This window comes from Camellia sinensis, chromosome 5, assembly GCF_055761805.1.
Source record: "Camellia sinensis isolate YWXY chromosome 5, ASM5576180v1, whole genome shotgun sequence".
Lineage (NCBI taxonomy): Eukaryota > Viridiplantae > Streptophyta > Magnoliopsida > Ericales > Theaceae > Camellia > Camellia sinensis.
In genome coordinates, this window is record NC_138965.1 from 207,142,804 (window position 1) to 207,286,982 (window position 144,179).

The window sequence follows — 144,179 nt, forward strand, 5'->3', positions numbered from 1 at the left end:
GCAACGGTGGTATGTCCCCAAGCTCAAGCAATGCATCTTGACAGGCATCAAGGGAATAATCATCACCACATGCACTTACAGCCTCAGTCTCATTTTCTCGTGCACGTGAATGTCCTGTTTTGGTTTGTACATAGGATGTGAAAGCTGAGCACACATCATCAAACCCACTTGACTGTGACTTTTTGGAACGGCCACCGTCAGTCTGGCTGGTTGCAGGGCCCCTCTTGTGACTTTTGCCCTTTGCTGGATCCATATACTCATACCCGAATAAGTCAACAGGAATGGCCTCCGCAGCATTACTCCCACCAGCGTTACTCCCACCAGCATCAGCGTTCCAAAATTTATTTAGCTTGTCATCTTCTTCTTCTGAGTCAGGGGCTCCTTGTGTGGATGCACAAGACAGGGCCCCTGTGGCATAACAATTTTCAATAATTTCTGCCATTTCTTGAAAATATTCAAACCCTTTTGTCCTATACTTCTTCACATTTCTGCTAGCCTACAACAATTACAAAACAAGAATTAAGCACTATTTATATCATGAAATGTTTAAAATAAAATTAGAAAATAGTACAGATTAATGGAAAACATTATCCCAAAATTCATCGGGTGCAACAACAGTGCCTATAATAGGATCCCATCTCAGACCAGTCTGTGCCTGTAGTCGGTTAAATATCTGGTAATCAGCTTTCAATCGCTGATATTTTTGGCGCACCTTGACACTTGTATACCGAAATCCATATATGTTGTGCAACTGATTTTGTGACGCCCCAATTTTTTTTTTTTTTTGAAATATCAAGGGAAATTAAATAAACAAAATGAATTAATAAACTAAAAAGTTGACATCTTAATAGGACATTCTAGCTCTCGTACATAACCATAGATTCAAATAATATTAAATAAAAACTTAAGATTATCCAAATACAATATCAAATGAAATTATAAGGTCCTTAATAGCTAATTTATAAGATAATAAGGTTATTCGACTTTAGTCATGATTTCAAGTCAGCCAAGGCTCTACGTTAGCGTCAACTCCATTTTAGGTTCAATTATTTCCTCGCCAAAACCTGGCATAAAATGCCAGGGCAACAAAAATATATGCTATGAGTTTTGCAACACAGTAAGAAAACATAACCAACCTACCATTCTTTTTAAGAGAAAAATAATGAGATTATAAACACGAGATAATAATATAATTGTAAACATGAATTACAACCATTAAAATAATTTCAATAATTTTAATAAATTATGTGACACTCGAAATCTCACCAAAGAGATTTAACTTACCAACACTAAGCATGGCAACGGTTAATTTGAAACCCTCCCTTGGTCAAATATTTTAGTGTTACCAACCGTAACTACCAGGGATGCCCACGTCCGGAGTTATATACCCAAATAGTAGCATCCGTGGTCTGCCCCAAGGAAACGGTCTGCCAGGGGTACGTAACCTCCCTGTGTGCCATCGGCACATCCACCCTTATTCCAAAACCAAATACCGAAAAGGGTTCAAATAAGTCCCGTGCCATCTTAGAGTTTCGTAACACAATTTACGTGAGAATTCTCAAAATCAGGGCTCATCTTGAACAACCGGTATTAACCGTCAACCCTTAATTTCGTACACTCTTTAAAACCAAGACTCACTCTGAGCAACTGGTATTGACCGTCAATTGTTAACTTCGTATATGTCGTTAATCATTTCAGTTAATTTTGATATTACTCACAAATAATTCCAATTTTTAATCATAATTGATGTTATACCAACTCATTAAAATTCCCAACATAAAATATTACACATGTCACACAATAATAAATAAATGTACAACATTTAAATAAACAATTTATTTAAACCATGGTATGAAATAATAATTTAGATACAGAGAAAATAAACCAAAGTAACACACGTGCATGGATTTTTAATTTACAAGATTAGACTGCCACAATATTAAATAAATCACAATACACCCATACATGGATTACTAATTTACTATATTTGATGAATTGGACCAACACAATAACTGATTTTTATCCAAATAAATAATTGAAGTCATGATCTTAAACCTGTCTAGAAATTTCAGGTTATACCTTAGGTAATAAAAATTATAAATAAATTATTTATACAGTTCTAAAATTCGTGAAAATGTACAGAATATTCAATAAATATGTTTGGGTCATTTTTCAGAAATAAATTCCCAAAAATAAGTTATAAATAATTCTGTAAAATTCCCAGAAATTTTATGACACAGATTTGTCACATTTCCTTAAATTAATTCCATACTTAAATTTTATAAATAAATTTCATGATCTAAAAATTTATTATGAAACTAGACTTCTCAAATTTCATTTTTTGCTTAGAAATTATCAGATTTGGTTTAATATAAAATTTTTAATAATTTTTCAAACACATAACAAAATTTGTCTATAGCTCCAGATTTGGTTAAAAATTTGTATAAACTCATACAAAACTCAATAATTGTTGAAAAATTTTGTGGATGAATTAGACATCATTATCAACAACTTTGTAGAAGAAATCATCTTCAAATTTTGAGTATAAAATTGTCTAAAAATTAGTACAACTTTCTGGCAGATTTAAAGGGCCAAATAACATCTTCAATAATCTTTTTAATGGCATAAACTACACATGCAAGTCCAAATTTGATGTACCATCATAAATTTTCATACAATTATAAATAAAATTTTTATCTACAAGTTTAGACATTTTATCATATGTATATAATTTGAAAATTTCAAATATATAAAAAATGAGAGGGTTGAGAGGGTTTTCTTACTATGTTAGGTTGCTAGCGATTTATCGTCCGAATTTGATTTATGATTCTAATTGTAAGATATGACCGTCTTGGCTCCATGATCGTCTTGCTGAAATTTCACATTAATCGGACACAATCTCACCGTTGATCTTTCATTGGATTCTCTTAGAACCTTTAGTTGTTGATCATTATCTTAGACTTAGAATTTGAAAGATCTAACCCCAAAAATGGATTCTACACGTCGAAAAACCTAAGGGTGGTCATCCCCAAAGTCATAGGACCACTCAATTAACCTAAAGGTACTAGGGTGCACCTTAGCACCATGGGCCGAGAAACGCTGGATAAAATTTAAGCTCATCTTCTCCCACAGCCGTAGCATGCTCCAACAGAAGACCCAGAATTTTAGTTTCAATGTCACCAGTTCAAATGCTTGTATCTTCTTCATCGTAACTCCGTTTTATCTTATTTTTCTGTCATTGGATTCAACTCACGACCTAGTTTTTGGTTCACTACTCACACGCCTCGTTCTGTCTATTTTTGCATGCCGTCGGATCTCCAAAATTTGACGAAAAATAAGATTATTTTCCTACCGTCTCGGACATTTTTTTCGAACCATCTTTCGGACCCCATAACTTTCTTAATTCTTAACGGTTTTACTTCATTCTTTCGCCATTCTTTTCAACTTACTCTGTACTTCATCTTAAATGACCTATTTTTCTCAATTCTTCCCGGAATGGATGGTTTTGGCATGTTGAAAGTAAGCCGAAAACCAACTTTTGAAATTCAAAATAAATTTCTCTAACTTTGTTTCTTTCTCCTCCATCTTCTTTCTTTTTCTATTTCTTCACCTACAACACATTTGTGAATGGTGGTTCAAGATGATAATTGAAATAAGTGATGGTGGTGGTGGCGGCCCGACGGTGCGCCAATGGTGGTGAAGTTCACGGGTTGGTGTTTCGGATGGTGATAGTATGGGTTGAGGCCATGGCTATGGAGGTCGGGGGAGGAGGAAAAACATAGATAAAGAAGGAGAAAGAGAGTTTTGAGAATGAGAGGTGGAGGGAGAGGGAACCGAGAGAGATGAAACTGGAAGTGAAGAGAAAGATGAGGAAATGTGAGGAAAAGCTAGGCTCAATTTATGATGAAGACAAATTAAAAAGAAGGGAGGTGTATAGCTTGCATGTCCACCACATTTTCTTTACAGAAAATGATTGCACGTGGAAAGTGGGAGGTGAGAAAACATGGGGAGCAAGCCTATGGTTTTTCTTCTTCTTTTTTTTTTTTTTTTTTGATTGGATTTTAGTACAGAAAATATTAAGTTCCAGTGTAATTTGATTACAAAAAAATATAGGGAAAAATATAATAAAAATATCATAAGGTTCAGAAAGTAATATTGAGTAATAATATAAAGTCAAAAAAAATATTTTATTTTATTTTATTTTGAATAAATGGTTAGTATAAAAATATACAGACTATTAAATTCAAAATATTGTGAATAATTATTTAAGAAAATTAAAAATATATATTATTTTTTTTTATATATAAAAATACGGGATTTCACAGATTTGCATAATGATTCCAACGCCTAATTGTCCACGAAGTAGTACGGCCCGTTGTTTGATTGTTTCTAGCCTCATCTTTCGACATATTTATTAATTTTATTTCAATTCTGGACGTCCACATTTTGGTGTTCTCATTGTCATCGAAATTATTTCCATCCATCTATAAACATATAAATTATATTTAAACTAGTTTGGAATGGATATACAAGCATAACAGAGTATTTTAAAGTAGTCTGTGATGGATATACAAGAATAACAGCGCAAAATGGTTTGAAGGAGAACACAGATAAAGGAAAAAGAACAGATGATTTTATTTCGAGAAAAAAAGTACGTAGCAGATTAATTGAATTTAAATAGCAGAAATATAACCACAAAAAAAAAACATTCAGATAGTAGAAATATAACCACAAATAATAATAAAAAAATCAGTTAACATTGTGTTTAAATAGTAGGAAACAAATCAGTAAAAGAAAAATTACGAAAAAAAATTAGTAAAAAAGCCCAGTAGGTTCAAACAGTTGAGGGGAGGACCGAAAGGTTCAAACCATTAAGGAAGAAAAGGAAAACTGGAAAACAAAACCGTAAGAGGTGGGAGGACCGGGTGGTTGACCGGCCGGATTACCCGGGGGACGACCGGCCGGGTGTTCCAGGCACTGCCGCTTCAGGTTCTGATCGATAAAAGGTTCAAACAGTTCATAATTTAAAATAACAACCAATCTGAAATGGAAAATACACCTCTACAAATTCTCATAAACCATTTAGGAACTGATTTCAACTTCTCCGAAATCATTTATACATAACAGATGAAGATTGATTTACTGACTATTCTTGAAGAACAAAAAAGTTGAAACAGTTCAGGATGAAGGATGAAGAATGAAATCATTTATCGACTCGTTTGAAATCATTTTTAGATAACAGATGAAGGATGAAGGATTTATTTACCAGATTAGTGGGAGTTGAATAGTTATCGCCAGTAGGGATGGCAATGGATAACCTACCCTGTGGGTATCCATGGAGACCCAACCCAAATACATGGGTTTTCCCCTCTTTTTCTTATCCATTGGGTAGGGTAGGTGATATTCTTTAAATATCCACAGGGGATGGGTACCCACTAATTTCCCCATATGTTTTTTTTTTTTTTTTTTTTTTTTTTTTTTTTGAGATTCATAACTAAAACTAAATATACATTCAATCTTTTTTCTTTTATTTATTTATTTATTTTTTCAGGTTCACAACCAGTTTTTTTTTTTTTTTTTTTTTTTTTTTTTTTTTTTTTTTTTTTTTTAAGATCCACAACCAAAGCTAAATATACCTCCAATCTTTTTTTATTTTATTTTTAAGGTTCACAACCATTTTTTTTTTAATTTTTAAGATTCACAACAAAAGCTAAATATACATTTAATTTTTTTCCTTTTTTTAATTTTTTTTAAGATTCACAACCATTTTTTTTTTTAAGATTCACAACCAAAGCTAAATATATATTTAATTTTTTTTTTCTTTTTTTTTTAATTTTTTTTTTAAGGTTCACAACCATTTTTTTTTTTTTTTTTTTTTTAAGATTCACAACCAAAGCTATACATTCAATCTTATTTTATTTTATTTTATTTGGCTCAACAATAAAATCAAATACACATTAATTAACATTGTCACATTATTCTTGTCAAATTTTATGCATATCTAGAATTTTTTAAATTTATTTAAAAAAAATTAAGGACATTGTCTACTGTAGGTTTCGGTTTGCTTTTCTATGTTATTTTATTTTGTTGTGTATTGTAATTTTCAGAATGGTTTGCTTGTTCTGAAATTTCAATTAACGAGTATGAATCTATTTGTTTTATGTTATCACACAATTTATACAACATATATATATATATATATATATATATATGAATGTATTTGAAAATAAGGAAATTGTAGAGAATCAAAACAAGCATGAGTTGTGATTGGTTAGAAATGATGGGTACATAGATTTATTTGCTAGAAAAACAAAAAGGGGATACAAAGTCATACTAAATAATTTTTTTTAAATTAAAAGAATTTTTCTTAGTTATGAACAGATTTAACTAAAATCAGCTTGTTTCCCAATGTTATGCTTCATTTATTTAGATAGAAAATATTTTTTAATGAAAAATATTTTTTATAAAAAAAATTCAAAATATATTTTTTTATATTTGGTGGTGGTGGTGATGGAACGAAGGTGAAAGTAGAAATTGTTACATAGTGGTGGGGTGATGGCGGCAGTGATGATGGTAGTGGCTATGGTGATGGTAGTGTGACAGTGAAAGTGAGAATAGTGGTGATGGTGTTGTGAAATTAGTAAAAATTTAATTGAAAAAATATTTTTTGTTTTTTACAAGTAACAAACAACAAAATTCGTGGGGGACTAAAGGAAGAAGATGGAGGATGGATTGGGTGTGGTAATGCATAGATATCTTAAAATGAGTGGTTCAGATTTGTTAAAGGTATAATTAGATTTTGGATAAATTAAAATGAATTGTTCAAATTTGCTAGGAGAAAGATGGTTTAATGTCTAAATTGTCTGTGGCTAACAATTCCTTGTTTATGCCCTGATGCAATTTAATATAAGTCTTATAACACTTTCTTCAAACAAACTTTTTGATTTTCTCAAAATTATATATTTGATTATTATAAAACAAACTTTTTAATTAATTAATTAATGTGTATTTGATTTTGTTGTTGAACCAAATAAAATAAAATAAGATTGAATATATATTTAGCTTTTGTTGTGAACCTTAAAAAAATAAAAAATAAAATAAAAAAATAAGTTGTTAACATTAAATATATTAAAAAAGAAAGAAAAAAGATTGAAGGTATATTTAGCTAAAACCTTTATAAAAAAAAGACAAAAGAAAAATAAGAAGGTTGTTAACATTAAATATATTAAAAAAGAAAGAAAAAAGATTGAAGGTATATTTAACTTTTGTTGTGAACCTTAAATAAAAAAAAAATAAAAAAAAAATGTTAACATTAAATATATTAAAAAAGAAAGAAAAAAGATTGAAGGTATATTTAACTTTTGTTGTGAACCTTAAAAAAAAAATAAATAGATAAATAATAAATAAATAAATAAATAAAAATTGTTAACATTAAATATATTAAAAAAGAAAGAAAAAAGATTGAAGGTATATTTAACTTTTGTTGTGAACCTTAAAAAAAAATAAAAAATAAAAAATAAAAAAAATAAAAAAAAAAATTGTTAACATTAAATATATTTAAAAAGAAAGAAAAAAGATTGAAGGTATATTTAGTTTTTGTTGTGAACCTTAAAAAAAAAAAAAAAAAAAAAAATGGTTGTTAACATTAAATATAAAAACTAAAAATGGAGATTAAAGTGGGTTGGGGAAAATCCATACCCATTAAAAAATGGGGAGGGTGGTACCCATGGGGAATGGGGAATGGGGAATGGGGAAAATTTATTATAGGAGAATGGGGATGGAGAATTAATATCCACCCCATTGCCCCCCATTGCCATTCCTAATCGCCAGTGATGGAATGTGTATACTGATTGAATAGTTATCGCCGTTTGATAAATTTGACCTAAAAAAAATTAAGATGAATTTTTCAAATAATTTCCCTATAACAAAATATGTAAATAAATTTGTGAGTAATTTCACCTCGCAGTCGTCATTGTTTGGTTGCCCGTAATAAGAATTGTCCGCAACGAACAAATCGTAACTCAGTCGATTTGTGAAATATGATACCAGTGCAGAGCGGGTTGAGTGGATTCATTATTTATCAAATAAGTCTGACTTCTGAAACCCACCCGTGATGAATCTGAAGTACAGATGTTTGATACAGAGAAGCCACCCGTGATGAATCTGAAGGACTGATGTAGATGAGGTTCACGCGAAAGTTGCAGAGACGATGAAGAAGGCAGAAACGTAAAAAGGGAGATATAAGCTGCCAAACAGATTTTCAAAATGTAATTTGAATTAACACGCGGAATCAACTTTTGAACGTCGTATCCAAACGTCATGCGCGAGCTCACGCGTTGAAAATTGATTTGAATTAACAACCAAACAGAACCTAAAAATACTTCTTTCTAAATAGAGAATTTTAAACTCAACTCTAATAATGTGTCAAAATCAAAGTCAAAAAATTATAAAATCAAAAAAATCAAAACATCGAATCATGTGATGGGCCTCCCTCTAGGTCTCTTCAAACATTTCTCCGATCTTAAAGCCCCATTTCGAATTTAAGAGTGTTGTCCTTAACAAGAATATATATATATATATATATATTTAAAAGGGAAATTTATTAGAATTTTTTTTTAAGTGTTTGTATTTTAATTAGTTTATAAGACATTTTTATATTTTAATAAGTCTTATTATTTGAATATTTGATCTATCAAATCTTAATTCTCATATTTAAAGTGTTTTATGGATATTTTTACCCTTACAAATATTTTTTGAACGGTTAACAATTTGGTGATGTAAACATTCATATTTTAAAATGTGAATATTCGTATTAACATGTGAATGTTCACATTAACAGTGAATATTCATATTGACAATGAGAATATTCACATTGATAATATGAACATTCGCATTGACAGCGTGAACATTCACACTGTAAATGTGAATATTATTAGGGGTATTTTGATAAGTATGTCACTGTTGACTTTTTGATTTTCGAAGGTTATTATCATAATTTTGAGCGTGCCAGTAAGGATCAATCAGTCATTACAGAATATTAATTGCTAACAAATTATCAAACGATTAGGTTTTAGTTCTTTCAGCTTCAATGAAGAGGAATTTTAACTCACTCTGACGTGAGTTGTCTTTGCCGGACTTTGGTGAGGACAAATTACACAGGCAGAGGCAAGGTTAAGGACAAATGTTGTTTGGCCTATGAAGGCCATCACGGGTCTCATTTTAATAATCTGAACCGTTCAATGTGTATAACTTGTCGAGTCTTATATGCCTATAAAAAATCACGATGGTCGGATATCGCTAACTATATGATCAAATCAGTTTTGTATAAAAAAAAATGATGGTGTTATAGTTAACGGTTGAAAAAAACTTAATCCGATTAGATAGCTATGGATATCCAATCAACGTGATTTTTAAAAAGTATATAGTACTCGACGAGTTCTACACATCCAACATTCCGATTAGCAAAACGGGACCCGTGGTGAACCTCCACGGGTCGAACAGTACCATCAAATTCAATGCCCGAAAAGGAGGGAATCATGTCCTATCCTACACTCTGCCAACGCTGCCCCTTACGCCTTCCGACCATACGGCCTATTCCATCACAATCTTTTCCTATACACAAATTTATATAATTTTTTAATACATATTTTTTTATTCCAAACAATTATATTTTTTCCCTTAACTTTCTAATTCAAAAAATAAAAAAGTGTACTTATTTAAGACATTTTAAATAATTCTTTATTGAAATATAAAAAAATAATATAAACTAAATGAAATATAAATAAGTGAAAGAAAAATGCTTCAGGCCTCGACAATTCGAGGCGCGAATCGGCTCGAATCGTCCTCTGTCTACTCTCATCCCTCTCTCTCTTTCTCTCTAGCTCACCAATGGCACCATGGCCCCCTTACTCTCTCTCTCTCTCTCTCCTTCTTCTCTCCTCCCACATCTCCTCTCTCTCTTTCTCCTCCCACCACCACCACCACCACCACCACCACCTCCCCAACCCAATCCCCCTTGACCCAAAACAACTTACAACCCTCCAATCCCTCAACATCCCCACCTCCACCGTCCCCTGCTCTCAACCACCCTCCCTCCACAGCGCCACCGTCTGCCACGCCGCCAAACTCTTCCCTCCCTCCAGCTGCTCCACCGACCTCTCTCTCTTCATCACCGCCCTATCTTCTCTCTCCTCCCTCACCTCCTTCCAATTCTTCAACTCCCCCCTCTTTCTCAAGCAAATCTAACTGGGTTTTTGCCAAAGGAAAAATTTCCATCTCTCTCTCTCTCTCTCTCTCTCTGATTTGCTAATTTGCTAATTTGATTTATCTTGATTTTATTTTATTTTTAATTTCAAATTTTGAACTTTGATTCAATTCATGGAAGAGCTTGCAATTCTTGGTGGTTCTCTCTCTCTCTCTCTTTCTCTCTGTATTCTTGAATGGATTGATAGGGTCGACACCAAAGCCATCACCGGTTCTGCTGCATTTCTTCTTTTTTTTTTTTTTTTTTGGGTTTGGAATTTTGCCTCAAAACGACATCGTTTTGGGGCTCGAGCCATTCGCGGCAGATCTCATTCGAGGTCTGTAGCAGAACTGTAAGTGAAAAGAAGTTTATGAAAAAATGTTCCGTTTTTAAATGAATGTATTTAGAAGGAAAAAAAAACTGAATTTATTGGTAAAGAACGCTTTTTGCAGCACCACATTTACCATGACAACGAGGCAAATATTTTTTTTGGTTTTTAATCTAGGATATCTCCCGCTCAATTTTGAGTAATCAGAACACGAGTTATTTCGTATTCTTGAAAACCTTCAATTTTGAGCAGACCTTCAATAATTTTTTATTCAAACTTGTGACGTTGAATTTCATTTCAGATCTTTGCTAATCGGTTAATTCTTTGAGATTATTTATTTGGGTGTTTGAGAAGTGAGTTTTTATATAAATTTTTTTAGTTGTAGGATATTATTGGAGAAATATTTTTTTGTATTTGGATAATGTTTGTGAGAGAAAAAGTGAAATGATTATAGGGTTCGATGTGATATTTTGTTTGGATTTTTTTTTTTTTTTGGTTTTGTAACCAATTATTCTTTTAGTAAAAAAAACAAAAAAACTCTTTCCCAAACAGCGCCGTTGTTTACTATGTGGGTGTTTGGAAAGTGGATTTTTTTGTAGGTTTTTTTAGTTGTAGAATATTATTAGATAATTTTTTTTTTATGTTTGGGAAGATAGTTGGGTTTTTTGTGGTTGGATGTGATATTTATGAAAGAAAAAATGAAATGATTATGGGATTTGATGTAATATTTTGTTTACATTTATTTTTTTTGGTTTTGTAAAACATTTGTCTTGTAGTGAAAAAAATAAAAAAAAATCTAAAATCTAAGTTCCCAAACACCCCATGACATTACTTATTATTTTTTTATTTTCAATTTGTGTCAAAATATTTCATATAATTTTTATTTATAGTTTATAAGTAAAAAAATTTAGATAATAAAAAAATAAAGTTGATTATTTAAAAATTAAGAAAGATGTATTTTTAACTTTTAATTTCTAGTAATAATTTTTAAAATTGTTATAAGTTGCAATAAACAGATTTTCTTCTATCCTCACCTCTCTTATCCTTTGCCTAAATCTTCAACTCTAGCCCCTCCTCTCCCTTCTTGCCACTCCTTTTTCCCAAATTTGCAATCACAAGCCACTTCCTTCTCAATCCCGCCACTTCTTTCCACCTCAAAACCACAACCCTCTATTTCTTTCCATCTCATAGCCTTCACTACCCTCCTTTCACCACTCTCCTTCCATCACCTTCGAAACTATAGGATTGTTTGGGATGAGTATACTTTTTTATTTTTTATAAAATATAGGTTGAATATGGATTGAGTTTGAAGTGATGTGGTAAAGAGATGATGTGACTTAAATAAGATGATGTGATTTAAATAGGATAATAACTTTTTGACTTTTTAAATTTTTTAATTTATGTCAAACAAGGCCTATATATTTGTGAGAAAGAAAGACAAAAAAAAAGAAAAGGAAAAGAAAATATAGAATAGAGGTAAAGAAATAAGAAGAGATGGAAGGGGCTGTAAAGAGAGTGTGAAGTTAAGAATAATAATGAGAATAGTGGTTTGAAATATCGAAATATGTAAAGAAATAAAAATAAAATTTTTAATTTTATAAATAAATGTAATGATTGTATAAGTATAATAAGATAAAATCATGGCGTAAATAGAACTAAAAAAAAGAACAAGATAAAATTTGAAATTTTCCCATTAGATATAAGTTGTTGCGCAACTTGATGTGAGCAAATTTATACTTTCAAAAACCAACTTGGGAGTAAAAATACATATATATTTATATAAATGTGACAACACTTTAGCCTCTGTTTGGGAAGATATTTTTTGGGTTTTTTTGGTTAAAATAGTCACAAAAACAAAATAGACTATTTTAACCACAACAAATAAAACATCACATTCAACCTATAATCATTATACTCTTCTCTCACAAAAAAAGTTCAAAAAATTAAAAAGTCCTTCCCCAACCAAACTTTTTAACGCAGGCTAAAATAGTTACAAAAACCAAAAAATTAAAAAATGAACCCACTTTCCAAACTAACCCTTAATGGCTAATCTATTTCTATATAAATTATTTATATAGATATTGATAAATGTGACAACCCCCTTAAGAATGAGAATAGATATTTATATCAATGCGACAATCCGTTAATGGCTAACAGTTTTATGAATGTTGTATATCTATTATTTGTTTTCGTTAATTCCTTAAATTGTTAATTTGTTTTAGAGGTCTTCTGTAATCTTAGAATTATTGGCCGGTTACGATATTAAGGCTTCCTTTGGAAAGCCAAAGATTGGGCTTTTTTTGGCTAAAATAGTCACAAAAAATAAAATAGATTTTTTAGCCACAAAAAATAAAATATTACATTCAACTCATAATTATTACATTATTTCTCTCACAAAAAAATCAAAAAAATCAAAAGTCTTTCCCAAATGAGATTTTTTAATCTCATGCTAAAATAGTTAAAAAAGTCAAAAAATTAAAAAACTAATCTACTTATCAAATGAGGCCTAAATCTATAAGAGTAGGTTTGGACAGTAACAATAAAGCATATCATAAATAAGGCAAATGTTAAGTATTTCTATAACACTTGTTAATATTGAGAATGTGAGAAAATTAGTACTTAAAAAGTGTAAAAAAATTATAAAATATTTTAAAATTCATAAAAATTTATATTAAATTTAATAATAAATGCATTAAAATTATCATATCTGTTATCTTTTTATTGTATCCTAAAATACATATTAGTAAGATAAGATCACATAAATAAATAATCATTAATTAGGGATAGCTAGATAGATCAATTCACGAGGATCTTTTTAATTGCTTCATTTAATGGGGTAAGATGCCAAGCCATGCCAAATCTTAAAAGGTCAAAAAAAAGATTCACATTGATTATCCTTTGTTTCTTTATTTCTCGCATGCCATCTGACCAAAAAAATAAAAAAATAAAAAAAACATCATTTCTGCATTCTGCAACAATTGATAAGGTACACTTTTGTTTTAAATGTGATTGCAAATGAAAACGCATTAAATGAGGCTATTATCATGAAGTTGAGAGGACGTCTCTGGTCACTCTCTGAGACTCGAATGAATCTCTTCCTACAAGTCTACGCAAACTTTTTTGCCCAATTGAATGTCAAATTAAATTGAGTATGACTAAATTGAGTGATGGTTTTATTAATTTAATTTTTTTAGTTGTACGTAATTCTTTTTTATCAACGTGTACAAGAGTATGCGTTATTTGGGATGTTTTAAGGGGGAATTGACCAGTAAATCCTATATTCCCATTTTATAGACCATATGATCCTAATTGTTTTATTTGTAACCGTTTAGTCCCATTGAGTATATGTGGACCATTTTGCCATTGACGCCTTAAATGTAGGGATGGGTTCGTGGGACGCGCGTGGGTTTGTGGAATGGGGGTGTGATTGTGTGTTTCGTAACAATTAGAAAATGTGATAATCCTTTTTTTTAGTTGGTGCCAGTGATGTGGGTCAGTTCTGAGCTCACGTGAGACTGTGTAACCCGACCCACAAAACCGTTCTAAATCCTTTGTTCTATGTAATTGGGGGTTTCTAAGATTTATTATTTGGGTTTCGACGTGAAACGCAGAATCTGAAACGATCATCCCCTTGTGTCATTTGAAATTCAAATTTCGTTGATTGCGGAACCAACGATCCTGATTTTGGAAATACTTGATCGTTTATGCGTAATAGAATCTTTAGGGTTCGAAATCCTTTATTCGTGTTGGCCAAGAACCCTAATACATTCCGTGGAACTGGTGGTCGCTCTGCGAACATTGCAGATTAGTCTGAGGTTTGTTTGGCTGGGGGTACGGAAAAGTATTTGAAATGCCTGACACTGGTAAGTTGGTAATGGATTGTGTTTTTATTTTACGTTTAGCATTATGTATGGATGTGGTTAGGGATTTTGGTTTGAGTCGATCATGGTATGTGTTACTCCGCACAGTCAAATATGATATGTAGGTATGATTGTCGTTATAATTTGTTCAGTAATGGCGTGTTTCTGAGGATTTGTTTGTTGTGTTGTTTGAATAAAGTTTTGGTTGGTTTTGAAACGTAAGCAAAACTGTGCTTGTAGTGCCAGTGTGGGGTATGTGTTTGAAGTTTTGTGTGAAAAGGATTAGTTATTGTGTGGGGTTTTTTACTGTCGAGGGAAAAGTGCTTTGTGTGAGGGGACCACATGCAGCAGGGTGTGGGGATCACATAATTTTTAATGTGTGTGTGGAAGTTGTGTGGACGTGGAATGTGTATGCTTGTGTCTGTCAAAGGGTTTGTTGATGTGTGTGGTGTACGCGGGCGTTATGTGAATGTGTTGTGAACATTTTTTTGTTGGAGTTGTAAGTAATTTTGTTAAGTGACATGTTTTTTTTTTCAGATTTTGTTTTTGTGAATGGGTTGGGTAATGTATGTTTATGTGAATTTCTGAAATTTGTCAGTTTGTGGTGAAGTTGTATTTGTTGCTTATGTGAGTTGTGGAACTGTAGGTGTTAATTCTGCTGGGTCTCGGTGGACGCGGTCATGTGAACGTAAAAGGCAAGAGGCATTGGGCTTGTCATCGAGAAGAAAAGTCGGGGTGAACATGCCTGGACGAGTCCTGTTTAAGCAGCCCAATATTGTCAGCCGGTCCGTTGGTGGTAGGAAGGGGGTCAAACCACGGCTCAATTTCCGGTCTAACGTTGCTGGGATCATTAAATTGGTGTACGCAGTCAATTTGCGGGAAGTGCACCTGGCATACTTGAGAAGGACACCGTTTTGGATTATGATTGATGCTATACTAATGAACCAGATTGATCACACAGAGTTCCGAAAAGGCGACGATCTGATCGTGCGTATCCTAAGGTCATACAGTGTACGGGAAGGCAAGTTTGTTTTGGGTGGTCGTGCAGTTGACTTAACGGATGAGGATATGAAGCTGTTGTTTGGTCTGCAAGGTGGTAATGCATTCCTTGATTTGACGCCACGACCAAGGCCTGCGTCTGATTTTGTCCAGCGTAGGTGTCCAGGGACAAGCAGGATAACGGCCAAACTTGTGAAGGATTTGCTGATGGAGGCTTCGGTGGGGGACACCCCGAACGATCATGAGGATACGGCCAAGTTTATTTGTCTGTATGTGTGTGGGAAGCTTTTGTTTGCCACGTCCGGAGAGACCATTAGTTGGACCCTGATACGGTACGTGGACAACTTTGACGCCATGAAATTATATGATTGGGGTGCAGCTGTACGTAATATGCTCATGTGTTCGGTAAGGGACTTCCATCGGACACCGGAGAAAGTTACCGGATGTGTAGTTGCTTTAACGGTACGTGTACAACCTGTATGTGGTAGTTAATTTCTTGGCTAAAATAAGTTTATGGTTTTTGTTAAGGTTTTGGAGTGGTTGTTATTATGGTTTGGTTGTTTCATGCTTGTTTGTGGTGCAGTTCTGGTTGTGTGAACATACAAACATTGTGAAGCCGAAATATGGTCACAGGTTCCCCAGATTCCTGAGATGGGACGTTGGTGAGCTGCTATCTACGTCACAAGGTTTGAAGCTGTCCGAGACAAATAAGTTTGAGGTAATTATTTATGAATCTTTGAGTTTTTTGTCAGGTTATATTGTGTTTCCATGCAGTTGTTGTTATGTGTGGTTGCACTGATGTTTGGTTGTAAAATATGCTGTTTTGGCTAGGTGATCACGGACGAGTTGAGCGTACAGGTGCACGAAGTGGCAATGTTGGAGGGGGAGCGTATGTTGGGGGAAGGTAATGGGGGTCTGGTTGAAGAAGAGGGTGGTAAAGTGACAGGGCTGGCTGTTAGTGGGACTGCAGAAGTGGCTGTTACATTGGAGGGCAGGAGCTATGGTAAGCAGTGTAGTGGGAGCATACGTAAGGAAGACGTTACTGTGCCTGTTGGCGAGCGTAGTGTGGAACGTGGGGGTGTATCCAGCGTGGTGGTGGAGGGTGGGGATGGTAAGAGCAATTGTGGACATGTTGGTTCAAGAAGTCCTGATTTTATAACTGTGGACGCAGGAGACAGCAAAGTTGTAATGGAATTGAAGAACGAAGTTGAAAGATTGAAAAAGGAAGAATGAGATGCAATCAGTTAATTTGGTGGCAGGATTCGAGAGCATTTTTAAGGTGAAAGATGAAGAATGCAAGAAACTTATAGCTGAGAATGCCGAGTTACGGCGGAGCCTTGCAGCCCTTGAGGAACAAGTTGCTGAGCAAGCAGTGCATAGTGTGACGCAACATTTCACCAGTGTGAATGTCACGGACCCTAATGTTGACGGATATGTTGTTCGTAATGGGTTTGGTGTTGGTAATGTACAGGACCACTGCCCCACTGTTGAAGGTGGTATCATGGTGGACGCCTCTCCCGTCGCATATGTTCCCATAGTTGACAACAACGAAATGCACGCTCCCATCCTAGCAGATGACAGTGACGTTGTTGTTGTGAGTCCGTTATTGACGGAAGGTGGCAGTGCTGTGGGTGGTATGAACTCCTTTGTACGTAACATCAAATGTAAAGTGAGGAAGAATCTGAAGTTATCGGGGTTTGAGTACCCAGAGTTGAGGCGTAAGGGACGGGTGATGAACAACGAAGTGAACGTTTCAAAGACCGGGGTGGTTGGATGTAGTGTCGATGTGGTGAAAAGCAAAAGTGTGATTGATGTGGACGGGGTTGGTGACGCATCGAAAATTTTCACAGGTTTTGGAATCACGAATCGTAACACAGTGTGGAAGATGATGACTGATACAGAAAAAGATGTGATAAGCAATGCGTATGATAGATACGGTGATAGGTCAGTACTGTGTGTGTTTTTGGGTTTAATTTTAAAGGAGTGCACTACTAATTGCAGTGGTATTTTTTTGTACTGTAGTACACAATGTTAGTGTTTTTTATGTGATTGTAATGTTATATGTTGACACGTGTGTAGGGCTGTAATGTGGGTTGGTCGAATTGATGGCAATGCAGTATATTTTTCGGACGTTAGATCACTGGTGAGGCAATTAGGTGTGCGGGGGAATGTAAGTGTTACCAATTCCGTTATGGGTCATACTAGTTTACCGAAATAACTCTTTTGTGAATGTGTGTGACTGTGTGAATATTGGTTTTATTTGGATTCTGGCACTATTTGTCGCAGGTTATTGACGCCTTCGCAGAGGTGCTGTCTGATGAGCAGGAAAGGTTGAATGTGGGAAAAGATTTTCCGGAGAACTCCTATTTCTTCAACAGCATATGCTGGGTGAGTGTTTTTCAGGTATCCATTGTGTGTGTCATTGTTTGTGGGTGGTGTTGACTTATCTTGTTTTTTTGGTTTGTCCTGTGTTTTTGATGTGTGCAGGACGTGATGAAAGGTGACAATGTGGAGGCAAAATTCAAGTATGTGACGAGCAATTTACGTGCTGGTAGGGATGCACGTTACATCCATTTTCCGGTGTGCCACCTTGGTCATTGGACATTAGTGGTTTATGATACTGAGGACGGAAGCTGGAAGCACTACAATTCGATGCGGAGCAGGACGGGTACAGGCGGTGTGCACTATGCGGAGGCTGTAAAATTGGTGTGTTGATTTGAATAATGATAGAGTGGACGAGTGTTGTACTAATTTACGTGTATTGTAGGTACATGTTATACATTCTCATTGGGTTTGTTTTTATGGCGCAGAAAAAAAATTGTAACGGACATTCAGCGGCAAGCGATGGCTGCAAATGGATTGGAGCAGCTGGTTGGTACGCAGGACTTTGATATGATGGTTGAATCAGTGTCGGAATGCCCTCAGCAGCGTGCGGAAACGTAAGTGCGATGTGTTTTTATTTATTTATTATTTGTAACAAAAGGTTGTTTGTGTAGAAGATTTCTGATGTGTTTTGTTGATTGACCGTTTGTAATGTGTGTTTTGTTGCAGCATGGACTGTGCAATTATTGTTTGCGCAGTAATGAGGCAGTATGTGAATCATGTTGATGTGGGGCGGTCGTTGGAAGGTGGCAACTGTAGCGTGTTACGTGCGGACATGGTGAAAAGATTCATTAGAGATCCTATACATGGGGTGATGAGCAACATGGGCCGAATGGTTGGGTGAATGAAGTTCAATTACCGTTACGTTACTACGTACTAGAACTACTTTATATTTTGATGCGTAGATTAGTATTTGGAAAAAGTTTTTTGGTTGGCAGTTGCAGTACATACTGTTTATATTTTGTGTGTTGGTTTTTTTGGTTTTTGCATTGGTTTGTGGTATATAATGTGGGTTTTGTCGTGGATATTTTTGGTTACGTTGAAATTAAATTATGCCTAGATTATAAACAAGTAAGAACTGTTACGTTAATCCGTTCCGCAACTGTGTTGAATTACATTGATCAATACGCTCGTTTTGAAATACTGATTTACTGTAGTTGCATCGATATGGAAATTTAACTTACTGGTTGTTGTTCTGTTCGTCTTGCTGGCGGTGTTTAAAGTGGATATTTTTGTGTGTTGGTTTTTTGGTTTTCGCATTGGTTTGTGGTATATAATGTGTGTATTGTCGTGGATACTTTTGGTTACGTTGAAATTAACTTATGCGTAGATTATAAACAAATAAAAACTATTACGTTACTCTGTTTCGCAACTGTGTTGAATTATATTGATCAATACGCCCGTTTGAAATATTGATTTACTGTAGTTGCATCGATATGGAAATCTAACTTACTGGTTGCTGTTATGTTCGTATTGCTGGCGGTGTTTAAAGTGCATCGTTTCGGGTAGGGTGCGACTGTTAGTTGGAGTTGGGAATTTAGGTGTGTGGTGATGGTGTGCGTTGCAAGTTTTGGTTCATGTTTGCATTGTAAATGTGTGTTTGTGGCGTGATGTTCGCACTGTTAAGATTGTATGAATTAATGACAGAGGAAGTAATATGTTGTTGATGTGCAAAGGCTGGTGTGATATTAACCACATGACGTCCACACGCTTGGGTTGGTTACCCTGGATGTTGTCATACCAAACACGAATGCAGATTATTTGCATGTTCTGTTGTAGTTGAAAAAATACTGCAGTTCAGGATGCACGTAAAGACACGTGAAAAAATGTTGTGGAAGGTATTAGCTGACATAAAAGTTTGTGACGGAACTACGTTATCTGCTGTGCAGATTACACGTATGAAATTAAATGAAGGAAACCTATTATTAATAACTGAGTGTGCCAATGATAGTAAATTGGGTATGACATTGTCGTGTGGCGTCGCACAAAATTATTGAAATCGAAAAACAATTGAAACAAAAAAATTGCATCGAGGGAAAAACTGGAACAGTAATAAGAAAGTATTGTATCGAATATGGCGAGGAAAAAACTTGAGTAGTAGTAATAGTTTAGTGCTGGTGTGGCCGGGTGAAAGGATGTGGTTAAATGGGTTCGTTGCATGTCTTCCTGTTATGATTCCCCATGCGCCCACATCTGCCGCATCTTATTTGCTGAACATGTTCCCCCTTTGACAATATCCTCTTCTTCTTTGGTCTACCGGGTGGACGTTTCACAGCAGGGGGCTTTATGATGTAATCATTTGGGTTGAAAGGCGGTTGCTCGACAGTGGGAATTGGGAAAATACTTGATGCGTAAGTGGCCCGAAACTCGGACACGTGGAAGTATGGTTCGACCAAAGTGTTCAAATCGCGCCCACTCTTACGGACGGCAACCATCGCATGTGCGCAAGGGAACCCATTGAGTTGCCACTTGAAACATGAGCAAGTTCGGCGTCCGATGTGAACAGTGACCGATGGGAAAGAGTGCACCTCGTACACATCAGCGTTTGATTGGCTCACTTTCCATGATCTACCTTCGTTGAATGCTTTTTCTAAACGATCCTCCATTTTGGGACATATGGTGCCAGTCCACAGTTGGGAAGCGTCTCTACGTTTCGCCATTTGTCGCATCAATTTGGTCCGTATGCTGTCAACCATTCTTGTGATTGGGAGGTTACGGGCCTCACGGACCCATAAGTTGAATGATTCTGCAGCATTTGAGCACATTTCGCCGTAACGTCGCCCCCTGCAGAATGAGTATAACATGTAGGTAAATAATTATGAACATTATGAGGAAATGTGTTGTGCATGTGGTTTTTATGAGTAACATGTGGGACGGACCTGAAAAATGCATTTGCCCAATGTTGTGGATGTGCATTTGCTAGGAATTCAGATGCAACAGACCTGCCCGATTTTTGGAATTGTTCTACTCTGTGGTTAAAAGCGGTAACAGTTGGTGCGTATGCGCAATGTCGTAATTTGCTAACCAAACCTGCCCGATGCATACTGTTTGTGTAACGCAACCTGTCCCTTAAGTTCCTCTGCAAATGTTGTAGACAGAATGCATGTTCTGCATTCGGAAATACGGTAGGCATTGCCTCAAGCAAACCAAGGTTCCGATCCGATACGAATGTTAGAGGTCTGTCACCATGAACCACCTGCGCGAGATGATGAAGAAACCAAGACCAGTTTGAGGTGTTTTCGGAATCCACCACCGCATATGATAGCGGGAACAAACCTGCAAATTTGGAATTTTTTTGTAGAACTAAGGCTGTGACAGAAACATAGCCCCTGGGGTTAATGACCACGTTAAAATGTAGTTTACAGGTGGTGTGGTTGGTTGTCATGTGAATGGGGTATTGTGATTGTGTAAATTGAACGAACTAACCTTGGTTGCCGTCTTTTGCAGTGGCCGCAAGTAGAAAACCTTTGAAGCGGCCTTTGAGGAACGTGGCGTCTAGGAAAAGCAAAGGGCGGCAATGGTGGAACCCGTCGATGCATGCTTTGAATGAAATGAAATAGCGTCTGAACTGTTGGGTGTGATCATCGTATTCGATGTTAATGTAGGTCCCGGGGTTGTGTTCCAATACTGCGTTGCTATACCAACGTAACTGGTCAAACGAAATGGAATGTGCACCGAACAATTCTCCCCTCGCTTTTTCAACACCGAGCCAGGCCACCCGGTAACTTATATCGAGCCCGTAATCTTGTTTCAAGTCCAATATCACTTCGGTCGGACGGGTTAAAGGTCTATCACGCACACGTTCAGATACAATGTCGGCCACAAGATCAGACCCAACAAGTGGGTGTGTGGACGTACGCACAGCCACGCCACAAATGTGTTCACTGTTCCATTTTCGTAAGTAGAAAAATCCGTTTGCCTCCAATTTCCGTCCGTGCACAGACCACGTGCAACACTTCGATTCGTTCATAGCACATATAGCCGTTACCCGAACGGAGTCGTTCTTCAGAAATTTGATCTGGAACCCACATTCAACGGCGTATTTCCGCAGTACATTGCGAAATTCAGAAGCCCCACCTTCGAAATGTTGTCCAATGTGGGTAAAACCTTTTGCCCATGAAGCGGAAAGGAAGACTTTCTCCTTGTGGGGACAAAATGATTGCAGCAGGTCGGTTTCATCATCCATTCCGAAATCATTACGTAGTGCATCCCCCGTTGTGCCTTGATCTTGGATTATCATTGGGTCAATGGCAGGAATGTTATCATCCCGACGAGGATGCTGTTCAATGACCACGTCAATTAACTGCAACTGGAACGAGCGCGCAAGGCAAACCATATTCTTCAGATCGACATCATTCTGTAAGGAGAAGTTGTTATAGCCGGGAATCTTATAGAACAACTGGAAATTCCCCGCCAGGAGTCCAGAAAACTTCGAACAAACATAATCGACAATCTCAGCAAATGTATTTGACGATTGCAGATTATATGCGACATTCGTGGACCGGTAAGAACAAAGAAGCATCAAAAAGGCGTCCATCTGCATAACGGCACAGGTATCAGTAAGAAATAACACACGACAGAATTGCAACTACAATGGGAATTGTGCATCGTTGTCAATGTGTGGTTGCAAGTGCATATCGAACGGGAATACATGGAATTGGCTATTGTGTTAGTGAAGTCTAATGTTTATCTGTAAACATTAACGTGCAAGTGTGTTCCACAACATGTACGAAGTTGTGCATAGGTGAGGGTGTGATTACTTACGTGTGGGTATGGTGAGTGAGGGATCCGTAACGGAAAATGAAGAGATTACCTGTATGATATGACGGTCGGTGTGAACGTAAGCGGCTGACTTTGTAAGGCGCAGAGACGATCATGAACTCAGAATGCAAACCCTAAGTATAATACCTCTTAAATGAATTTTGACCCACAGTCAGGTTCCACAATTGCTGGGATTGCGCATACAAATATGGAAAACAGAACATCCCATATATTAGCTGAGGCCATATCCGTCCAGGCCAGACAAAAATTTTTTAAAAAAGGACTTATGGGTAAGGAATCCCACCTAATATGGAGTTTTCAATCAAAGAAAAAATCAGCAGGACCAACTGGAACACAATTCACCCATAAAGGACTTTCCGATAAATTTCCCATGTTTTAAGGCTTAGTTTGGCATTTTTAAAAAAATTTAAAAAGTCAAAAAATTATTATCTTATTTAAATCATATCATCTTATTTAAGTTATATTAATTCTTTAACACATTATTTCAAACTCAATCTATACCCAACCCAATTTCATAAAAAGTCAAAAAGTACACTTATTTAGATCATCCCAAACTATCTCTAAGTGTATTTTTTGACTTTTTATAAAATATAGTTTGGATTTGAAGTGATGTGATAGAGATGTGACATGACTTAAATAAGATAATATAATTTGAATAGGATAATGGTTTTTTGACTTTTTTAGGACACCCCAAACAAGGCTACATTGCACATTTAGAATGAATGTTTATTAGACAAATTTCAAAAATAATAAAAATCTCCACAATATTCTTTAGGTATGCTTGATTGACAGAATTAGAGCATGAGATTAAAATTATTAATCAGTGAATCTAATAATCCTACATTTGTTATGAAATTTTGTTTCAGAATTATTAATCCAATAGATAATTAATCTAACAAATTTGTAAGATTATTAGTAATAGGATAGAGGTGAGATTATATATCCTGAGCTAAAAAATAAAATAAAAAGACTCTTTTCCCTTGACTAAAAATTAAAACACTTACTATTTTTATATAATTTTATATTTTAGAAGGCTAAAAATAATTTTTAAAAATTTGAAAATATTTTTTGCTATTTATTTTATCAAATTAATTTACATTTTTTTAAGAAAAAATTAAAAAACAAACCAAACATGGCCTTTATATTTTATATTTTTATTTTACTTTTAATTATTTATTTATAATTTTTTTTAAAACCACGTTTATGAATAAAATTTGATAAAGTAAAGATTGTGAAGAAAATTGGTGGAGGGTAAAATTGGAAAAGAAAATAAATATAGCTGTAATTCTACATTCATATATTTTCTTATCCATTGTAAATCAAACAATGGACAAGGGGATAATTTATCTTACTAATCCAATTGGATAGTGAATACCATATTAATTTGATGAGATTATTAATACCTTCACTATTATACTTGTGAATAAAAAATGACATTTAGAATTTATTTATAAAATGAATTACTCAAATTATTGGAGTGAGATATTTGTAGGCTCATGTTAAACAGACGAAAAATAATAATAATAATAATTTCCCATGTTCTTTCCTACATTTTCTATCTTTTTTATCCTAATCAAACTCATTTGTTGCTATCTAAAAAAAAAAAAAAAACTCATTAAGGATTTGTAGAATTTTTTTTACACTGCATTTGGTTGGAAGATTTTTAAAAAAAAAAAATAGAAAAGAAAAACGTGAAATTAAATAAAATATAAGTATATTTTATTTATATTTTACATATTTTTTCTTTTTTTCTTTTCAAATCTATTTTTAAATCCCCAATTAAAGAGTTTGTAGAGGTCCATAGGTTAGTCCATTGATATTCGGGCCTGGTCCTGCGGGGCATGGAAGGGCTCAAGCTTTTGGGCCTGGCCTGTGGGAACCCATCTAATGCGCTGAATTTTAGGGAGACAATATTCTTCGTCTCGCTCCATCGCTTGTCTCGCTTCGCACGGGATCAGGAACCTCGGCTGCCTCAAGTGTATTTTAAATATATAATGTATAATATATAATTTAAATTTCTTAAATATAATAAAAATATATTATTATATTGATTTTATTTTTTTTATATCTTGTCTTACATTTATTAACTTTCATCACTTATAAATCATTATTCATAAATATACCACACAATCTCTCATTTCTATTGATATCACTATTCATAATGTTACAAAAATACAAGGGGAATTTGGTGATCGATTTCTCAGTGTCTAATTTGTCTTTCAAAAGCACAAGAATTATATAAGTACTTTCAAAACCTCCTAATATTTTAAAACTTATTTCTTTTACTATATTACCTAGGGGTGCAACTCGGGCGGGCTCAACCCGAGCAACCCGAGCCCAGCCCGAGTTTTTTTAGGGCTTGGGCAACTATATCTTGTAATCTGGACGGGCTTGGGCAGATTTTTGATGCCCGAATTGCAATTCGGGCCGGGCTTGGGCAGAACCAATGGCCAACCCGAGCAACCCGAACCCGAACCCGAATTCAATTTAATATATTATATAAATTATATAATATATATATAATTTAATAAATTATGTAATATATATAAATTAAGTAAAAGAGTTAGTCTTAATTTTTGTTTTTATTTTTTTTTTTGGTTAGTCTTCTATTAAGTAAAAGAGTTAGTCTTAATTTTTATTTTTTATTTTTTTTTGGTTAGTTTTCTACCATTAGATTAGCATCTTTTATGTCTACCCTTAGATCTACCTACAGGTTTCTGAACTCGGGCAATTCGGGCAACCCGAGTTCAAAATACAAAGCTTGGGCCGGGCTTGGGCAACAATGTTCGGGTTTATGGTCGGGCTTGGGCGGGCTTGGGCAGTGCCAAATACAATTCGGATCGGGCTTGGGCAGACCCCCAACCCGACCGAACCCGCCCGAGTTGCACCCCTAATATTACCCTCATATCTATTAACTCTCTTATTAAGCTATCTTCACAGTGTATTTCAGAGTAAAGTTTTACTTTGAATCATAATAAACTTTACTCTGATTCAAAGTAAAATTTTATATTATTAAGCAAATCAACATATTTTTAATCAGAGTAAAATTTTACTCTGAAAGTACAATTTTACTCTGAATCAAAGTAAAATTTTATATCGTTAAGCAAATCAACATGGTTTTAACCAGAGTAAAATTTTAGTTTGAATCATAGTAAATTTTACTCTGATTTAGAGTAAAATTTTACTTTGAAAGTACAATTTTACTATGATCTAAGGAGAATATCAACTTTGAATCACATTAAGTGTCATGTATTGATAACCTTGTGTGTTTGGTTGCTGAGAAAATTAACATGTTTTTTAACCAAAGTAAAATTTCAAAGTAAAGTTTACTATGATTCAAAGTAAAATTTTATATTTTTAAGCAAATCAACATTTTTTAACTATAGTAAAATTTTACTCTGATTCAGAGTAAACTTTACTCTGATTAGTAAAATTTCTGTGTGAAATTCTGATTGGGGAGATTCTTATCAGAGAGAGAGAGAGAGAAATTGAATAGATCATCCATTTTAATAGATCGATCATCCATTGAACAAGCTGAGTATGAACAGATCAATTCAAAAACTAGTAAAAACACAAATCTATATTACAAGAATATATAACCACAAAACACACAAATCAAAAACTAAACAAAAACATCCAAATATCAACATAATCATAATTTGATTGAGGTGGCCATTTCAGAGAACACATCCAAATATCTCTCTATCTTTTGATTTCAAAGAATACATGTGTTCAACAACACTGATACACACAAACATATATATATATATATATACACATATACATATATTCAAAACTCAAATCTGTGTTTTAAAAAAATATCGCGTAATATACGTACACACACTCACTTACCGATATATACACATATACATGTATGTATGAGTCATATATACATACATACATGCACACACACATATATATAAATACATACATACACATATACACAGGAAGAGCAAATCAATGGAGACGTGGCGGAGTCTGGCGTGTTTGCCGGAGGGAGCGGCGGAAGAGGACCGACGCCGATGGCGTTGGCGAGGTCGACACAAGAGTTCTAGAGGCGGTAGCTGAGCTTCCAGATCTGAAACTTGAAGGAGTTAGAGAAGGGAGAGAGGGAGGAGAGAGACAGAGAAGGTGGGGAGAGAGTGGGTGACGAAGGTAGGAAAATTTAGTTGAGAATATAATAGTCTAATAAAATATTTAAATAATAAATTTTATTCTTTATATAAGACTTTATAATTATGAGGGAGTTTAAAAAATATAATTTTTTTCTTACTCCTTCTAACAATGAAAAGAAGGTAAAAAAAATTTATAGCCAAATTTCCCAAAATACAAAGCCACCTTCCTAATCTGTCCCGCCTCCCATATGACACAAGACGGGTGTAAAGCACTACAAACCTGCCCTGTTGTCATCTCTACTTAATTTGAATTTTAAATATCATCCAATAAAATCCTTCTGCCATTTCATGTTTCATACCTTCTTTGCCTTTGATTTTGAGGGCATGATATATATATATATATTACTGCAGTTTAAAAGTTGTCTTTTTTTTTTTTCTTTTTGTTTTATATCTTATTTTTATCTTTATTAAATATTTTTCAAATTTGAGTCATTAATATTATTATTATTTTTTAAACCGTTTTAGGTCCGTCTAAATTAAGCAATTTCAAAATTTTTAAAAATTTACTAATGACAAAAATATGACAATTCTTTTAAGCCCTTTTCAAGAAAATTTGATATGGGTTTTTAAAATTTTGTTCAAATATAGACTATAATTGAGCTAGTCTTGTTTGTTTATTTAAAAACCAAGTTGGAAAACCGTGTTTGACAAGAAAAAAAAATGCACATGGTAAAAGCATATGAATTATTGGCTAACAGTCAAGAAATTTTGGAATTGTATTCAAAAGGCTGATCAAATGTTCCCTACACAATTGTCTATTATATGAATTATATCCTCATTCCTCAATCATAGATTTGGGTTACATATAACTTTTTTCATTCAACAAAATTATAATTAATTGATGTAGAGATAACTTCAACAACAAAAATAATGAACAACCCTACAAGAGAAATTTGTCAGTTTTTTTAAATAATTGGTTTTGGAGGGTCCATTAGTTGTTGACACTCCTTTCCAATTAATCAAGCAGTGGACCAAAGCAACGCCCATAGGATAGGATACTGTAACTGCAGCTGGCCAACCCTACCCCAAATGGCCCAAATTAATCACACTTCTCCCACATTAGTCTTACAATTTTTTTATAAGTATATTTTTTTTTAAATTTGTTACAGAATGTTAGATACAATTCTAGCTTATAACTATAAGATCGGTTTGATTTTGGTATATAGTTTACCTACACAAAAGATTAAAGAATCCGTGTGTGTCTGTGATGGGCTCTTTTACTGGGTTTCCTTTTTTTTTTTTTTTTACCAAAATTAAAAAAAAAATTAATCAAAAAGCATATGTATTCCACTAGACGGACAAAAAAAAAACATGATTTAGAAAAAATTTATTAAAAAAAGAATAAGTAAATAAATAAATAAATACTTTTAGTTTTAGATCATTTCACACTGACCTAAAAAATAAAAAATAAAAAACTTCACACAAAATTTTAAAAAAATTATTAAAAAGGAAAATTTAAAAAAAAATATTAAATTAATTCCAAACAGATCATTAAAATAGGATCTGTATAATGGGCCCACTGTGCCATACTAGTGAGTGCAGTGAAGCCCAGCATTTGCAGTGGTTTTGTTGTGAAGCACTCACACAGCTTTTGAATAGTTGATATATGAAGCAACTCAGCACCATCCAAGAGGTGACCCATTTTCTAATAAATGCAAATGCTAGAAAAAACCATGAATTAGACAGTTGGATTTAAGCAAGGACAAGCCATATATATCTAAATTCCTGGTTGTAGAGCACACATCATTTTAGTGAACTGCAAGTTGTAATGCGATTTTGCCTATATGACAATACATCTGAGAAATTATCTGATAGTTTTAGAGTAATATTTTATACCATTTATCATATGACACTTATTTTTAAAAAATAACACAAAATTACTAAGTTATACTGTTTTAATCAATAAAAATCCATTTTAAGATACCATTTCATATAATTTTTTCAGTACATCCATTACTTCCAAAAGTTTTTTTTTTTTTTTTTTTTAAACAAGAAAAAGGATGCCTTGCTGTGTCGTCATCGCATTCGTAGGCCTTGGTCCCGAAATAGCTGGTTACCGACTAGATTTAACCCACCTTATAGGAAGGGACTCCCTACCAAAGCACAAATGGAATTTAGCCATACACCACAGAAGAGCCTGGGGTTGATCGAAGTACAGTGCAAAGTCTAAAAAAAAACCAGCTAAAATCCAACCATTTTTCACATCCTTCAAGATTCGAACTTGAATCACTCTTGTGAAGAGAATGCGCTCTCCAATAGACCACTTTAAAAAGTTGAATAATGCAGCAAATGCCCAATGTTTCTAAGAAAATGTATAAAATGTATTTATTGGAGTGTGAGCTCTCTCCAAAATGACAGTCGCATGATATTATCGTAACAGTAATGATTCAGAATACTAATTTTGATACTTTAATAGAGTACTAATGACATGGTAATGGAAAAAAAAAAAAAAATCAACACCAAAACATCACATTAGAGTTGGTGGAACCCACTACCAGTTCATTAGAGCTAATTTTAGAGCAGAATTAGAGTTTCAAAGCATTTTTCTTATTGTAATCCTATGATAAAAGTTTCATTGGAATTTTTTAATATTTAAATAATAGTGATTTTTTTTTTTACAGTGTAAATTTTGTGTACTAATATTCTTTTTTTTCCCATATTTATTCAAGTAATTAAGATGGGATTTACTGCTTTTCTAATTGGGTTACTTTTAGATGAGTATATTTCTATCTTATTGAAACCTATTATTATTATTATTATTATTATGTTAGTTTTTAGGTCTTTTGAACTAGAAGTATTTTATTCAACTTTTATTAAGGTTCGTGGACAGGAAATGTTTTTATAAGATCGGACTTTTAGATTAATAATCATTTTGTTTGGTTTCAGTTTTTCAGAATTTATTTTTTAAAAAATTTATCTTTTCATTTTTTCGTATTTTTTTATTTTTGCTAAATTTTTTTAATATTTTAAGTAATTTTTTTTTTATAATTTTAGACACACATAACATAAATATATTTAAAAAGTATAATATTTGTAAATTTTTTTTTTAAAAAAATTCACTAAATACTAAAAATACAAAAAATAAAAATAAAAATAAAAATTCAATACATTTTTTTTTGTATTTTTGTGTATTTATTATTCTTTTTAAAATATGTTTTCATAAATATTTTATTATTTATATACATCTAAGTAAGGTGCATCTAAAAAAGTAAAAAGTTACTTAAAATTTTAAAAATATTTACTAAAAATAAAAAAAACACGAAAAAATACTCAATTTTCAGAAAATTGAAACCAAAGAAATTGAATAATATTTTTGATGGGTTATTGGATAAAGAGGGTTTTGTTTTTCCTTAATTTATTTTGCATGGCGTTCAGACAATATATATATATATATATACACGGATTCTTTTGATAAAATTTTGGAGCCTTTGAAAAACTCGCCTAAAGGATGAGCCAGTCCTACAGAATAAAAACTGCATTATTTGCATTGCATTTTGTGTGCATTTTTTCCAAACAAATTCTATATTTGTGTTTTGTAAAATGTTTTACAAAACAGTCGCACGTAGAAGAAACTAACTGCCCATCAATTTGGGTTATATAGTACAACTCATGCTCCATATACAAATGCCATATATATGGAAAATTCTCTAATGCGTAATGTATATTGTATATAATTCTATCATAAAGTTACGTAAGTTTTCACTAAGTTGAGAAATTTCTTTTCAATTCAAGTTGATATATATATATATATATATAGAATTTGATACGACATGATCGAATAGCTGATGATAATTATAATATTATTAGAATTCAACTCCAAGTCCTTGGAAGACTTCAGTCACCAGACGCATTACCATTTCTAGTAATTTGGCACATGTCATTTTACATCTTGATAACTTCTTGATGATGGTACAGTGAAAACAAGGCCCAAATTTCTTGTTTTGCACGTGTTTGTTTTACCACAAATTCATCATCAACCTCCAGTGATAGATGACTGGCAAGTTGAACTGTGATTAAAGCTTCATAATTTAAGAGGTGGCTAATTGGCATGTTGAACCGTGATGCACGTTTCATAACCTTTAGATTACACACACAATAAAACATCATATACTAATCAAAAGATGAAAACTTTTTATGATGCATTTCGTGATATCTTTTTTATAATCTCTAGTATTATTCTAATTTAAGAGGTGTGGTTGTGTGTTTTAATCCGATGAAGCATTTGAAGAGGAAATGCATACACCTAAAGGACTAGTCGAGCCAAAATCTCAAATGAGCTAGACTGCTCTCCAATCCAATCCTGTCCAGTAATTGGATATTGGACTAGAGGCTCTAGTTGAGGGGCTCGACTAGACCCACCTTGAGCTCACCGTAATGATCCAATTTGTTTATCTTCTACTACCTTCCAAGTAGATAATTTATGAAAAATAATAAATCTATTGAATATTCATAATCACATGATTGAGTCATATTCGTCTTATAAAAAGGGTAACAAATATAATTTCGATAATAGACTATCTTTTTTTAAAAAAAAACAATTAAATGTGATCAAATTATGAAGCTATCAATATCTGATAAACCTAAAAGATGAACCTAAATAATTTTCTTAATAGATACTAAAAGATGAACCTATCACAAAATTAGTTCAAAGTGAGTTAACAATCTTTTTAACTAAACCCTTTCATCCCAATTACTCTCCTCACAAAAAACAAAACAAAAGATAGCAAATTCATCATCAATGACAATGGTGAAGACTTTTACCAGACATATTATCTTTAAAGATAGTTTGTCCTAACATATACCAAAGCTCTACAGCTCTAAAAGCTCTCTCTCCCCAGTTGGCTATAGCTATTGCAGCCATTATTCATGAGTTGGACACATCATAAGGGATATCACAATCTCCCAAATAGACACGTGATAAATTATAATTGGGAGCATGATTTTTATTTCGATGTTGTCCAAAAAGTAAGAAGGGACTAGTCTTTATAGTGATAACATATGTCTAACTAGAATAGATATATGTAATAGGCAAAGTTTGGGTTGCATTGCATACAAAAGCCAACTTGCTCTCACCCCATCACTTTGACAATGGAATACACCAAACTATAGTTTTTATTATTATTATTATTATTATTATTATTATTAATAATAATTTAATTTATCAAATTCAGGCTATTTTGATACAAGTTTATAGACGGGAGTTGTTTTGAATATATTTATTATCCAAGTATTTTTTTAATACGTATTTTCAAATCATGAGCTTCAATACAAGATTTTACTGAAGTTGTGCATTTAAAACACAAATCCAATTGACTTATTGTAAAAAAAAATTAAATAAATAAAATAAAATTTGAAGTCGTGTTTTGCAAATATGACTTCAAAAAATAACCTGAATTTGAAAAATAAATTTAAAGAGGCTTTTCTCTGGTTGATAAAACTAATTGGACTTGTCTAGTTTCTTCGTTGTGGGGTCACTTTTGGAGCCACTTTGGTGATTCAAACCATTCATCTCATAAATCTTGCATAAGATGATTATTCATGTAAAAAATCAATTTAAGCGGTTCTTAGTAACTATACAATCAACTCATGTCTTAAAAAAAAAGATGTTCTATTCCCAAAACTATATTCTTTTTTTAGACAAATATACGATCATGTAGACCAATGTTCCATTAGCTTATTTTTTTACATGAGTATTCTGTTCAACAAACCTTTCAAAATAAACAGTTTGGGAGGGATCATCTAATAGGCTCAGAGTAAACCTACAAGAAGCTGATTGGACGGTGATCTAATCGTTTTATCAACTGGAGAAAACCTCAATTTTAAATATACAAATTTATTTAAAAATAACATGAATTTGGTAAAATAACTCCCACCAAACTATGTTAGGCCAACGACAGATGCTTCTGGAGTGAATTGGCACAATGGGACATGTTGAAAGACATTGACAATAAGAATGGGGACCTAACATAACTGGGTTACATCAAATTGTGCATTCACTTTGTAGATACTAGTTACTGTGAAAACTGGAATCAATCACCACACCCCCATGGTCCCCAATGAACACCTAACCAAGTGTCACTTAACTAAGGTCCATCTTGAGGGTTACCAACTCCATCTTCAAATTATCAAAAATTAGTGCCACTTTTTTGCATACCAGAGATAGTTAGAATGCTACGAGGATAGTTTTTATTTTCAAATATTTTTAAGTCTAGCTCCTTTTCAGTTTAATTGAATGTCTAATTCAACTTTTGTGAAAAGGCTAGGACTCTAATTCTAGCTAGCTAGTTTATGTGAGAAGCTCGTTAAACATTCAATTTAGTTATTATGAGAGAGCTAGTCACTTCTAAGCAGACCTCAAGTATTGTGGGACTTACTAGCCCTCGTAATAATAAACAAATTCAACTGGAGAGAAGCCTACCTATATTGTTTTTCTAAAATCTTGATGCACATATCATAAGTGACAAGAAAGATAGGGGAATGGATGAAAAATTGAGACAAGGAAGATAAACAAAGAGAAACGTCGAGTGGGAGAGGAAAGGGTACGTAATGAATAGACAAAGAATGTCATATATATAGTGGGTGCATGTGTACCTAGAAGGGCGTGTGATAATTTATTATACTACCCGTATTATTGTTTGTCTCATATTCTTTAATTTATTAATTTTGATAATATGACAATTTGTGGTGAATATGTAACAAAAAATAAGATAAAGAGTGAGATAGATAATCATTACTTCTCACCTAGATGAGTAGTGAGCAATATATGATTTAGTTATATATGCATTTGAAACACTGAAAAAGAAAGTTGAAGAATGAAACTAAAGGTTGAAATTTTATGAGGATTTGGTCCTATATATGCACGTTTGTTGTTTGTCTACCTATGTCTTCACCTCTTTCATTTAGTTTGATCCTAAAGCAATTGAAAAGTGGTAGGAAATCTTGTATTAAAGTATTGATGTGATTACACTTTGTACATAGGGCCTGCAAGGGAAACAAAAATCACTGGGTGAGTTTGGCGTACAGTTTATATGTTTTTTGAACTTTTTTTAATTTTATTTTTTATACTAAAAAAACCAACACAAACACTCACAGAAGAACAGAAGGATTAGGGAAAAAAAAAAAAAAAAACTTGGGCAATTTAGACCCAATACTAAATTGGGTTATAGAAAGAAAGTGCAATAGTTTGGATGAGATTTGTTCAAAATTAAAACCCCTCCATAACTAGGTTTTATCATAGTGTGTCATTATATTTTTTGTGAACAATTATGTAAATCATTATATGTTCCTAAAATTGTTGTAGACCCAATTATATTACTGGATTGTGCCAAGTTGAAATAAAACTACAAGCATCCAAACAATAAATTTAATCATTAGGATTAGTTTAATAGTCAAAACTCATATTTCTTCTCTAAATCACCATCGGATGCCCCTTCTCCCCCCCCCCAAAAAAAAAAAACAAAAAGAAAATGTATTAAAAAAAAATCACAATAAATATCAAATGGACTAAAGAGTCCTATTGAGGGCCTTGTAAGTTGATTCCAAGTTAATCTATAGCTTTGAATCATTTATCTTATAATGTTTTCTAAGTACATTATTTATATAAAAAACTAGTAGATGATTTAATCCTATTACTGTTTTGTGTGTGTGTGTGTGTGTGTGTGTGTGTGAAGTTAAAATAAAATTTCAACAAATACCTGCAAATGTTTCTATATTTTGCTTAGTTATGGCATGGAAACCACAAATTAATTAAACCAATGAAAAAGACATTATGGACTAATAGCTAAGCATGTTTTTTAATCAACTATCTCAAATCAAGTGATTATGATATCTATATAAAAAAATATATGTAATAATAGATTGAGCTACTACCAACTAAAATGGTGGCTGTCACTACCATCTATAGTCAAGATCCTTATTTTGCTATCTTAGTCCTATCTTCATTCATAACTTACTATAAATAGACCACTTTACAATAATTGTAACACTCATTATCATTAACTAACCAAGCTTTTGCAAATCATGTCAATCAGTCAACTTGGATATATTAAGGAAAATGCTAATTGTTTAATATTAGGAGGTAAAAAGGACAGATTTAAAGGAAAAATATTTTAAAACATGCAAAAAATTAATTGTATTATGTTTATTTATTTATTTGTACTCAAGACGGATCTACGATTATCATTATAGATGTACGAAAATATATTTTGAATGTAAACTCTTATAATTTTAAATTATTTTAAAATTTTTAATATAATATATTATATTTTAAAATTTTCTGAATGTGCGGTGGCCTCATTGCATCCCCTAGATCCATCGTTGTTTGTACTTTTAGGCCATGTTTGTTTGGGCGGACTGGATTAGCATTCCCATGACTAATAGTCCTAAGACTACGAATCCGTTGGATTATGTATCCTATCTTAACTAATAATCAAGTTTAAAATAATTAATCCGTACTTCAATTGTTTAACCAAATATCGGATTAATAATTTTATTGGACTATTAGTCCAATCCCAAGCTTATGTCCACCCAAACAAACATGGCCTTATTGTATTTCAAGGTCACATGCTAGGATTGTTTCAAGTCCAAACCGGATGGTGCTACTGTGACTCGTGACATCTATTAGGGGTGTTTGTGATTCGGTTGTGGTTGGAAAATCTCTAATCATCAATCATCCGTTCGCCAAATTGACAGATTAAAAAAAATCAATCCATATCAATCCGTCAGATTGGCGGATTGATGTAAATCGGTTTGGCAGTTTAAACTTTTATAAATTTTGAATATAATATAACGACTTGCCAACATTTTTTTTTGAATAACAATCCAACTCAACGTAATCAAAAGATTATCAAGTAAATTGTCAAATATCAATAATAATAAACCATGCATTATCAAAACTATTTTATTATTATTATTTTTATTCAAAAATTATTTAATTTGTTTTTTTTTAAAAATGACAAAATTAAGCCTCATATTTTCTACACAAAAATATCAAATATCAACACTTGCCATTTGATAAAAAGATTTCCAAATTGAAAACAAATTAAAAACACAACATAATATCTAAACTCTTTTTTAATTGACAATACAAACACAATATTTAAACAAATTGAAAATACAAAATCTTACAAATTACTAACTATGGATACTCGCCGTTTGATAGTTCTGTTGCAGCAAAAGAAATCTCAAATCTGTCATTCGTTTAAAACTAGGTAGATTGGAAAAGCAACCGTCCGCTTGTCATCACACATCCGTCCAAAATGTGGCAAATTAGTTTGATTCGATTCGATCGGTTTGGTCGGATCAGAATATCCACTGAACATCCCTTTCTATCACAAGTCTCACTTTAGCAATTTAAATAATAATCAAATTAATTCCATATTCATAAGTATATAATTTTATCATATTTGTTTTACAAAATATAATTTATTTTCAAATTTATACTCCTCATGTATTTTTAATGAAATCATATACTTGTGAATATCATATTAATTTACTTTTTTTTTTTCAAAGATGATCCACAAATAAAATTTTATAAGATGAAAAACTCAAATCATTGAGGAAAGACTCGTAGAAAGTAGGGTTGGGCATCGGCTTGTTGGCCCGCCCAACCTACGCGACCTGACCCTATTTTTTTAGGATTTGAGAGGTTATTTTAGTCCCATAGGGCCAGATTGAGCCAATATTTTTGGCCCGATATATTAATGAGCTGGGCTTGAAATTTATACCTTTAATCCTACCCCAGACAGCTATTAAATAAATAAATAAATTAATTATAATATATTAAAAAATATATTTTTTTGTCGGGATCTAAATTTTATCTTTATTGATTTTATTGAAATCAACATTTGTGGTGATATTTAATTAAATTTTATTTTAAAAATTCTTCAATTTATAAGGATTTTAGTATATTTATTTAATAAATATAATGTGTGATTAAATTTAATTATAAAATATTTTAATTATTATTTTTTGAAAAATAGTTTGATGGACGGGCTTGAGATTTATAATTATTTTTTGGGTCGGGCTTGGGCAGATGTAGAGGCTCGATGTTATGGTTAGGCCGGGCTTGGATAGACACAAGGGTGTAAATTTGGCCCGGCCCATGCCGGGCCTCACGGGCTCCCCCCAAAATTCAGGCTGGCCAGGTAGGGCTGAGCAAGGAATCCGTGAAATCCGTAATCCGATCCGATCCAGTCCAATCCGATAGGTTTGGATTGGTTTTTTGAATCCGTGGTTCGGTTCCGGATTGAAAAATTAAAAATCCGTAGTACATGGATTGGTTCCGGATTGAACCCCATGGTTTCGGATTGGAACCGATCCGAACCGTATACAAATAGTATATATTTATACATCCTCCCCCATAATACCTTCTCTTATTCTATATAAAATCTAAACTCAAACCTAAAATCGTATAATATCTTCTTTTATTACTTTTGTTTGTTAGTTTTTAGTTTTAATTTGTAATGGTCTAAATACTTATGGTAAAACCAATTTTCTTATGGTTGTTTAAATTCTAGCACAGTATGTCGCTATTATAGAAATAGATGTTGCTATTGTGGAACTAATATAGCGCTATGTTTATATTTTTATGAAATTAAAGTGTTATATATATATTTTTTGTTATTTAATTATGTGAATCCGTGGTCCTAAACCGATCCAATCCGTATTTAAATGGATTGGTTCGGATTGGTTCCATGATTTAAACTGATTGGATTGGTTCCAATTTTTCAGGAACCGTAAATAATGGATTGGTCCTGATTTTACCTCAATCCGGTCCAATTCGAACCATGCTCACCCCTATGGCCAGGCCTACGGGCCAGAAAATTAGGCCTAGTCTCAGGCCCAAGCCTAGGAGATAGTTGGGCCTTGGGTGAGCCGGGCCTCGGGCTTGGACTCGGGCTTGGGTGGGCCTAAATAAAATTTTTTTTACTAAAATTTCATTATTTTTCACACAAAAAAACACTGGGCCTTGGACGAGCCTTGAGTAACCCTTACGCAGGCCGATGGGTCGAATCGGGCTTCAAAATGATGGCTCAAGCTTAGGCCCAGGATATGAGGTTGGAACAGGCCTAAACGAGCCCGCCCTTGCTTGAGCCATTTTTTCACTCCTAATCTCTTCCTATGTGACGTCGGTTCCACATGACAAATGTCCACTCCTAGTAAAAAGTAACAAAAAATAAAAAAAAAATCTAAAAATATAAAAATTAATTGCATTAGACATAAAATATATATGGAAAAACAGAATTATTCAAACTTAAATTTACTAATAAATTTTATAAAATTTTATTTAATAAGTATGTTCTATATTTTATTTTATGTTTAATGTATATGTTTTTGTTCGTATTTTTGTATTTGCGAGGTAGCTGATTAAGGAAAGTATTGGTTGCTCTTGAGACATGATATTTCACCAGTATTGTAATTAAGAAAATGTGTGAAATTTAAAATTTTATAATAAGTAATTAAAAAATATAATAATTTATGATTAATAAAAATTACCGTCACGTGACGCTAAGACCAACCAATTATTTTCCCATTGAATGACCTACAAAATAATATCAAAGTTCATATAAGGCGTACCTTTCCCTCAACTAATCACCGTTAAAGCGTCGTTGACTTACAGTGTAAGACAATCCAACGGCTGAGAACTCAGGTAATCGTACTCAGGAAAGGAATAGATAAAGAAGTCGCATCAAACGCGTTAATTCTGAACACCATAGCGATTCTCCCACTGACCATAAATTATTATCGTTTTCATATTTTTTAATCACTTAGCAGAAATTGGGATCTCACATTGTCTGCCCTGACTCACCAATGACCCTTCCAAACGCTGGACCCTCCGAGAAAACCTCACTCAAAGTCACTTTTTTTCAACTCCCCATGTCTCTCTCTCTCCTCTCTCTGTGGGTCTCTCTCTCTATATATAGAGAACATTGGTGGTGGGGAGTGAGTGAGCTCCATTGGGCACAGTGCACACCAACAACCTCCACTCTAGAACGAGATCACAGCTTTGGCTCTGCTGTTCTTGTCTCTCTCTCTACACATCTCGCTTTCAAAGTGTCTTTCATCGAAGCTAATCAATTCTTCAACTCACTCGGTATCACTCTTCAAAAACACGCTTTGAAAGCCATACATTTCCAGCTAATTCATTGAGCTTTTGAGAAGACTCAGAGTAATGAGAGAAGTTAGGATTTGAATCTGGTAGTGATTTGAGGTGAGAGAGAGAGAGAGAGAAATGACCAACGACGGTGCGATTCATTCTTCTACTGCGGCACCGTACAATTTGGCGGAGATCTGGCCGTTTCCGATCAATGGCGGTGAGTCTGGCGGCGGCGGTTTGGACTTGAGGAGGGTGCAGTTCGGGCAAGGGTTAGGTCAATTTGCGGAGAAAGCGAATCGAGAAGTTTCCGGTGGTGATGATCCAATGTTTCTGGATCATAAAGGGGCTCAGAGCGGCGGTTCCAGGAAGCGCCGTGATGTTCCTGAGGATGAATCTGCCATGGCTGTTTCGACTAGCTCTGGCAATGGCATGGTACTTTATCCACGTAATTCAATTTGCAATCTTATTATATATATATATATATATATATGTTTACTTTACTAAATATCTATCTAGCTTTGTTCTCATTGACTTTATAGTATTGTTCAACTTTATTTGTGATTTGGATAGTGCTCACGATCACTGTATCTGCTTGGTGAAATTGCTGATGGAATTAGCAATTGTACCTATTTAGTGATCTATACAGGAATGCTGGACAATTACAAGAACGGTAAATTTCATTTTTATCCCTTAAATTATCACTATTTTGTCTATTTCATTCTTAAACTATTTATTTAGTCCTCAAGTTTCTGATTTCAATTTTCAATTCATGTAATCCAATTGGAGACAAATTTGCAAATGAGGAAATATAATTTGCAAATCAGTAAGGTTATTTCAAAATTTGAACAAATTAACTATACAACTAAACACCCATCAAATTGGTTGTAACTTAAGGTGTATAGTTTTTTCAAAAAAAAAAAAAAAAAGGAGTATGTAGTTGTATGATTTAAGTTGTTTGAATTTTAAAACGACTTTTTTGTCCATCAAATCAAATTTCAACGGTTACGGATTTGTACAATTGTCTCCAATTATATTACATGAATTGAAATCAAAAAATTTAAGGACTAAATAGATGAAATTGATAGTTTAAGGATGAAACTTTAAAAAATGGCGATAGTTTAGAGGATAAAAATGAAATTAGGCCATATAAGAGTGAAACTGAATTTTGTTCTGGATTGTTTATGGGAATAAATTTCACCTATTTGAATACTACATGAAGATTTGTAAGTCTTAACAGTGCCAAGTTTTGGTTCAATTGAACAGAATGATTGTGATGGTAAACGCATTAAGACAGGGGGATCTAGAGATGAATATGGTGATTCCAAAGCTGAAGCAGAAGCAAATTCAAGCAAGCCAGTGGAGCAGAATACAAAACCACCAGAGCCACCACCGAAGCAAGATTACATCCACGTGCGAGCAAGAAGAGGCCAAGCTACCGATAGCCACAGTCTAGCAGAAAGGGTAATTTACGTCATCCCTTTAACTCATATTTTGAAACAATTTTTGCAGTACCCAACCATAATAACAACACCAGTCGGCCTATAATTAATATTACTTTAAACAAGATTTTTTCTAATTGAAGCTGTTTGGTGGACAGGCTAGGAGAGAAAAGATAAGTGAGAGAATGAAAATTCTACAAGATCTAGTCCCCGGTTGTAATAAGGTGGGCTTTGGCATTTCTCAAACTTTATCTTATAACATAATTATTTGAGTGTGCTTCTTTATAATAGTTTTTTTTTTTTGCTAAAATTGGACTTCCTGCTCTCTTTTATTGTTGCTTTTTTAGTAGTTATTTAATCATTTCTAGTCATAATATGTGCACTTGTAAAACTTGCCAAGGAACAAGTTCTAACAAATGACTAAAATGACTACAACTAACCAAGACACTTTGAATGAGATTGATGGCTAAAGTAACACAACTGGAGAGGACAAACTGCAACCAGACAAGACCAATCTCATTGGATTGTGCAAAGAAGGCTAATATTGGATTGCACCTGCAGACTGCTATGTGCTCTGCTGTTTTCTTTATAAAAACTAGCAGTAGGTGCAAATGCAATGCATACACAACTATGCATTTAAACTTTTGGGCAGCTTCATAAATCGTTTAACAGCTTTTGAATGAGCAAAACAATTTAGCAGTTTTGGATGGTTTGATGAATGAGAAAAACTATTCAACAGTTAAGTGTGGCAGTTTTGGAAGTGGAGGGCATTTTTGGAGAAAGAAAAAGCGTGTCAGCGTTCATCCCAAATGGGGTGTACGGTTTATATAATAGAATAGATAAAGTGCTTATGCAATTGGAGTTCTTCTTCCCTCTTCATTTATGTTTTTATTTTTTATTTGAACCCTTGGTTTTGGATGATGAAATTGATGTTCCATTGTCTTTCATTTTTTTAAAAATTTTTTTCCCTCTTTTATACAGGAAAATTTCCTATCTTGTCATCTTGCACTTGCATTCTTCTTCTTGAGTTGGCTTTGTAATCATCTTTTCCTGCCCAAAAATTAAAAAAATAAAAAATCAAACAAATCATCTCTTTGATAAACAAAATAAAAAAATATTAAATTTTATAACTTGTATACCAATCAGTCGGAGAAGTCCCTTAACTGGTTTTGGTATTTTTGTTAGAACTTGTGGATATACACCAATTCACCTCAATGTTTGTTGTCAAAATATTGTCTGTGACAAAGCTTTATTTGGATTCAGGTCATTGGCAAGGCATTGGTCCTTGATGAGATAATTAATTACATCCAATCACTACAGAGTCAGGTTGAGGTACACATACTTCTTTTCACCATGGTTTACTGCACTATTAAATTTGAGGTTTTCCCTATTGATCTTGAACTTATCGGACAAATTACTTGCTGTTGTAGTTCTTGTCAATGAAGCTTGAAGCAGTAAATTCAAGAATGAACCCTGACATAGAAGGATTTCCACCCAAAGATGTGAGTTCTAATTATCCATTTCTTTTTCTCTTTCTGGGTATGTAAAGCATGAGATATATATAATAAGCCAATATCATGTTTCAGTATGGTCAACAAACATTTGACGCTGGTGGCGTGGCGTTTGGTTCACAAGCTACAAAGGACTATGACCGGGGATTATCACCAGAATGGTTACATATGCAGATTGGTGGTGGCTTTTAAAGAAGGATGAATGACATATTTTAGATACAATCTTCATCGATTGAAAATAAGAGCATTACGAAGTCATGCTTCGCCCTTTAGTTCACCAAAAGATATACCCCATTCATCATGAATCAGAGAAATTCCTCATTTCTTTTTCTACATCGGAGCACAGTGGAGCTGTGGTTACTCTTTCAGGACAATTGAAATACAGATATAAACATCTCCATTTCTTTGGGTGTCAGAAAATGAATTTTATTTTTATATATTTGATAGCATGTTTCATTTTCTCTGTTCCAATATCTAAACAAACTTTCTTAAGAGACTGTGTTATACTTGTAGAATTGCCTATTTGGAATCAGCATTGGGTGTATTAAGAAGCTGAAGGTTCATGAAATAAGCAATTTATTATTTTCTTTTCAGAGTTGGTGACTTTTTTTTTTCTTTTTTTTTTAAATCTATATAACCTCAAAGTGCTTAATTTGCAGATCATCTATTATAATGATGCGTTTCAACTGAATTGTGTTGTTTTATTTGTTTAGTTATATTTGGATCTTAGATTTGACAAGATAAAAGAAAATTTCAAATGAAATAGAATTACGTATACATACTCAGTTTTGTAGGTAACTAAGCAAAAATAATAATTTTTTGATAAATATGTATTTATTTTCTTGTCTTTTGAAAAGGAATATAAGATAAATGGAAAATGGAAAATGTGAGAACTTTGCAATTAGTTGCAGTGGGCATAGTTCTCACTTATATGAAACACAATTCTCACTTGCATTCCAAAAATTGCAATTAATTTTTTATATTTTCTATTTATATGATATTCCATCTCTCAAAAGAAAATTTACCTCATTTTCTTTTTCCTATCTTTTATATTTCGTTTTATTTTTTCTTTACAAATTCAAGATCCAAGATATTCACTTCCCGAGGCGATAGATGTCAATGATGCTTGGATAAAGATGTTCTCAATTTATAATGCTTGGATAAAGATATTTTATTTATCACTCAGTAATTTTCTCTGTAAAAAACATATACAATCCACTCAACAAGTAAACATATTTTAATCGAGGTTCATTTTACGTCTACACTCCCTTAAAAAGATGTACCCTATGCAATTATTTATTGACTATCTCGTTTGTCAATTTTAAATTTTAGTTAAAAAGTTATTATAAATTGTTATACTATTCTTTCTATTTTTTTATTTTTTTTATAAAAAGTCAAAAAAATATTAAAATAACCTATTTCCAAATGAGACAAATCTAAAAATACACATCTCAATGATTAATATTTTTAGATAAATTATAAATACACACTCTTTCAAATTTGTTTAAAATATAATTTGTAAAATTATATCCCACCCTTTGAATTTTTAATTTCATAACAAATGATTATTTTTATTAATAAATCATTAAGTCCATTAATTATTTTTCATGATGTCATAAATTTATTTAAATTAATAATTTATGTAATTTTATTATTATATAGAAGAACAGTTACGATTTATTATTATTATTATTATTATTATTATTATTATTATTGTTAAATAATTTTTTTTAATAAAGGGATATTTATAATTTTATAAATCACATAAAATAATTTATATTTTAAGCAAATTTTAAAAAGTATATTTATAATATATCCTTTATTATTCTAATAACAAAAATAGGTTACTCACTAAATCGGGTTCCTCTATAATTCTTTATTCTCTCCTCTCTTATGAAAAAAATAGTATTGGTTATTGCCTAAAGTGGTTATGTGTTGTGAGAGAATTGGGTTTAATTATGATCTAAAGTAATCATAGCAATGAGAAATGTGATTTAAAAAATCTAAATAAATAAAAAATAGAAATAAATTACTAAGAAGTTACAAAATTAATTTCCAAACGAGTACTTTAATCTCTAATCATGTCAATATTAATTATTGATAAGTTTAGAAATCAACTAATTAAGATACCATGTCCTATCTTGTTTAGATAAATAAATTAAAAAAATATACTATATATTTTAGTGCGTCTAAGCATTATTATGCATGTAGGTTTTTATGTGGTGCTTCTAACGTGGTTACAGTTAGCCTGATATCTCGTCACCCTAACGCCAAAGCTTTTAGATTTTCATAAAAAGCGAAACGCAACCCAAAAACACCATAATAACAATTTCAAAGCTTGAAAACAACGCAATGGCTGAGAATGGAGAACACAAGTTACGGACGAGGAATTCACGATTTTGATTAAATTTGTGTAAAGACGTCATTGTTGTGGCATAATCGTTGAAATCTATCTTCAATTTCAATAAGCGGTAATGTTTTCTTCTGCAATTAGATGCTATACGACGAAGAAGAACGGATCGAATTAGGTCTGAGGAATTTGGGAGAAGATGAGCGGATCTAGTAGATCGGGGATTGAAATGGCGGACCGAGCCCCGCCCTCTCGCACCGTTACTCTCGGTCGTGTCCAGCCTCAGGCCCCTTGTTACCGCACCATCTACTGCAATGATCGAGAGTCCAACCTCATGGTCCATTTCAAGGTGCATTTCCTTTCTCTCTCTCTCTCTCTCTCTCTATATATATATATATATATATAAACATACTACCTTATTGTGATTTCTTTTTCTTTGATTCATTTTCTCACTACTGCAATTTGATGTATGACATTCATTTGCACAATTCAAACGATCGGGAATTCTATGTTGCATATACCACTAAAATGGGTACTAGTAAGCAATGTTACGCTATTTTGCAGTGTACGAATCTATATACACCCTGAAGTGAAAGTTAGGAAACCATTGTGGGTTAAATGTCACGTATCACATTGTTTTGTTGCTATGTTGATTTAGGATTCTTTTGAAAATTGATTTTTTAAAGTAATTTTTTTGACTTTTTCTAAAAAGACGGGTAGGAATATAGATAAAAGCCAATGAGTTCACTTTTTGGATTAGTTTTTTTGGCTTTTTGACTATTATTTTAGCCAACTGCCAAACATGGCCTTGGACTAATAAAAAATATAGTGTGGATAAACTGGAGGTAGTTTTTAGTAGGAGCTGAGATTATGGCACAAAAGTAAAGTACGGAGATTTTGCGTATATATGTATATTAGGCGACAAGAAATTAGTGGCATACCCATATGCAATCTTAAAACACATCTGAAACTCGTGAGTTGTAAGTAGGCTTTTAATCCCCATGTACAAGAAAGTTTTTTGGTTATACCCATTGTACTCTTTTCTTCATGTTGTTTGTTGTCTGGGATTAATTGTTTCAGGGGAATTCAATATCAACTACAAAGTACAACATTCTTACTTTTCTACCAAAGGGGTTGTTTGAACAGGTAATCTAGTTCTCAGCCTCCCAGTTATGAGAATAATAAATTAGTTTCCTTGCTATTACTCCTTAGTCCTTACATTATTATTGGGAGTAGGGGATACGCCACCCATCTGTTAGTATATTAGAACATGAACCATGAATTTTTAGGGTGCATGAAGGTTTGAAATATTAGATGTGATAGCTTGTAGGCATAATTGGCAAGACAACCTTTTTTCCCTCCTATTTTTAATCTGAAACTCATTCCTTTACTTGAAAACCTGTTTTGGAAGGTGGGATAGAACTTCTGAAAAGGCGAAAGGGTTGGAAACCTTTTGAAACTATTTTCTTTTAAAAACCCTTCACAGAAAAAAAAAAAAATGTTAGCTTCTCTGGTAAATCATCTAAGTTTGTTAAAAGATTTTGGAGTTATTCACTAAAATTTACACTCTTTTTTTTCTTTTTCTGGGGGCTTTTCTAGTGTTCAATTTTGTTTTATTGCACTTTTGTATTCCTATTTGGTAATTGTGGTTTTAGAGGTGATTCAAATGGGAACCTTGATTTCTCTGTGGACTGAAACTTTTAATGATACTGAATTTTAATTTTAATCTTTCGCTTTTCGCTTTTCGCTTTTCGCTTTTCACTTTTCACTTCTCTAACGAGGTTTGAGTTTGTCCTTACAGTATGCATCATATACCTTTACTTTATAACAATCTAATGTTTAAAAACTTTGTAATTTTCTATGCTCACATCAATAGATTGTATAAGTGACACCATCAACCTTTTTTCATGTGCATTTAGGTTGCCTTTTTCTAAGGTTGTAAAAGCATAGATATTACTTTTTTTATCTTATAAATAAAGTAGGAGCTTCAAACTTATCAGCAAAAGGAGGATGGTCTAATCTATTGCTTATCCTCAAAACTAAATGCCATCATCTACTTGAAAATTCGTGTAGAAGTGACAATTCTACTTTCTAATAGAGTCAGTTTTTATATGTTAGCCAAGTATGAATATTACAACGCTTCTATTGTAGAAGGGAAAGCAATGTGCCCTGCTAACTGTCAAAGAACATCCAAGTAAAAAATGGGATGGGTAGACCCAAAAAAAGATTTTTTATGTTAGGGTTTAGATTTTTTACCCATTTACCTAATGGGGAGGGTTGTGCTCAAGATGTTTTACCATTCCCCATATTGTTGGTCTAACTCAAACTGAACTCAACGCAACATATTATCCCTTTTACCTTGTTATATATATATATATATATATTATATGTATATTTTTTTTCCTGAAAAAGTTATTCTTCTTCCTCTGACAGTTCAGGCGGGTGGCTAACCTCTACTTTCTTATGGTCTCAATTTTATCAAGCACACCACTCAGGTATGTTAAGCCTAATAAGAGTCAGTTTATTTATTTATATTTTGAAGCATTTGAGCGTAGGTACTAGAGTAACATACAAAACAACATACTTCAGAAGATTGACCAGCTGATATTGTGCCTCATGGGATATAGTTCATGAAGGTTTTAGCAATTGTGACTAGATCTGCTTGTGTCTGCAAATTTCAATCAATCAACTTCCAACTAATTATTTGTGAATTGTTGTTGCATAAGCGGTGTTTATCTATTCCCCACTCAATATGATGGTGTTAGTCCCACCAATTAATCTTATACAAAATTTCAGATTTATTATTATTATTGTTATTTGTTTTCTTTTTTTCTTTTTTTAATTATGAAGAAGTTAGATTTCCTCTTTTCTTGTTGTTTGAAGCATTTTTTTTGAGTACTGGATCTTCATTTGCGCTTTTGTAGAAGTGTTCTGATTAAATAAATATGAAATTAACGAGGACAGCTGTATTTTTCTCAGGGCTTCTGTTGGTAAATGTGCATAGCTATGCTTGTGTCTTGTATAACTGCAATGCATTTCCTATGTTGCCTGATATGTTTCCTTATTTATGTATTACATCTTCTATGGTGCTTCCTACTTGCTTTTTGATTCCCTTTTCCCGATCTGTGGAGGTGGAGCTCTATCACTTACTGGTGGCATGGTAGGGCTTCTATTGATAATGTGTTCTGATATGCTTATGTCTTACAGTTCAACTAATTTTCTATGTTTCCTTATCAATGTATTTTGTATGTCATTTCACAATGCTTCCTACTCTTTGGCTGATTCCCTTTTCCCCGCTTGTGAACTCAATCTTCCCTGCCCATTGTAGGGCTAGATTTTATATATAGCTCGTGTACATGTGATGTGATCCCTTTAATGTTTTCATGCATTCAAACTATGAAAGAGAAAATCTAAAAGATATGGATCTATGCTTCCATAATCCATATACTGCTTCCTGCAATTGCCTTGACAACATGATGTTGAATAAGTAAGAGGGGCAATATTCTTTACAGATTTACTATTGATTTGTTTTGCCCTTGCACCTAAGGAGTTTTGTTTCATGCAGCCCTATATCTCCAATAACAAATGTGCTCCCATTGAGTGTGGTACTTTTTGTATCCCTTGTTAAAGAGGCGTGGGAGGACTGGGTGAGTACTATTAGCTCATAGACATCTGGTTTTGTTCAGTGATTTCTTCACCATGGAATGGTTTATGAAAAGGACTTCATTGCATATAATTTTTGCTTAACTAAAACCTTTATTTCCTTTCTTATAATTTATCTGCACCAGAGTATGAACATCTGGAAAATTGCTTACTACCCTTATCTTTTTTATTCTTTTATTCTCCCCTACTATGTGTAACAGAAGCGTTTACAAAATGATAAGGCAATAAATAATTCTTCTGTAGAAGTGCTGGAAGATCAAAAGTGGGAAAGTGTCCCCTGGAAGAGTCTGCAGGTTGGAGACCTTGTCAGAGTAAGTACCCATGATTATGTATTTCTTCTTTTCAGCAGCGTCTTATATGATGAAATTGTTTCTCATTCGGATTTTAAAAAAGGCCTCTGATGCCTATGAATGTTGTCTGGCGGATGAAGCACCCCAAGGTATTTTGTTAGAACATGTGCTGCCAGTATTATCTCTTTGTTGCTGTCAACGGTGATTGTTTCATGTGTCATCCATTTTAGTCATTATTGTTATTATTTAATTTTATTCTCCAATTGTACTTGTCCTGTAAAAAATAAAATTATAGCATGATAGAATATATGTCATGGGAGCCTTTGTTTGTTTGAGTAGCTGGTTGGGCTATTTCGAGCATTTACTGAAGTGATTTTGCACAGCTCTAGTTGAGACTTGTGAATGAGCTATCATTGCACAGTATGACTTTTCATGACACATCTGTTGAACTTACTGTTGCCAATTTAACCATTTTACATTATTGTTGACCTGGTAACAAAATTGTTTATTTTTTCATTCTTTATCCTGTGCATTACAAAAGTAGTGCAGCCTGTGATTATGTATGGAAGTGCTCCCTACTAAGAGGAATGGTCGGGGATATAGGATATCTATACATAGTACTGAAAGTTCAAAAAGAAACAAATTACGGGCATGTCAAGGAATGTCAGTTATTTTTTACAAGAAACAAGTTGTGTCTCTCTCATGCATCACATCTTGCATTGTGCCCATGCCTGTGCCCGTGCTGCTTAGTCCGCTATAGTTTGAATTTAAAATTTAACGTCATTGACGATCTATTCATAATTAGTACTATGACTTTTCTGCTATGAACTTGAATGTTGTTGTTGCAGGTTAAGACAGACGGATACTTTCCCGCAGACCTGCTATTCCTTGCTAGTACAAATGCAGATGGTGTTTGTTACGTCGAGGTTTCTATTCATATCTGCACTGTCCCCTTTTTGAAGAATCTTGTTCTTTTTTTCTTTTCAGAACTGCACATGATTCCTTTCAAAAGGATCGAACAGTTTGTTGATGTTATCCCATGTTTCCTGATTGCCCTTTTTTGTTTTTTGCATCCCCTTAGTGTCATTTATTTTATTTCATGCGTTTCAGACTGCTAATTTGGATGGTGAAACAAATTTAAAGATCAGAAAAGCATTGGAAAAGACTTGGGATTATGTGACTATTGAGAAAGCTTCCGAATTCAAAGGTTTTTCCTTTCTGTCACTCATCAGTTTTGTGTGTTTGGACCGTGGACCGTGGTTCACTTTAATTGATTTTAAAGAACAGCCATGGAACAATGGACAAGGCCCTCAGACCCATTTCTATTCTCTTCCTCCTCCCAAGGCTTATAATCATTTGGTTTTCATTTAGACATATACAGGTTTTATATTAAGGATGCTGGCATCTTGAATTCTATGATATAAGTGTATCAATTAGACTGGAATCAGGTGTTACTCTTTTTTTTTTTTTTTTTTTTTTTTTTTTTTTGGGGGGGGGGGGGGGAGATGATGGTCTTTTAGCAAACTAATTCCCTTTTAAGCACAGTTTTAATTTTTTTCCTTTTTCAGTTGAAATGATTTAGTTTGTAGAAAACCTTAATGACTTGGAAGTTGGAATAAGACAGTAAAATTTTCATTGGTGAAAATACTGAGACAGGGTAGTGCTGTAGAGCATCGTTTAACTGAAGTTGTGGCCTCAGAAAGACCAGAATTGTGAAACAGGATACAAGTAGTTAACTCCAAATAGTTGGGTCAAAGCTCTTTTTGGGTTTAGTTGAGCTGAAAATCTTCAATAATATGGATTTAAAATTATGATGCATGCAAATTATTATTATTTTTTCATTTTATATTTTTATTATGATAATTTTTCTTTTAATTGCAGGTGAAGTACAGTGTGAACAACCAAATAATTCTTTGTACACATTCACTGGAAATCTGATAACTGAAGAGCAAACTTTACCCCTCAGTCCAAATCAACTTCTATTGCGAGTATGCTTTCCTTTTTTTCCTTTCTCTCACTGTTGTGTTCAAGTTTTCATTTCTATTTGGCATTCAAGTCCGAATATGTCTTTGGCATGCTTAGTTTGTTGAAATGTATGCTTGTGCACTTGGGTTGAACTGTGTGGATTTAGAATATTAGATGAAACATAATTCTCCTTTTCTTTCAATGATAATGGTTTGTCAATCTTGTATGATTCCTTTGATTTTTCTGGTCACTCGCCATTGTTGAGACTTATCTCTCATGCACTCTGGATCTATATCTTTTCAGGGATGCAGTCTCAGGAACACAGCGTACATAATTGGAGCTGTTATTTTTTCTGGGCCAGAAACGAAGGTGTTCTATTAGTTAAATAGTTATATATTCATTGCTAGCTTTGCTTCTACACATATTTTTAACATTGAGCAGTTTTCAACTCAATTTAACAAGCCTTTTTCCCACTTACATGGGGTTGGTTACATGGATCCAATTTCTCCAGTTGGTCACAATCATATCCTCAATAAGTTTAAGTTGGTCTTGTCCATTTTATTACCTCAACCCAAATCCTCGTAGGCCAATCTTTATTTATTTACCACTATCTGCGTGGATCAAATCACTCCTCCTTATAGCCACTCTTGTCGGTCTATGATGCACATGCCTATTACCATCTCAAATGGCTTTTCCTTACCTTATATTCAATTGAAGCAACTTCTAATTTCTTCCTAGTTGATTTGTTTCTTATTTTATCTTTTCTTATTGGTCCACTCATTCACCTCAACGGTCTCATTTCTACTATACTCATTTTGTGAACATTCTTTTTTTAACCACTCAACATTCAGAACGATATATCATTGCAGGCCTTTTGTAGTAATCCTATAATTCACTTCCTCCGTTTCCTTTATCCTGCACTAATTCTAATTTCATTGAGACAAGTGTCCTCAATCTTTCCATTTTACGTTGTCGCTGTTGACCAACATCACCCTCAATATGGTCTTGGGACTTGCTGCATAAAATAAAACAATAAGCATGACCCAAGAGGAGCTAAAATTGTTGCATGTTCTTGAGTAGAACTCAACCCCAAAAGCTAGCTTTTGAGGTGGGGGTGCCCTCACAATTATATACATAACATTACTTTAGTAATTAGGCGGTGTGGGACTTTGTTTCACGAAAATGGCATGTTAACATTGAACAATTTCATAGCTACCTTTATTGAATAGCATGTGTTAGGTTTTCATTAGTCTTTTATTGCACTGCAGGTTATGATGAATTCCATGAATGTTCCTTCCAAAAGAAGTACTCTGGAGAGGAAACTTGACAAACTTATACTCACTCTTTTTGGTGTTCTCTTCTGTATGTGTCTAATTGGGGCCATTGGCAGGTATGACAATAGCTAGGCTGTTCTCCATGTTATGATGTAACCAATGTGGAGCTTTCACTTATCTTTTTTCAATTTCCCTTTCAATGACATTCTTTATGCTTAATGAAATTTTGTAGCGGAGTATTTATAAACAGCAAATATTACTTCTTGGGTCTTCACGGTCCAAATCTAACACCAGATATGAACCCCAATAACGGATTTGTGGTATTATTTTCATGCTTCTATCAGAGGAACCCTCTGAAATAAGATTCTTTTTTTTTTTTTGGTCTTCTTGTTATTGATGTTGTTTCTTTCTTCTACAGGTTGCTTTTTTAAATATGTTTACCCTAATTACTTTGTATTCACCAATTATCCCCATTTCTCTTTATGTTTCAATTGAGGTAGGGATCACACTATTACAGTACTTGTTTTCCCAAACTGATCATTAATTTTTTGTTTTTAAGTATTCATTTCCTTTTTCTATTTTCAGACAATCAAATTTATACAATCCAATCAATATATTAACAACGATTTGCATATGTACCATGTTGAAACCAACACCCCTGCATTGGCACGGACATCCAATCTGAATGAGGAGCTTGGCCAGGTAAACTGGTTTCTTGTTGACCTGCTCAAGGGTGGATCACAAATAGTTCCTTTTCTCTCCTTCATATATATTTTTAAAGAAAATTTCTATTTCTGCTATAGTTCTTGGGAAAATGTTGTGTGATTTATTTATTCGGAAAAGCTTCTAAGGTCATTATTGCATTTTTCTTCCTTTCCACTTTATTTTCATACTGATTGCCAAGGTTGACTTTAATGATGAATTGTGCCTTTGGCCAGGTGGAGTATATCTTTTCTGATAAAACTGGAACCTTAACAAGAAATTTGATGGAGTTCTTTAAGTGTTCAATTTGGGGAGAGGTCTATGGAACTGGTCTCACGGAGATTGAAATAGGAGGAGAACAAAGGAGTGGCATAAAAGTTGATGAGGTATACTTACCTAGCATCACTTAGCAAATGACATAATATATATTTATGGATAATTTTACTCCATTCATTTCTCACAGGTTCGGAAAGCATCAAATTCAGTACATGATAAGGGTTTCAATTTTGATGATGCTAGGCTTATGCGAGGTGCCTGGTGGAGTGAACCTAATCCTGACATGTGCAAGGTATATGAGTTTAATTGACAAAAATAGAATGATTGTTGCTATATGATAATTCATCACATCAACTGGTATTTATTTTCTATATATATTTTTGTAGCTGTTGAAGTCAGCTCATCTATGGCTATATACTGTATATTGTATAAGATTCAAAGTGTTGTGATTGCTGTCAATATGTAGTTGAAAAATAGTTTAATGTAGTTTTATTTCTGTTGGGAGCTCTTCAAATGGCTTGTGTGTGTTGCTTGATCCCTAGGATACACTCATGTCTTGATTAGTTGATGATTACACTTTTTGGTGAATGCTTTTGTTGTTTGTATAGGAATTCTTCAGATGCCTTGCTATATGTCATACTGTACTGCCTGAAGGTGATGAGTCCCCTGAAAAAATTCGATATCAAGCTGCATCTCCTGACGAAGCTGCTTTGGTTACAGCTGCAAAAAACTTTGGCTTCCTCTTTTACAGGTTTATAATTTGTACGCCTTTGTAGGATCGTTTTTATCACACTTTTCTCTTTTAACATCAGATTGTTTCTATCTCCATTATGATATGGTTTTAAATAACAGTATCGATGATATGGTCGTATATTAGTCAATATCGAATAGTATTGGCCGATATACCAATGAATAACAGTATTGAAAATCCAAAATCCGGATACATAACGGACGATACAATATGTAACAGTTGATAGTTAAAACCCTAGATTTGATACGTACGCCTCTTTGTTTATAACAAATAGAATTACACTTTTAGATTGGAAGCACTTCTGAAAGAGCATGTTTCGTTTTTTTGGATATAAAGGAAGTGGAACTTTTGAAACTACAGTGCATTGTACTGAAGCTCCTTTGTTCCTATTTCATTAGGAGTATTTCTAGCACTCAAGATTCTGCCTTGGTATGAGGCTAATGATATATTTTTTCTCAGGCGTACACCTACTTTGATCTATGTTCGTGAATCAGATGCTGGGAAGATGGGAAAGGTTCAAGATGTTGCCTATGAGATTTTGAATGTCCTTGAGTTCAATAGGTGGGTACGTTCTTCTGACTCATTTTATCCTTGTTACTTCACGCTTGATGATTACTAAATTTGAGTGCAAATTTTTTTGAGTACAGTATAAGGAAGCGACAGTCTGTTGTTTGTCGTTATCCGGATGGCAGGCTTGTATTGTACTGTAAGGTAATAGTTTTATGAAGCTTCTTATGTGAATTAAAAATTGTTAGTAAGAAGTAAGATTGTTAAATTCAGGATCCTATGTGAGATCATTGGGAGGGAATTGTGGATTGGATCATAAAATCAGGTCGAGAATCATAAGATTTTACTCTCAATACAGCATAAAATGAAAAATTATTGATAATAATAATGTATGTTAAATAATTTTAAAATCATTAAAGAAAATTGATAAATATGATATTAAGCATCTTCTATGCTAAAATAAATTAGAGGAGACTCTTGGAGAGGGAGTTTGTAGTTATTATTTTAATATAAATATAAGAAAAAAATCATAGCCACTTTAAGATTCTACAAAATTTAAGATATTAGTGTGATTTAGATCATTTGGCTCAACTGGGTTTGCAAAGTTGTAAGATCCTACGATCCAGATTGGGATTCTGATAGGAAAAAAACTGACACTTGGACAGAACCTGTTTTTTTCAGGGTGCTGATACTGTGATCTATGAAAGATTGGCTGATGGAAACAATGATATTAAGAAAACATCCAGAGAGCACTTGGAACAATTTGGAGCTTCTGGATTGCGTACTCTTTGCCTGGCCTATAGAGATTTATCTTGTGACGCTTATGAGAATTGGAATGAGAAATATGTTCAGGCAAAATCTTCTCTTCGGGACCGTGAGAAAAAATTGGATGAGGTATGCATCGGTTTTGAACAAATAAGTTTTTATTTCTGAACTCTTTACTTATCTTCTGCTGAATTCATATCTTTTTTGAGACATTTTAGGATTGAATTTATTGTGCAAACATAATGTTCTCTTCAATGTTTGTTCCTTTTCAGTTAATAGCTTCTGATTATTCATCCTGAATTATAAGATTTAGTCATATAAATATCATCCATGCCAATGGATGAATTCATTCTGCTGCTATATCCGTCAGCATGGAAATCAGTCTCCCTTTTGTATTTTATAAACCTGCCCTTGTCCTGTTTGTTCTCTCAATTCCTAAGGGAGCATGTCATTACTTTTTCCTTTTTCCTCCCTTCTTTTTTGGTGGCAAAGTTTTTAATGTAGCAAAATTTATGGTTATTATTGCTATATATAGCAAAATTTCTACCTTAAATCACATGGAGCTTGTGCAGGTTGCAGAACTCATAGAGAAGGATCTTATATTAATTGGGTGCACTGCTATAGAAGATAAGCTTCAAGAAGGAGTACCATCCTGTATAGAGACTCTTTCTAGAGCTGGAATCAAGATTTGGGTTCTAACAGGGGACAAGATGGAAACAGCCATTAATATAGCTTATGGTCAGTATTTAAAAGAGTTTTGGCATCATTTAAAAAAAAAAAAAAAATTCTTACTATAGATATGTTGTTTCCTTATTTATTTATTTATTAGTAACAACTTAAATCATATTTCTCTGTTTTTCTTTGACTCAGCATGCAAGTTGATTGATAATGACATGAAACAGTTTATTATCAGTTCAGAAACTGATGAAATTAGAGAAGTAGAAAGCAGAGTAAGGAGCTTTCTTGTCTGGTTTGATTTTTCATGTAAATACATCAAAATCATTTTTCAGAGCGTTCAATATGTTAAAGAGAAATTTAGGGAACACAATTCCAGCCACATCCCTCTCACATGCCCCACATGCAGGTACATGTGAGGATCGTGGTTGGAGTTGTGTCTCTAGAATTATTGTAGTTTAAAAGTTGCTTTACATTCTATGGCCAGGGTGACCAAGTGGAGATTGCACGCTTTATGAGAGATGCAGTGAAAAGTCAGCTAAACAAGTGCCACGAGGAAGCAAAAACCTCTTTTCTTACTGTAGCTGGACCAAAATTGACTCTTGTGATAGATGGGAAGTGTTTGATGTATGCACTAGACCCGAGTTTAAGAGTAATACTACTGAATTTGAGCTTGAATTGTAGTTCAGTAGTTTGCTGCCGAGTTTCTCCTTTACAGAAAGCACAGGTAAGGATTGTCATTGTGGTCCACCTGATATATATGAGTGAAATATGTTTTCTTGACATTGAAAGGAGTATGTGACTTTATGATCTTTTATACTATGATTGGAGTATACTTTGAGTTTGAACTTATTAATGCAGTGTGCAATGCAAAAAATTTGCCATGCTTGGGCTTATTAAAAATAAAAAACCAAAAAAATCATTTTTACAGTTAATGGTATACGAATTCTAGCCTAAACTTTTAACGGCATGATAAGAAACATTTGCTAAATACCTCGTCAGTTGGTTTATTATTACAATGCTTGCTTCTTCTTCAATAAACAATATATTTGTTTAGCAAAGTAGCATATTGAAATCGAGGTTGGGAATTTAATTGGGTGGCAGGTTATACTCTTAGAAGCCCAACTGCTATAATTTATTTATTTATTTTTCAATTGATGATTATTATTTTTTCTTTTTAAACCAGTTACAGCTCAGTTTGATAACATTTTCTGGAAGGGCTTCTTGTATTGATCACAATGTCTGAAAATTTTAAGAGGGTGTTAAGAAAAAAATTTGGATCAGGGCAACACACTGTTTGGTTTTTAGAGAAACCAACTTTGCATGGTTTAATGTGTCCTGTTTTCTGCCTGTCTTGTAGTATGCTTTGTGAATTGTCATCTTACTTTCTCTTCTTTTCCAAACATAGCTCTACCCTGGTCAAAGGAATTGTAATCCAACTAGATGTTTGTGGGTTTTCCTAATAGCCCCTAACTTTGCTTTATTATCAACTATCAAGTGGATCTATTTGCTGGTTGAGTAGTCTCGACTCGAGTTTTACATATTTAAGGGTGAAATTGGAAAAACTTGATGCTATTTGCAGGTGACGAGACTAGTCAAGAAAGGTGCACAGAAAATAACACTTAGTATTGGTGATGGTGCCAATGATGTTAGTATGATTCAAGCCGCTCATATTGGTGTTGGAATAAGTGGTATGGAAGGAATGCAAGCAGTTATGGCTAGTGATTTTGCAATTGCTCAGTTCCGTTTTCTTACAGATTTACTTCTTGTGCATGGCCGATGGTCATATCTCAGAATATGCAAGGTTCTAATTTTCTACCTTCATAGTTCATTTTTCTTTTCATTTCTCTACCTAGAGTTTTTCATGCTTAAAAATTCTTGATTGCAGGTTGTGTCCTATTTCATTTACAAGAATCTTACATTGACTTCGATTCAATTTTGGTACACCTTCCAAACTGGGTTTTCTGGTCAGAGATTCTATGACGATTGGTTTCAGTCTTTATATAATGTTATTTTCACAGCCATGCCTGTGATTATGGTTGGACTTTTTGAGAAGGTACTTGCATTCTTTCTATTTAATGTTGATTTATAATGTGAGTTTTTGTGCCATTGATTTGGATTAATGATTTCATTGTGGAAAGCCCCTAGTATTTGTATAATACCAATTTAGAGTATTTACACTTCGATTTAGAGTATTACATTTAGAGCATCTCTGATCCTTGCTCTCTCTCTTTTATTTTTTCTTTTCTTCTTTTTTTAATCAATTTGAGTGTAAAATTGGCTAAAAGCTTGATTTGGTATGGAAACTCAAATCTTTACTAATTTCTTTTCATAAATCTTTTTGAAAAATTTCGAACTTATCCTTAAAACCTGTTTTAAGTGCTTTTTAGGAAAGAAAATCGTGTCCAATCCTTACTCTTTTTAAAATTTCATTAAATTTGTATAAATATATGACTTTTGGAAATTTGGTGAAGGATTTGGTTCATCCTTGATTTAGTGAAAAGTTTACCACTCCCTGGATTTGATACAAGTTTAATACAATGATTGAAGCCCACTTTTTGCTTTTATTCATCAAGATGCTCTTACCATTCGTTTTTTGTCGTTTATTTTTGCAACCAATCTAAATGTGACTGAATGATCACATATGTTCTTTGGCAGGATGTCAGTGCTTCCCTTTCCAAAAAGTACCCGCAGTTGTACAAGGAGGGAATAAGAAATACCTTCTTCAAATGGAGAGTTGTGGTGACCTTGGCTTTGTTTTCATTTTACCAATCATTAGTCATATACAATTTTGCAATCACTTCCAGTTCTAACAGTGTTGATTCGAATGGCAAGATGTTTGGCCTCTGGGATGTCAGCACAACGGTCTTCAATTGTCTTGTAATAACTGTTAATTTGCGGCTTCTTCTGATGTGCAACACAATTACGAGGTGGCATCAAATAACTGTTGGAGGAAGCATTCTAACATGGTTTATATTTGTCCTTGTATATACAGGTGTTTACACTCCTAAGGTGAGTCCTCTTCTTGTTTTAACCACTTACTGAATCAAATACTCTTTGGCAGCAGAGCTAAAAAGCCTTTTTTTTTTTCAAATTTTTATTTTATTTTATTTTATCTATTGTCTTTAGTGATTTTTTCTTTTAATTTGTGCCCAAAAAAATTATTTTTTCTGTCCATCTAGACCCCAAAAAAAAAAAAAAGGAAAATCTGAAAAAAAAATTCACTAAAGACAAAAAAAAAAAAAAAAAGTCAATTTTTAATCTTTTTAGCTTTTTTTTTTTTTTCTTTTTTTTCTTGTCTCTTTAATGGGCTTTTCATATTTTTTTTATTCTTTCAGGTCCATCTAGTATAGTAGGACTGGAATATGATTTTTTTTTTTTTTTTTTTTTTTTAAATAAAAGGAATTCACTATAAATGAAAGAAAGTCAACAAAACAACTGCTAAAAAAGCAATTGCTAAACCCAATACTAACTTGCTCATTTACATTCACTGCAGGGTATCTACTCCGTCTTTTATGTCTTGATCAGTACATTCTATTTCTATATCATGCTTCTCCTTGTTCCCATTGTGGCACTGGTTGGCGATTTCTTATTTCTAGGGTAAGATTTTTGGAGAATAATTTTCTTGGAGCATTTTGTATATGGACAGGGCCTCATAGTATGCATTAATCAAGGTTGCAGATGACTAAACTGTGTATACTGTACAGCTCACATGTGTTGATCTGGAAAAAAAATAAATCTAAACACTGTATAAAATGTATTGGTCTACATTAGAAATAGCATGTCACCTTATTGTAGTGACTGGGTTTTGTTTGGTTGTGACTTAAAAACTAGCTTATTGGCTAAAAAAAACTTATTTTGCTAAAAAATTTAATCGGACAGAAGATCAAATGCATGTCACCTGTATTTGGCTATGGAAAACTTGCTGCCACACCAAATGCAGACACTCTCTTTTAATTGTTCACTTTTTCAATCCTCTAATATCTATATCTTTATCTAAGTTCATCTATTTCTTTTGTATTTGTGTGTTTAACCTTTTGATGCTTTATAATTTGGTATAATACATTTATGAACTTTTGTTATTTGGCCTCAGGGTTCAAAGATGGTTCTTCCCTTATGATTATCAGATTATTCAAGAAATCCACAAGCAAGAACCCAACAATGGCTGTGCCGGGTTGCTGGAGATTGGGAACCAGCTTACCCCAAATGATGCAAGGAGCTTTGGTGTCGCACAGCTTCCACGAGAGAATTCCAGGCACACTGGTTTTTCTTTTGATTCACCGGGGTATGAGTCATTTTTTGCTTCACAAGCAGGTGTCCCTGCCCCTCACAAGGCATGGGAGGTGGCACGGCGAGCCAGTGTGAGGTTTCGGTCGAAGTTATCCTTAAAGAATTGAATGAATGAATTTATTTGTACATTATATATATTTTATTTTTAGAAAACTAGTTGTGCCACATACAATAGGTGACTTCATTTTTTTTGAGTAGGTATTGTAGTTACTAGGATTGTTAGGGTAAAAAATGACTATTTTTTTGGAATTAAATGAACGTTTCTTTTTGTTATATATAATGTACTAGACCATTGTCACATAATGTTATTTTATTGGATAAGAACTCTCTCTATCTCTGAGTGTGCAATATTGAGGTAAAATTGTTAATTTTTGACATTTTAAGCAAGGAATTCAATCATCCATGACCAATGATATGCTTTACGAAGTTGTAAGTTCAAATCCCTTGCATTCCATATGAATTTTTTAATTGATCTACTAATATATATATTTTGATAATTGAATATTTGGGTCAACTGTATCTCAATTAATTTCATTTGAGATTTTTAAATTCATTTATTAATATATATTTTTTGATAATTGAGTATTTTGGTCAACTTATATAAAATAACGGCTGAAAGAATCTTTACTAATTTAAAATAATGAAAAATATTATTTTTATATTACTTTATTTTAATTTGCAACTTTTAGGTTGAATTATATCATTCACTAACATGTTTTATTGTGGTAAAAAATCACAACTAGATTGTTTGCCAAGAAAAAATGACAGAAAATTCAATCCCAAATTGTTTTTTAGTCAAAAAATTGAAATGTCAAATTTCCCCCACATTAGAGGCATCCCTGGCTGATATCAAACACCACTTGCTCAAATTCACCATCAAACTCGAGACTGCCACTTGAAGAAAAAAAAAAAAAAAAAAATCCTGACAAGTAACGAACAAGGAAAATAAAATAAAAAATCTTTTCCTCAACAGGTATTGATGCCCACTTGAATCTAATGCAAGTTTTAACAGTTTGGTTATCACAAAATGAATTAGGTTCAAGAATTGAACAATATATAGTAAACTGCATACATAAATAATACATCACAAGATAATTGAAAATTGAAAGAGGCAAATAAAAGCACAAACTATTAAAGAAAATGCTATGTATAATTCTATTTCTTACCGCATTTTCTCACTTCTAAACATACAACTGAGCAGATCTCATGTGCATTTATTAATATGAATCTCATTTTCATGCATCTAGAATAGAAACACAAAAGATTTTCACATAATGGGGTGTGAGACCCACCCTTCGTCTCACATGTGTCCCATTCTGTAAATAATCATCTGTACACTGCGATTTACAAGTGAGAAAATAGGGTAAGAAATAAGATTACATATATAGCATTGCTTAACTATAAATATAAAACATGAATACCAACCAACTCAACAGCAGGAAGGATAAAGGAAGAACAATGAAGAGAAGAACAAATGAATTTCCATCTCTTTGTTTCCTCTCTGGCTTTTCTCTTTCAACTTTAGAAATGGGGTCCAAGGTCTGTTTATCTTCTTCAGAAAATCCCATGAACGTCGTTAATTTCTGCGATACTGACTGCTGATCTTCACGCAAGAAATTTTCGTCTCCGACGTAATCATCATCATTTTCAAATACCAGATGAATCCCACACTTCTTCAGGTGAACCCCCTTGACAGGAGAAGGGTTCTGCGTTGCCACTCGTATCTTGTCACCGTCTTTCAAAAACAAAACCAATGGATTATAATTTTCATATCGGCACAAGTAAAAATGATCTTCATCTGTCTTTGGCACTCCTTCTAAAAGCGGTGCAGTATTGAATATTGGTTTGTTCAATCTGAGGATCGTTATTAGAATACCTGCTACTACAGGGGATTGATCTCTTAGATCATCTCGTATGGAATGGTCGATAGAGACAACAATGCCTACAATTACAGCTTTGATCACACGGTTTTTGGGCTTTGAGTAAGAAACCTCATCTCGAGTAAACCAATCTGGGATTTCGCTTCCAGGCACACATAAACTGTTCAAATTCCTCAAAGCAAGCTGCATTTATAAAGTCCCATAAAACATTCTATTTCTGATCTGACATGTATGTTTATTACTCCACTCATAATCAGGATTATCTACTGTGTTTTTCTGTAATGTGATCTTGCTGTGGTGATCCAACGGTCGAGGTTTAAAGTTGAAATAAAAAAAACATCATTTTGGAATGTGTAATTCTAGTTATTTTACCTCAGTTTTAAACTTTGCCACTAGTTTATGTTTTTGTAATGGGTCATGTCGTGGTAAAAAACCCAGCAAGATTACGGCAAAATCTTTGCACAGCCAACCCATATTCCATTCAAAATATTTTTATTTATTTATTTTAATTTTTAACATAATAATACTCTTATACCAAAGACCAAAAAGCAATCCCAAGGAACAAAAGAAAAAAAAAGATCTTAAGAGTATAGAAACCAAACACAAAATTGAACGCAAGAAAATGCATGGAATCTTGTAAACTCTCTTTCATCCATATATTTTGTGTTTGGTTCTTAGTAGCAAGAAATTCCTTCTTTGAAGACGTTTTTTGCTCAAAAACATGATTCCGCACTCCCAAGTAAGAAACTTGTAGAAACCCGCTTTCGTCCAAGAAGAAATTCGCTCTCAACTGAGCAGAACCTCATAAAAATCTCACAAAAACAAAAGAAAAAAACTCAAACTTATTCTAATAGTTTGTATTCATATACTTAACAAAGACAATTTGTAATTGACATTAATCTTAATATTTATTTATATTTGAACACACATTACAATTAATTAGAAAAAAATAATTGTTAAATATATTTATATATTTAATATATAAATTATATACACGCTCCCATAGGGGTTGCCAACTTTAGAAACTTCTATATGCCTTTCTTCCCTCTGCCTCTGCTCCTGTCTCCACCACCACTTCATGCAAACTACGGTTCGGTTCTATGCCTGATTTTTATCTTCCTAGACTTTTTCAAATAAAATAGAAGTACCAGAAAAATAGCTCTTTCGGTAAATATATCTTATGTTGAATTAGGACATAAAAGTTGTAAAGAATCTGCATATCCAAATGGGATATCAACAGAAGAATGATTATTTGATTACTTACATTGAAAAGGGATTCAATGGTATTTTGTCTATGATTTGAGAAGTTTGAACTAGAAGATTTATTTAAGGTAGATAATAATAATCATTGGTCTGATAAATCTACACAATCTTACAAATATATGACAGGGAATGTGTGTGTGTGTGTGTGTGTGAGAGAGAGAGAGAGAGAGAGAGAGAGAGAGAGAGAGAGAGAGAGTACCTTATCAAGTTTTGACTTTACCACTGAAGAGCAAGAACTGCAACCACTCATGTACAGCCATCTCAAGGACTTCAAGCATTCAAGACCTGGAATACCCGTTAGTTTCTCACAGTTTGCAAGGTTCAGGTTTTGTAAATTCTCCAGATTTGATATATCGGATATACTTTCCAGTGCAGTACAGTTTGCAGCATTTAACTCTACCAAACTTGAGGGAAGTGGGGGAAGAACTTTGAGATATTTACAGTGGGACAGTACAAGCTTTTCGAGAATGGAAAGTCCTCTTAGACTACAAGGAAGACTGGAAAAATCATTGTGACTGAGATTCAAAAGCACTAAAGACGACAGTTTTTCAAAATCATCAGGTATTTTCCCAGCTATTTTCCATGCACGGGCATCAAATTCTTCTAACAAGGAAAGATTTGAGAAAGAAGATGGAAGCTCTGTATTTTCAGCATTCTGAGATACTTCATGGTCAGGCTTCTTCGCCATTTTCAATATCATCAGTCTTGAGAGCATGCCAAAATTTTCAGGTAATTCTGTCACAGCTGTTTCCTCCATTAGCAAGTGGTGGAGGGACTTCAAATTCCCAATTGAAGCGGGCAGTCTGCAAAGCTTTGTACATTTATTCAACCTTAACATGATAAGATTTTCCAACATCCCTATAGATTCTGGCAGCTCTGTTATGGCAGCATTCACTATGATCAATGCAGAAAGAGTTAACACACATCCAATTGATTCTGGCAATGATCTAAGAGATCTACAATTTCTCATCTCAAGCTTCTCAAGAGATTTCAAGCCATCGACCTGATCTGGCAGATCTATGATCGATGTCCCATCTAACTGAAGGTCAACAATAGAAGCTAACCCTCCAATGGAAACAGGCAATCTGCTAATATCACAACAGTTGCCAAGTGATAAGTCCTTCAGATAGGCTAATGACCCAATAGAAGTTGGCAGTTCTTTCACTGAACTACTGTTAAGCCAAAATTTTGTTAATGATTTGATATTGCCAACAGAATCAGGTAATACAGTAAGTGATTTACACCACATCAAACTTAGTTGTTCAAGATTTCCCAACGAGCCAATGGAATCAGGCATATCTTCTAATGCAGAACCATTAAGAGAAAAGTCCCTTAAAGAACCTAGCTTCCCTATACATTGGGGTAGTCGCTTTAGTGATTGGCAACGATCCAAGCTAAGCTTTTCAAGTTTTGTAAGCAAGAATATAGTATCAGGCAACTTCTCTATTGCAGTTCCATCAATGAGAAGCTCTTTCAAAGAATTCATGCCACGCATGTCTTGTGGTAGTTCTTTCAGTTTAGAGCAACCTGAGAGGATAAGGATCTCTAGATGTTTCAGCCCAGAGACATCATTTGGAAAGTCAACAATGTTGTAACATCCTCTCATATTTAAATGACGTAATGTAGTCATATCCCCAAGCGATTTATGAATCGTAGTTAAACTAATGCAACGCTCGAGGATCAACTTTTCCAAGGCATGATGCTTAGATAAATCAGGAATAGCAGTTAGGTTGTAGCAACCATGAAGATTCATGACCATCAAGTTCTCTGCCACCTGGTAAGCAAGATGTATTAGTTTCATATAGCATAGCCATATTAAAACTGCTGCAATAGAAAAATGTATGCCAAATTAAAAACCCAAGAAGCACTCCAGCAAATTCAGTTTGTCTTGGAACAATAAAAATACATAAAAACAATAGAAAAGAGAAAATAAATGCCTTTCTCATAGCACCTAGGTAATATATACATCCATCCACACAGCCCTTTCTTGCAGCTTTTTATCATGGTTAATGTGCCATGCTTAATGAATGCAATTCTAGTGTTTTTTTCTCTTCCTTTTTCTGTAGGTTAAATTGCAATGACATGTGAAATAACATTTAACAAGTCACGACTAGAGTACTGCTCCCTCCATAATGTGAGTGAAGCATTGTGTGATATGCAGCTGATAAGGATCTGAGGAGATTTACACCCCTAGGGCCTATCATTGATCAGTGATGGGAGCATGGCTAAATGAAGGGTTGACTTGACATGATTGCTAACTTCATAATTAGCAACATGAGAAAGTCCTCAGCCAACTTGTCCGCATTATCCCAAACTTGTTGACAAACATAAGATATTAATGTTACCAAGGGCATAAGAAATAGATGCTAGTCCAACCTCAGTCAAGCCACACAGTCACATCTTATAAATTATTGCATACACCTACCATATTGCAACATGTAATTATGAACTATTTAGTCCTTGAAGCATTGAAAGTTTCTTCAAAAAGCCTAAGACCAACTTGTGGCTGCAGATTTTGAGCTTCAGATCCAAGGAAATTCAAATTAGCTATAATCATCATCTAAATTATTGGTTTGATAAGTGCAACATACCTTGTTATTGTACCAAAACCACCATCTCCATCCCCATACATTCTCTATCTTGCTTTCTGAGAGATCAAGTACTGCGAGCTGCCGTGGACAAAAATTAGAAGGAAGATTTTTCAAAGGACATGTTCTCCATTGTAGCCACTTTAGATCAGGAGGTATGCATTTGAAATTTCCCTCCAATCTCACATTACTTAACTGAAGCAGTCTCAGACAAATCATTGATTGAAATGGTTTAGTCTGAAGCATCATCTCTCCCTCTTTGTTGGCAACATGGTTGAAATACTCTTTGTATGTCTCCATCAAGTAAGTTACTACAGAGGTGATACTGGGTGCTTGCCTTAATTTGTCCCGAGAAATTGATTTAGCACTCTTCTCCTTAGGAAAGTTCTTCTTTTCAAAGTCTAGAATGATCCCTTGAATATTTCTTGTTCCCTGATGTCAATGATATAGAAGAAAATAAGGATAAATAATAAAATTATAAGGCGAATGGTGTCAAGTGAAGGAAAACAAATAGTAGGAAATTTAAGCTAAAATGATAGGTCTTAAAAAATGGTAGCGGTTCTAAAAACTTTCAAGTTCGAGGAAACTAAGGAAAATGTGTTTTCAATTGTTCTCCAAACAAGTTTTAATTCCCTTCTCTCTCCCCCATCCTTTCCAACAACTCATCAAACATGTGATTATACTTTTAATTTTTGTGTTTTGAAAACACACCAAACATGTTCTTTGTTTTATTTTTTGCAACAACAACAAAAATAACTGTTTACTTGATTTCAGGAAACTGGCAATGTTACCAAGCGCTATCTTATTTGTTTCTCATTATTTTAGGGCACAAACCAGCTCAGAAAACTAATATGCTACATTGCATGAGACAATAGTTAACATAAAGGTAAGATCTGATGCCAAGATTCATACCATCCTATCTTTCAAGACAGTTAGAATTTCACCAGACTCCCACAGTCTACTACGCATACCAGGATCTACAAGGTGGTCATGCTGAACAATTTGTCTCCCCATATCCCTTATTTGGTCATGCATCCACAAACTCTTGTCCTCAGTAATTTTAATGAGAGATCTTGCTATCAGAACATTGATTGAAATCTCAGCTCTGAAGCCACAGCCCTTCACTATGTCAATCACATCATCTCTCTTCATTTCCAGATTAACAAATAAACAAGCAATGTCGAGGAATATACACTTCTCTTCATCATCAAGCCCGTCAAAACTTATCTTAAGGACATCTTGAAGATCATGCGGACGAATCTGCTTCAACTTTTGCAGAGCATCTTCCCATTCCTCCACTCTCCTCTTATCAAACAAAAAAGAACCAAATACTTCCAGAGCCAAGGGTAATCCTCCAGTAATGGACACAATTTGTTGAGACAGATTGAGGAAAGTTTCAGTGGCCCTTTTACTTCTCAATGCATGATAACGAAAAAGTTTTAGTGAATCAGAGGAACCCAATTCTTTCACCTCATAAATGTCATTCACATGATAAGCAAGCAGAACATCTCTATCTCTTGTAGTAATAATTATTCGACTTCCTTCATAAAACCATTCGCTCCCGGCAGCCAGTACACCAAGTTGGCTTACATTATCAACATCATCTAAAACAACAAGGACACGCTTCTCATGAAGTATCCCTCTAATTGCTTTCTCGCCAGCATTAACATCATTTACAAGAGATGCATTTCCCAAAAGATCACCAAGGAGTTTTCTCTGAAGAGATACTAAACCGTTTTGTTGCATAGATGCTTCTCTAACATTGGAAATAAAACTACGGTGTTCAAAGTGACTGACAAGTTTATTGTAGAGGGCCTTGGCAAGGGTTGTCTTGCCAACCCCACCCATTCCATGAAACCCCAAAACTTGGACACGACTGGATTTAACATCTAACAATTTCATCAGCTCCTCAACACGAGAATTGAGTCCCACAGTATATGAAGCCACACCGATTGGAGTGTTGCTTAATTCATCCAGAATCCTTCTGACTAATAATTGAATCAACTGAGGTTCTTCGCTGCAAGCAGACATGATTGTAAGTACATACTACATAGTAACTATAAAAAGCTAAAGGGGAGATTTATAAGTGAGTTTGATAATCAAATGGCAAAGCAAGGACATAGATATCATTCATGTCACATCAACCAAGATGAGAACAAATATAATACTCTTAGAACCCCACGATTTTAATGCATTCACCGGATAAGAGTCATTGGAGTTGGCATTTAAAAAACAAAGTAATATGTGTGAAGAATTTTTATATGAAGGAACAATAAATGAATAGTTCCATGTAAACAACACCATTTTATAACTCATAATAACAACTGCACGCAACAATGTCTAACTTGGATACATAGTAGTTAGTGGTTTGGACCAAGTCCCCTTTACAAAATGTGGTACCAAAACAATCCACATTCTAGCTGACATAGATCCTTAGATATTGTTGGTCCTTATAATGCCATGCCTCCCTGCCAAAACCAAACACTGCAGGCTCCATCTATAGAACCACACCTTTCTTCTACAATTAATGCATTTTCAATCAAATAGGTCTTTTAAGAAAACTACACAAGAATCTTCATATGAGATACAAGGAATATGCTATTCTTTTTCTTTTTCTTTTTTTAAAATTATGTTGACCAAGAGATATTGAAACTGCATGGATTATTTGCATTGTTCTTTCTTTTATCACTTAAGAGCCGTGAAATGAAAGTCTCATGCACGATTTTGAATGAGAGAAAGAAGTGAGGAATTCTCTTTTCAATCCAGAATTTAATTAAATAGATGTATCTAGGGAGAATTCACTTGAAAGCGATTATTCCTTAGATACACGCGTAATATTTCAATTGATGAATCAATTTAAATTTAAAAAAGACCCAAGTTGAATTGAATATTTGGAAGGCATAAGAAGCCACTAACAATAATAATGTTTAGTACCAGAATACACATTTATATATTATATAAGGAAAAAGGGGTTTCTAACAAGCCTTGTGAGAGTTCCAATATCCCGATCTTAATTTTCTAATTTTTAATTAAAAAAAAAAAATCTCAATATTTATTGACTTCTCCAAACCCACAAGCTTTCTTGACTTCTTTCATACCTACTGCGGCACCATTTTCAACTTCTCCCATACACTATGGCTAGTAATGGAATTGTTAAATTATTTTTATAAAAAATCTTTAAAAAATAATTTATATATTAAAATAATATCTAAAAAAAATATAAATTCTTATTAAAAAATAACAGGTTGCAATTGCACAAAAAAAAAAAAAAAAAGAGAAAAAAAAAATTACACTATGCATTTAATTAATAATGCTCAAAAAATGTGTCAAGTGTTTGTATAAAGGCTTAACACGTGTCCACTCTCTAATTATCAAGTGAATATAGATGAAACCAAAGAACTCAGGTTTAATGGCTAACAAATATTAGAAACCCGATCTTTGAAGTCTAATAACTATTAATTAATAGAATTCAATAATTGAAAGGTCTCAAACCACATCTCTTTGTCTTCTCAAATGTTCTCTTTTTTTGGTTCATGCATTCATTCTAATATTGATAAAGAATTGGATGTATGGAAGAGTGAGAAACATTAAAATTATATATTGAGTTATATAATTGTTGTGATGAAAAATAAAAGTTGTCTTTCCCTTCTATGGAGATTTATTTGGTTATACCTCCAATTAAAACATCACATGTGCTTCTATATCAGCATTGAACGTTACTTTTATTTGTTTTAGATACTTTGCCTCACAATTGTTTGTATTTTGTGTTATGAAATTTATTATATTTGTGTTTGCTAAACCTATTAGATGGATCTAATATGCAAGAAGTGCATACTATTTCAATGTTATTCTCGAGATTATAAGTACAAAAAATATACATAAAAAGTATTTGAATAGACAATATTTTATTAAATTTGTTTGTGAGTCACTTCTTGAAAATCCTATACTTCATTTATTTTTTGTATTATATTTTATGTTTAGTTTATGTACTTTTTTTTATATAGTTTTTTTTAATTTTCTTTATAAGTTTATTTTTAAAAATTAATAAATAAATAAATCATTTTCTATTTCAAAAAATTTTCATTTTTGTTTTTATTTTTTTATTTTTTTCTTAAAGTTGTTTTAGCTTTGGGCAATTACTTACTTTTTTTTCTATATTGTAATTTTGTGTATTTTAAGTGTATGATATTTTCACTAATATACTCAGAGATACACTATGAAAGAAGTATCATGCAAAAATCAAGTAAGAAGAAGATAAATAAATAAAACAATACGATGAATGTGGAGTAAAGATCAAAGATCAAAGATCAACACTTCCAAAGCAAACAAGTAGAATAGAATGTCTAACAATAGACATTAGAAATTTGCAACAAAATTTTATAATTTTCCTTTTTGCTAAGAAAATTTTATTTGGTACTAACTAAATAAAATGCTTTTAAAATAGTTTTATTTTATTTTATTTTATTTTATTTTTAATTTTAAAATTTTGAAATTAAAACTATAGTAAATTTATGTAAGCATAATTGCTAACCACATTTTTTACTTAATATATAATATTATATTGACTACCTTTTTTCAGGTTTATTTTTTTAAGTATTTATATAAAAGTTAAAAAAATGTCGTTATGAATAAATTTTTCCTTAATTTAGTTATAAATTTTGCCTGCATCTTATTTTTAAATTTTGAATAAAAGCCTAGGAAGCATAGATACGGATACGAGATACGGATACGACACGATACGGATACGGCGATACGACAAAACTTAAAAAAATAGGATACGGGTACAGTTAGGATACGTTTGTGAAAAATATATTTTTTAAAATTATTAATAGTGAGTTACACATAAGCTAAAGAACGTTGAGAAACCACAATATAATTTTATAATGCAAAATACTATCTTTTAAGAATTTTGTATTAATTTAAGCTAGTAGCTTGTTTACTTTTTAAATTTTTAATAGGTCTTGCAAATATTTCATTTCAATATCAAGTTTAATATATTTATATTACAATAATATAACAATTCGAAATTTGTCCCTATGGTTTTTTCCTTTAACACTAGTGAAAAATATTATATTCAAGTTTCCTTGTTTATTTATTTATTGATATTTAATTTTACCATTTTTATATTCTCTTGTTAATTCTTGCTTTCTATGTAGTTATAGAGGACATGCATGAAATAATTAAGATACATCAATTTGATAAATTATATTATTTAACTCACTATGCTCTTCTTATCGAAGAACTTAACAAAATATTAGAAAAATATTCTTATATTTATACTTGCAATTATATTATATTATATTATTATGCAAGAAATGTTACAATTCTAATTTCATAAAACAAGTAAACATGACTTAGAGTATCTGATACTTCAAAATTAAGTATCCGATACTCCAAAATTAATGAAAAAATAATTAAGAAGTATCCGATACTTTTAATAAGTATCCGATACGTATCCGCGAGTATCCAAGGAGTATCGGTATCCGATACGGATACGATACGGATACGTCACCCTATTTGAAGTATCCGTGCTTCATAGATAAAAGCAAATATAAAATAATTGATTGAGGATATGCTGCATTTGTTATATTCCTTTTTTCTGTGTGAAAAAAAGAAAAGAAAAGACATTTAAAAATCTCAACTCACATATATGCAAATAATTATAAACACAACCCATGCATAGCACGGGTGAAATACTAATATTAATAGGGCTGCAAATGAACAGAACCGTTCGTGAACAGGCTCGAGCTCGGCTCGATAAAAGCTCGTTCGAACTCGATTCGTTAATTTTTTTTTGCGTTCGAGCTCGAACTCGTTAAATTTTAAATAAACAAGTCCAAATATTCTAAAGCTCGGCTCGTTAGTTGGCTCGCTTAATATTTATTATTTATATATTAAATAATATAAAAATATGTATAAAAAATAAGAGAAATAGGCTATTTATATATTTAAAAAATATAAATGTAAATAATAGTTGACTATAAATGATACATTTATATAATAATGATAGTAGATATTATTATTTTAGTAAAATATAGATTTTTTTTTAGTATGTTTATTTATATTGTATATATAATTCTATAATCAAAGTTTTAATTGTAACTTTAGTTTCATATGCAAGTATGAATTTATAAATTTTTTGGCTTGTTAAGGCTTGTGAACAGGCTCGAGCTGAAGTCGTGCCTAAGCCAACTCAGCTCGAGCTCGGTTCGTTAAATTTTTATTCAGCTCGAGCTCGAACTCAAGTTCGTTAAAATTTTAATAAACAAGCCCAAACATACTAAAACTCAGCTCGGCTCGCCTTGTTTGTAGCCTTAAATATTAATAGTGTAAAAGCTAGCACTCAACAAAATGATCGTCGAGTGAGCTACGACCATTAATTTTGAACAGTTATGAGATAGATATGAAAAAATAATCAAAGTAGCCTAGTTGGCTAGTTCTTTAGCCACCAAATCTCTCCTGAGGTGAAGTGTCCTACTCTTAGTAGTGGAATGAGAGAATAAGATTTTTTTGCAAGGTGTATAGGTATGAGTTTTAACTTTCTCAATGTGTTAATCTAACAATTAATCACTAATTTTTTCTGATTAAAAAATAAAAAAAGAAGAAGATAGATATGAATAATGCATGCAAGAGAATCATATAGATGTACAACCACACACGTGAAGACAGAGGTACATATACAGAGATAGGGAGCTTTCAAGTGATTGCCATTATTTTAAAATCTCAACCATGGTAAACAAAAATCATGTTGATCAAACCAAAACTACAGATTCAAACAAGACAAGGTAGGAACAATTTTGTGCACTATAATGCTCTTGCATAATACCTATATTTTATACATCTATTATAAGGTCAAGTTTGGCATCCTTAAAATAATCCATCTTTTTATCTTTTTATCTTTTTTCCATCACATCACCTCTTTATTTTTCTGCACATCTTTTCGTAAAAAGATAAAAAGTGCACTTATTTAGCTCATCCCAAACAACCCCTAAATCCCAGCCACAAGAGCTACCAAACATCATTATTGTATTTTAACGTTCTCTAGTCATAATCATATAAACGGAGTCATTACTTTTCGTATACCGCTTTACATGTCTATGCAATCACTCGACTTCTTCCAACACAAGCTAGACCCACACTGGTAGATTAAAGTCAACAGTAAATAACAATTAGCCACAAATAGTTTAATTTAAGTGCTTAAAAGAGACAGCTTTGCTATTTTACAAGAAATATACTTAGGCACCGTTTGGGAAGGTGGGTTGGAGGCTTTTTTGGCTATTTTAGTCACAAAAAACAAAATAGGCTATTTTAGCCATAACAAACAAAACATCACATCCAACCCATAATCATTACATTCTTCTCTCACAAAAAAACTCAAAAAAGCCAAAAAGCCAAAAAGCCCTTCCCAAACCAAGCTTTTAAGCCCAGGCTAAAATAGCCAAAAAAGCCAAAAAACCAAAAAGCCAACCCACTTCCCAAACGGAGGCTTAGTGATTAAGATAGTGTAGGGAATCAGAGCAAAAGTTATGTTTAAATTATTTGCCCAAATCGCTAAAGTCAATGCATTAATATTGAAAAAAAAAAAAAATTACTACTACCTATTCAATACCCAACTATACATTAAAAAATTACACAAGTAATAAACAAATCTGAGAAACCATTAAAAAATAGCAAAGTGCATTAGAGACCACACATCTCAAACGGCTGCTTTTCTTACTTGAATTCCAAGATTCCATTACAGTATCTTAAAAAATATATATATATATATATTTTGTGACGTCCAATTCAATTCTACCATAGAAAATTTTGTATTCTCAAGTACTGGAGAGCACAAATTGAACTAATAAATGTTTCCCAGCAGCTAGAAATATACAAATAAAAAAAATATTATTTATAAAGTTTTAAGAAATAATCTAGTGTGTAGGTAATAAACAAGAAAAGCAGCTTATCTTAAGCAAACTTATTAATGTAAGTATGTTTTAATTTTAAAGTTTTAGTTTGCAAAAAGTATAAGCTTAATTTTGTTTTATAGTGCTCTATTCTTGATAGGCTGTAACTAAAACAACACAAATTAATCCATGGGTAGAAAATATTCATGATAATTTTTACATGAAGCCTAGCATTACTCTTAAAATATAGAGACCATTTGCTTTCCCATATTGAACTCTCAGTCAACTCCAACTACTCAGCTTTAGATCATGAATTTGGATAGAAAAGAAAAAGGAAAAGATGAAAGAAATGGAGAAAAAATTTAATTTATTTCTTATTAACATTACTCTCACATTTTTCCATCTCTTTTCAAATTCTTACTAAGATTCAAGAAGTTATTGGTTGGTCTGCTAGCATTACTCTACGTCATTCATTGAATGACAAGCTTTTAATTGTCTCCTAAAAAAGACAAAAAGATTATGGATCTCGTTATTTCAACTAATAAAAACAAAATTGGAACACCATATCAGCATGCTCCAAAAGTAATGAATAATTTTTCCTAAAATCCCTGATCTAAACACAACCTTTTTTTTTTTCTCAGCTTTGAAAATTTGAATCAATAAAACAAGGAGTCAGCTCCTTGCCAGTAACTGGGGGTGCGGTTCGGCAATGGTGGGCGCTGATTTGGCTCATGAGGATAATCTAAATTATTCAATGTAATTGTGCTGTAAAAAAAATTTATTGATTAAATATCGATATTAAATAAAATTTTCAAAATAAATTGTGACAAGAAATTACGGATGTCAATATCAAAATAATTTTCAAATAAAATTTTCAAAACAAAATGTGATAAAAACTTACTTAGATATCAATATCAAAATAATTTTCAAAATAAATTGTGACAGATATAATGATATGATCAAGTGGAAAATAACTTTCAAATAGAATTTTCAGAACAAACTATGACAGAAATTCTTATATGATAAAGTTAATATTTGTAAAGATAATATATTTGACAAGTTAATGATTTGGATCATCGCCATGAGCCCGGATCAGAGCCCACCAGTGCAGAACAGCACCCTCCGGTGTAGAGAGAGAGAGAGAGAGAGAGAGAGAGAGAGAGAGAGATACCGATTCTGAAACACCCAACCAGAGATTCCGCCAGCCTTTTCCATAGCAGATCTCCATCTCCCGACCTTGTGCTCTCCAAACCTAATCTCGAGACTTCGAAAGTCTTCTTCAAACGGCCCTTTCTGTCTTCGAACGTTCGATGGATCAACAAGGTAGAAAACAGGAAGAATAAGCCTCTCGCACTCGCATATCTTCGCCAGCTCTTCGAGACACCACCGTGAGTTAGCGTATCTGGGAGAGATGATCGCAATCGCAGCAGCAGAGTCCTCGATGGCGTCAAGAAGGCTCTGAGCGATCTCGTCCCCCTGAGTCAACCCGTCGTTGTCTCGGAAGACTCGGACACCTTGTCTCTCCAACGCGTTGTAGAGTCGGTCTGTGAAGCCGTCGCGAGTGTCTTCTCCTCTGAAGCTCAGGAAAACGTCCCACCTCAGCCTGAACGCCGGCGTTGAAGACGTCACCGTTTTGTTCTCCACCATTTTTGTAGCTCTGTTGAGTTCTCTACAGAGAGAGACAGAGTTGCTGAGTCTAAAGCTGTACGTGAAAACGGTGCTCACAAGCGTTGTAGATTCTTCGTATTAGGTATAAAGTTTCCATGGGTCTATTTGGTACTATTCCATTTTTCTTTTATATATTTGCAAAAGGATCGGACTGTCTCCGGTCCAGATCGCATCGTCTGGTCCAGGTTGGCCTACTAGGTTTACTTTAGGTTCACTTTTAAATTTTTTTTCGATAATCGTCACGTTATAAGATTTATTAGTTATGTCACTTTTAAAAAATTTACGTTGGTCGGATAACGGATATTATATCTTCATATCACTTTCATGTGATAAAAAATAGACAGCTAGAAAATTAACAGTTCATAAAAAAGTGATCCGAATACATAGTATCCGTTATTCGATCGATGTGATTTTTTACAAAAATAATGTACTTAACAAATCTTAAAATGTGAAAGCTTCAAATTATTAAAAAAAAGACTTAAAAGTGAACCCAATGAATCAAACAAGACCCTTTAATTCAAATAGTGGACTGGAGGCCAGCCCCAGCCCTTGCAAAAGTCTTCCATAACAATTCAAAAGATAATAATTAACACACTTTAGATTTTGTAATGACTCTTTGGACCCTATTAACATGGGGATGAACTCTCTTTCATATTTTTTTCTTTTCATATTCATTTATATCCTTTTCGTGGGTTCAAATTCAAATTCATATTGATAATCTAAATCGTGTGCTTCGTAGACTTTGCAATAAAGGTCACACGTGTAAAAAATTAATTTTATCGAATATCTATAATACATGAACTAATCATATCTTATTTTATAAAATGAATGATAAATAAGATTGTAAACTTAAACTATTTATTTTATAAAATAAAATGTCATTTATTTCTATGTTTGTAATTGTTTGATAAAGTTGATTTTTTGTATAGATAAACTTAATTGTAAAGCATAACAAATAGACACCACAGATCATCTATTTAGAATTGACAAGAGGCATATATAAGAGGAGTCCAGATCCCCTGCAATCCCTTCCTGCAGTGCCCCAAAACGACGTCGTTTTGGGGCAAAACTTGAAAAAAAAAAAAAATAGCATCAAGAGATAAAACACATCCAAAACCAAAGCCCCATTGTTGGCCACCTCCCCCACCAGCTCCGGCGACCCCCAATCCCTTCAACGACCCTCCCTCAATCGTTCTCCTCTTCCGGCGGTCCTCCACAGCCGCACCTCCCCCTCCTTCCTTTTCCTCTTCCTTTCTTTCTTTCTTTTCCTTCTAGATCTAGACAAACATAGAGAATATATATATATATATATATATATATATATATATATATCAAAACAAACAAATATACAAACGATTTGACCAAAAAAAAAAAAAAAAATTGAAATCACAGAAATGGGTTTAGTTGAGAGTAGAAAAGAGATGAGTTTGTTTTATACGGTGGCTACAATTAAAAAGTGGTTTAATGTGGGTTTGCTTTGTGGGATTAAAAGTTAGAGAGAGAAGTGGGTTTAATCAGAGAAGTGGAATTGCTTTGTAATTTTTAGGGAAGGATGGTGATTTGCATCATCATCAACTACAAAAATTATATCTAAAGATGTATGTGTGAAAAGTATACACCATAGTCAGTCCAGATCCTCTGCAAAAATATATAATAATTAATTATACAAGTTATATTTTGTATAATTATACACCATAGTGAGTCCAGATCTGGAAATCAAGTTATTATATATTGTAGTGAAAGTTATACACCATAGTGAATCCAGATCCTCTGCAAAAACTTGTATAGTAATTTTGTATACATCTTGTAATTTTGTATATAATTATCGTAGTGAGTCCAGATCCTCTACAAATCAATAAGATGTATGTGTGTAATTGAAAGAACTGAGAGAAATCAGGAAGGAAGAAGACGAAAATCTCTGTGTAAACCAGAAGAGAGAAGACAATGGAAGGTTTATCTGCTGCTGCTGATTATATATATTTTTTTTAAGTTTTACCCCAAAACGATGTCGTTTTGGGGCACTAGGATTGCAGGAAAGAATTGCAGTGGATCTGGACTCTATATAAGAGTATGAAGAGTTGAAATATGAAGATAAGCTTATCCTTTTAACATGTGGCTGTATTTTCAAGCTAGAAGGCTATCTGTTGATTGTTTTTCTATACATTAGAAAGAAGCTGTTGATTAATACCCCACATCCGATTATTATATATATATATATATATATAAAATAGCAAGTATTGTGACCTTACTCCTGCTGATTAAAGGTCAGGTCTCATGGACTTTAGGCTGTTGCTGGTTGGTGCCAAGCCAAGTAAGGCTTGAGCTTTCGAACACCTTTGTGGACCCCACTACGCTTAATGTTGATTGTTTTGGGCTGGATATTCTCTTTTGGGCTCCAGACCCATTGTTGATTACTGCCCACTAATAACTGGGGCTTGGCCCTGTAACAATGGCTTGCTGTTGGGGTTGAATTTGGGCTAATTTTTGACCCAGTGAATGCCCTTTCTTGGTCTGTGGGCCCTTTGATACCCCACAAGCCTCTGCTGCCTTCCAGGCCCACAAAATGCAGTTCTCCTAGATGCATTTTGATTTCACCTTCCAATTTTCTGAATTTTGATACACAGTGATTCCAACAACCTAATAATCTTCAAATGCATCATCAATACATGGCCACACAATCAAGTTATCAAAACACAAATGTGTAGAGAAGTGCAATTTTTGAAGTTCAAGAGGCATGGCCTTGTTTGCCCAGTGAGGTTTCTAACTAAAAAATCACTACAAATTGTCAAATCATTTTTTCTATTTTTTTGTACATTTTTTTCCATAAAAAATCATAAAAGTAACTAAAAAATCAATTCCCAAACCAACACCACAAAAATGGCGCTTAACGAATCAGATTACCAGTTAAAATTAAAATAAATTCTATCACTGTGTTTGGTTTGAGTTTTCTGGATTAAATTTTTTAAAAATTGAGTTTTTTGATTTTCATGTTTTTTTATTTTTAGTGAATATTTTTAAAATTTTAAACATTTTTTTTACTTTTTTAGATGCACCTTACTTAGATGTGTCTAAAAAATAAAAAAATTGTGAAAAAATATTTTAAAAAATTAAGAAATACATAAAAATACAAAAACTGTACTAAATTCTTGTATTTTTTTTTGTATTTTTGGTATTTAGTGAATTTTTTTAAAAAAAATTACAATTTTTTTACTTTTTAGGTGTATTTATGTTAGGTGTGTCTAAAGAGTAAAAAATTTGCATAAAATATTTAAAAAATTCAGTAAAAACAAAAAAACACAGAAAATAAGAGTGTAAAATTTTCTGAAAACTGTTTTTAAAAAATGAAAACCAAGCAAAGTGATTCAGAAGATTCACAGCCTCGGTTTCAGCCACAACCATACAAATATTGAGCACAAGGATGAAGACAAGCCTAATTCAAATTGGTTTGCATCCTCACCTCAACCAGATTAATAACATCACAGAATTACAAAAGGGCATTGGCTCTAGGAAGAAGCCAATGGAAGCACCAAAATGTGCAGTCGGATTGATAATTCACAATGCTTCAGTGTATCAAGGGTAACAGCTTTGGTAAGACAGTGAGATGAAATTTCATGGTGAATCTCCGTAAAAATGGAGACTTGTCAATCAGACATCTTCGTGGCGGCAGGACTTGTTGGAATGAACCCAGCCGGAGACACTATTGCATCCACGGGAACATCATTATGTCTGATAGCGATAGCTCCCTCACCCACAATCTGTAAAGAGTATGAAAGTGCAACTGCAGCCAAACAACAGGCACCAAGAGTGTGACTAAAGAAATAAAAAGGAAAAGACAAGCTTATTGCATATATAGTTAATCTGAAAGATAGAGGTGTTCAAAAAAATTGGCCAAACAAGTAAATTGTTCTGAATTGATCCAAACTGTATGGTTTGGCCAAGTTTTTTAGAGGGAGTTTGGTTTCAGATTCCAAAAAATTAAGAACCAGTTTATTACGGTTTGGTTTCACAGATAAGACTCAAAAAGAACAAATCAAACAATTTGATGATTTTATTAATTTTAATATGCATAGGGTGTTCCATACCACAAGGTATCTACTTATCTTTGAATCTCAATCTCAATCTCAATCTCAATCTGATGTCGATGAGACCTTTCATCTTATTCACAAAGTATATCACTCTATAACAAAAATGTGCATTGTTTTTTTAGTTTTTTTTTTTCACTACTCATATAATTTTTACACTTATTATATTATTGAAACTTGCATTTTCATAGTAATTACTATATAATATGAATTTGTTTTCTTTTACATATTTTCTATAGGTTAGTTTGGAGAATATTCAAAAAATTTGAAGTATGCTTATGAAAACTTTAGAATACTTGTATAGGAAGGAAGAATCAATTTTTATTAACCTCGATAATCTAGATATAGTGATTACTTTTCAAGCCTAGAACCGAAGTGGAGCCAAACCACTTTTGGCTGTTTGGTTCTGGTTCGGTTTTTCACAGCTTGATTTGGTTTCTAAATTTCTGGAGCCATAAGGACCAGTTTGGTTCTTGGTTTACCTTGGAACCAAACCAACCCGGTCCATGAATACCCCTATACTAAAAGAAATAGCACAATAAAGTTGGGTACCTACCAAGAAGGGGCTGCTTCCAGTTCCTCTTGCTAGCAAGCTCTTTGTATTTCTTCAGGAACATATCATAGTAACTTTGAATTTTTGCCCAGCACAGACAAAAGAAAATTGCAGAATGAGACATGCTTCATAAAATGTGCAGACAAAATAGGACATGCTTATATGGGTTTGGCCCAGTGGTGTGTGGTGAGGGAAAGGTCAGGGTTTGAGCTGATGGAGCGGTGACTTGTAATGTAATCTAATTTTGCTAACAAACTAACTTCCTACAGTCTTGGCCCCAAAAAAAATCACTACCAATAAGGGATCAATATATCATCTATTGAAGAAGCCCAATTCAAAATTTCGGTCAAGCAATCAAACAAACGCATTGCTTACATTTATACCATCTACTGAAAATTTCAGTCAGGCAATCAAACAAACACAATGCGTCCATTAATTTGTCAAGGCGGAGATAAAGGGAATTGAAAGGGACCTTCTTGAGATCTCTGAATTGGGTCCATGCTCTTAAGTGCTTTACGCATTTTGGATCGAAGTGCTTGCTTTTGCTGAACGATTGCTTCCAGCTGGTTAGGGTCGTCGTCTTTGTTCATCGTGACAATGGATCGGCGAGGGCTTGGCGCAGGGCGTACAATAGCTAAACGCAATGGCAGGAAGGTTGAATATGCGTTGGGTGATGTTATCGTGCGCGTTTGGTTCATTAGCGCTTCCTTCGCCTCTCCGATTAGCAGCCTCCTAGCTGAGCTCATTCTACAGTAACCTTCAGATGTTTTCCTTTGAGGATTGCTAGCATATGTCTTATGAATCATAGAGAGCCCATTATTAAGGCTAAGTTGGTCATCTTCATAAAAAAAAATAAAAAATAAAAAAATAAAAAAAAAAGTTAAAAAATTAAAAAATCATTATCTTATTTAAGTTCATCACTTCTCTACCACATCACTTCAAACCTAACCCATATTTTATAACAAGTCAAAAAGTACACTTTAACCCATGAGTGGGTGACATTGTGGTTAAGACTTCGGGTTTAAGTCCTAAGGTCATAGGTTCAATTCCCTCCCTCCTGGGCCAATCTCCTGAGCGAAACACAGTTGGTTTGGTTAGAAGGTTGGATCTCAAGTTGTCTAATCAGCACCTAGTGTGGGTTCAATACTCCCCGCTGTGCGAGTCTTGACTTAAGTGGAGTTTGTTTTGAGAGGTCGGGACAAGTTCCCAGGTTATAAAGTTTGTCTTGGGAGGTCAGGACAAGTTCCTAGGTTATAGTCTCCTCACTCGGAACGGCTAACAGGACACCCTGGTGATCTCTGCAAGGGGTGCTGCCTTGGACCTGCGAGAGGGTAGGGAGGATTTTTCTGTAACAAAAAAAAAAGTACACTTATTTAGAACTTTCCAAATAACCCCTAATAATTCAAAAAATAAAAACTAATAATAATGAATGATTTTGGGTTTATTGGTGAGAATTTTATATTTATTTATATTTATGAAGGGATGCATTTTTAGATCTACATTTTTTTTTATGATAAAGACATCAAAAAAATTGTCGCAAAATTAATCGAAAGATAGACAACTAAAAACAATGTTAAAGATCCACACTTTTAAACTTATAAATTCACTCACAATAATGTGATAATATTATTAAGGTAAAAAATTAGAAGGTGATACATATAATATCACATCATTATAAGTACACTTGTGAGAGCTTTTTTAGGGTCTTAAACATTTTATGACTACAAATCCAATTTTAGATTTTCTTTGGGGGCAATAATGTTGAGTTCCAATCTTTGAGGTCACAAGGACAATAACAATTTGAAAAATCATATTATTTCTATTTATCTGTCTACTATTCTATCTATTTATTCACGTGTTACTTATCTGTCTAGTATCATCATTGGTGGAGGCAAAGAAGGACGAGGGGGGTAACTTGGCCTCCTCAGTTTTGAGATTTTTTTTTTTGGGTCGTATTTTCTCATATATAAATGTATTTTTTTTCTTAATATGTTTTTTGGTTAAGAATTTATTTTATTGTTCATAGCAAGTAATTATTTAATACTTTAAGAGCACTGTGTGATATTATTTATATAATAGTTTAAACCAATAGTATAGCGAAAAATCTTATAGATTGGATATAATGAACTCATTATTTTTAAGCAGTTGACAGACTGCTTAGTGTGATTTGTGACTTCTCATGTTTTGAGCATCATGTAGGCAATGCTATATGGTATTCTAAGACTGTTAATAATTTTCATTCAAAACACATCATTTATAAGCAACGTTATCTTTTTAATATTTTTATATTAAATAAAAAATTAAATAGATTTTATAATAATTTGTGCTATAAGCAATGTGTTTTTATTTTCTAAAATTAAGAATTTTGATCCATAATTTTTTGTGCTAAAATTACAAAGTTACATATCCTGCACCGAACTATTCTACACTATTATAGAATTTTAATTTGTTCCTATTAATAATGAATATGTAATTTTTTATACTTAAATATAGCTCATAAAATTATTATTATCTTAATGTTCATTATGATTTTTTTTTAAATAAAAAATTATAATTAATAGTACCCCTCTAACTCAATTTCCTGACTTCGCTATTGAGTATCATCTATATATCTACATCTCATTTGTTCACATAATTTACCCATCGATCTCTATTACCACCACCGTGAATCACTGCCAAAATTTTTTCCAACAATTCATCGTCAGTGACAATGTATAAAATATGAAAAATATTTTCCTTCAAAACAGTAATTGAGTTCCACTTTACATTTAACACATATTTTAGTTATATCTTTGGAGCATCTGTTCACTTCCGACATTAACAAATATTTACCGTACATTTTTTTTAGCCATGGAAAAAAAAGTTTATTGATGCAAACCAGAATACAAATTTAATACAGTAAGACCATGCTTGTTTGGGTGGACATGAGTTTGGGATTGGATTAATAGTCCAATAAAATTATTAATCCGATGTTTGGTTAAACAATTAAAGTATGGACTAATTATTTTAAACTTGACTATTAGTTAAGATAGGATACATAATCTAACGAATTCGTAGTCCTAGAACTATTAATTATGGGAATACTAATTCAGTCCGCCCAAACAAACATGACCTAAGAGTACATCAATGGAAAAAGGGCTTGGAAAATTCCAAAGGAAAAGAGCAACAATGCAGACGGACCACATCCCCAATTAGTGCTTGAGCTTGCTAATCATGTACTAATCGATGTCCAATATTTCCCATTAAAAGAGAAGTTGGCAAGAAGCCAACAATATAACGGACGTTATTTTAATATTTTTTTTATAATTAAAATATGAGATAAAAAAAAAGTTAATATGTTTAGGATAAATTTTTAATATTTTATGAAAAAATATGTAAAAAAATAGAGAGAAAAAAAATCTTTGACCTTTTTTTTTTTTTAGTTTGTTGGTTTTTTTGACATTTTTAGTGGCTTTTTTGACTTTTAAATTAAAATAGTAAATTTCCAAACGAGGCCTAAAGGAGTGTTTGGGAATTGATTTTTCAAATAATTTTTGATTTTTTTTTTAAAAAAACATATAAAAAAAATAAACAAAATAATTTAATAACTTGTAATAACTTTTTGATTTTTTAATTAAAAACTAAAATTTCAAACAATACTTGAGTCTTATTTTTATTAATTTTTGTCAATTAACACACATTTTATCACACAGTTTTAACATTTTAAAGAAAGAGCATGATTAGACATGGAAGTGCATGCTTTGGCACCTAAAATCGATTGGTCATCGCAGCATAAAATCGTTTGGTTGGGGAAACTTTTGCATAGATATATAAATAATGTTGAGTTATATTCGAGGATTGTTGTTGATGATATCGAATTTGAGGGGACAATGTACGAAGTTGTAAGGTATGAATCCGATAAGATTTTTATACAGTATCTACAAGCTGTCAACCAACCCAACCCCTTTATTCTGTGAAGCTAAATAAAGTTGTGTTTCAATTTGAGAAGATATTAGGACGGACTCAAACATGATCATAAACTTGTTCATAGTAATGTTCTCCATTAATTAATCTACTGTGAGCTCATATTAGTGTACGTTTCGATGATTTAAATCGTTTATTTTGTAAGATTAGTTGAATAGATTATTTATACTATTAAAAATTAACTTAATCAGAAATTGGCAGTCACTTAATCAGATCATATTTGATTAAGTGGCCATCAATTTTTGATCAAATTGATTTTTAATACATATGATTTGCTTAAAAGACTCTACAATATAAACAATTCAAATTATTCAAATCAAATTATGAACTCAAAATGAATCAACAATAGACCGAACTATCCGGCTTAATTGGAGACAATCTAGTTTCAATACTAAACTAGGGACTCTAGGTGGGGTTTGCAATTGTGATCTTAGATTTTTTTTTTTTTTTTTTTTAATCTAAAAAATGTGGTATGTTTTGTAATTTTTACAAAAAAAAGTTACATTTTTATAATAGAAAAAAAATTTGTGAATCATTTTGAACTTTTGATTTTTTGTGAGAAATTACCATATTACCTTTATAGTGTCATGAAGTATTTGTTAACAAAAATAAAAAATTACGGATTTGGGGTGTTTGCTATACTCCCAGCACAATATGTTCTATGGGCTCATTTCAGGATCCGTTTTAATAATTCAAACCGTTCAAATTTTAGAGTACATTAAGTATAATATACTTGTAAAAAATAAGTTAATCGGATATTGTTAACCCTTTCATTCACTCACATTTGTTCACAATGTCATTTATTTTTGTAGATACAAATGTGAGTGAATGAAAGGGTTAATAATATCCGATTAACTTAAATTTTTACAGGTATGTTTTACTCGATGCAATTTAAAATGTGAACGATTCAAATTATTAAAATAGATCTTAAAATGAGCCCATAGAATAGCACAACAATGTCTGTTGTGCCCCCAACACAGCAAGCACCCTAGATTCAAAAATCACATGGACATAATAAAAATTTTCAAAGTATGAAGAGTAAAAACATCTTTTAATAATTTTGTTAACATTCTCAAAAAAAAATTAAAAATTGTATTTTTAGGCGAACCAAACAAACTTTACTTTTGGCTTTTTTAGCCCCAAAAAAAAGTTTATTTATAAATTGTTAAACAAAGCCTACATGGCTAGTTATTATATATATATAGTAATAAGTAGGGTTAAAATGTTACAATTTGTTAATATTGTTCTAATGGTGCAAACGTTATTTATTTATTTTTTCACAAAATATCAAATAAACAATAATATTATGAACCAAAATTTTACCTAGAAATATTAATATATGGTCTAATTCATTCTGCACGTGAACTTTACAATACATCAATTTGATCTGCAACACACTTATGGACAAAAATATGTACCACCATTAGTAATGAGAAATAAAAAGGGTTGTCAAATTTAGCAATAAGACCATCTCCAACGGTTCACCAAACCTGGCATCAAATTTAAAATTTGGTGAAAAATGCACTTTTTGAAATTCCAACGGTTTCACCAAACTGGTATCAAATTGAGAATTGAACAAAAAAATCATCAAACTGAGAACAGGATACAGATTTCAGCAAATTACTGTTTGTGACTGTTGGAGGAGAGGAACCGGTCAACCAGCCGGTTGCCTAGTGTAGACACCCCATTTTTGACCGACCTTAAGACTTAGATGTCACCGATTGAGCGCTTGGTGATATTGCATATCGTGCTCGTTCAGAGGTTTCAGAGTCTCGGCTGCGAGCCTTGCCTCTGGACTTTGGACTCTTTCATGCTTTGCCTCGGTTTGCGAACCAGGCTCTGTTTTCTCTATTTTCTCTTCCCGAAGGGAGGGAGAGGTCTCGTAGATCATCTCTCAGTGGCCGTAGGCTATGTTTCGTGGTCGTAGGCCATTTTGCCCGTTTGGAGTCCAGTTTCCGATTTTTCGGAGTTGTTGGACATGTGCCTCGGTTTGGGACCGCTTAACCACCTCCGTTTGCTCCGATTTTTGGCATGTATCTTATTTGCTCCCTTTTAAGGGACACTGGGGTCTGAGAAACCAACTTCGTGGTCGAACACCACTTCCGGTGCCTAACAGTCAGTTTTCGGGGCCTCGGCCTGCGCGTTTCGGCCCGCGATCCTTCATTTTGCATCGGTTTGGGTTCATTTTTGGCAAGGACCTCTGTTTCATTGTTAAGAAGGTCGTAGAAGGGTGGGAGGCTAGCAATTATTCTGACAACCAGTTTTATTCCTCCGTCGCCCTCTGTCGCCCGTTTTTTTTCACTTAAAAGCCAATGTTGACCACCCTAAGGCCACTTTTTCTTGCTCCAAACCACATATTTGTGTTGTACGCACCTGGGAGGCCACCAATATCATATGGCTGGCCAGTAATTCTGTGTGACCCTTTTGAACCCCTCCTAAAAGTGGCCTTTTCTCTCACCTGGTTCACTTTTTCCAGTTTTTGACTACATGGTTGTATTGTGCACACATGGGAGGCCCTCTTTCTGGGGTGGCCGGCCACTAATCATGATTGACCCTTTTGACCCTTGGCCGGCCGGCCATGGGGAGAGCCGGCCGGCCACCTGCAACTCCAATAACAGGCCGGCCATGATGCTCTCTCCAAGTACATTACAGAAGTGTATTTTGTTTCCCCCCAGAATTTGCATCCGGGGGGCTGCGCTTTTGGGGGGAAACTTGAATTCTTTCCCCCCATTTTCTCCCATTTTTCTCCCCTCTTTTGCCTATATAACAGCAGCTCCAGCTCCTATCTGAGGGTTACAAAAATTTACCCTAAGCCTCTTGCATTGATCCTCCCTCTTCTCCTCTTCCAAGCACCAAAACCTCTCAAGTCCTACACCATTTACCCTACACCCCTTAGCACAAGGCCTCTATACTCCATACCAGCAGCTTGAGGCTGTTTTTCAGAGCTTAGGAGCACCCAAACTTGGTCCAAAAGGCTGTTAAAGATTAGTCTTCAAGGGTAAGTCTCTTTCTCCTCTTCGTGGCTCTATTTTTGCATACAATCTAAGCTATACTTTCTTGCATATTTGGGCTCCGACCCTAACTGAAAATAGGATTATTTTGAGCTCCTTTTTATGTTTGTTTAAGGGCCTCTCCCTGTTTGAGGCTTCCTTTTAACACTTGCTTCTTTACCTCTCTTGTATGCCTCTATCTTGAATAGTATTTTTGGCCTATTTATAAACTGTTTTGAGCTTGGTTATAAACTGTGAAGTGGATTATTTTGAGCCTTTATTCAACATTGTTGAAGGGCTCTTCACTGTTTGAGGCTTCCTTTTGTTACTTGCCTCTTTATCCTTCTTTTGGCCTCATTTTTGTATGTTTTGTTAGCCCATTGTGCTTGTATTTTTAGGCTCTGGTCCGAACTGTAAATAGCCTTATTTTGACCCCCCCTTCATGTTTTATCAAGGATCTTTTACTTTTTGAGGCTCCCTTTTGGCTCTTTGTGTTTAAACCTCTTTTTAGGCCTTATTTTGCATAGTATTTTAAGCTTGCATATACATTGTGTTGGGTTTGATCATAAACTGTAAAATACCATTTTTTGGGCCCCTCTTCAACTTTGTTGAAGGGCTCTCCTATGTTTGAGGCCAGAAACCATCACTTGCTTCTTTGTCTCCCTTTTGGCTCATCTCTTGCACATTGTTTTAGGCCTGTTTGTGTTTAGATCCGTGGCTTGTTATAAACTGTAACATGCTTCATTTTGAGCCCATCTTCAACTTTGTTGAAGGGCTCTCGGCCATTTAGGGCCAGAAGCTGCTACTTGCTTCATTACCTCTCTTATGGGGCCATTTTTGCATGCTAGCTTAGTCCTATTTGTGTTCATTGTTTGGCCTTGCTTAAAATTGTAAATATGCTTGTTTTGGGACTGTCTTGATTCTATCTTCACACTTCATGTTCAAATAATGCATGCTTTGCATAGCCATAGGTCATTCCATGTACCTAATTTCATGTTTCGGGGCCATTCCATGCATCGGGTGCCATGTTTCCATGATTCGGGGCTGTTTTGTGTCACATTTTAGCGCTAAAATTTGCATGTTTGCATACCCTGTTCCATGCCTTGCCATGCTTTGGTAGAGTGGCATTCGTGCCTTAGGTTCAGTCCTCGGTTTGCGCGCATGTGTGCACGCATTTCGAGTGTCTCATTTTCATCTCATGCCCTCCTATGTGAGTGTGGCTGAGGTCCACTCATGTTGGTGTAAGTCCATCGTGCATTGTGTATGCCATTTCATTTCATAGCATTGTGTATGCTAGGTTGTATGTTAGCGCATTGTGTATGCCATGTTACCTCGTGCATTGTGTATGCCATTTCATTTCATAGCATTGTGTATGCTAGGTTGTATGTTAGCGCATTGTGTATGCCATGTTACCTCGTGCATCGTGTATGCCATTTCATAGCATTTTGCATGTTAGGTTGTATCTTAGTTGCATTCATGCATGTCATGCATACTGCATTGTGCTTGGGATAGGAGTTAGCCCGAGCACGGGAAACGATGTACGTTTCATACTTCGAGTGACGGAACGTGTCTCAATTCCCAGTCACCGACACTCCAGATTATCCATGATGGAGTTTAGGTTTTGTTGTGTTTATATGTGCATTCATTTCATATTGAGTTGTGCAATTCGACTCCTCGGTCATCATGCATCGAGATGCGTGATTGACGGCACGAGGATCGAAGCATGCATACATTTGTGAAAATACATTGTCATGCCCCTTTCCTGCTCTCTGTTGCAGCAAATCAAGAATCAACAGTCTTCCGGGGCTTGGCGCGCTTTCCAAAAAATTATTGCAAAACAGAGGCTAATCGGGGCATCACAGTGGATTTCCGTGCAAAGGCAACCCGGATATGCATTTTTCATCATCTGAAGAAGAGTCAAGGCAGTCCCTGGCTTGCATGCCAGTTTATTGTTTTCTTAGTTAATTTGTTAATTAATTAGGGTTTTGTAATTATTTGGATTGTAATATTTATTCGGGACTGTATATTATTTATTCGGACCCTCTACGCGAGGGCAATGTTGTAATAAGTGTGCGTGTGTGTGATGTATGTCTTCCAACCCCACGTCTTTCTCCCTTTTATTTACCCGCTTATGATGGTTAGATTAGGGCATGTTTCAATTAGCATACAGTATGATAGCATGTTTGCATTCATTCATCTGTTTTGCATGCACCGGGCTCGGCGCATCATACTAACTGCATTGTATTTTCAATTCCAAGTTGAATACATGTTAGCTGTAGCATTTCATATGCCATGTTTAGAATAGCCGGAATAAGAACACACAATGTTTTTACTTGTATAGACGATCCAGTCTATACTTGTATGCTGTGCGCATCACATAGTAATCTAGGCTAATAACCGGAATAAGAACACACAATGTTTTCAAAAGTAGATATCATGGTTAGTAGAGGCCGATCTTTGATCGGGCGAGCGGGGGTGCTCACGAAGTGACCTTCCCCAATCGTACCCAAGTTCCCGAGCCGAGGCAACTTTGGTGATGACGGACACGTGGCCTTAGGCAAACGAGTCAGGGTTTCCTAAATTTCCCCAAAATAAAACATTTAGGTGACGACTCTGTATCTGGCAAAGCAGTCCATGTTTGGCACTTCTTTCAAAATCTGTTTTCTCAAAACGATTTGCTGGATTTGGACTCTTTGGTTCAGACTTAGAACCGTGACAATTTTAGAGTCCTGAACTGTAGTGAGCCCAATATCGAACGGAACGTGGGGACTCGTTCCCTCCCGGGGCGTTCGGGGGACGTCTATAGTTTCTGGCGACTCTGCTGGGGAGTTAGAGAACTTGACTCGAACTCATGATATTTGTTTTTTACTACACTTGTGTGTTTCTTTGCATTGCATTTGCATTGGTGCGCCTAGGACACCGTGTTTGCCATCTGCTATTCTTGAACGGTTTGCCGAAGGCTTGTCTTGTCAAGGCATGACCATAAGGCTGACCGGTTGTGGGCTGTGCCAGTATGGGAACACAAACCCCGGTTTTACCGGGGCACCCTCTTTGACCATTCGACCTAGTGCATATTCGGATCCATAGTGACCATTCCAAACTAGGACAGGTTGCTTACCCGTTTATAGGTTGTTTGAAAGCGCTGCGTGCGTAGTGAAACCCTAGCTCCTGACAAAATAGGACAGGGAAACCCTACCCCAAGATAGGGGTGTTTTGGCTCTCACTTATCTACTATGTGCTTTTAGAGTGTGTCTCTACAGGGATTGCATGTATCAGTTTATGAGTTTGGGCATCAGGCCTGAGGGCATCAGTCAGTGTTTGAGAATCAGTTATCTGCGGGTATCAGAGATTCAGTTTTGGGGACAGTAATTCAGGGATAATGATCAGTGATTGAGGACAGTATGTGTTTATCTTACCAACTGTGTGTTGTTATGCCCGGCTGTGTGTCATGCATTTACTTTAAGCTGTTATGCTGTCCGTTTATCTGTTTATTTATTTCCTTATTGCTTTATTTGTCTTTTTACTAGGGCAGTTTTAGTACAATTACTTCCGACCCAGTAGATATTCCCCAAGCACTTTGGACAAGAGGTCGTCGGCTCAATCGGTCCGAGGATCTGGTTGACGGACAGCTAGTGTTTCATTCTCTACCCCCAGTTGTCAGAAGAAGGCCAAGAAGACGCAGTGTGTCTGAGCAGAGGTTACCAGAACAGTGGTCTACCATAGCAGTGAACAGTCGGGTTGAGGTGTCAGTTTCTGCCATAGAGATACACATACCAGTCAGTCAGCAAGATCAGCAGAATACTGCCAGGATGGAAGAAATGATACGCCAGCTCCAAGAGAGCATGAGACAAATGCAGGAGGACGCTGCCCGCCAAGCAGAGTTCTCTAGACAGCAGGCCACAGTCATGGCTCAGCAGGCCGAACTAATCACTAGACTGCAACAGCAAAATGCAGCATCTGCCTCACATCAAGTTCCTCCCCCACCAAGGATCCCGTTACCCGAGCAGGCACCTACTGTCTAGAACGCCCTGCCAAACACCCAGAACACCTTACCCAATGTCCAGAACATCCAAGAGGACACGGACCTTCCAACGGGGCCAGCTCCGCCCCCGCTTCCGCCTCAACTGTCCAAGACCCATACACCCAACCACCCGGACTCTCCCTTCGAGTTCGAAATAGACCATACAGCTCTGAAACTGAGCAAGCTCGAGAAGCTTTTTAAGAAATCACAAGGAGTAAAGGCTATTCCGGATATCGAGGACAGATATGCCAATGTGGCCGTAACGTTGCCAGATAGATTCAAGATGCCGCAGATTGATCGTTTCGACGGATCCGGGGATTCCATGGTCCACCTCTGGTTATTCTCAGATATACTGCGGCCAATGGGCCTAACCCAACCACAAAAGCTTTCGCTGTTCGGCCGAACCCTGTCAGGTGTGGCCGCTATCTGGTACGCGAAGTTGGAAGATGAGGTGAAAAGAAGTTAGGATGAAATGGCCAAGGCCTTTGTCGTATAGTACTCGTACAATACCCAGATCGAGATTACAACTCGTGATCTCGAAACAACGAGGCAGGAGCCCAAAGAGACTTTCTCAGACTTCGTAACTCGGTGGAGGGCGAAGGCATCGATGATGACTTTGAGGCCCACTGATAAAGACCAGATCAGGATGATTGTGCGCAATCTCCAGCCAAAATTAATGCAAAAGATGATTGTACTCCCCTTCCCCACTTTTTCAGATCTACACGAGATGGGGGTACAGATTGAAGATGCAATGAAACTGGGTCTGATCGACCAAGACAGGGAGCAACCAAGGAGGACTTTCAACCGTATCAACAATGCAGGCCCGAGTGGCGCTGCAACTGCAAGAGCTTCAGAGGTGAGCATGGTCACCACCATTCCCCCTCCCCTTCCAAGACCCATGGCAGCCACACCCTTCTCCGGTGCATCCGGAAGTAATACCCAAACCACTAAATACCAGCCCAGAGGCCAAAAAACCTTCACCCCACTGTACATGCCTTTGTCTAAGGCTCTGGGGGTCTTAATCAGAAAGGGGCATCTAAAACCCCTGGAACCGAGGCCATTACCAAATCCACTTCCACCCTCTCACAACCCAGCCAAGTACTGTGCATACCACAAGTAGCACGGTCATGATACTGACCAATGTTTCAGGCTGCGTCACGAGATTCAAGACCTCATTGACAAAAATGTGATTCTACCCCCGGAGAAACCTAACGTCACAACCAATCCACTCCCTACACACAACCACGCTCCACCTCCCAAAAGAGTCAATCTTATCCAGACTGGGGTCGTGTCTTACGATCCTAGCATCTATATTACTCTTACCCATCTACCTAGGCCGGAGGTGCTCCTTCTCGACTGCACTGACTTCTTGTGCATGATGGACATCTCCACAACCCAACCCGAGCCAACGGTGGTGACCATCGAAGATGGGGCAGGGCAGACTCCAGGAAAGAATGGGATTGTTGAGTCTGGGATTGAACAGTCTGAGAGTTTTGCCGGGGAAGCCTACGATCCAAGTGAGTACATCCTGTCAGTGGGCCAATCTGAGCTAAGTGTAGAGCTGCCAGAAAAAGCAGCACTATGTGTGATTTAGGGGGACAGATTTGAACAAGGAATGGACAATCTGACGGCTGTAGAAGAGGGCCTTGCCAACCTCCAGTTCTCCAGTGACCAAGAATCAGGGAATGCGGCAGTCAACTGGTTTGAATATGAGGAGTCGACAGAAGTTACCGGATGGTTAGATGATCAACCAGACGTTGTAGAATTTCAACCAGAACAAGGCCCGGTAGGGGCGAGAGTATCAACTGTGGCCGGAAGGGCCGGAAGTCAGGTTACATTGCCGGAGAGCGCCGGTACAAAGAATTTCGCTCAGGACAGAAGCATTGTGAATGCAGGGAAAGTTGAACAACAAACTGCACTGACGCAGGTAGAACAACAGGGTTCTGAGAGAACCGGGAAAGCCAAAATCCATGAGGGGATCAGAAGTGCTGAGGGCACAAGAACAGAGGATGCTGTGGGAATGCAGGCTGAAAGTGTTGTGAGTACAAACATGCCCGAGCCAGACGGGTGCCTTTTGGATGCCAACGGAATGTGGTAGGAAGACGATGACTTATGTCTTGCCCACACAGACGAAGACTGGGGAAGCAATCAACCAGATGACACCTGGTACCTCGATGAGGTTGATCACATAACAAGAAGCGGGCGGTACTTCAAGCCCCCGTACCTAGACCAACCCGAGGCATCTGGGAAGGATAAAGAAGCTGAGAAACAGAAGGAGAAGCAGTTTGAAGAGGAGGCTGTATTGAAGCAGTTAAAGAAAATACAAGCAGACATCTCCATCTGGGGACTGCTTATGGCATCGTGAGTACACAGACAGGCTGCTTTATCTGCCATGGACAAGGCCAAACTCTCTATAGATACTACACCAGAATAGCTGGTTGGGCTGGTTTTTCCGGGAGGAGGTTCCCCGGCATTAACCTTTTCAGACAAAGAACTACCACCTAAGGGAACAAATCACAACAAACCCCTCTACGTTTCCGTGGAATGTAGAGACAAGTGGGTGCCAGTGGTTCTTGTCGACACGGGATCCGCCATTAATGTATGCCCGTCAAGGACAGCATATGCGATCGGGTTGAAGCCCGCGGACTTCGTGCCAACTACTCAAGTGATCAGAGCCTATGATAACACTAGCAGGGAGGTGATGGGGACTGTCAAAATTCAGACTCAGGTTGGTCCAGGACAACACAACATTGAATTCCATGTCTTGGACGTTCCCGCAACCTTTAACCTACTTTTGGGGCGACCGTGGTTGCACCAGGTCAAGACAGTCTTTTCCACTTTGCATCAGATGTTAAAGTACCCTCACGGGAAAGGGGTAGCTATTGTTTTTGGGAATTCATCAATCCATCCGCCGCCGGAAGTGTCCACACCAGTCTTGGAAATCGAGCACGGCACTGAGGATGTGTTCTTATCAGGGTTCACTTTGGCTGAGGCTTGAGTGGTGCAGAATATTATAGCTGTGAATGAAGGGGTGTACGTCAGTGCTCAATCCGTCTACCTCATGAACAAGTTACAACACATCCCCGGGATGGGATTAGGAAGGAGCGGCCGGAAGGGCGTCGCAGCATTGGCCGAAGTGCCACACAACCCTCATACCTTTGGCTTGGGTTATCTGCCCACTAAAGAGGACTGGGTGAGGGAGGGTAAAGAGATGGCTGGGAGAGCCAGAGCAAAGAAGGCTGGGAAGCCTTTTGAATTAATGTATAGGCCCATTCAGGGTACCCTAAACGGACGCTTCGTCCGGGAGGGGGAGGACTTCCCATTTTGTGGCTTCCCAGAGCCGTGGCTAAACGCGGAGAAGAGCGCGTGCCAGGTTTCGAGATCTTCTTCGACCTGCAACTATCCGGGGATGACGTTGCCGAGGAGTAGACAGACCCATCAACTGAGGTTGAACAGAGTAAGAAAGTGCAGTCTGAGGGCACCGAATTTGAAATGGGAGTAGTGCTGGCGTGTCTACTCTCAGATCCTCCGATCGACCATGAGTGCTTGGGGGATAAATTCTCGGTATGTGTGATCAGGAATGGAACGACTGCGAGCCCGCCAGCAACTATTTTGGATGTATCTATCGCGCCCTCTCTTACTTGGCAGTACGAGGAGGGATTTTTGTCCAGCAGCACCGGGTCAGGTAGTGAGCCGGAATCTAATTCCACCGAGTCTTGTGAGTCAGAATCAGGTTCCAGCTCGACTGAGTCTGAGTCTGGTAATCCTGGGGATGATAACCCGGATGCTACAGTTATGTCCAGGTCGTCTTTTTCTTTCTTGTTTGAGTCTGTTGTAACCGAGAATTCGGACGATTTGGATGTGCTTAATGAGAATCAAGTGACTGTGGTTTCTGAGTACTTTTCTGTGCCCTTAATTTATTGCATAAACTCAGACTTTCAAAATTTTGATGAAAACGACGAGGAAGAAATTCCTCCGGTTTTGCAACGTTTAATTGAGCAGGAGTAGGAGAGATTTGTCAAACCCTTAACGGATGAAATCATTACCGTGAATATTGGTACTGAGGAGGACCCGCGGCTAGAGATCGGGTCCACGTTGTCTTCGAAGGAACGCGAGCGCTTAGTCGCCTTATTAAAAGATTTCAAAGATGTTTTTGCGTGGTCCTACGAAGACATGCCTGGGATCGATCCTGAGATTGTACAGCACCGGATCCCCCTTGACCCCGAGGCCCGACCTGTCAAACAGATACTCAGAAGGATCCGCCCAGACTGGGCTCTCAAGATTAAAGAAGAGGTCACCAAGCAAATCGATGCAGGCTTCCTGCTGGTGTCCGAATACCCGACTTGGTTGGCCAACATCGTTTCAGTGCCGAAGAAGGATGACAGGATCCGGGTATGCGTGGATTTCAGGGATTTGAACAGAGCTAGTCCGAAGGACGACTTTCCCTTGCCGCATATTGATGAGTTAGTGGACTTCACAGCAGGGCATGCTTTGCTCTCATTCATGGATGGCTTCTCAGGGTACAATCAGATGGTAATGGCGCCTGCAGATCGGGAAAAGACTGCATTCACCACCCTGTGGGGGACATACTGCTACAGAGTAATGCCGTTTGGGTTGAAGAATGCTGGAGCTACATATCAATGGGCCGCCACCACAATATTGCACGACATGATCCACAAAGAGGTTAAGGTGTACGTGGACGACATGATTGTCAAGTCCAAAGAAAGAGAGGGCCACTACACTACCTTGCAAAAGTTCTTGCAAAGGATCAGGGAATTTCGGTTGCGGCTGAATCCTCAGAAATGTACATTCGGTGTTACAGCGAAAAAAATGCTGGGATTTCTAATTACACAAAGGGGCATTGAGGTTGACCCTTCAAAAATCAAGGCCATCTTAGAAATGCCACCACCAAGGACTGAAAAGGAGGTGCGAGGCTTTCTGGGTAAAGTGCAATTCATAAGACAGTTTATCTCGAAATTAACCTTGACTTGTGAACCACTTTTTGGTCTCCTAAAGAAAGGTAAGAAATTCCAATGGGACGGCCGATGCCAAGCTGCTTTTGAACAGATCAAGAAATATTTACAGAACTCGCCCGTGTTGTCGCCACCAGAGCTGGGGAAACCGTTGATATTGTACATTTCAATGACTGAGACTACAATGGGCTGCATGCTCGCACAAGAATCAGAGGATAAGGTGGAGAGGGCCATCTACTATCTGAGCAAGAAGATGTTGGATTACGAGACCCGCTACACTCTGCTGGAGAAGGCTTGCTTAGCTTTGGTATGGGCTACCAGGAAGCTGCGGCACTACTTGTTAGCTCACTCCGTAATGTTGGTTTCACGACTGGATCCCATCAAATACCTTTTCGAGAAACCGGCACTTACGGGTAGGCTAGCTCGTTGGTTGCTGTTGCTCTCCGAATTCGATCTAAAATATGTAACACGCAAGTCAGTCAAGGGAAGGGCAGTGGCAGAGTTCTTAGCCGATCATCCAGTCGAAGGAAGTGAAGCAGTTGAGTACTTATTCCCAGATGAAGCCATTTTGCACATCGACGACGAGTATTGGACGATGTACTTTGACGGAGCGTCAAATCAGTACGGGTATGGGATGGGAGTGTTGCTGATAGCACCCGACAATTCCCGTATCCTTCTAGCCTTCAAACTCCGATTCAAAGTCTCGAACAATGAAGCAGAATATGAGGAATGCATTGCCGGTCTAGAAGCGGCCCTGGAACTAGGAGCAAGACGGTTGGACGTCATCGGGGATTCAAACCTTGTTGTGTCTCAAGCAAAAGGAGACTGAAAAGTCAAAGAAGAAAAGATGATGATGTACCACCAGACCTTGGACTTGTTAATTCCTCGGTTTGAAAAGCTAAACTTTGCTCATCTTCCAAGAGAGAACAACAGGTTCGCAGATTCTTTAGCAACTCTATCTTCCATGATAGACATCCCGTTTGGAATCCGGATGCGTCCAGTCGTCATTGACCAGAAATTTGCGTCAGCCTACGAGTCAATTGCTGCTATAGATGAGGCTCAGGACGAAAACCCCTGGTATTATGACATTTGGAATTTCTTGAAAAAGGAAGCATACCTGCCAGGGGTAAATGCCAAGGATAAAAGGGCGATAAGAAGAATGGCCATTCAGTTCATCATCTGTGGAGGTAAGCTGTATAAGAGAGGTCATCTGGGAATGCATAAGCTGTGTGTTGAAGCCGAAGAATCGAAGCGCTTGATGGAGGCCATCCATGGAGGAGAATACGGTGCGCATATGAACGGAGTAATGCTAGCACGGAAGATCCTCAAACAGGGTTACTACCGGTCCACCATGGAGGAGGATTGTATCGGTTTTGTTAGGCGATGCCACAAATGTCAGATCCATGCAAACCGCATGAATATCCCGCCGTCAAAGCTGTACAACATGACTTCGCCATGGCCATTTTCGGTTTGGGGAATCGATGTGATCGGGGCTGTCACTCCGAAGGGATCGAATGGGCATGAGTTCATCCTGGTTGCGATAGATTATTTCACGAAGTGGGTCGAGGCCCAATCGTATGCGGTGTTGAAGGCGTCGCACGTTGCAAAGTTTATCAAAAACAACATCATCTGTCACTATGGGGTCCCAAACGAGGTCATTTCAGATAATGGTTCCCACTTTAAGAAGGAAGTGATTGACTTGTTGGAGAAATACAACGTGGCTTTCTATAAGTCATCCACATACCGGCCGCAAACCAACGGAGCGGTCGAGGCCGCCAACAAGAATATCAAACAATACTGCAGAAGATGGTGGAAACCTACCGGGATTGGCCAGATAAGCTGTCATTTGCTCTGTGGGGCTATAGGACTTCGATTAGAACTTCTACCGGAGCAACTCCGTATTCATTGGTTTATGGGATGGAGGCCGTTCTACCTATCGAGATTGAAGTTCCGTCATTATGAGTATTGGCTGAGTGTCAAATAGCCGAAGCAGATTGGCAGCAGAGCAGGTTTGAGGAACTCATGCTCTTTGATGAGAGAAGACTGAAAGCACTGTACCATGTTCAAGGTTATCAGCGCAGAATTGCCCGGGCTTTCAACAAGAAAGTTAAGTCCAGGAATCTAAAGGAAGGAGATTTGGTGCTCAAGGACAACCGAGCTCCCATCCACGACCCAAGGGGCAAGTTCAGACCTAATTGGACTGGTCCCTATATCATCAAAGCTATTTGGTCAGGTGGAGCTGTGGTTCTGATGGACCTGGATGGCCTGGAATTTTCCCAACCGATCAACATGGACAAGTTAAAGAAATAGTACCCCTGAGAGGCTCGCTAGGCCGAAAACCCGAAAGGGCGACCTAGGCAAAAATTAGAGCACAAAAAATTGAAAAATATAAAAACTGAGCTTGCAAGGTTGAAAACCCGCAAAGGGCGACCTTGGCAAAAGTTAGAGTGTAAAAGGAGAGTGAAAATACTCGAGTGAACCTAAGCCTGAACTATGTAAGGCTTGATTCCCATCTTTGGGATACGTAGGCAACTTCATATTGAAGTTCAGTCATAAACTTTTCCCCGATCAACTTTGTCCATTTTGACCATCTCAGTCATCTTTATCCGTCAGCATTTATCGGAATCTCCGGTGCAGTGCTATTCAGACTAGGGGCAACTTTCTGTTGCCATGCAGTGCCGTGGTATTTTTCAGACTAGGGGCAACTTTCCAGTTGCAGGGATCCGGGGTTGTGCATCTCAGTGACAGATCTTAGGCGTGTCCAGTTCTGATCCATATCGAAAATGGTTTTGAAAAGTTTTAATAAAAGTTGACTTTGTTCAAATTAATCTCTTTACAACTAAGACCATTTTTGGACCAAAGCAGAAAATTTTCAGTACCACAACCTTCAATTTCATTAATTTCAAAACAGAGTTCTCCTGCTCTTGCATACAATCGAAGTTGCTTTTTATTACATTCATAAAGAAAACTTGAAAGTACTAATAAAGCAATAAATCCGGGGCATAGTCAAGTCAAGTATCCCTGCGCTCCCTCCCAGAGCTGGTCGAAGTCTCTGATGCTAAGCTAGGACTAATCTGTGCCTCCTCATTGAGCCAGTCCCAACACTCGTCACACAAAGTGCAACTGAAAGTGGGAGCAGGGGCCAGGAGCTCTCTAGTCCTCCATGCTGTGGCATATCGGGCAAGCTGTGCACCTCAGACCAGGAAAGCAGCCGGGTACTCAATCCCCTCTGGCGGGCAAATCTGATCATGACCGAACTGGCGCAGGAACCGGAACGGAAAGTAGAACACACAGTGGGTCAGGCCAATTAACTGGATCCCGATCAGCCGGGACATGCTATAGCTCATTGCCGGGAGATTGAGCCAAGGACAACGCCAAGCAATGCGACCTGCAGACAAATTGCACATCCAGTCAAACCACCACCTTTCATCAGGGGCATCGACTAGGCGCTGTCGAAAGAAATAGCCTCGGGCTGAGTAGGCTGGGCAAGAGTCCACAACCTGCAATTTGTCCATCAACCATACCTGGGGAGGGATGAAAAATGAGAGAATAAAGAATAGAGAGATGTATGGTGAGGGAAAAGCGAGAAAAGGGTTTTTGTGAGAAAAATCGAGCCTGAGGGCCGAGTGATGTGAGCAAATACATATGTAAGAATGGGTGGGAAACATTACCTACAGCAGCAGTGGACTCCTAGCAAATCTAGTCGTCTCTCGGCCAGGGTCATGGCGATGCAGCTCTTCCCTTCTTTCAAGCCTTGAGCAACTTCAATCAGACGAATGCTAAATCCGCCAAAGCCCGGGGAAAGCAGAAAGTGAGACAGCAAGCACAAACAAAGGGTGTGTTGCCAGAAACTTTGCCAATAATGGTTGTTGCGATCACCAGCGTCAGAAAAAGCGATGAACCAAACCGAGGATATCCAGTTCCCCATTACAGATCAGAGACCGAGCGTCATGCGCGGTGAGTCCACACATCCGCCCTAAAGCTTGGGCGTGGCCAAAGCGGAATTGGGGCTAGATCTCTTCATGACATTCAGATTCCATCAAAACTTGAAAATCTTCAAGAGTCGGACATACCTCTTGCCCACCAAAGCTAAAAACATGCGTCACCGGGTTCCAAAACCTCGCCGCGGCATGGAGGAAAGGAAGGTGCAGCGGAGTGCGACTTAGCGTAAATAGTGCTTTCAAGCCGAAACCCCAGAAGTTCAACTTTTCCGAACCATCTAGAGAAGCGATCCAAGCTGTGAGATTTTCAAAGAGAAACGCCTCCATTTTTGTGCAAAACTAAGATGAATTGAATGAAACACGGAGCTAAGGCTTTTAAAGAGGAAAAGACACTATTCGGGGGACAGGTGTCAAAAATTTGACGGTTGCTGAGCTGAGTGGCCGGCCGGCCATCTTTTCTGGCAGGCCGGCCATTTCTTTTTTCAAAAACTGGCCGGTGGCCTCCCCTTTACAATAAACCTGGCTGGCCGGCCCCCAAAAGTAGCCGGCCATGCTCCAATGGGTGTCTTTAGCCCTGTTTTTCCCTCCAAGCGAAAGTTTCAGGCATTTCCATGCAACGGGTGTGTTGAAGGCCTCTATTTCCCTCTGTTTCGGATGCGTTCCGTTGCCCAGATCATCCGAAGTACACTTTGTTTTGTTAAGTTTTGTTTATCGAGTTGTTGTTTTGCTTATTGAGTTGTCGTTTTGCTTATCGAGTTGTTTGTCGAGCTGTCGTGTTTCGTGTTTTTGAGTTGTTACTCTTTGTTTAAGCAATTTTTGTTTGAGTCTTGTTTAATTGAGTTGTCAACACTATTGTGTTTTGCTTATCAAGTTGTAAACTTGTTAAGGTTTTGTCATATCTTAGAATGTTAAGTTGTTGCGTCGGTTCACTACCTGACTGGGCAAAATGCACAATGCACATTTCCATTCAAATCTCATTATGGTGCAAAATGATGCGATATGATGCTAAGAGTTTAAAATACAACACTTTTTTAAAAGCTGTTTCATTCCATCATGTCTCGCCTGTTACAACATTTTACAGACTAAGGCACAAGTTTTTCAAAGAATACAACTGCCCGATAATGTACAATGTGCTACAACTACTAGCAAAAAGATAAATAAAACAGGAAACAGTCGCATCTGTGCTCTCAAGAGCAGTAATAAGAGGCCCTCTTCGTCCTCTTTTGCGGAATAGACTCTCCGCCACCATTTTCATCACCATCATCTGAATCGGAGTCGTCATCCTCTGGATCCCCCTCAGCCTCGCCTCCACTCCCGGAACCAAGACCGGAGCCATCCTCTCTGTCAGCAGATGTCTCCGACTGACGGTCTGCAGCCTCCTTTTCCTCATCCTCACTAGGCTCCTCCTGTATAATGTGTGTTCTGCGTCTACGAGACGACCCCCCTCTAGCTCCTCGAAAAGGCCTGGATGGCCCAGCCCCTCGAAAAGGCCCAGATGGCCCAGCTCCTCGAAAAGGCCCGGATGGTCCACCTCCCCGAGAAGGCCTAGGTGGCCCGGCCTGCGGCTGAGCATATACCGGGGGCATCTGAGAATAAAGAGTTCAATTTAAATACATCAGTCCAAATATGTACATCAGGTGCAGATACAAGAAAAATACATGAGGTGGGTACATGTAAGCACAGTGTATAAGTGAGGTGTGTGTCAGATGGGCTCTACACAAAGTAACCTATCAATGCAATAGAAATCAGCATATCATCAGAAGTATGATAAATACCAGAAAACTAAAGGGTACTTGGAAGCCCATGATGGACAACTGCGCCTCCCTCCGCAAGACTATCCCCTCAAGTGAAGCTACCATCTCGAGCACCTGATCTATGTACTTAACCATCTTAGAATGTTAAGTTGTTGCGTCGGTTCACTACCTAACTGGGCAAAATGCCCAATGCACATTTCCATTCAAATCTCATTATGGTGCAAAATGATGCGATATGATGCTAAGAGTTTAAAATACAACACTTTTTTAAAAGCTGTTTCATTTCATCATGTCTCGCCTGTTACAACATTTTACAGACTAAGGCACAAGTTTTTCAAAGAATACAATTGCCCGATAATGTACAATATGCTACAACTACTAGCAAAAAGATAAATAAAACAGGAAACAGTCGCATCTGTGCTCTCAAGAGCAGTAATAAGAGGCCCTCTTCGTCCTCTTCTGCGGAATAGACTCTCCGCCACCATCGCCATCACCATCATCTGAATCGGAGTCGTCATCCTCTGGATCCCCCTTAGCCTCGCCTCCACTCCCGGAACCAAGACCGAAGCCATCCTCTCTGTCAGCAGATGTCTTCGACTGACGGTCTACAGCCTCCTTTTCCTCATCCTCACCAGGCTCCTTCTCTATAATGTGTGCTCTGCGTCTACGAGACGACCCCCCTCCAGCTCCTCGAAAAGGCCTGGATGGCCCAGCCCCTCGAAAAGGCCTAGATGGCCCAGCTCCTCGAAAAGGCCCGGATGGTCCACCTCCCCGAGAAGTCCTAGGTGGCCCGGCCTGCGGCTGAGCATATACCGGGGGCATCTGAGAATAAAGAGTTCAATTTAAATACATCAGTCCAAATATGTACATCAGGTGCAGATACAAGAAAAATACATGAGGTGGGTACATGTAAGCACAGTGTATAAGTGAGGTGTGTGTCAGATGGGCTCTACACAAAGTAGCCTATCAATGCAATAGAAATCAGCATATCATCAGAAGTATGATAAATACCAGAAAACTAAAGGGTACCTGGAAGCCCATGATGGACAACTGCGCCTCCCTCCGCAAGACCATCCCCTCAAGTGAAGCTACCATCTCGAGCACCTGATCCATGTACTCAACAGGGGGCTGCAGATACAAAGGCAAGGGTATCAGTAAAGGAATGAGCATCCAAGCATCTGAGTAATGAATCAAAGCCGTAAAACATACCGGTGGTGAGTCGGGGTCTCTGACATATCGATGGCCGGGCATCAGAGGCTCTATCGGGATCGGAATCGGAGAGGTAGTCCCATACTGCTACCCCATCAACTCGGTCGGCATGTCCGGCCATCCAGGATGAGGATAAGTCGGAGGAATCGGGGGAACCAATCCACCCCCACCTCTAGATGTACCAGCCCTGCTGGTAGAAGGGGCGTCTGCAGCCCGAGCCCGGGCCTGGCTCGAAGATAGCATGCCAGCAGGCCTCATCGTCGGAGTACGAACTCCTGTCAATGGAGGCATCAGGTATATGTGACGGTAAGTAGCGTAATCCCCCTCCTCAAGATGTAGCAAGGCATCAGTACCCAGCATAACATTAACAACATCTCGGGAAGAGAGCCTATCAGCAATCCGCATATCGACTGGGGGTGCTGAGGGAGGGTCCTGAGAAGTGTACCCCCAGACCTGACGCAAGAAGCGATCCCCCAAAAACCAGGCCCTACCAACTGGCCCTTCGAACAGGAGCCTGTACCGGGAGGCACCCCACTCTCCGGCAAACTGGAATCGGAGACCTTCACCTAAAGGCGCCCATGGCTGCCATGTAATCTGCGGATAACAGACGCATAAACCAAGCAGAAATCGAAAATGTACAGGACAAATCAAAGATGAAAACAGAAAGAACTGAGAGTTCTGAAATACCTCCGTCGATCGCACAGTGTCGAAATACTGCCGCAGATAAAGGAGAGATTCCCGAGGTCTCGGCCGGTGCTGGCCTTCAAATACAAGTGAGTACGGAGTCACAAGAGGTCCCTCTACCACCAACTCCGGGGCCAATGTCGGGAAGTACACATAGACCCACAACTGTGGAAAACAAAGTAGAATACGAAGTGCTAAAGGCAAAGTGCACGATACAGAGTATAAAGTGCGCCGTGTGTGCAATGTGCAAGTAATGAGGAGCAGAAATGTAAATCAAGAGGACAAAAAGTACCTCCCAGGCTCTCCAATAGCCGCCAAGTAAGTCCCCCCGTCTGCGGGAGGTCATGCTCATGTAGCAGTAAAGGGTAGCCAAGCCGGCGCCACCCCAGTCATACCATCTGACCTGTGACAGGTCCACCAAAGCACTCAACAGATAAAGCCCAACAGTATTCCCCCTGTCGGCAAACAAAGTGGTCCCGAAGAGGAACATCAGAAAGCTGCGGGCATACTGTGCTGCCTCCTCAGGAGTCCCGGGCTCCATCTCCACCCGCCGGAAATGGGAAGAGAACCAGGTGTATCGGACTCTCCCCGAAGCTCTATCAATAGGCGGGCGAACCCCCAGCAAATAAATCCAAGCAGCCTCCCACTGGCCCATGTCCTCGTCGTAAGGGATGGGCCAACCTCCCACGTCAAGGCCAGTCAGTACAGCAAAGTCAAACGGGGTCATAGTCAAGTCCCCCGTGGCAGAAAAATGGAAGGAGTTGGTGGTGTCCCACCATCTCTCCACCAAGGCGGCCATCAGCGTCCTCCTAGCAGGACAACGAGATAGCCCAGTACAGAAGGGCCCAAACCCCGCCAAATCAACCAAATCCCGAACAGCCTCCGGGAGCTCGGCATACCAATCTCTCGCCGTGGTAGAACCCTATCCCCGTACAGTGCGAGAGGTCACCTGCATTCAGAATGAATACATGTTTTAGCATAAAATGAATAAGCTGCGTGCAAATAAAATGAATAGGCTGCGTGCAAAGTAAAGTAAGTGGGCTGCGCGTTCAACTCTCGATCAGTGTGGGCCGCGTGTTCACAATCAATTTGGGCTGTGTGTTCAGAAAATCAGTGTTTTGGGCTGCGTGTTCAACTCTCAATCAGTGTGTGCTGCGTGTTCACCTTCAATTTGGGCTGTGTGTTCAGAAAATCAGTGTTTTAGGCTGCGTGTTCAACTCTCAATCAGTGTGTGCTGCGTGTTCACCTTCAATTTGGGCTGTGTGTTCAGAAAATCAGTGTTTTGGGCTGCGTGTTCAACTCTCGATCAGTGTGGGCTGCGTGTTCACAATCAATTTGGGCTGTGTGTTCAGAAAATCAGTGTTTTGGGCTGCGTGTTCAACTCTCAATCAGTATGTGCTGCGTGTTCACCTTCAATTTGGGCTGTGTGTTCAGAAAATCAGTGTTTTGGGCTGCGTGTTCAACTCTCAATCAGTGTGTGCTGTGTGTTCACCTTCAATTTGGGCTGTGTGTTCAGAAAATCAGTGTTTTGGGCTGCGTGTTCAACTCTCAATCAGTGTGTGCTGTGTGTTCACCTTCAATTTGGGCTGTGTGTTCAGAAAATAAGTGTGTGCTGCGTGTTCACCTTCAATTTGGGCTGTGTGTTTAGAAAATCAGTGTTTTGGGCTGCGTGTTCAACTCTCAATCAGTGTGTGCCGTGTGTTCACAATCAATTTATGGGCTGAGTGTTCAGGAATTCAAGTGATTGAACCGTGTGTTCAGAGTGCAAACAGAATGCATAAAAAATTCATAATATGTTATGGAAAAGGTAAGAACGAGGTAAATACCTCTCGTGCCTCATGGGAGAGGTGATACTCTGGCTCCCGCAGAAGGAGATCCCCGGGTGCTCACTCGTCGAAATCGGTGAAGTGATAGAAAATAGCCCGCGGGAGGATATGAGCCTGAGGGGCGTACCTCTCAGGGATAAAGGGGCAAACCCTCGAATGCAAAGACATGATGTCAGGCTCGCCTTCAGCGCCTGGAGAACCTCCGCCGTGGGGAAATTGACCCGCCATTTCAGGAAAATCTGCAAAAGGGGCAAAAATGAGCAAAAATGAGCCAAAATTGGAAAAAGTCAACAAAAGTCAACGCTCGGGAAATGAAAAAGTCAACAAAAGTCAACTCCCGAGAAAATCTTCCAAATATTGAGACAAACTCACCTCAAGTGGCGAAAATGAGAAAAGAAGCCCCGAAATTAAAATTTAATCGGTTCAAAGTGTTTAAAACTGAAAGATTTCGCGAAAACAACTTGCGTGGGACGTTGGAAAACGCGTATAGAGCCCAAATCTGAGGGAGAAAATGGTTTGGGAAGGAAGAAGAGATGTTTTCGGAGCTGCACTTGTGAGCACGAAGTGTTTGAATGAGTGTATTTAAAGAAAAGGGGCTGAAAAGACAAAATTGCCCCGAATCTGGGCTAAGTGGCCGGCTGGCCACTTTTTCTGGCAGGCCGGCCATTCTCTTTTCAAAAACTGGCCGGTGGCCTCCCTCTCCCAATAAAACTGGCCGGTGGTGTTCCCCACATGCCCCCCAAGGTCCCTGCAAATTTTGGGGAGGATTGGAGTCCTCGGGATCTGAAAAAGTACAAGAGAAGTGCATTTTCTGTCGCGAAATCGCTCCGCCGGAACCTCAGCTTCAACTTCCGATGCGTATCTCATTACTCGTCGAAAGTGAGATGTATCCTTTTGAACATGTTGTAACCCCTCCGGGAGGTGAACAGGAGGCCGCGATCGAGTCGCCCTCGCCGAAACGCGCATTTCCTTGCTCGTTGTTTTGTGACAAACATACATCCTGGTTTACGCTTGTTCTGCGTTATCATGCACATAACTTGCATTCTCATACACATACTTGCATTGTTATGCACGTCTCTTTGATATCACCGAGCCTCCGTGCTTAAACTCGCGTTGTCACGCACGTTTCTTCCCGCATTGCGATGCACTTTTCCATCAACATCGCGATTGTCTGCATTGAACATATATTATTAGATATGTTGTGCTTGTTGAGTTTCTTTCTTTTGCAGGCACGATATTGTATATACGGTTCATTTGAAGCCGGTGCGACCAGACGAATCGCGCAGGTATCGTATCTTCTCCGTGTGAGACGTGGCGAGAATTGGATAATTCTCCGCATTCTTAACTGCATGAAATGTAGTTGTTGCTCTGCATTCTTGCTTAAAACTGTTGCATCTATTGCCTCATTACAGCTTGCTGCATTTGCATGATCATGAGCTACATTCGGCTTTGTGCATATCATTTTTGCATTTTGCCCCTGCCTGCGGGCATGCCTGCGGGCGCATCTCTGTTTATTTCACCTGTTTGTCTAAGTCTTCGGCCTTGTCAAAAATGGGTCGTTTCTGGGCTTTGACATTCACTCTCGTCACTTATGACTTTCGAGTTCTGTCAAAGAGGGGCAACTGTAGACACCCCATTTTTGACCGACCTTAAGACTCAGACGTCACCGATTGAGCGCTTGGTGATGTTGCATATCGTGCTCGTTCAGAGGTTTCAGAGTCTCGGCTGCGAGTCTTGCCTCTAGACTTCCGGACTCTTTCATGCTTTGCCTCGGTTTGCGAACCAGGCTCTGTTTTCTCAGTTTTCTCTTCCCGAAGGGAGGGAGAGGTCTCGTAGATCATCTCTCAGTGGCCGTAGGCTACGTTTCGTGGTCGTAGGCCATTTTGCCCGTTTGGAGTCCGGTTTCTGATTTTTCGGAGCCGTTGGCCGTGTGCCTCGGTTCAGGACCGCTTAACCACCTCCGTTTGCTCCGGTTTTTGGCATGCATCTTATTTGCTCCCTTTTGAGGGACACTGGGGTCTGAGAAACCAACTTCATGGTCGAACACCACTTCCGATGCCTAACAGTCAGTTTCGGGGCCTCAAGCTGCGCGTTTCGGCCCCCGATCCTTCATTTTGCATCGGTTTGGGTTCGTTTTTGGCAGGGACCTCTGTTTCATTGTTAAGAAGGTCGTAGAAGGGTGGGAGGCCAGAAATTGTTCTGATAACCAGTTTTATTCCTCCGTCGCCCTCTATCGCCCGTTTTTTCTCACTTAAAAAAGCCAATGTTGATCACCCTAAGGCCACTTTTTCTTGCCCCAAACCACATATTTGTGTTGTACACACCTGGGAGGCCACCAATATCATATGGCCGGCCAGTAATTCTGTGTGACCCTTTTGAACCCCTCCTGAAAGTGGCCTTTTCTCTCTCCTGGTTCACTTTCTCCAGTTTTTTACTACATGGTTGTATTGTGCATGGTTTTAAAAACCGGACCGGACCGGCCGGTTCAACCGGTTGAACCGGTGACCGGATGGGGTTCCGGTCCGGTCAGCCCCCTTAAACCGGCCAGTTGTAAAAACCGGCCTATTTATTGAAAACCGGTGAACCCACCGGTTAAACCGGTGAATCGGTCAACCCGGTCAAGGGTTGATCGAACCGGACCGGTTTCAATTTTTTTTTTTAAATTTTCTTTCTTTTTTTTCTTCCTTTCTTTCTTATTTTATATATATATATATATATATATATAAAATGTAAGAATATAAGAAAATTTTAATTTGAAACTCTTTTTCAAGGGTCTCCTCTTGTGAGGAATCCCATTAAGAGCTTGATGAAATTATTGTGAAAGTCTTCACCTATTTATAAGAAAAAAACTCTTTCAAAAAAACTCAAGAAATCCATGTGGGATTCAATCAAATGTATTGGAGAGAATATTGAAATTTTGATATCCCTCCAAAATTTTTACTTTTCTTTCAATCAAATTATTTGAATTAAAATCATATGGAGGGAATATTAAATATTTGATTTCATCTTCCAAAATTGAAATTAATAATATTTTAAAATATATTATTATATTTTTCAGTAAAAAAAATATTAGGACAAATATTTAAGATAATTTAATATTTTTAATTTATAATTTTATTACTTATATTTTTATTTAAATATAATTTTAATATATTTATTACGTCACGGTTCGATTCCGGTTCAACCCGACGGTTTAACCGGTGACCTGTCCACTCGATGCCTTTTCCGGTTCGTTCACCGGTCCGGTTTTTAAAACATTGGTATTGTGCACACATGGGAGGCCCTCTTTCTGGGGTGGTCGGCCACTAATCATGATTGATCCTTTTGACCCTTGGCCGGCCGGCCATGGGGAGAGCCAGCCGACCACCTGCAACTCCAATAACAGGCCGGCCATGATCCTCTCTCCAGGTACATTACAGAAGTGTATTCTATTTTCCCCCAGAATTTGCATCCAGGGAGTTGCACTTTTGGGGGGAAACTTGAATTCTTTCCCCCCCATTTTTCCCCCCCTTTTCTCCCCTCTTTTGCCTATATAACAGCAGCTCCAACTCCTATCTGAGGGTTACAAAAATTTGCCCTAAGCCTCTTGCATTGATCCTCCTTCTTCTCCTCTCCCAAGCACCAAAACCTCTCAAGTCCTACACCATTTACCCTACACCCCTTAGCACAAGGCCTCCATACTCCATACCAGAAGCTTGAGGCTATTTTTCAGAGCTTAGGAGCACCCAAACTTGGTCCAAAAGGCTGTTAAAGATTAGTCTTCAAGGGTAAGTCTCTTTCTCCTCTTCTTGGCTCTATTTTTGCATACAATCTAAGCTATACTTGCTTGCATATTTGGGCTCCGACCCTAACTGAAAATAGCATTATTTTGAGCTCTTTTTCATATTTGTTTAAGGGCCTCTCCCTATTTGAGGCTTCCTTTTAACACTTGCTTCTTTACCTCTCTTGTATGCCTCTATCTTGCATAGTATTTTTGGCCTATTTATAAACTGTTTTGAGCTTGGTTATAAACTATGAAGTGGCTTATTTTGAGCCCTTCTTCAACATTGTTGAGGGGCTCTTCACTATTTGAGGCTTCCTTTTGTTACTTGCCTCTTTATCCCTCTTTTGGCCTCATTTGTGCATGTTTTGTTAGCCCCTTGTGCTTGTATTTTTAGGCTCTGGTACGAACTGTAAATAGCCTTATTTTGACCCTCCCTTCATGTTTGATCAATGGTCTTTTGCTGTTTGAGGCTCCCTTTTGGCTCTTTGTGTTTAAACCTCTTTTTAGGCCTTATTTTGCATAGTATTTTAAGCTTGCATATACACTGTTTTGGGTTTGATCATAAACTGTAAAATACCATGTTTTGGGCCCCTCTTAAACTTTGTTGAAGGGCCCTCCTATGTTTGAGGCCAGAAACCATCACTTGCTTCTTTGTCTCCCTTTTGGCTCATCTCTTGCACATTGTTTTAGGCCTATTTGTGTTTAGATCCATGGCTTGTTATAAACTGTAAAGTGCTTCATTTTGAGCCCCTCTTCAACTTTGTTGAAGGGCTCTCGGCCATTTAGGGCCAGCAGCTTCTACTTGCTTCATTACCTCTCTTACGGGGCCATTTTTGCATGCTAGCTTAGTCCTATTTGTGTTCATTGTTTGGCCTTGCTTAAAACTGTAAATATGATTTTTTTTGGACTGTCTTGATTCTATCTTCACACTTCATGTTCAAATAATGCATGCTTTACATAGCCATAGGTCATTCCATGTACCTAATTTCATGTTTCGGGGCCATTCCATGCATCGGGTGCCATGTTTCCATGATTCGGGGCTGTTTTGTGTCACATTTTAGCACTGAAATTTGCATGTTTGCATACCCTGTTCCATGCCTTGCCATGCTTTGGTAGAGTGGCATTCGTGCCTTAGGTTCGGTCCTCGGTTTGCGCGCATGTGTGCACGCATTTCGAGTGTCTCATTTTCATCTCATGGCCTCCTATGTGAGTGTGGCTGAGGTCCACTCATGTTGGTGTAAGTCCATCGTGCATTGTGTATGCCATTTCATTTCATAGCATTGTGTATGCTAGGTTGTATGTTAGCGCATTGTGTATGTCATGTTACCTCGTGCATTGTGTATGCCATTTCATTTCATAGCATTGTGTATGCTAGGTTGTATGTTAGCGCATTGTGTATGCCTGTAGACGTCCCCGAACGCCCCGGGAGGAACGAGCTCCCGTTCTGTTCATTTTGGGTCACTACAGCTCAGGACTCTCAAATTGTCACGGTTCTAAGTCTGAACCAAAGAGTCCAAATCCGGCAAATCGTTTTGAGAAAACTGATTTTTGAAAGAAGTGCCAAACATGAACTACTTTTCCAGATACAGAGTCGCCACCTAAATGTTTTTTAATGGGAAATTTAGAAAACCCTGACTCGGTGCCAAAGGCCACGTGTCCGTCATCACCAAAGTTGCCTCGGCTCGGGAACTTGGGTACGATTGGGGAAGGTCACTTCGTGAGCACCCTCGCGCGCCCGATCAAAGATCGACCTCTACTAACCATGATATCTATTTTTGAAAACTTTGTATGTCCTTATTCCGGTTATTAGCCTAGGTTACTATGTGATGCACACAACATATAAGTATAGACTGGGTCGCCCGAATTAGAACAAAACATTTCATGCTTGTTTATTTGAAAGATGGTTTGCTACTCGCAAGTAGGCTTAAAATGCAGATTTTGCCACCCTCAGGTGGGCTTAGGGAAGATGGTTTTGCCACTATCTAGTGGGCTTGAAACGAACAGTTGATGATTTATTCCAATCCAAGTAACCCAACCTTCACCCGCAGGCACTCAGGCAGTTATATCACATAAGCATATAGCCTCATGGTAAGCATGCTATTCATGGCAGTCACTCACACGCATGCAAGGATGCTAAAGCATAAAAACTCACCGAGTACTCCAAGCCAAAACAGAAACTACATTAGAAATCATGCATGATCCTAAGTATACAGAAATGCCTAATGCAACACATGCAAAAATGCAACTATAGCAGGCTCGGCTATTCTAAACATGACATATGGAATGCTACAGCTAACATGTATTCAATTTGGAATTGAAAATACAATGCAGTTAGTATGATGCGCCGAGCCCGGTGCATGCAAAACAGATGAATGATGCAAACATGCTGTCATACCGTATGCTAAATTGAAATATGCCCTAATCTAACCATCGTAAGCAGGTAAATAAAAGGGAAGAAAGACGTGGGGTTGGAAGACATACATCACACTCACCCACACTTATTACAATTATACCCTCGCACAGAGGGTCCGAATAAATAAAACAGTCCCAAATGAAAGAATAGTACAGTCCAAATATTACAGTCCAAATAATGTACAAATTCCTAATTAATTAACAAATTAACTAAGAAAATAAATAAACTGGCATGCAAGCCAGGGACTGCCTTGACTCCGCTCCGGATGATGAATGATGCATGCCCGGGTTGCCTTTGTGCGGAAATCCATGACGATGCCCCAATTAGCCTCTGTTTGCACCTATTCTTGAAATGCGCACCAAGCCTCGGAAGACCGCTGATTCTTGATTTGCTGCAACAGAGAGCAGGAAAGGGGCATAGCAATGTATTTTCACAGATATATGCATGCCTCGATCCTCGTGCCACCAATCACGCATATTGATGCATGATGGCCGAGGGGTCGAATTGTGCAATTCAATATAGAATGAATGCGCATATAAACACAACAAGAACCTAACTCCATCATGGATAGTCCGGAGTGTCGGTGACTGGGAATTGAGACACGTTCCGTCACTCGGAGTATGAAACGCACCTCGTTTCTTGTGCCCGGGCTAACTCCTATCCCGGACACGATGCAATATGCATGACATGCATGAAATGCAACTAAGATACAATCCTAACATACACAATGTTATGGAATGGCAGACACAATGCAATAAGGTAATACACAACCGAGCATACACAATGTTATGGATGAAATGGCATACGCAATGCAATAAGGTAATACACAACCGAGCATACACAATGCTATGGATGAAATGGCATACGTAATGCAATAATGGGCTTACACCAACATGAGAGAGCCTCAGCCACACTCACATAGGAGGCCATCAGATGAAAATGAGACAACTCGAAGTGCGTGCACGCGTGCACGCAAACCGAGGACCGACCCTCAGGCACCGAAATGCCACTCTAATGAGACATGGCAAAGACATGGAAAATGATATGCAAACATGCAATTTTCAGTAGCAAAATGAGGGGCAAAACAGCCCCGAAACGAGGCGAAATGACACCCGATGCATGGAATTTCTCCCGAAATGCAAAACTAGGTACATGAAATGGCTTACAGCTATACAAAGCATGCATAATTGGTACATGGAATGAAAATACAGAAGTAAGGCAGCCCCAAAATAAGCATTTTTACAGTTTAAAGCATGGCCAAACAGTAAGCACAAGTGGGACTAAATTAGCATACAAAAGTGGCTCCGCAAGGGAGGCAATGAAGCAAGTGGTAGATGCAAAGCCCAAACGGAAAAAGACCCTTCTATAACGCTGAAGAGAGACCAAAAATATGACTACTTACAGTTTATGGAAACCCCAAAAACAATATACAAGTATGCTCAAAATGCTATGCAAGGTAGGGCCCAAAAGAGGTCAAAACACAAAGTATACAAAAAATTCATCAAACAGCCGAATACCCTTAATGAAACATGACAAGGGGGTCAAAATAAGACTGTTTTCAGTTCTGTAAAATGACCAAAAACAGAAGCACAATGGGCTAATAAATCATGCAAAAATGGGGACCAAAGAGGGATATAATGACAAGTGTCACATGGAGGTCCCAAACAGTGATGATCCCATCTTCAATGTTGAATAAGGGCTTAAAATAAGCCTATCTACAGTTTACATCATGCTCCAAAACAGATCACACATAGGCTAAAAATACTATGCAAGATAACGGTATATAAGAAGGATAATGAAGCAAGTGTAAGATAGGGACCTCAAATGCCAAAATTCTCTAATGAAACATGAAATAGAGCTCAAATAAAGGGTACTTTTAGTTAGGGCCGGAGCTCAAAACAGCAAGCATGCAAGGCTTATGTATTGAACAAAATATGAACCAAAAAGAGGGAAATGGGGCTTACCCTTGAAAGCTTGACTTTGGTTGCTTCTTGGCTTGAGAAGTGGTGCCTCTTAGCTGCTGGAAAGCTCCAGGGAAATTTTTTCCAACCCTTCTCTCAATGCTGGAGGACAGTAATATGGACCAAAGAGAGGGAGGGCATGGAGGGAAAGAGTGGGGGAAAAAGGGACCAACCTTCCCCCACAAGCTGTCCCCCGGATACAGATATTTTTGGGGGAAAACAGCTATACAACTGTAAAGTACTCACCCTAAGGATTATGGCCGGCCAGTTTTTGAAGCTGCAGGTGGCCGGCCGGCCACCTCCCATGGCCGGCCGGCCGGCCAAGGGTCAAAAGGGTCAAGGTGAATTAGTGGCCGGCCACCACAAATTGTTGTCCTCTCAGGTTCCCTCATCACAACCCTGTGGTTCAAAATTGCAAAATGTAAAACAGGAGAGAGAATAGGCCATTTTTAGGAGGGGTTCAAAAGGGTCAGGTGGAATTACTAGCCGGCCACCAACTTTTAGGGTCCTCCCATGTGTGTACATCACAAATATGTGGTTAAAAGTTCAAGAAAATGGCCCAAGGGTGTTCAACATTGGCTCGGAAGTGAGAAAAACAGGCGTCGAAGGGCGCCAGAGGATATATAACTGGTTGCTAAAATAATTGCTGGGCTCCCACCCTTCTACGGCCTTCCTGGGGATGAAACAGAGGTACCTGCCAAAAATGAACGGAAACCGATGCAAAACGAATGTTCGGGGGCTAGAACACGCAGTTTGGGGCCCCGAAAACTGCCCGTTAAACACCGAAAGTGGTATTCGACCACGAAGTGGGTCTCTCAGACCTCAGTGTCCCTCAAAAGGGAGAAAATAAGATGTATGCCAAAAATCAGAGCCAATGGAGATGGTTAAGCGGTCCAGAACCGAGGCACACGGCCTGATGGCTCCGAAAACTGAGAACCGGGCTCCGAAATGGGCAAAATGGCCTACGACCACAAAACGTAGCCTACGGCCACTGAGAGATGATCTACGAGACCTCTCCCTCCCTTCGCGAAGAGAAAACAGAGAAAACCGAGCCTGGTTCGCAAACCGAGGCAAAGCATGAAAGGGTCCGGAAGTCCGGAGGCAAGGCTCGCAGCCGAGACTCTGAAACTTCTGAACGAGCACAATATGCAACATCACCAAGCGCTCAATCGGTGACGTCTGAGTCTTAAGGTCGGACAAAAATGGGGTGTCTACAGTGCTATGTTACCTCGTGCATCGTGTATGCCATTTCATAGCATTTTGCATGTTAGGTTGTATCTTAGTTGTATTCATGCATGTCATGCATACTGCATTGTGCTTGGGATAGGAGTTAGCCCGAGCACGGGAAACGAGGTACGTTTCGTACTTCGAGTGACGGAATGTGTCTCAATTCCCAGTCACCGACACTCTGGATTATCCATGATGGAGTTTAGGTTTTGTTGTGTTTATATGTGCATTCATTTTATATTGAGTTGTGCAATTCGACTCTTCGGCCATCATGCATCGAGATGCGTGATTGGTGGCACGAGAATCGAAGCATGCATACATTTGTGAAAATACATTGCCATGCCCATTTCCTACTCTCTGTTGCAGCAAATCAAGAATCAACAGTCTTCCGGGGCTTGGCGCGCTTTCCAAAAAATTATTGCAAAATAGAGGCTAATCGGGGCATCACAGTGGATTTCCGTGCAAAGGCAACCCGGATATGCATTTTTCATCATCTGAAGAAGAGTCAAGGCAGTCCCTAGCTTGCATGCCAGTTTATTGTTTTCTTAGTTAATTTGTTAATTAATTAGGGTTTTGTAATTATTTGGACTGTAATATTTATTCGGGACTGTATATTATTTATTCGGACTCTCTGCGCGAGGGCAATGTTGTAATAAGTGTGCGTGTGTGTGATGTATGTCTTCCAACTCCACGTCTTTCTCCCTTTTATTTACCCGCTTATAATGGTTAGATTAGGGCATGTTTCAATTAGCATACAGTATGATAGCATGTTTGCATTCATTCATCTGTTTTGCATGCACCGGGCTCGGCGCATCATACTAACTGCATTGTATTTTCAATTCCAAGTTGAATACATGTTAGCTGTAGCATTTCATATGCCATGTTTAGAATAGCCGAGCCTGCTATAGTTGCATTTTTGCATGTGTTGCATTAGGCATTTCCGTATAATTAGGATTATGCATGGATTTCTAATTAGCTTCTGTTTTGGCTTGGAGTACTCGGTAAGTTTTATGCTTTAGCATCCTTGCATGCGTGTGAGTGACTGCCATGAATAACATGCTTACCATGAGGATATAGGCTTATGTGATATAACTGCTTGAATGCCTGTGGGTGAAGGTTGGGTTATTTGGATTGGAACAATTCATCAAATGTGTGTTTTAAGCCCACTAGATAGTGGAAAAATCATATTTTCTAAGCCCACCCGAGGGTGGCAAATCCACGTCTTAGCCTACTTGCGGGTAGCACCATCAAACCATTTTCAAACAAACAAACATGAAATGTTTTGTTCCAATTCAGACGATCCAGTCTATACTTGTATGCTGTGCGCATCACATAGTAATCTAGGCTAATAACCGGAATAAGAACACACAATGTTTTCAAAAGTAGATATCATGGTTAGTAGAGGCCGATCTTTGATCGGGCGAGCGAGGGTGCTCATGAAGTGACCTTCTCCAATCGTACCCAAGTTCCCGAGCCGAGGCAACTTTGGTGATGACGGACACGTGGCCTTAGGCAAACGAGTCAGGGTTTCCTAAATTTCCCCAAAATAAAACATTTAGGTGGCGACTCTGTATCTGGCAAAGCAGTCCATGTTTGGCACTTCTTTCAAAATCTGTTTTCTCAAAACGATTTGCCGGATTTGAACTCTTTGGTTCAAACTTAGAACCGTGACAATTTTAGAGTCCTGAACTGTAGTGAGCCCAATATCGAACGGAATGGGGGGACTCGTTCCCTCCCGGGGCGTTCGGGGGACGTCTACACCCGGCCGGTTGACCAACCGATCAACCACTAAAAGGTTCAAACAGTTCAAATGGGTTCGTTCAAACAATTCAAAAAAAATATTTTTGCCTTACCGGTTGACCACTAAAAGGTTCAAACAGTTCAAATAAATAGGTTCAAACAATTCAAAAAAAAAAATTTTTTTTTGCCTTATCGGTCGACCGGCCGGTCGACCAACCGGTTGTCCCTGGAGCAGATTTGATGAAAATCAATCATTGGAGCATTCTGTATCAGATTGAGAAAATGGTCATTTTTTTACTCAGATTTGGTGAAAAATTAGGCGAACCATTGGAGATGCTTAACTAAATCTTATACCAAATTTTAGCATTAATTTAACAATCCTAAAATATAGCTTAATGCTTTATTTATTGGAGAGTTCAAATTCGATATTCAAGGCTATTTTTTTTACGATAAGAAACATTTTACCACACTCTCATAGCATACTCTCATATTAGGATCTATTCAAATGCATACCACCTGTATTTGGTTATGGAAAACTTGCTGCTACACCAAATGCAGACACTCTATTTTAATTGTTCACTTTTTCAATCCTCTAATATCCATATCTTTATCTAAGTTCATCTATTTCCTTTGTATTTGTGTGTTTAATCTTTTGATGCTTTATAATTTGGTATAATACATTTATGAACTTTTGTTATTTGGCCTCAGGGTTCAGAGATGGTTCTTCCCTTATGATTATCAGATTATTCAAGAAATCCATAGGCAAGAACCCAACAATGGCTGTGCCGGGTTGCTGGAGATTGGAAACCAGCTTACACCAAATGATGCAAGGAGCTTTGGTGTCGCACAGCTTCCACGAGAGAATTCCAGGCACACTGGTTTTTCTTTTGATTCACCGGGATATGAGTCCTTTTTTGCTTCACAAGCAGGTGTCCCTGCCCTTCACAAGGCATGGGATGTGGCACGGCGAGCCAGTGAGGTTTCGGTCAAAGTTATCCTCAAAGAATTGAATGAAAGAATTTATTTGTACATTATATATATTTTATTTTTTTTCTTTAGATTTTGAAAACTAGTCGTACCACATACAAGAGTTGAATTTTTTTTTGGGTAGGTATTTGTACGGGGAACAAATATTCCGCAGAGCCCGTACTCCTTTCTACCAAGCTCCTTGTCTGTCCGAACGACCTGCGAACACAACGGCGGTGAGCTGCCCGACGGTGGGTGGTCGGAAAACCCCTCCGACGGTCAAGTTAGCACACACTCAGGGATATAGAGAGAGAGGAGAGAGTTTTATGTTTAGGGTGTTCTCACCAAATGATGTTCCATCCCCTACATGGGGGGCGCAGTTAAGCTTATATACTTTCTGCGCTTATATCTGCTCCCATTAGTCTCTTGACACGTGGAGCTGCTCTCCCATCTGTCAGCACAAATCTCGCAATCACCACCTAACCAAATCGCCAGATAATATTAACGGGATCTCAGCAGATCGGTGGAATCACCTCAGCCTTCCACGTCCGTGCTGCGTAACGTGCTCGAGTGCTCCAATCGCCAAGCTTCATAACAGCCGAGCTCGGTAGCATTTCGGCATAACTGAGTTTAAGCTAAGCCGAGCCGGTGAACAGAAGACTTTACCACCGAGCTAACCATGCTCCCCCAAAACCTGTGTAGCAGATGCTCATCTCGGCCCAGCAAGTCCAAATCCGGGGGAGCTCGGTCAATCACATGGCTGCGAACCTCAAGCCTGGGCCTCGACCGGGCAAGATCACCTCAAGGGAAGCCCCAGTTAGCTCGGTCTAGACAGGGGCTGGGCCTCGACTGAGCAAATCCCACTCCAAATCAGGCCCAAGTGATCTCGGTCCAAACATGCTCGGCCTTGACCTGTTCGACCTCTTCCACGGTCCAGAGCCAAATTATAAATCTCCCTTTCAATTGCCCTTTAATTCCATCCGTGCAAGCGTGACTGGGATTATATGATCCGTCCAGGGTAGTCTCTTCCTCGGTCCTCAGTTTGCAAGACAGTAACCGTGCTAATCTCCATGCCTGGTTTCTGGGCCTGCTCGATTGACACCTCAACTTGCCATCTTGTCTCTTCAGTACTGACGCCGTCGCCATTATGAACACACGTTGTGCATTTATTGGCCTCGAGCAACCAACCCAGACGTCCTTTCAAATTCAAATTTTAGCGGCCTTTTTCTCTTACATATACGCCTTTCCCCCCTTTCATTTCTTCCTTATTGACTCTCTTCCGTTCCAGACGACCTGAAGCTGCAGTGCACTTATCAAGCTCCATTCTTGCCCTCCTCTGCGTTCGTGTTCGAGGAACCAGCTCTTGCCTCTATACTGGTAAGCGCTTCGGATCTCTTTATAGCTTTTTCCTTTGGTATTTCGCGTTTTAAGGCACCAAAACCATAGATTTTAGGGTATAGCTCCCCAAAACCCACCTCTACCCCTGTTTCTTTACTGTTCTTCAGCCTAAATAATGAACGCATGAAGATCTGGAGTGGACCGGGCTCCAGGTCTTCTTTTGATCCCCAAAAAACATTCAAACCGAGCAAATTGCGAGTTTGCAAAAACTTTTGTAGGAACTGAGGTAGGCAGAGGGCTTGACCGCTCGACCGGGCTAACATCTGGTCCGCTTGAACGGCCGAGCTTCTGGATTACCCTCGTGACCGAGGTGGTCTGGCACTCCATCTGACTGAGCTAAAGTCAATCTTGTTTTGCGCGACCGCGCTCCCACTTACACTTACCCTCCTTTTCCTGCAGAGTCCAAGGGGACAGCGCACCAACACCGAGGCTCTCAAAGACCGAGCAGCCACTAAACCAGAGTTTGTGCCAAACCACCTCAGCCGCGCTAAAACCAGCCGGCCACACATGGGGCACTACCGCTTCCTGGTCGACACGCCGGTCGCTTTAGCCCCGTTCCAGGAAGAATATGGTATCCCGGATAACGTTCACCTGGAGCTCGGTGCGGAGGACACGACCTCGTGGGGCAGATTAGACCAGTGCCCCTTCACCGTGCTTTCCATCATAGAAGGTGGCCTCCGCTTCCCGGTTAACCCGTTGATCTGCGAATTCTTGCGACGCACCGGGCTAGCTCTAACCCAGGTCTCAACCAACACCCACCGTTTAATAAACAGAATCACCGAGCTAAACAACCGGCTAGGCAACAACTTAGGACTGGCCGAGATACTTTGCCAGTATACCCTCAGGCATACAGGCGATGGTCTTGCCTATTACATAAAGATCAGACCGGGCAAGGAGAAAATAGTGACCGGTACCCCAGCCAAAGACTTACATGATGACGACTTTTTCTGGGTGTTCGGTAATTACGAAACGGCCGACGTACCAGGCTGGTATATAAGCAAAAATTTCGGTGAAACATGTAAGCCGTGCTAACTGTTCGGTCAAATTTCTTACTTTCTAAATTCCGTACTTAATATCTTTTCTTGGTTTGCAGCAATTGAATCTTTGCATGCCAATTACCATTATCCCAATGAAGCAACCATCAGAACCGTGCTTCGCTACCGCAACCAGGATTGCCACGAACTCCTCGGTTTCGTGCTAACTTACAGGTACTCAGCTCCACACTGGAGTAAGGTTACAGACTTCCTCCATGCACCATCTCTCCCTCCCGATCCCACATTGCCGGACGTGCCACTTATCCGGTTGACCGAGGCAGAAGAAATAGCCAAAAGAAACCGCATCAAGAACCTCTTCACTGTTACCTCCACCGAGCTACCGAGCATCCCACCCCGCACAGCCGCTGTCGATCAATCGAGCGGAACCGTGGTTGCACTGGCGTCTCCTGCCGCCGGGCAAGCAAGCAAAGAAAGTCGCCGGGCTGGGAAAAGGCCACGTACCGCCGACCCCTCTGCCGAGCTATTTAAGGAGTTGAACACCGAACAACCAACGGTGACAGTTGACCCAACACCTCCATGGAAGCCACAACGTAAGCACCGGGGTAAGGAGATCCCGGCGACTGCCTCGGTCAAAGGTGACAAGGAGTATCTACTCGCCTTTGACCTAACCAAAGCTTTGCTTCTGCCGAGCGATGTGGTCGGCAGCGACCACGTGCCGGACACCCGGTTAGTGAAATCCTCGGTCAAGTCTATGACCCGGGTAAGAATCTCCAACTTTTTACCAAAATTTTCCTAAGTGTTTGCTCGGTTTCCTTTCTAATCAAACTTTCTTCTTGCAAGCCATCTAGAAACAACACTTGGTCATGGAGCGCATTTACTGCAGACACCCCATTTTTGACCGTTCTCAAGACTTGGACGTCACTGTTTGAACACCCAGTGATCATCCATGTTTGTGTTCGTCTTGAGTTCCCAGAGGTCTCGGCCACGCGCCCTGCCTCAGGATCTCTCGACTCGACTGTTTTGTGTTTGGTTCTGCACCAAACACTTGTGTTTTGCTTTTAAGGGGTAGAGAATGGCTTGTTGGTCATTCCCACACATCACCGGCCATGGCTTGAGGCCACCGGCTGGGTTTTGTTTCCATCGGCCAAATATTTGGTCGGTCGGCACTCTGGATGGTCGGTCGGCCATCTATTTTGGTCAAATTACATTTTTGGCTGGCCGACCACTGTGCATCTGCTTTTGGCAGATATTTTGTGCCAGTTGTGATAGCTGGCACCATGTTTGCTCCCCTCCATACACGTGTATGGAGGGATCTCCCTTTTGACTAGCTTACTTGAGAAGCTTTGCAAGAGTGAGCTCTATAAGAGGAAGCCTCTTCTCCCTCTATTAGGGTTACAAAAAAAATACAGAGGGAGCTCTGAGTTAGGGTTAGTTCATAGTTGTAGCTATTCTATCTCTATATCTCTCTCTTTAGTGCATAAGTGTGTATTTTAGTCTTACTATTGCACACAAACACATAGAGTTACACCTTCTCTTGGTTTCTGAGGGGCCAGAGAGCTGTTCTTGGTGTTCTTGAGTGGATTCAAGCTTGAAGAACTAACTGGAACATTGTTTGTGAAGAGGGTCATCAAGGGTAAGAACTTCACCCTTTATTCCCCTTTTTTGCCTATCTTGAAACTGTTTTTAGACTTTGTATATAACTAATAAAAGTCTTGTTTTTACTTGCTTAAAATAGTTGTTTAAGGGTGTTTTGTTGTTTGGGATTGTTTGACCCCTCTTAGGGCTTGTTTGGCCTCATTTTTGTACTATTTTGGTGAGCTCCGGGACCACCTTGTTTGGGCCTCCTCACCATTGAAATCTTGAGGGATTTTAGTGGTGAGGATGGTGGTTTAAGGTCCTAAGAAGGAGAGGGCCACCCCCTCTCCTTGTTGTCTTCAAAATGTGCCGTTTAAGCCTCATGTGTGAGCACCGTTTTTGAACTCATGTTGGCCATGTTTCAGTAGGTATTTGGTAGTATTTTGCCATGCTTTACCTCTATTTTTACTTGGTTTAGACACACCATGCTTGCCTTGCATACATGTCTTGTAATGCCATGATTTGCCTTAACATGTACATAGCATTTAGACTACCATGCTCATGTGTTTTGGCCTAGCTTTGTGAAACTTTTATGCTTGTTCTAGCATGCTAAAGGCCTGTTTTTGGTCATTTGGGTCATCCATGCTTTGTTTTGTATAGCTACCATGTAATCCCCCTTGTATGCCTTGAGCATTGACCCCTCTAGCATGCCATCCTTGCTTTGTTTTAGTGGTTTGGAACCACTTGCCATGCCATTTCAGTCCTTGTGGTGTGCTTGTATGCTTGCATTTGATGCCGCTTTAATGTGTTAAAAGGTTGTTGTCTTGTGTTTCATGTTTGGACCCTTTTGCATGCTTGCATGTTTAGACCATTTAGATGCCATCTAGGTGTGTCTTTGGTCTTGTTTAGACCTGCATTGGGGCTGTTTGGAGTCCCCTTGGCCCTTTGAGGCTTTGTTGGCATGGCCATGGTTTGAGCCCTTTGGTTGGTCTCAAGCTTTGGGCTTGTTAGCATGCTTTGATTGCTTGGTTTAGGTTGGTTTGGCACCATCCTCATGTGTTTTTCAAAGCTTAATATGCATGCCATATGCCCATGATGTTCCTCTTTTAAGTTTGCTCAAAAGTTGTCTCTATATGCTTAAGTGTTGGACCTTGTATGCATGCATGTTTGTATGTGTTTTGGCCCTCTTTTCCATGGCATTTAGCCACTGTTTTGGGCTTAGTTGAGGGCAGCCCAAATTGGTATAAGTCCATTGTTTGCATGTTGTGGCATGCTTGCCTTGTATGTTGTCGCATACTTGGCCCCTTTGGTATGTTGTTGCATGCTTAGGTGGTAGTGCATTTGGCATGCATTCCTTTGCTAAGTTTCTTAACATGTTGTCCATGTTGCATTTTGCATGCTTGCATGGTTAAGTTGCCCTTTGCATGCTTGATTAGCTTGCATAGTTGTTCCATACTTCACATGCTTGTTTGCTTAAGGTTGTGTGCCTAGTACACATTGCATATTTGTATGCTTACCTTCATGCATCATGTTGCATGTTTAGTTCACATGCCTAGGTTGCATTGCATTGAGCATGCATGTCTTGCCTCTTGATCAAGTGATAGAGATTGGGCCACTTGTTTGTTTTGGTGTGCATTGCATTTGAAATCAAAATGCACAACTCGGCCTCTTTGGCCATCACGCATCGAAATGCGCGATTGGTGGTCCGAGGGTCGAGTACTAAACTCCTTTGAGTCATAAACATGATAAGGAGTGTGGTTGGTGCAAACATTGCTTGAAATGCATTGCCATGCCATGTTTTGCCCTCTGCTGCTGTCAAAACAGGTTTCTGCAAGAAGAATTGGCCGGTTGACTGCATAGAGTGTCGATCGACCAAATATGGATAGCGGAGAGCTCAACAAATGGTTGATGGCCATCTTGCCATGGCCGGTGATGATTCCCCTTGGTCGGTGGTGTTCCACAGTGTCCATAGAGTGTACCCTGGGACTTGTACAATTTCCAGAGGAACAGAGCAGGGTAAACAGAGGCAGCTTGTGCATGGTGACGGATTTCTGAGCAAACCCGAGCACGCATGCATTGGACCCTCTTCTCGAGGCCTTTTACTGCTTTGCTTAGCTTAGTTAATTTTTTAATTGATTAAGTGGTCTGTAGTAATTAATTAGCTTGTAGGTTAATTAATTTGTATATTCTTTTGGTCCCTCCGAGCGAGGGTGAATTTGTAATAAGTGTGGGTGCATGCGTGCATGTCTTCCAACCCCCACTTCTTTCTCCCTTTTACTTACCTACTTTTGATGGTTAGTATTAGGTCATATTTAATTTAGCATACCTTATGCTATGCATGTGTGCATCCATACATTTTTGCATACACCGGGTTCAGCGCATCATACTAACTGCATTGTATTTCAATTCTAAGTTGAATACGTGTTAGTTGTAGTATCATCATGTGCCATCCATAGATTAGCCGAGCCTATTGTAGCTACTTCTTGCGTGTGTTGTATTAGTCATCTTAACATGAACTAGGATCATGCATATGATCACTAACTAGTTTATGTTTTGGCTTGGAGTACTCGGTAAGCATTTATGTTTTAGCATCATTGCATGAGTGTGAGTGTTGCCATGATAGCATGCTTACCATGAGGCTATGTGCTTACGTGTTATAACTACCTGAATGCCTGTGGGTGAAGGTTGAGTTACTTAAATTGGAACAACGCATTGAATACGAGTTTTAAGCCCGCTTGAGAGTGGCAAAATTATATTTTCTAAGCCCACTTGAGGGTGGCAAAATTCATGTCTTAGCCTACTTACGGGTAGCACTATCAAACCATTTTCAAACAAACAAACATGAAATGTTTCGTTCCAATTCAGGCGACCTAGTCTATACTTGTTTGCTATGCGCATAACATAGTAAATCTAGGCTAATAACCGAAATAAGAGAACATAATGTTTTCAAAACTCGATATCATGGTTAGTAGAGGCCGATCTTTGATCTGGCGAGTGGGGGTGCTCACGAAGTGACCTTCCCCAATCGTACCCAAGTTCCCGAGCCGAGACAACTTTGGTGATGACGAACACGTGGCTTTAGGCATGAGTCAGGATTTTCTAAATTCTCCCAAAATAAAATATTTAGGTGGCGACTCTATATCTGACAAAGCAGTCCATGTTTGGCACTTCTTTACAAAAAATCTATTTTCTAAAACGACTTGCCAGATTTGGACTCTTTGGTTCAGATTTAGAACCATGACAATTTGAGTCCTAAACTATAGTGAGCCTAAATGAACAGAACGGGATTCATCCTCCCGGGACGTTTGGGGACGTCTACAGTTTCTGGCGACTCCGCTGGGGATTTAGAGAACTTGACTCGAACTCATGATATCTTGTCGTGACTGCACTTATGTGTTTCTTTGCATTGCATGTGCATTGGTGCGCCTAGGACACTGTGTTTGCTATCTGCTATTCCTGAACGGTTTGTCGGAGGCTGTGTGCCATAAGGCTTACCGGTTACGGGCTCTGCCAGTATGGGAACACAAACCCCGATTTTACCGGGGCACCCTTTTTGACTATTCGACCTAGTGCATATTCGGAATCTATAGTGACCATTCCAAACTAGGACAGATTGCTTATCCGATTATAGGTTGTTTGAAACCGCTACGTGCGTAGTGAAACCCTAGCTCTTGACAAAAATAGGACAGGAAAACCCTACCCCAATATAGGGGTGTTTTGGCTCTCACTTATCTGCTATGTGCTTTAGAGTGTGTCTCTACAGGAATGCATATATCAGTTTGCAAGTTTGGGCATCAGGCCTGTGGGCACCAGTTTAGTATTTTGCGATTCAGTTTACCTGAGGATATCGGTTTACAGGCAGAATTTTGGGGCAGAATTCAGTAGAGGGCACAGTCATCCTATTATGCTCGTATCTGTTTTGGCGAAATTAGGCTGAGATGCTGCATGTTTTCTCTTTTGCTAGGTAGTCCGCGAACCATAGCTTCAGAGGGCTCCAATATCCCCCAAGGTTCATCGGACTTGTGCTGATAGACTTTGTCAGGTCAGAGATTCAGTTCAAGGGCAATCAGTGTTCATTTGCTAGAGGCAGGGTAAAAAGGCCAATCAGGCACAGATCACCGGTTCAGCAGTTACCAGATCAGTGGCCCTCATCCGCCCCACCAGTAAACAGTTGGGCCGAGGTCTCAGTTTTCACCACAGGGATAGATATACCAGTCAGTCAACCAGAATAGCAGAACATGGCATGGATGGAGAAAATGATGCGTCAACTCCAAGAAAGTATGAAACTCATGCAGCAAGATACTGTCCACCAAGCAGAATTTGCCAAACAGCAGACTGCGATCATGGCCCAACAGACAGAGCTAATCACTAGGCTGCAACAGCAAAACAGAGCATCTGCTTCGCATCAAGCTCCTCCCCCACCAGGAACTCCAACACCAGGAGAAACACCAAATGTCCAGGAAGGTACGGACATTCCGACAGAGTCGGCTCCGCCCCCAATCCTACCCCAGCTATTCAAAACACCTACCCATCTACCGGACTCTCCCTTCGAATTCGAGGTGGACCCTACGGCATTAAAACTGAACAAGCTTGAAAAACTGTTCAAGAAATCTCAAGGAGTGAAGTCCATCTCGGACATCGAGGATGGGCATACCGACGCAGCTGTGACGCTGCCAGACAAATTCAAGATACCACATATTGATCGTTTCGATGGGTCCGGAGATCCCATGGTGCACTTGCGACTATTTTCAGACATTTTAAGGCCGATGGGCCTCACTAGACTATAAAAGCTTTCTTTATTCGGCCGGACCCTATCGGGTGTAGTAGTCATCTGGTATGCAAAATTGAAAGACGATGTTAAGAGGAATTGGGATAAGATGGCCGAGGCTTTCGTCGATCAATACCTCCTACAATATACAAATCGAGATTACAACCCGTGATCTCGAGACGACTAGGCAGGAGCCAAAGGAGGGTTTCTCCGATTTTGTAACCCGGTGGAGGGCCAAGGCCTCAATGATGACCATTAGGCCAACTGACAAAGATCAGATTTGGATGGTTGTGTGCAATCTCCAACCCAAGCTCATGCAGGAAATGATCGTTCTCCCATTCCCTACCTTTCCAGACTTACATGAGTTGGGAGTATAGATCGAGAACGCTATGAAGCAGGGCCTCATTGATTAGGAGAAGGAACAACACAGGAGGGCGTTTACCCGCAGTTCGAATGCGACCGCTAGCGGTGATGCAGTTGTAAGATCTTCCGAAGTGGGCATGGTCGCCACCACCACACCAAGAATAGCCACCCCCTTTGTTGGTGTATCCAATCCAAACCCCCGAATTTCAAACTATCTACCTCGAGGCAAGAGGGTTTTCACCCCACTCTATATGCCTTTGTCTAAAGCCCTAGGGGTCTTACTTAGGAAAGGACATCTGAAACCGTTAGAACAACGGCCTCTACCTAACCCTCTCCTTGCAAAGCATGACCCAGATAAGTACTGTGCTTTCCATCAACAAACCAGTCCTGACACTGACAGTTGCGTCCGTCTTCGTCACGAGATACAAAATCTGATTGACAACGAGGTCATTGCTGCACCAGCTCAGCAAAGTCTATCACCACTGGATCAGTGAACTTGGGGGATAGTACAAATATGTGATCGGGGGATGAACCACCTGCGGGCAGCACTCAGTTTACTCTAGATGTGGCACATGGCACGCACTATTTTGAGCATTTGTGAATGCTGGTTTTTGTACTTTCTGACTCGGGTATTGAGTCAGTTTTGCTATGTCATTTAGAGTCTGTCCCGTTGTATACAGTCTGTCTTTTCATACTGAGTCAGTCGGGTCTGTCTTGTTGTATCGAGTCAGTCCTGTTTTGTTAAAGTCAGGTGATTTCGGGGGTGTTACCTCGGGCATCACTTGCTTATTTTGTGTTTGTCTTTTTTGCTTTCTTTTGAGTCTGTTTCTGCCTTGGAGTTAGTTACGCCAACAGATCTGAATGGAACAGTAGTGATTTTCACACTCTTGTATTTGCTTCTGCCGTGTGCCAGTTGTGCCAAAAATTCTAAATGAGATGGCAGTATTTGACTAGAAGCTGTGTCTTTTCTATGCCTTGAATTCATTGCATCGACCTAAGTTTTCCAAAACTTTTTTCAAAACATTGTGATAAAAACGAAGATGAAGGAATTCCTCGGGTTTTGCAAAATTTGATCAATTGAGAGAAAGAGAGGCATGCTAAGCCCTTAATGATCGAGATCATGTTTGTTAATGTGAGTACTGAGAAGGATCCTGACTTGATCCAGATTGGTTTCGCACTGTCTTCAGCGTGAGCGATTTGTCGCTTTCTTAAAAGATTTCAAAAAAAATATTTTGCGCGATCTTGCGAAGACCTGTGTCGAATCGCTCTTGAGATTGTGTAGCCTAGGATCACTTTCAGCCTCAAGACTCGACCCCTCATTGTCAAACCTTGGACTTAAATTTAGAATGTTCAATGGTCAACTACAACGTGAGGCCTGTGTGGCTAGATTCAAAACAGCCCTCGAATAAGAGGCAAGAAAGTCATATCAAGAAGACCAGATGTCATCAAAAGAAACTTGCAAAGCTAGATCAGAAGCACCCCTGGAACTAGGAGCAAAGAATTTCAAATGTGCTCGAAGAGCCGAAGATGGATCATTTCACAAATCAAAGAAGGTCGGGAATAATGCCAAATCCCAGAGGGAGGAAAGAAGAAAGTATTGCTGAAGAAAAACTGAGTTTCGATCCACAACACTAGGGGCAAATTCAGCCCCCCATTGGATGGACTCCTGCATCGTCAGCGAACAGCAGCCATTCTCCTGGATTCAGATGACTTCAAGATCTCAAACCATTTGACATGGACAAAGCTACACTTTTACCCTTGAGAGGCTCGCTGGGCCGAAAACCCGGAAGGGCGACCCTGGCAAAAGTTAGAGCAAGAAAAAGAACAAAAAAAGAAAAGAAAAATGCAAAAAAAAGAAAAGAAGAAAAAATAAAGAAAATGAAAAGAAAAGATGAAAAACAAAAGAAATGAAAAGAATTGGAAGGAAAAGAAGAACAGAGCTCGCAAGGTTGAAAACCCATAAGGGCGGCCTTGACAAAAGTTAGAGCGTAAAAGGTGAGGGTTAATACACGAGTGTACCTTACCCCGAACTACGTAAGGCTTGATTCCCATGTTTGGGATATGTAGGCAACTTCATTCTGAAGTCCAGCCGTAAAACACTTCAAATTCGACTGTGTCCATGTGATGGTTCTGGTCATCTTTGTCTTTTCTATATCCGAGAATTTGGTTATAATTGTCATTGTGAGGACTGATTGCCACGTGCTGCGGCGCTATCCAAACAAGGGGTAACTTTCCGTTGCCATACAGCACGCTGCGGTGCCATTCAAACAAGGAGCAACTTTCCATTGCTGTGCAGTGCCATTTAGACAAGGGACAATTTTCCATTGCTATGGATCTGAGGTTGTGCATCTCAAGAGTAGGTTCTATGCTCGTTGAGCAGTGACCGTTTGCAAAAATAGTTTTGAGAGTTTTTACTGAGGTTGACTAATTTTCTCGAAAATTGTTCCATCTTTTCCAAAACTGGACCATTTCTTGGACCCAAAAAAAGGAAAATTTTCAGTGCTCACAACCTAACTTGCATGATTTCAAAATCATAAAGTTGAATAAGCATGTTAATCTAACTCTCATTTTGGTCAAAATTGTTTTAGTAGAAAGCCAAAAATAAAAAATGGTCAAAATGATGAACTAGGGGCACAGTTGAGTCAGGTGTTCTGTCTTTTCCCTATTATCAACATACTTGTCAGAAAGGGTACTCTACTTGCCGGAAAGGGCACCGTATTCGCCAGAAAAGGGCACCACTAAAGCTAATCGTAAAGGGCTGAAAGCTCTCTCATCCTCCAAGCAACAAGGTATCAAGCCAAGTGCGAAGCACGAACTGGAATGGATCAAGATGTTCCACTTCCTCATCTGGACAGATCTAATCACGTCCAAACTCCCCAGTAGAGCATCGTTAACCGATGTCGGCTGCAGATTTGCTACACACCTAGTTATAGTGTAACCCCTCTGTGGGAGAGTTCATTGTTGTGAGCAGAAGAAGAGAATATGGCAGAATGCTAGGGGCAAGAGCCCGCAACTTTTTGTTTATCCATCAACCATCCAAGGGAGGGATAAAAAATGAGAGATTGAAGAATAAAGAGATGTGCGCTGAGAGAAAAAGTGAGAAAATGGCTTTTTCAAAAAAATAGAGCCTGAGGACTGAGTGATGTGAGAATCACAAATGAGAAATGGTGGAAAACAATACCTGGAGAAACTGGCTCCTCGCGATCTGAGAGGTCTGTCGTCTTCGTAATATATCTGAGTGTCGTCTCTTTTGTTTTGTTTGTCTCGATTCTTGTCTTGAGTCATTTCGAGTGTCAGTAGATGTGTTTAGGTTGTTTACCTTTTGTTTTCAGTTGTTGAGTCGTTTTTGCTGTGGTTAGTCGTAGGCTCAATACCCAGTTAAGAACTCGCTTCTCAATCTAAAATTCCACAATAAAATCGTTTTGTGCTCAGAGTGTTGTGCCATTCTCCGCATTTGTGCAAAACAGGATTTGGTTCTTTCATAAACTGCAGGGTTCAACCCAAGTCATGTGAGAACAGTAGAACCAGGACCTATCTGAAACTATATTGGTTCCAGACTACAAAGCAAAAGAAAAAGAGCGAAAATCGAAGCATCTGAGTGTACTTCAACTTCAGAAAATTCCGTGATTGTACTCCGGATGTACCTCTTCAGGGCCTTGTCAATGCTACCGAAGTATGAGTGCGCCTCTACCTCAAGTGTAAGCCTGCTTCAAGTCAGAATGGCAGTCCAAGCAGCACATGTGGTCTTCACATGCAGATGTCATCTCTTGCCAATATGAACAGGGTGTGCCTTTTTCAAGCTGAGTGTGTTGTAAAGTTCTCTGAGAGGCAAATCGGAGGCACCGGAGTACATGTTTGATGCCCCTCTATTGCATAGGATGTGCACTTTCATATACACTTTTGTTATATGCGTGTGGCGCATCGTTTCGATTCCGCATAGAATATGTTTCCTTTCGATTTCGCATAGAATATGCTTTGCTTTCAATGTTGCATAGAATATGCTTGTCTCATGCACAGAATATGTCTTCAATATTGCATAGAATATGCTTTCCATGTTGCATAGAAAATACTCCCATACTTGCATAGAAAATACATTTTATCGCACTTGTTTTGTGCACCTCACTCGCACTGTCTTGCGCACCTTACCTGCACTTGTTAGTGCATTGCATTGTTTGCGCTTTCTTGTGCATCTTACCCGCACATGTTAGTGCATTGCATCGCACTATCTTGCGCACCTTACCTGTACTTGTTAGTGCATTGCATCGCACTGTTTTGCGTATTTAATCTACATCGCACTGTCTTGTGTACTTGTATTGCATTGTCTTGCACACCTCTTTAACCTGTGCAGTCATGCACGTTACTTGCATTGTCATGTACCTCTTTACTTGCGTTGTCACGCACACTTCACTTGCATTGTTATGCATCGTTCCACCTGCATTGTTATGCACGTTTCACTCGCATTGTTAGGCACCCTTTCAATTACATCGTTTTGTATGATCTCTTCATTTCTGAAACATCAGAATACGTCCCTATGTTTCTCCTTCCTTCCAAAACACAGGGATATGTCCCTATGTTTCTCCTTCTATTTCGAAACACCGGGATACGTCCCTATGTTTCTCCTTCCATTTCGAAACACCAGGATACGTCCCTAAGTTTCTTCTTCCTTCCGAAACACCGGGATACGTCCCTATCTTTCTATCTTTCCGAAACACCGGGATACGTCCCTATGTTTCTCCTTCCTTTCGAAACACCAGGATACGTCCCTATGTTTTCTCTTACCTTTCCGAAACACTGGGATACGTCCTTATGTTTCTCCCTCTTTGGTTAAGAGCATTCGGAATACGTTCCAATGCTTGAACCATTCTGAAACACCGGGATACGTCCCTATGTTTCTCTACTTTTCTGAAACACCGGGATACGTCCCTATGCTTCTCTCCTTTGGTTAAGAGCATTTGGAATACGTTCTAATGCTTATACCTTTTCGAAACACCGGGATACGTCCCTACGTTTCTCTCTCTCCGAAACACCGGGATACGTCCCTATCTTTCTATCTTTCCGAAACACCGAGATACGTCTCTATGTTTCCCCTTCTTTCTGAAACACCAGGATACGTCCCTATGTTTCTCTTTCTTCGAAACACCGGGATACGTCCCTATGTTTCTCCTTAATTCCAAAACACTGGGATACGTCCCTATGTTTCTCCTTCCCTCCGAAACACCGAGATACGTCCCTATGTTTCTTCTCCTTTTTCGAAACACCGGGATATGTCCCTATGTTTCTTCCTCTTTGGTTAAGAGCATTTGGAATACGTTCCAATGCTTGAACCACTCTGAAACACCGGGATACGTCCCTATGTTTCTCCCTCTTTGGTTAAGAGCATTTGGAAAATGTTCCAGTGCTTGAACCACTCTGAAACACTGGGATACGTCCCTATGTTTCTCTCTCTTTCCGAAACACTAGGATACATCCCTATGTTTCTCCCTCTTTGGTTAAGAACATTTGGAATACGTTCCGGTGCTTGAACCACTCTGAAACATTGGGATACGTCCCTATGTTTCTCCTTTGTTTCGAAACACTGCGAAACGTCCCTATGTTTCTCTTCTATTTCGAAACACCGGGATATGTCCCTATGTTTCTCCCTCTTTGGTTAGGAGTATTTGGAATACGTTCCAATGCTTATACCTTTCCGAAACACTAGGATACGTCCCTATGTTTCTTGCATGATCATAAGTTAAGCTCGGGTTTGTGCATTGTCTTGCATTTTGCCCCAGCCCTCGGGCGCATATCTTTGTCTGCTGCTTGTATGCTTTGTCTAACTCTTTAGAGTTGTCAAAAATGGGTCGTCTCTGGGCTTTGACATTCACTTTCGTCATTGTTATGACTTTCGAGTTCTGTCAAAGAGGGGCAACTGTAGACACTCATTTTTTGATGGTCCTCAAGACTTGGACGTCACCATTTGAACACTCGGTGATCATCCATGTTTGTGTTCGTCTTGAGTTCCCGGAGGTCTCGGCCACGCGCCCTGCCTCAGGATCTCTCGACTCGACTGTTTTGTGTTTGGTTCTGCACCAAACACTTGTGTTTTGCCTTTGAGGGGCAGAGAATGGCTTGTTGGCCATTTCCACACATCACCGGCCATGGCTTGAGGCCACCGGCCGGGTTTTGTTTCCATCGGCCAAATATTTGGTCGGTCAGCACTCTGGATGGTCGGTCGGCCATCTATTTTGGTCAAATTACATTTTTGGCTGGCCGACCACTGTGCATCTACTTTTGGCAAATATTTTGTGCCAGCTGTGATAGTTGGCACCCACTTTGCTCCCCTCTATACACGTGTATGGAGGGATCTCCCTCTTGACTAGCTTACTTGAGAAGCTTTGCAAGAGTGAGCTCTATAAGAGGGAGCCTCTTCTCCCTCTATTAGGGTTGCAAAAAAAAATACAGAGGGAGCTCTGAGTTAGGGTTAGTTCATAGTTGTAGCTATTCTATCTCTATATCTCTCTCTTTAGTGCATAAGTGTGTGTTTTAGTCTTACTATTGCACACAAACACATAGAGTTACACCTTCTCTTGGTTTCTGAGGGGCCAGAGAGCTATTCTTGGTGTTCTTGAGTGGATTCAAGCTTAAAGAACCAACTGGAACATTGTTTGTGAAGAGGGTCATCAAGGGTGCTTTTAGACTTTGTATATAACTAATAAAAGTCTTGTTTTTACTTGCTTAAAATAGTTGTTTAAGGGTATTTTGTTGTTTGGGGTTGTTTGACCCTTCGTAGGGCTTGTTTGGCCCCATTTTTGTGCTATTTTGGTGAGTTCCAGGACCACCTTGTTTGGGCCTCCTCACCACAGAAATCTTGAGGGATTTCAATGGTGAGGATGGTGGTTTAAGGTCCTAAGAAGGAGAGGGCCGCCCCCTCTCCTTGTTGTCTTCAAAATGTGCCGTTTAAGCCTCATGTGTGAGCACCGTTTTTGAACTCATGTTGGCCATGTTTCAGTAGGTATTTGGTAGTATTCTGCCATGCTTTACCTCTGTTTTTACTTAGTTTAGACACACTATGCTTGCCTTGCATACATGTCTTGTAATGCCATGATTTGCCTTAACATGTACATAGCATTTAGACTACCATGCTCATGTGTTTTGGCCTAGCTTTGTGAAGTTTTTATGCTTGTTTTAGCATGCTAAAGGTTTGTTTTTAGTCATTTGGGTCATCCATGCTTTGCTTTGTATAGCTACTATGTAATCCCCCTTGTATGCCTTGAGCATTGACCCCTCTAGCATGCGATCCTTGCTTTGTTTCAGTGGTTTGAAACCACTTGCCATGCCATTTCAGTCCTTGTGGTGTGCTTGTATGCTTGCATTTGATGCCGCTTTAATGTGTTAAAAGGTTGTTGTCTTGTGCTCCATGTTTGGACCTTTTTGTATGCTTACATGTTTAGACCATTTAGATGCCATCTAGGTGTGTCTTTGGTCTTGTTTAGACTTGCATTGGGGCTATTTGGAGTCCCCTTGGCCCTTTGAGGCTTGGTTGGCATGGCCATGGTTTGAGCCCTTTGGTTGGTCTCAAGCTTTGGGCTTGTTAGCATGCTTTGATTGCCTGGTTTAGGTTGGTTTGGCACCATCCTCATGTGTTTTTCAAAGCTTAATATGCATGTCATATGCCCATGATGTTCCTCTTTTAAGTGTGCTCAAAAGTTGTCTCTATATGCTTAAGTGTTGGATCTTGTATGCATGCATGTTTGTATGTGTTTTGGCCCTCATTTCCATGGCATTTGGCCACTGTTTTGGGCCTAGTTGAGGGCTATCCACATTGGTATAAGTCCATTGTTTGCATGTTGTGGCATGCTTGCCTTGTATGTTGTCACATACTTGGCCCCTTTGGTATGTTGTTGTATGCTTAGGTGGTAGTGCATTTGGTATGCATTCCTTTGCTAAGTTTCTTAACATGTTGCATCTTGCATGCTTGCATGGTTGAGTTGCCCTTTGCATGCTTGATTAGCTTGCATAGTTGTTCCATACTTCACATGCTTGTTTGCTTAAGGTTGTGTGCCTAGTACACATTGCATATTTGTACGCTTACCTTCATGCATCATGTTGCATGCTTAGTTCACATGCCTAGGTTTCATTGCATTGAGCATGCATGCCTTGCCTCTTGATCAAGTGATAGAGGTTGGGCCACTTGTTTGTTTTGGTGTGCATTGCATTTGAAATCAGAATGCACAACCCGACCTCTTTGGCCATCACGCATTGAAATACGCGATTGGTGGTCCGAGGGTCGAGTACCAAACTCCTTTGAGTCATAAACATGATAAGGAGTGTGGTTGGTGCAAACATTGCTTAAAATGCATTGCCATGCCATGTTTTGCCCTCTGCTGCTGTCAAAACAGGTTTCTGCAGGAAGAATTGGCCGGTCGACTGCATAGAGTGTCGATCGACCAAATATGGATAGCTAAGAGCTCAACAAATGGTCGATGACCATCCTGCCGTGGCCGGTGATGATTCCCCTTGGTCAGTGGTGTTCCACAGTGTCCATAGAGTGTACCCTGGGACTTGTACAATTTCCAGAGGAGCAGAGCAGGGTAAACAGAGGCAGCTTGTGCATGGCGACGGATTTCTGAGCAAACCCGAGCATGCATGCATTGGACCCTCTTCCCGAGGCCTTTTACTGCTTTGCTTAGCTTAGTTAATTTGTTAATTAATTAAGTGGTCTGTAGTAATTAATTAGCTTGTAGGTTAATTAATTTGTATATTCTTTTGGTCCCTCCGAGCGAGGGCGAATTTGTAATAAGTGTGGGTGTGTGTGTGCATGTTTTCTAACCCCCACTTCTTTCTCCCTTTTACTTACCTGCTTTTGATGGTTAGTATTAGGTCATATTTAATTTAGCATACCTTATGCTATGCATGCGTGCATCCATACATTTGTCTTGTATGCATCGGGCTCGGCGCATCATACTAACTGCGTTGTATTTCAATTCCAAGTTGAATACGTGTTAGTTGTAGCATCATCATGTGCCATCCATAGATTAGCCGAGCCTATTGTAGCTGCATCTTGTGTGTGTTACATTAGTCATCTTAACATGAGCTAGGATCATGCATATGATTACTATCTAGTTTCTGTTTTGGCTTGGAGTACTCGGTAAGCATTTATGTTTTAGCATCATTGCATGAGTGTGAGTGTTGCCATGATAGCATGCTTACCATGAGGCTATGTGCTTACGTGCTATAACTGCCTGAATGCTTGTAGGTGAAGGTTGAGTTACTTAAATTGGAACAACGCATTGAATACGAGTTTTAAGCCCGATTGTGAGTGGCAAAATTATATTTTCTAAGCCCACTTGAGGGTGGCAAAATTTATGTCTTAGCCTACTTACAGATAGCACCATCAAACCATTTTCAAACAAACAAAGAAGAAATATTTCGTTCCAATTCAGGCGACCCAGTCTATACTTGTTTGCTGTGCGCATAACATAGTAAATCTAGGCTAATAACCAGAATAAGAGCACATAATGTTTTCAAAACTCGATATCATGGTTAGTAGAGGCTGATCTTTGATCGGGCGAGCGGAGGTGCTCACGAAGTGACCTTTCCCAATCGTACCCAAGTACCCGAGCCGAGGCAACTTTGGTGATGACGGACACGTGGCCTTAGGCACGAGTCAGGGTTTCCTAAATTCCCCCAAAATAAAATATTTAAGTGGCGACTCTGTATCTGGCAAAGCAGTCCATGTTTGGCACTTCTTTACAAAAAATCTGTTTTAAAAAACGATTTGTCGGATTTGGACTCTTTGGTTCAGATTTAGAAACATGACAATTTGAGTCCTGAACTGTAGTGAGCCCAAATGAACAGAATGGGATTCATCCTCCCGGGACGTTCGGGGACGTTTACATCACATACTCCGACAGAAGGCAACCGATGTTGCCAGCCAGGCCAGGTTGAGCATCTTCAGACCGAGCTGGGGCGATAAAAGGCTTCATTGGAGATCACAAACTCCAATAACTCCAGATTGCTCGGCCAACTTGGAGCCACCGAACAAGAAAGGGATGCTCTCCAGGTTGAGCTGGAGGCGTTGAACCAGTCAAGGAAGAAGGAGCTGGAGGACGCCAACAACGCCGATTTGAAGGAGGCCGAGGAAAACTACACGACGCAAGTCCATGCCACCCAAGACATTTTCTTCAAGGCTGGTTGGAAGGCCGCTTGCGAACAGCTCGGCCAAGGATCTGGAACCGACGTGTTTGCTTCTCCCTCAGCTGCCTTCCTGCCGACGTACTTGGTGCCATACACCAACGATGTCTTCAGCGCACTACAGACCGAGGAGGAAGACGCAGAAGATGATGAGAAAAATGCCGAGGGAAATAACTGCCCAAAGCAGACCGGCGAGAGCAAGGCCGGCGTCCAAAAAACCATTGCTACGGTCAACTTGGAGGCAACTACTACTGGGGATGAGTTCGTAGACCTTTCTCCCTTAGTGTAGTTTTTTGTCTTCCTTCTTTTGTTTTTAAGAATGTAACCGGGCTGCCAGTCCCACCGTATGTAATTCTATTTTACATCAATGAAATGTTTTGATTTCGCTTAGTGTTTGCATTGTGTTTAAGCTAAACAACTTCAGCCGAGATAAATCACCTCGACTAAGCAAATCACCACCTCATCTAGCCGAGATAAGCTATCTCAACTGAAACCAAAGAGTAGAGTAAATCATCAACTCATTTAACCGGAATAAAACATCTCGGTTACAATTCCAAAGAGTTGAGTAAATCATCAACTCATTCAACCGGAGTAAAACATCTCGGTTGAAATCACAGAGTTGAGTAAATCATCAACTCATTCAACTGGAGTAAAACATCTCGGTTGAAATCTCAGAGTTGAGTAAATCAACTCATTCAACCGGAATAAGGCATCTCGGTTGAAATATCAGAGTTGAGTAAATCATCAACTCATTCAACTGGAGTAAAACATCTTGGTCGAAATCTCAAAGTTGAGTAAATCATCACCTCATTCAACCGGAATAAAACATCTCGATTGAAATATCAGAGTTGAGTAAATCATCAACTCATTCAACCGGAATAAGACATCTCGGTTGAAATATCAGAGTTGAGTAAATCATCAACTCATTCAACCGGAATAAGACATCTCAGTTGAAATATCGGAGTTGAGTAAATCATCAACTCATTCAACCAGAATAAAACATCTCGGTTACAATTCTAGAGAGTTGAGTAAATCATCAACTCATTCAACCGGAATAAGGCATCTCGGTTGAAATATCAGAGTTGAGTAAATCATCAACTCATTCAACCGGAGTAAAACATCTCGGTTGAAATCTCAAAGTTGAGTAAATCATCAACTCATTCAACCGGAGTAAAACATCTCGGTTGAAATCTCAGAGTTGAGTAAATCAACTCATTCAACCGGAATAAGACATCTCGGTTGAAATATCGGAGTTGAGTAAATCATCAACTCATTCAACCAGAATAAAACATCTCAGTTACAATTCCAAAGAATTGAGTAAATCATCAACTCATTCAACTAGAGTAAAACATCTCGGTTGAAATCACAGAGTTGAGTAAATCATCAACTCATTCAACCGGAGTAAAACATCTCGGTTGAAATCTCAAAGTTGAGTAAATCATCAACTCATTCAACCGGAGTAAAACATCTCGGTTGAAATCTCAGAGTTGAGTAAATCAACTCATTCAACCGGAATAAGGCATCTCAATTGAAATATCAGAGTTGAGTAAATCATCAACTCATTCAACCAGAGTAAAACATCTCGGTTGAAATCTCAGAGTTGAGTAAATCAACTCATTCAACCGGAATAAGGCATCTCGGTTGAAATATCAGAGTTGAGTAAATCATCAACTCATTCAACTGGAGTAAAACATCTTGGTTGAAATCACAGAGTTGAGTAAATCATCGACTCATTCAACCGGAGTAAAACATTTCAGTTGGAATCTCAGAATAAGCGTCGAAAACAACAGGATGCTCCTACAAAGACAAGTCACTTCTATTATATTGACAAAAAGAGTTACATTTTGAAGCTTAAGGCAAACAAATCCTTGCTCAAAAGAATAACATAAAAACTATGAAAAACTTAAAAATAGTATAGTTTGAGGTTGGCTGCATTCCATGGCCGGGGTATGCCTTTGCCATCCAAATCTTCCAAGTGGTATGCCCCCTTGCCCGCCAGACCGGTTATCCTGTAGGGTCCTTCCCAGTTTGCCCCTAGCTTGCCTTCGCCTTGCACCAGGGTGTTGCCCATGACCTTTCTTAAAACCCAGTCACCTATTTTAAACGATCTGGGGTGCATGGTTTTGTTGTATTTCCTGGACAATTAGTGTTGGTACGCAGCCACGTGAATCAAAGCTTTTTCTCGGCGCTCTTCAGCAAGGTCCAACTCCAGGGCTACTACTTCAGAGTTCAGCTCCGGCTCAAAATTTTCACTGCAGATGGTGGACATGTCGATTTCCAATGGGATGACCGCCTCCTTGTCGTATACCAGGGCAAAAGGAGTTTCCCAAGTAGATCGTCGCGGGGTCGTCCGGTATGCCCAAAGGACATTTGGGAGTTCCTCAGCCTATTTTCCTTTGGCCTTCTCAAGTCTTTTCTTCAAACCATCAAGAATGGTCTTGTTTGATGCTTCGGGTTGGCCGTTGGACTGCGGGTAAGCCAGGGTGGAGTTGTGGAATTCGATCTTCAATTCTTCACAAAATCCTCTGAATAGGCGCCCGTCAAATTGGGTGCCATTGTCAGAGATCAGAATTTTAGGGACGCCAAACTGCGTTACCACATTCTGCCAGACAAACTGTTTGACGTCTTTCTCCTTGATAGTTGCTAAGGGCTCTGCTTCAACCTATTTGGTGAAGTAGTTCGTAGCCGCGATGAAGAACTTTCGGTTTCCTGGTGTCGTTGGAAGTGGTCCCACTATGTCCAGCCCCCACATCACAAAAGACCAAGGGCTTGTAAGGGGAATAAGTTCTCTGGCCGACTGGTGAATTTGGTAGGCAAACTTCTGGCACTTCTCACATTTGTGAACATATTTCTGAGCGTCCGCTTGCATGCACGGCCACCAATACCCTTGCGAAATAGCTCGGTAGGCCAAAGATCTACCCCCGATTTGACTGCCGCATATGCCTTCATGAATTTCGTACAGGAAAGCTTCCACGCTATTTGGGTGTACACACTTGAGATAGGGGCGGGTGAAAGACTTCTTGTATAAAGTGCCAGATGGAGAGAGCCAAAACTGCTCTGACTTCACCCGGACTTTATGCGCTTCCTATTTATCGACCGGAAGGGTCCGCTCTTTGAGGAAGAGGATAATAAGGTTCATCCATAAAGGGCTTAGCTCGGTGTAAAGTACTTTTGTCAGCTCGGCTTCCTCAATACTTGGCCTTGGAAGATACTCAATCAGGAGAGGACAGGGAGATGTTCGGTCGACCATGGAAGCCAGACCGACTAACTCATCCGCACAGCCGTTGTCTTCCCGGCCAATTTGTTGGACCCTGATTGCCTGGAATTGCTTGATGTGTTCTCTCACTAGAACTTGGTATTTTGCCATTCTGTCATCTTTAGCTTCATAAACCCCAGACACCTGGTTGACAACGAGTTGGAAATTGCTATAAACCATCAGCTCGGTTGCGTGCACCTGAAGCGCGCTCTTAAGTTCGGCTAGCAGCACCTCGTACTCGGCCTCATTGTTTGATGCAAGGAATCCGAGTGTGATAGAGTGTTCGATGGTCAAACCATCTGAGGAAATCAAAACTATACCCAGCCCGACACCGTGACGATTTGAGGCTCCATCTACAAAGAGTTTCCATATTTCACCGACAAAGAGCTTTCAACACTCCGAGGGGTCCTGGGAGGCTTCAAGGTTGATGGGATCACGATCACTCGGTTGTTCGGTTTCTGCTTCGCTGCTGTTTGGTTCCATTCCACCCCCATTCGGCGATGCAGCACCGAACCCAACAGGTTGATTTGCCATGCTCAAGTCCGGAGTCGCATCGCCGGGCTGTAATAATATGCCAGCTGGAGGTTCTATGGCGGGGCGAACAAGTTCCGCGACGCCAACATCGCCCTGTTGTGCAATTTCTGGCGAGCCGGCATTCACCTCTTCAGCTGCCGTGACAAGATCTATCGGGCACACTGGATGAATTCCAGGTGAGAATTCAGCAATAAAGTCGGCCAATGTCTGTGCTTTTATCGCAATTCGGGATTGGAACTTGATGTCGAATTGTCCCAATTCGACCGCCCACTTGAGGATTCGACCGAAGAAATCCGTCCACTCAAACAAGACCTTGAGTGGAAACTCGGTCAAAACGATGATGGTGTGAGCATGAAAATAGTGCGCCAATTTCCTGGAGGCCATCATCAGTGCCAAGGCAAGTTTTTCCAGTGGCAAGTATCTCGACTCTGCCGGTAGCAAGGTTTTGCTCACGTAGAAAATGGGGAAATGCTGGATGCCTTCGGACCGGACAAGCACTGCGCTAACTCCATGCTGAGAGACGGCCAGGTAAAGGTAGAGTTCTTCGCCGGGCTTTGGTGTCACCAATAATGGAGCAGAAGAAAGATACACCTTTAGCTCGGCCAAAGCCCTATCACATTCCTCATCTTACGAAAACTTGGATTTCAAAGCTCAAAAGAAAGGGCGGCAGCGATCTGATGACTGGCTTATGAATCGATTAAGCGCGGCGGCCATTCTGGCCAGATGTTGCACGTCCTTCACCGAGTTGGGCTACTTTAATTCTTGTACGACTTTGATTTGTGTGGGGTCTACCTCGATGCCTCAGTTTGTGACTAGGAAGCCTAGGAATTTCCCGGATCCCACGCCGAAGGCACATTTGGACGCATTCAAGCGTAACTTGTGTTGTTTGAGAATGGCGAACATCTCGGCTAGGTCGGACAAGTGGTCTACCTGATACCTGCTTTTGACCACTATGTCGTCAATGTAAGCCTCCATCGTCCGGCCTAGCAGAGGGGTGAACATTTTGGTCATCATCCTTTGGAAAGTTGCCCCGGCGTTCTTCAAACCAAAATGCATGACTCGATAGCAGAAGAGTCCCCTTGGAGTGGTAAAAGAGGTTATCTCTCAGTCGGGGCCATGTATGGCAATCTGATGATAACTGTGGTAGGCATCCAAGAAACTGAGCCTTTCATGTCCGGCCGTTAAATCCACCAACTGGTTTATTCTGGGCAGAGGAAAGCTGTCTTTAGGGCAAGCTCGGTTGACAGTCTTGTAGTCGACGCAAACTTGCCACTTCCCATTCTTCTTGGGTACTACGACCGTATTTGAAATCCACCGAGGGTAGTGCACTTCCTGAATAGTCCATGCTTCAAGCAAGTTCCTTACCTCCTTTGCGACTACCTCGGCATGATGAAGAGCTGATGTCCTTGTTTTCTGAATGACTGGCCGCGCATCAGGGAAAACATTGAGTTGGTGGCAAATAAAACTTGAGTCGATGCCAGGCATGGCAACCATGCGAAGACTTCGATATTTGTCATCAAGAACTCTACCATCTCGGTCCTTTCTTGAGTAGTCAGGCTTGATCCGAGCAAAAAGAACTTGTTCTGATTTTCAGTGTCAAGCCGTACTTCTACTAATTCTTCAATAGCTTTGTCCTCGGCCCTGGTGCCCACGCCATCAAGGACGCTCTGGTCTTCTGGGCCTTCAATCATTTGCACAAAGCCTTTGGCAGCTCGGCTCCCGTTTACTGCCACAAAGTATTGCTTCAACATGACCTGATCACCCTAAATTTTCTTAATTTCCCCCATCGCCGAGGGGAATCTCATAACTTAGTGGTAGGTCGACGCTACAGCCCGCATAGCGTGAAGCCAGCCCCTACTGAGGATCAGATTGTATGTAGACGGCACCTGCAATACCCAGAACTCCACCTGCTTGACCACGGATCCGGTTTTGACCGGCAAAATTATTTTTTCCAAAGGCCACTTCGGTTACGAGTTGAAACCTACTAGTGGCGAAGTTGCTGGAGCCAAGTCTGTGTCATGGAGTTTGAGTTGTTTGAACGCATCGTAGTACATAATTTCGACCGAGCTTCCCTGGTCAATCAAGATGCGTTTGACATCGAACTCTTTGACGTGGAGGGTGACCACTAGGGCGTCGTTGTGTGGCGTTTGAATGTGCTCTAGGTCCCTTGTGGAGAAGCTAATCACGTCTTTTTCCTCGGTCTTCCCCCTTTTGATCGCGGGCTGGATGATAGAACTTCCCTCATGTGTTCCGCCTTTTTTATCATTCCTTAGAGCTCGCATACACGCGCCGGCTCCACTATGCTGTGGATCACATTAACCACTCCTTGAGGCAGCGCCTCCAAGTCCTCCGGTCCATGCGGATCAACCGGGGCAGGATGTGTAGCCTTAACACCCCCATCTATGTAAAGATCTAAGTCTCCGGCTGTGACTAACTCCTCCAAGTGTTGCTTCAGAGGCAAACAGTCCTCCGTCCGGTGTCCTCACTCCCGATGATAGGTGCAGCGGTACCGCGGATTGAAGCCCTTTTGCGCGTCGCCTAACTTAGCAGGAAATCGGACGTAGTCCTCGTCACGGATTTCACTAAGTATGCGATAGATTGGAATCTTAAAGACCGTGGTGATGCCCGCCCGAGCTTTCAACCTTTTGTTGGCATCAGCTACGTCATCGCGGGAGTATTCATCTCGATCATTCCGACGTCCCCTTCCTCGGTTGCGATGATTTGACCCTCGGTCAGATTCCTTGGCGCGGTCATTTGGACGGTTAGTCTCCCGTCTGACCGCGTTCACCTTGCCAGCCGACCTCTTGTCTGTTACCACCGGAGTTGTCTTCGCGGTGCACGTCGCTGCATCATCCTTTACTCGGATGTGCTCATTGATGCGTTGCATTAGTTGGCCCATGGATGTCAGCTAGTTCATGGTAAGCGAATCCCGCAACTATGTCCGACCGGGAGACAGCGCTTATATTGGGTGATTGCTAGGTTGATCGGGCAATCTAAAATCTCATTGAAGGTTTCCTAGTATCTGGAGTTGTATGCCTTGAGTGTGTCGCTCGACTCCATTTTGACACTGAGAAGGTGGTCCACCTCCTTCGGCGTTTTAGTGTTGGTCTTGAAACGAGTTACAAAGGCTTCCGCCAATTGCTACCACCTTTCGATATTTTCCTTCGGTAGCCTCTCAAACCATTTCAAGCCCAGATCGCCCAAACTCGACAGGAAGATAAGGCACATAAGAGCGTTATTGCGCCTATGTCCAGCCATGACTTGCCGGAAGTGGCTTACATGCATGTATGGATCGGTCTTTTTGTCGTAGAGCGTAAACTTGGGCTGGTGGAAGCCCGTGGGGAGAAGAGTGGTTTCTATCTCAAGGGAGAAGGGGGTGGCGCTCAGCCGCGCCAAATCTATGTCTAGATGGAGAGGCACGGCTGGGCGGGTGTAGACGTCCCCGAACGCCCCGGGAGAGATGGCTCCCGTTCCGTTCGTATTGGGCTCACTACAAGTTCGGACTCGAATAATTGTCACGGTTCTCAATTTGAACCAAAGAGTCCAAATCCGGCAAATCGTTTTGAGAAAACAGATTTTGAAAGAAGTGCCAAACATGGACTGCCTTGCCAGATACAGAGTCGCCACCTAAATGTTTTATTTTGGAGAAATTTAGGAAACCCTGACTCGTTTGCCTAAGGCCACGTGTCCGTCATCACCAAAGTTGCCTCGGCTCGGGAACTTGGGTACGATTGGGGAAGGTCACTTCGTGAGCACCCCCGCTTGCCCGATCAAAGATCGGCCTCTACTAACCATGATATCTATTTTTGAAAACTTTATGCGTTCTTATTCCAGTTATTAGCCTAGATTTACTATGTGATGCGCACAGCATACAAGTATAGACTGGATCGTCTGAATTGGAACAAAACATCTCGTGTTTGTTTATTTGAAAGTGGTTTGCTACTCGCAAGTAGGCTTAAAATGCAGATTTTGCCACCCTCGGGTGGGCTTAGAAAACATGGTTTTGCCACTATCTAGTGGGCTTAAAACTCACAATTGATGAATTGTTCCAATCCAAATAACCCAACCTTCACCCACAGGCATTCAGGCAGTTATATCACATAAACATATAGCCTCATGGTAAGCATGCTATTTATGGCAGTCACTCACACGCATGCAAGGATGCTAAAGCATAAAACTTACCGAGTACTCCAAGCCAAAACAGAAGCAAATTAGAAATCCATGCATGATCCTAATTATACAGAAATGCCTAATGCAACACATGCAAAAGTGCAACTATAGCAGGCTCGGCTATTCTAAACATGACATATGAAATGCTACATCTAACATGTATTCAACTTGGAATTGAAAATACAATGCAGTTAGTATGATGCGCCGAGCCCGGTGCATGCAAAACAGATGAATGAATGCAAACATGCTGTCATACTGTATGCTAATTA

General features: G+C 38.2%; 4 protein-coding genes and 1 non-coding gene across 7 annotated transcripts; 2 read left to right on the forward strand and 3 right to left on the reverse strand.

Moving 5' to 3' along the window:
* Positions 1–19,953: 19,953 nt before the first annotated feature.
* LOC145792047 (uncharacterized) lies at positions 19,954–22,349 on the reverse strand. The gene is made up of 3 exons (XM_082872530.1): positions 21,239–22,349; positions 20,692–21,088; positions 19,954–20,596 (listed from the first exon to the last, which is right to left on the reverse strand). Exons 1-3 carry the CDS (start codon positions 22,347–22,349, stop codon positions 19,954–19,956), a joined length of 2,151 nt encoding a protein of 716 aa, XP_082728656.1.
* A 16,293-nt stretch (positions 22,350–38,642) lies between these two features.
* On the forward strand, positions 38,643–42,409 carry LOC114286705 (transcription factor BHLH094). The gene is made up of 6 exons (XM_028229912.2): positions 38,643–39,298; positions 40,130–40,327; positions 40,464–40,529; positions 41,569–41,637; positions 41,736–41,807; positions 41,892–42,409. Exons 1-6 carry the CDS (start codon positions 39,002–39,004, stop codon positions 42,006–42,008), a joined length of 819 nt encoding a protein of 272 aa, XP_028085713.1. The 5' UTR covers positions 38,643–39,001; the 3' UTR covers positions 42,009–42,409.
* Positions 42,410–43,963: 1,554 nt separating this feature from the next.
* On the forward strand, positions 43,964–59,628 carry LOC114286707 (phospholipid-transporting ATPase 3). Of its 3 annotated transcripts, none has more exons than XM_028229916.2 (27): positions 43,964–44,515; positions 45,247–45,312; positions 46,605–46,661; positions 47,732–47,813; positions 48,030–48,140; positions 48,968–49,045; positions 49,230–49,326; positions 50,001–50,107; positions 50,388–50,453; positions 51,353–51,474; positions 51,591–51,678; positions 51,777–51,854; positions 51,944–52,060; positions 52,297–52,446; positions 52,524–52,628; positions 52,945–53,087; positions 53,547–53,648; positions 53,735–53,798; positions 54,276–54,488; positions 54,932–55,097; positions 55,230–55,309; positions 55,522–55,761; positions 56,617–56,838; positions 56,923–57,090; positions 57,693–58,046; positions 58,531–58,634; positions 59,128–59,628. In XM_028229916.2, exons 1-27 carry the CDS (start codon positions 44,481–44,483, stop codon positions 59,429–59,431), a joined length of 3,519 nt encoding a protein of 1,172 aa, XP_028085717.2. In that variant the 5' UTR covers positions 43,964–44,480; the 3' UTR covers positions 59,432–59,628. The 3 variants fall into 3 exon arrangements, with proteins under 3 accessions (XP_028085717.2, XP_028085715.2, XP_028085718.2); XM_028229914.2 differs by having other exon boundaries at positions 44,018–44,515; positions 46,600–46,661; XM_028229917.2 differs by lacking the exon at positions 43,964–44,515 and adding an exon at positions 45,055–45,146 and having other exon boundaries at positions 46,600–46,661.
* A 728-nt stretch (positions 59,629–60,356) lies between these two features.
* Positions 60,357–74,723, reverse strand: LOC114286706 (uncharacterized). The gene is made up of 5 exons (XM_028229913.2): positions 74,116–74,723; positions 65,968–67,072; positions 65,059–65,487; positions 62,667–64,241; positions 60,357–61,387 (listed from the first exon to the last, which is right to left on the reverse strand). Exons 1-5 carry the CDS (start codon positions 74,589–74,591, stop codon positions 60,719–60,721), a joined length of 4,254 nt encoding a protein of 1,417 aa, XP_028085714.2. The 5' UTR covers positions 74,592–74,723; the 3' UTR covers positions 60,357–60,718.
* A 3,206-nt stretch (positions 74,724–77,929) lies between these two features.
* LOC114286654 (uncharacterized) lies at positions 77,930–80,062 on the reverse strand. Its single transcript, XR_014330939.1, has 2 exons — positions 79,720–80,062; positions 77,930–78,390 (listed from the first exon to the last, which is right to left on the reverse strand). It is a non-coding gene; the product is annotated as an uncharacterized LOC114286654 (transcript).
* Between the last annotated feature and the right edge of the window lie 64,117 nt (positions 80,063–144,179).

Coding starts and splice junctions, on each gene's coding strand:
- LOC145792047 (XM_082872530.1), bottom strand. CDS start 22,349: ATGGACGCCTTTTTGATGCTTCTTTGTTCTTACCGGTCCACGAATGTC. Junction 21,089..21,238: donor TGCAAAAGACGGCAACCAAG/GTTAGTTCGTTC, acceptor CCAAATTTGCAG/GTTTGTTCCCGCTATCATAT. Junction 20,597..20,691: donor TGGGCAAATGCATTTTTCAG/GTCCGTCCCACA, acceptor CTCATTCTGCAG/GGGGCGACGTTACGGCGAAA.
- LOC114286705 (XM_028229912.2), top strand. CDS start 39,002: ATGACCAACGACGGTGCGATTCATTCTTCTACTGCGGCACCGTACAAT. Junction 40,328..40,463: donor GCCACAGTCTAGCAGAAAGG/GTAATTTACGTC, acceptor TTTGGTGGACAG/GCTAGGAGAGAAAAGATAAG. Junction 40,530..41,568: donor TAGTCCCCGGTTGTAATAAG/GTGGGCTTTGGC, acceptor ATTTGGATTCAG/GTCATTGGCAAGGCATTGGT.
- LOC114286707 (XM_028229914.2), top strand. CDS start 44,366: ATGAGCGGATCTAGTAGATCGGGGATTGAAATGGCGGACCGAGCCCCG. Junction 49,327..50,000: donor GAAAGCTTCCGAATTCAAAG/GTTTTTCCTTTC, acceptor TTTTAATTGCAG/GTGAAGTACAGTGTGAACAA. Junction 58,635..59,127: donor GGCGATTTCTTATTTCTAGG/GTAAGATTTTTG, acceptor ATTTGGCCTCAG/GGTTCAAAGATGGTTCTTCC.
- LOC114286706 (XM_028229913.2), bottom strand. CDS start 74,591: ATGGTGGAGAACAAAACGGTGACGTCTTCAACGCCGGCGTTCAGGCTG. Junction 64,242..65,058: donor GGTTTTGGTACAATAACAAG/GTATGTTGCACT, acceptor CTTGCTTACCAG/GTGGCAGAGAACTTGATGGT. Junction 61,388..62,666: donor TAAAGTCAAAACTTGATAAG/GTACTCTCTCTC, acceptor TTATAAATGCAG/CTTGCTTTGAGGAATTTGAA.